The sequence below is a fragment of the Capra hircus genome, chromosome 18 (genome assembly GCF_001704415.2).
Source record: "Capra hircus breed San Clemente chromosome 18, ASM170441v1, whole genome shotgun sequence".
Taxonomy (NCBI): Eukaryota; Metazoa; Chordata; class Mammalia; order Artiodactyla; family Bovidae; genus Capra; species Capra hircus.
In genome coordinates this window covers 26,990,515-27,129,481 of record NC_030825.1, presented here as the reverse complement: position 1 = coordinate 27,129,481, position 138,967 = coordinate 26,990,515, and the positions used below count along the sequence as shown (strand labels likewise).

Here is a 138,967-nt window from a genome sequence, read left to right as displayed (position 1 = left end):
TGCTGTTTTTTAGAATATATTCCAGCTTCTTCTTTCAGAGCCAGTGGAATGCAATAAGCAAACATTCATTTTTTTCCTCCCTCTTGATAAATGATTTGATTTGATTTAGTAATTTTAAAATTTTGTTTTTGAAAGGTTTATTTTTTCCCTGATGCCAAAATTTCCCGATGATAAAATCTCCTCTCACCAACTCAAATATCTCAAGGGCTGAAGTGCCTTGTGGGGCACAGGCAGTCTTTCTCCCATGACCGTGCCTGAAAAAAAAGAGGGAATGAATCTCCGGTCTTACTCAGAGGGTGGAGAGGCCCTGCAGGAATCCAGTCTGAGCAGAGAGGAAAGCCAAAGAAGGAAGTTTCTGGTGGTTGTTCTTTTTTTAACCCTCCTGAACTTCACTATCAGAGGCAGGTATCTACCACCATTTCCTAGATCTACTTCCTTGGGGAAGGACTGGGCTGCAGGGAGAGAGAAAGCCTGAGCATCGCTAAATAACTGCTGCTTCTGCTGAAGGGAGTGAGGTAGAGACACCAAAAGATGCCATTGCAGGTATTTTTCTTTTACAGAAATTTCAAAATTTGAACACTTAAAAGAAAAAAATTCAAGGTGAATATTTTACTGAATAATAAATGAACTGTAGAATGTGTATAACCTTTGCGATTTTTTTTTTAATTGCTTAAAAAACGTAAAGGAACACAGGTTACTCGGGAACGAACTGATGTTCCCTAGGCCTGGGAGAGTTGAAATGAGGAGAGCTCCACTAAGAAACAGCACTAAGATTATTTTAGCAGATGGTAACCTTTAGTGATTTTTAATCAAACAATGTATTTGATCATGTGTGCCTAAACCACCATACATGTATTACTTTAAAAGTAAAATGGTAAATGCTTTCCTAAATACTGAATATCATTAAACTAAGTATATGCAGTGGGTATGGCACTGCTTTAACACTTGCTATTGATTCGCTCTGGTGCTATTTCCAGGCTCCCCTGGGGAGCAGGGGGGTGGCCTCAAATCCCTTTTCAATGATGTTAAGGCCTCTTCTCCTCCCAAGTGTCATCATAGAGGCAAACTCAACCAAAGGTGGGGGGAAGGCCCCTGCCCATTGCTGTTCTGGTTTCTGATGCTGACACCAGGGGTGTCCTGGTCTTTGGGTCCTAAAGGGGGATCCCTGGGGGCTATTTCCGTATGGAACATGCTTGGAGCCAGGAGCCCAGGACGTGGCTGGAAGCACCTCTTTGAGGTCAATCCTGTATGGGTGCCTCAGTGGTTGCACAGTCCAGCTCCCCAGTGCCAGGCTTGTCCCCACTGGTGAGCAAGGCCCAGAGTGCTCGGACCCTCATCCCCAGAGTATCATGGCTAAGTGTCTGTGTTCAAGAGTTAGGAGAGGGGGTCCTGGTGGAGCTGATGGGGAGGCTGACAACCCCCAAGCTTCACTATTCCTGCTACCAATCTCACGTAAGATGGGAAGAGGGAGCCACAGTCCCCTCCCCGATCATGGGTCCTTGGGCTGATATTTTTATCAAAGAAAAAAGACAGTCCAAGATGATTCTGCAAAAATCTTTTCCATAAACATAAGCAGGGGAGTTCTAAGCAGGGAGGAGTTAGGAGAAGGGGTAATGGCAGAGGATTCGGCTTTATTGGAGCCTTCTGTTTTTAAAAGGAAAGCATCATATGGCTGCAATTAGCTGTCCTTTAAAATCCCAGTGACAAGAGAGCACAAGGTCTTGCTACCTGCCTGAAAAGGGAGTGGGTATGCTGGGAGAAAACAAAATTAACTTTTCATAAATTATGCTGCCACAGATGCTTACATTTAATTCATTTTGTACCCCATCCCCCCCATAAAGAAATTGTGAGGGATCTCACTTATGGTAATGCTACTGGCTCTTTGAATCCCAAATTCTGGAGTGCAAACTGCTCAGGGCCCTGGTCTACCTGGTGGAGCGCAGCCTCAAGTGTTGATGGGACCAGAGGAATGACTAGGTCCTCACCCTAGCAATCGCATCAGCATCACCTAGGAGCTTGTCAGAGATGCAGGATCTGAAGCCCCATGGAATCTTAATGTATGCATGCATGCGTGCTCAGTCATGTTTCTTTGCGATCCCATGGACTGTATGCCTGCCAGGCTCCTCTGTCCATGGGATTCTCCAGGCAAGAATACTGGAGTGGGTTGCCATGCCTTCCCCCATGGGATCTTCCCAACCCAGAGATCGAACCTGCATCTCCTGAGCCTCCTGGCAGATTTATTACCACTGAGCCACCACTGAATCTTAAGCTGCATCTAACATCCCAGGTGATTTGTGCGTGCAGTGCACTTGAGAAGTGCTGCTTTGTGGGAGGGGGCTGCCTCCTGCCAAGGGTTTCTGGAACCTTGAGAAGCTCGGTGTTGGATTAGCAGGGTTCAGCCTCCCTGTCGTGAACAGCTGTGGTTCTAACTATAGCCCTGAGCCTTCGTGTAAGACAGGCTCACCTGCTAGGCAACAGCGCTGCTCACCTTGAGGGAACCCTGGGTCTGCTCATTATTCATGCCTCTGTTCTAATTTCACGGTTTCTGCCTGCGGTTGTGTAATCCTGGGCTTGCGAGGCTCAAATGTGGCGAAAGTCACCAGGCTGATGAATTCCCTGCTCCGGTGACGCCTTCATCGGAGATGACACTCCCCTTTCATGGGTGAGGTTATTGGAGGGACAAGGAGGCCAACCTCATGTTGTGTCCCCAGTTATGGTGGTTTCAGTGGCTTCTCCAAATTGATCACAGCTCGGGCAAGTACACAGCACCGCACTTACCCCAGACTCTAGGGATGTTGGGATCAATTTTTTTTTCTTTCCCAAACAAATGAGTATTCTTCTGTCTTTTGCTAGTTGAAATGTCTATTTTATAGAAAGCATTTTATTTCCACCAATTCTCACACCAACCCTATTGGAGGTGTATGTGTAGAGGAAGGGGTGTTGTTATTATTCCACTCTTCAGAAGGGAAAACAAAATCAGAGAAGTAAAGTAACTTTCTTAAGATCACACAGTAAATTAAAGGACAGACTGTGGACCCAAATCCAGGCATGTGTGACTCCACAGGGCTCTCTGTCCACCCGGGCTGTAGTGAGTTTATCAAACACAGAATTCCTACAGTCCAGGATATCTAGCTATTCTTTTCTTCAGGTGAGGAGGAAAGAGGGAGTGTTTTTCTGAATGATCTTTTTCATTCTCCTGCTTCTCCCAGGTGGGCACCTCCACGGGCTCACATTTTTCCTTAGTTTCTCCCCATGAACCAGCTGGCCTCTGAACTATGATTTCTCTGCTCCAGTGGCTTCTTGGAGGCCAGGAATACAGCCCGGGTGGCCTGCCCACCAGCGATAGTGGCAGGAAGCGTGAGCACAGAGGCCGAGTGCCCATTTTGTTCTCAGGGACAGGTGCCTACTGCAGTTCCCAGGAAGACCCTGGTGCTGTTCCTTTTCTTTTTTTGGCTACACCAGGATCTTAATTCCCTGACTGGGGATCGAACCCCAGGCCCTGGCAGTGAAAGGGTCAAGTCCTAACCACTGGACTACCAGGGAATTCCTGGGTGGTGCTGTTCCTTTGACACCAGGGGAGAGGCCGCGAAGTTCTTTGACAGCTCTGACCTTCAGAGGGGATGGATCTAGGTTCAAGTTTTAGCATGATAAGTTTCAGAAACGCTCTCAGCACTTTTGCCTTTGGGGAGCCCTTTCTATTTTTCTTTGAAAAGAAAACTCTAAAAATATATTTACCACAATGTTGGCATTAAAGATAAATATTTTGTTATGTGTAAAACCATTTTCTTCATCCTGAGTTTTTTTTCCTTCTGCTTTTAAGTGGTATTAAAATATTTTCATGGATTCCCCCCACCGCCCACCAAATACTATAGTCCTTGGGCATTGTGTTTACGGTACCTACTGACTTTCCTAAACCTCAGTTTCCTCATCTGTAAAATGGGTGTAGTGACAGCATCTGCTTTGGTCCATAGCAATCAGCTTGTGTAGAGGTGGCCTCCAGCCCCTGGCATCTAGTTAGTGCTCAGCTGGGAAGGCTGCTGTCACTGCCCTCTGCTGGGGGGTGATGGGCTTGCTGTTAGGGGGACTGAGTAGTTCCCCTGGGGGCGGGCTGCTTCTGAGGCATATAGTCAAAGGCCCGTATGGGCGAGGGTTTAGAAAGAAGTCTGCCTCACAAAGCATCAGCCAGAAGAGTGAGCAGAGTCCGCTGTCTGCCCAGGCCTGTGGAGAGGTTGGATCTGTCAGGGCAGAGCTGGGATGAGAAACCCAGGCTCGGACCCCAGCCCAGAGCCGTCAGGCCCCACCCCGGGCTGTCTCCTCAGGGAGACAATCACAAGCGCATCTAGGCAAAGACGCAGACCAGACTTTGCTGAAAACATTGCTCCTGCCGCCCACGTTGCAAAGGCTTCAACCCTTACCACCCTCCCCACCCCCCGCTGCCGCTCCATTTCCTCAAGGCCACGTCCCCGTGTGAGCCACCACAGGCAGCGCCCAGCGAGGGCCACGTCCCCATGTGGGCCACCACAGGCAGCGCCCAGCGAGGGCCACGTCCCCATGTGGGCCACCACAGGCAGCGCCCAGTGAGGGCCACATCCCCATGTGGGCCATCACAGGCAGCGCCCAGCGAGGGCCTGACCTTTGATGGCCCAGCCTGGGGCCAAAGCCCCGCTCTGCCGCTGAGTGGGCAGGTTGCTTCACATTGGCTGGCTCACTTGAGAAAGGGATGTAAACACACATGTTACCTCACGGGGCAATTGCAAAGGTGATACAGGTGGCTGCGTGCGTGCGCGTGCACACACACATACACACACACACACGGCTCCATCCTGAGACACACACACACACACACGGCTCCATCCTGAGACACACACACACACACACACACACACACGGCTCCATCCTGAGACACACACACACACACAAACACGGCTCCATCCTCACACACACACACACACACACACACACACACACACACACACGGCTCCATCCTGAGGAGCAGGAGGTCCTGGAGCTGCTCTCTCCTCCTATTTCCTTCAGGAAGCCACTCAGGAGAAAGCCCATGCCTGGGGGCGGGGTGCGGCCCAGGGTAGAGCCACCTGAGCTACAGATCCAAGTGGAATAATCCTGGAATCCTATCAAGGAGCCGCTGGAGGAATAAAAGTGAACACATTTAAAAACACTTACAATGCTACCTGGTCTGCAGTGACTGCTCATTTGGTGTTGGGTAATGTTTTTTCTCAATACACAAGCCACAGATGGCAAAGGGGCTTCCCAGGTGGCACAGTTGGTAAAGAATCCGCCTGCAATACAGGAGACATAAGAGACATGGGTTCGATCCCTAGGTTGGGAAGATTGCTTGGAGAAGGAAATGGCAACTCATTCCAACTGGAAACTTCCATGGACAGATGAATGTGGCAGGCTACAGTCCATGGGAGTCAAAAAAATCAGACACTACTAAGCATGCTCACACACCCACACGCAAGCCACAGACGGCAAAGTGGCTATAGCCCAGGACAGAACCTTCTAGAACTTACATGGGCTTCCGGAAATGAGAGTCCTCAGTTCCTTCCTCTCCAAATTGCCCACTGGAAGGTTTGTCGTTCAGGGAGTGTTGGGGAGTTTCCCCTAAATCCATGGCCTCTTCGTTGCTGAGACTCAAGCTGCTGACTTCTTTACTTCAGGAAACGACCATGTACCGGAGGCAGAGGAGGGTGGGGCCTGTCACCCTGATAATAACCACAGTGGATTGTGTGGGCAGCAGGAGGGCCTGGAGAGACTTTGAGCTCCAGGAACTTTGAAGGAAAGGGAGAAGAAGGGGAGGGATTACAGGTCTTGAGTGCCTCTTCAGAGCCAGGCTCCAGGTGGCTCTTTGGCTCTGCTTCGGGTTTGTGGAAACAATCTTGCATGAAGCTCTGTCAGGGGAGCGGCCTGGGAGACGATCAGTCAAGGCCCTTGGCTCTCTGGCTTCAGCTCTTTCTCTGTCCTCACTGTGGGCAGGGCCCTCGGTCTCAGGGCCAGCTGGACACCAGGATGGGCCCAAGGGGGAGCTCCTGGCTTCTGAGGGCCCCAGACTCAGACCCCAAACTCATTGGTGCCAGACTCTGACAGCCACAGGCTGCTCCCAGCTCTGTTTCCTTTTAGATTTTCTCTAGTGGATTCCCTTTCTTTTCTTTTTCTTTGCTATTGTTGTTGGCTGCATATCCCAGCATGTGGGATCCTAGTTCCCCGACCAGGGATCAAACCTGCACCCTCTGCAGTGGAAGGACAGAGCCTTAGCCACTGGACCACCAGGGCAGTCCCTCTTTAGTCCAACGTGAGTCCTGACTGAGAGATGACAAAGTCTGTACTCTCTCTGAATGGTGTTTTCCTGAAGAGACTGTTGTTAACCCGAGTGCTCATTGGCTGCTTGCATAAAATATTAATACCTAAGTGAGTGTGTGAGCTCTGGAGCCTTCCAGGGGTAGGGTCTGGTTTCACATCCCGAGGCGAGACGACAGCTGCAGGCAGCGTCTGGGGGGCCCGGAGGCCCTGCGCCTGCTTGGAGGCACATCCCTGGCCCAGCACAGCTGCTCCACAGCCAGGTTCCGGGGAGCCGAGGTCAAGAAGCACGGCAGCCGTGAGAGGTATGTGCCCTGGTGAGCAGAGCGTGATAAGGAATCTGACTTCTGGAATCTGAACTGAACTTCGCTGGCTGTTTCTGTGACTGTCAGTGCAACAAATTGGTTTCTTCCTATATCGTGATGAAATCTATGTACATAGACACACAGAGAAGTGATAGTCAGATGCAGTTTTCTTACATATATTCTGTTCCCCTATGCAATGGCTTCTTAATATGGTATCTGTGAGTCTCCTTTCAGAACTGAATTTCTGTAAATCATTGCATAGAGGTTTTTTTTTTTTTTTCTGGAGAGGAGGATTTTTTATTTTGCAGTATATTCTCAAAGGAGTTGGTGGTGCCTACCCCAAAATTAAAAATGATAATGCTAACCATTCCACTTTTTGGGAATATCTACGACTACTTGTAAGTGACAGCAAAGATCCAGGGACTGAAACATTTCTGGAAGCATTGTTTGTGGTTGCAAAAGACTAAAAATAACACAATTATCAGCCAACAGAGGTGGTTAATCATTTGGGTGTGTTCACCCTTTACACAGTGGTAGGGGGCAAGTCTCTCTGTGATCTGGAGGGCTCTCTGGGAGGGTGAAGTAAGAAAAGCAAGGTGCCAGACAGAGTGTGTGCTGTGCTGACACTCGTGGGTAAGCGGACTATCTCTCAGAAGGATCCACCAGCCACTGGCCACAGTGATCGTCTCGGAGGAAGTGAATTCTGGGACAGAGTTCAGGAGTGAGAGGAAGGCTTGCTTTCATCAGAGTCTGTACTGTTTGAACTTGTCCAGTGTCCAAACAGTCCAACCAGAGAACAAAGAGGACCTGAGAGGAGAGGCCTGTGAATGTCAGAACTGGGGGCTGAGCAAGAAGCGGCTAATTTGAGTGGGCAGCTGCTACTCTTCTAAATTAAGAAGGTGGCCAAGGTCAAAGGCTGACTCACAGCTGGCCTCACAGCGGCCAAGGGAGCTCAGTGGAGGGGCACCCTCCTTGCAGGGGGTCTGACAGCCTGCCACATGCAAGCTGGTATCCTTGTGGTAATGATGATACCTAGGGCTTTCGTGAGTGGGGCTCAAAGCACATGTGCAAACCCCATTTACTCTCCTCAGAGCCCTTTGAGGCTGGGGGGCTATAACACAGACCCTTAACGTCTGTTGGGGAGGGATGGGAGGGAGGGAACCGGGCTGTGATTCAGGACGTCCGGCAGGGGTGACTTTGCTCCACCTCACCCAGGAAGGGAGTCCCCCCAGGAGGTCACAAGCAGCCTGGACTGCCCATGGGCCTGCCCCAGGCAGCTGCCAACCTGCTAGGCCGGCCAGGCTGTGTGAGATGTAGGTCACATTCCTCAGCCATGAAGCACCTGGTTGACAAGGCCAGAGGCCTGGTGTCCATCCATCCTTCACACAGATTTCTGATCACAGTGAGAGCTGAGTAGGCCTCAGATGCCGGTTAACTATTTCCCTGAGGCAGAGTGAGCAACTGATCAAGAGGTGTCAGTGGGGTGGGACTGGCCTCACCAAGCTGCCTCATTCCACTCTTGGGGCCTCACGGCACAGAGCTTTGAAATCTTGTGCTCTGAGAACACCTCACTTGCCTGAAAATCTCTGGCCTGGCTCTTGTTGGGTAGGATGAGGTGTCCAGCCTGCATTCTGCCCACTCATGGCAAACCTGTCCCCACACTGTAGAGACAACCCAGGGGGGCCTCCACCAGGCAGGGTAGGGAAGCTCACTGGACCCACAGGGGCCCACAGTATTCATCCATACAGTTCACCTGGAAATGGGTGGCTCACTATGCCAGTTCACATAGGACTGAGGGATTTCCCAGGATGGGTAACTTTCAGCACTAAAACCAGGACAGTCCTGGGCAAACCCGGAAGGCTGATCACCTTCCCTGGAAGTCTGCCAGCAGAGGGACATGCCAGGGCTCTCTGCATCCTTTCAAGGGCAGGGATTATGCATTCCTTTCTTTTTTTGCCCTTTTATAATTACAGACTTTGGACTTCCCTGGTGGCTCCATGATAAAGAAACCATCTGCTAGTGTAGGAGACGTGGGTTTGATCCCTGGGTCAGGAAGATCCCCTGGAGAAGGAAATGGCAACACACTCCAGTATTCTTGCTTGGGAAATCCCACGGACAAAGAAGTCTGGCGGCTACAGTCCAAGGGGTTGCAAAGAGTCGGATAGGAGTTAGCCGCTAAACAACAACAACTTGCAACAACGCCCGGGTCTTTTCTTTTCTTTGTATTTCATGATGTTGATGTTTTCGAAGAGGACAGGCCAGGTGTTTTGTAAATTGCAGGGCCCTCCAGCAGTGCCTGGTGTGTAACTGGCTGCGTATAACTGCTACCATGTTGCCCACCATGTACCAAGATCGTCCCATGCATGATCTCATTCATCTCTTCAACCACCCTTGGAAGGACAAGTGATATAATTATGCTCATCACGCACTCAAGGAAAACAGACTCAGAGAGGTTAAAGCACTTGCCTGACGTGGTTAAGCCAGAGAGAGGTAGGCCTGGATTTTAACTCGGGAGTCATACCTCCTAACTGCTGGGCCGTTGTGTCCTGGAGAGTTTTCTTGTTTTATTTGCAAGTGTTGTTTCTTTTTAACTTCTGAAACTCTAACATCAGCAAATTGTCGTCAAGGTCACCAGCCATCCTCTACCCAGAACTGATCCCCATATACTGATTGAGATAAGGGAGCTGACCTGTGGACTTTCCCTTGTAAGAAAAGAGGGGGCAATTAACTGTGAGAGTCTTGAGATTGTGAGCAGATGGGTGCAAAGGGTTACAGGGTAAAAGTTCACCTCTGAGTCTACAAACTCCTGCCTTCTGATCTGAGTCCCTGTTCTTGGTTCTGATCTGAGTCCATGATATGAGTTCCTGTTCTGAGTTATCTGAGTCCCTGTCCTGTGTTCTGATCTGAGTCCCTGTTACGGGTTGGAACAGGATATGAACCAAGGAACCCTCTCTGGTCTGGTCTCTCTGTTTGTGGCTGGAGCTGAAGTAGCAAAGAGTCACCTGGCTCCAGTTACTGCCTTTGCCCCTGCCCAGTGCTGCAGCCTGAGGTAGAGTATCTTCTCACAGGGCCTGGTCACTCTTCTCCAGGAAGTCTTCCAGGCTGAAGGCCCAGCAACCCAAGGTAGTCCCTACATCCTTTACTCTGACCCCATCCCTGACTCTGCCCCCTCCAGAACAGCCTTCCTCACTCACTGCACATGATAAATATTCAGTACCTATGAATGAATGGGTGTAGGATGCCTTGGGACCTACCTTTTGTTGTCACTCTGACAAATCACCCTTAAGTTCTCACTAGTCTTTCCATTGTTGCATGTGCCTGTTGGTTGGCATGAGTTCTGTCTGCATTGCTCTTAAGAAAACTACCTCTTTTCTGTGCATTTCTGCCCTTGTTTGTGGCCAGGCTGGCCCCTGTGGCTTATACTTTTCTCTTTTCCCTGGATTTCCCCAGCAGCCTCCTCTTGGGCCTTGCTCTTGGGCTACTCTTCTCATCCCATCACAACTGCCGGCCCAGTCTGTTCCAGGTCTTTCTCTGGGTGATCCATCTATGACTCCATATTTCTAGTGAATTTATTCATTCAACAAATATCCACTGGGCAGCTACTATGGGTGAAGCACTGTACTAGATGCTGAGGTCAGCAGGGAACAAGATCAAGTCCTTGGCTTCATGGGAGGAAGATTAAAGGATAAACAACCAACAAACAGCAATTCCAGGATGTAGTATGTGCTAAGAAGGAAAGAAAACAGGAGGGTTACTTAGAGAATAACGGGGGGGGGGGGGCTACTGACTCTGGACTGGCAGCCACGGAAAGCCACTCTGAAGAGGGGACAGCTGAGCTAAGAATCTAAGGACGAGGAGCCAGCATGCAGAGTTCAGGGAACAGCATTCTAGGCAGAGGGAACAGCAAGTGCTAAGGCTCAGTGTCATGCTTGGAAAACAAGAAGGAAGCCTGTGCAGCTAGAGCAGGACTGAGCTGTGGGATGCCACGGGGTGAGGGTCATCAGCCACAATAAGGAGTTTGGATTCTGTTGTAAGCTTCACAGGAAGCCACTGGTGCTTTCGTTTTAAGTTTATTTATTTATTTATTTTTTAATGTGTACCATTTTTAAAGTCTTTATTGACTTTGTTTGGAGAAGGCAATGGCACCCCACTCCAGTACTCTTGCCTGGCAAATCCCATGGGCGGAGGACCCTGGTAGGCTGCAGTCCATGGGGTCGCACAGAGTCGGACACGACTGAAGCGACTCAGCAGCAGCAGCAGCAGCACTGACTTTGTTATAACATTGCTTCTGTTTTATGTTTTGGCTGTGAGGCACAGGGGATCTTAGTTCCCTGATCAGGGATTGAACCTGCACCCCCTGCATTGGAAGGTGAAATCTTAACCACTAGACCACCAAAGAAGTCCCACCACTGGTGCTTTTAAAGTCAGAAGCTGATGTGGTCTCCTTTTCATGTTAAACCTCTCTGGCTATTGCAGTGGATCAGAGGGTGGTCCCCCAGGGCCCTACCCTCCTGCTTGTGCCTGTGCGCATCCCCTCACATTCTGCATGGCTCCATAGCACACTGGCTTGCTAGGCATTCTGGTCCTCAGGCCTGGCCTCCCTCCCTGAAAACCCCCTCTGGCCCACGCTGGCCCTTGCGTGTTCTAAGGTGCTGCTGTCACAGTGGTCACTCTTATAGGCTCCAGGCCTTCATGGATGTTGCTCCTTAGAGACCAAGACTGGGGCTCTGCACTCAAGCAGACCTGTGGCCCAATCCTGGCGTAGCCACTCACCAGCAGAGCATGTGCTTCTCCTGAGCCTGTTTCCTCCTCTGGAAAAGTGGGGGTACCAATAGCACCTACTTTGTGGATACTTGGCTTTCCAGGTGGTGCTAGTGATAGAGAACATGCCTGCCAATGCAGGAGACATAGAGAAGCAGCTTCAATCCCTGGGTCGGGAAGATTCCCTGGAGGAGGGCATGGCAACCCACCCCAGTAATCTTGCCTGGAGAATTCCATGGATATGGGAGTCTGGCGGGCTACAGTCCATAGGGTTGCACAGAGTTGGACACAGCTGGAGTGACTTAGCATGCACATACACATGGGTATTTGTGTGGTTTAGTGGAAAAAAGCTGGATGGTGCTCGGAGCCGTGCCTGGCACTGGGCTAACGGGCCTGTGTCTGAGTCTTGCCCTTCTGGGCCAGGAGTGACTGGACAAACGGTGGCCATTGGATCTTTTGCTGTGGCCCAAGCTCTGAGGCTCAAATGTGAGCTGGGAGAGCCTCGTGGATTCTTGACCTGGTTTTTCTCTGCTTTGTAACCACTGAAACAGCTGGCCTTACTGCTGGCAGAGAACAGTCCTGGGCAACGGGCTGAAACCTGAGGAGGTGAATTTAAGCCGCAGATTTACAATACCTTCTATGAGCTTGGCAGGTGTAGCTGAAGTTGGTATTATCAGTAAACACAGCACAACCATTGATCACACTGGGGAGATAGCCTTTACTTGACAAAGCCTTGAAATTTTCCCGTTAACTCCCCATTTGGAGTCTACATTGTGGAGAGTGCTGGACCTGGGTTTCAGAGACTGCCACTTTTTAGCTATGTGACCTTTGTGTTGCTGTTTAGTCGTTAAGTTGTGTCTAACCGTTTGCAACCCTAAGGACTGTAGCCCGCCAGGCTCCTCTGTCCATGGGATTTCCCAGGCAAGAATACTGGAGTGGGTTGCCCTTTCCTTCGCTCTCTCCAGATCAGGAACGGAACCTGCGTCTCCTACATGGGCAGGCGGATTCTTTACTGCTGAGCAACCAGGGAAACCTTGGCCAGGTGAATTAATGGAGTCTCTGTTTCCTTTGTAAACTGAAAACAGGGTCCTTTGAGGTTGTGATGGCAGAAAGATGTAACAACAGCCAGGAAAAGCCTTGTGAACATTGAACCCCTGGGCCCCAGAGGAGGCGGTGATGAGCGTGATGCTTGGGACAACATAGTGTGGGTTCTAGAATCAGTAAAACAGGGTTCTGGTCTCCCAGCTGTGTGACCTCAGGCAAGTTGCTTAACCTCTCTGAACCTCAGTCATGTTATCTGTAAGATGGGGATAAGAGCAGTGCCAGGGTTGCTGGGAGGATTATATGTGATACAGGAGATAGAACAGTGTCTCCTACAGACTCATGTCCATGTGGCACCTGAGAGCATGACCTTGTTTGGAAATTCGGTCTTTGCAGAGATGGTCAAATTAAGATGAGGTCATCCTGGATTAGAATGGGCCCTAATCCAATACAACTGATGTCCTTATAAGAGGAGGAAAGTTTGAATAGACACACAGAGAGGAAAGCATGATGTGGAGACAGAGACTGGAAGAATTTGTCTACAAACCAAGGAACACCAAGGACTGCCAGCAACCAGCAAAAGCTGGAAGAGGCAAAGGTTTCTTTCCTGGAGCCTGCAGAGGGAGTGTGGCTCTGCTGCCCCTTGAATTCTGACCGCTAACCTCCAGAACTGGGTAACAATAAGCTTCCATTGTTTAAGCCAGGGGTCCTCAACCCCCAGGTCACAGACTGGTACCCATTGCTCACGTGACTGCCTGAGTTCCCCACCCCCACCTATCCCCTGTCCACAGAAAAGTTGTCTTCCACGAAACGAGTCCCTGATGCCCCAAAAGGTTGGGGACCGCTGGTTTAAGCTATCCAGTCTGTGGTCATTTGTTACAGCAGCCGCAGGAAACTAATACATTTGAAGATCCAGAAAAAGTGCCCAGCGTGATCTCTGGCATGGTGTAAGTGCTTTAGAAAAGTTAGCCACTGTTATCATGCCTGTGTGTGCTCAGTTACTTCAATCGTGCCTGACTCTTTATGACCCTATGCACTATAGGCTGCCAGGCTCCTCTGTCCATGAAAATTTCCAGGCGAGAGTACTGGAGTGGGTTACCATTTCCTTCTCCAGGGGATCTTTTTGACCCAGGGATTGAACCCACATCTGTGTCTCCTGCACTGCAGGCAGATTCTTTACCACTGGAGAAACCCATTATTCCTGGAATTATCTTTATTAATGATTCAAGGTAGGTTGTCATGGCTACAGACTTGGTTGGAGGAAAGCCCTGTAGCCTTCCCACCTCAGACCTTGCTAGGAGTCAGGTGGGGTGGGGTGGCTGCCCCAGCTCTGGTCTCCGAGAGCCTTGCCTGGACAAGGTGGCTGCCCCTGGGGGCGATGACTGGCTCCCATGCATCTAGGGGGGTTCTGTTGAGGTTTGCGGTGAGTCTCCAGGGGCCCCTGTTGTGAGAAGGGTGGCAGCTGCCCCTGTGGCCTTGGCCTCCCAGGAGCTGCCTGCTGTGGCAACAGCCCAGGCCTGGTTTCTGGAGCCCATCTTAGCAGACGCCTCGTCAACCTGTCTGGCAACAACATTCCTCTGACACTTGGGCAGCCGGCTGTCATTCCACAGCTCGTTGTGGTTTTTTAACTTGTAGACGAGGAGCATCAGCTGCAATTCACTGGACAGTTCCGAGCCCAGCGTTTCCCCTCGCCTTCCGCCTGGCTTCTGTTCAGCCCCTGGAGGCAGATCTTCCAAGGCCCTCCCTCGGCAGACAGGCAGGGACGCGCGGGCCTCTGGAGTCCTTCCGACACCCCAGGACAGACTGACTTCATCTCTTGCCTCCTTCAGGGCCCGTCGCGGCTTCTGGGTTTGGGGTAAGCAGTGTCGGTGTGTGGGTTCCAGGTAAGAGTGAGCAATGGAGAGAATTAGCCCCAGAATACCTGGTTCTGGCGCTCTCCTTGGATGGGCCACTTGATCTTTTAGAGCTTTGGTTTTTACTCCTGTAAATAGAGATATTGCGAGGGCTTGAGAAATAATTAGAAGTGGAAGTTCCTTCCCTCAAATGGGCCCCACAGTGAGTGACTGTGAGTAGCAGGTCACATGGTGAGAGGGTTTGAATACGGTGTTTCCTGCTTCTTGTTCAGTCACCCGGTTGTGTCCGACTCTTTGTGACCCCATGGACTGCAGCATGCCAGGTTTCCCTGTCCCTCACCATCTCCTGAAGTTTGTCCAAGTTCATGTCCATTGCATTGATGATGCCATCCAACCATCTCATCCTCTGACGCCCTCTTCTCCTTCTGCTTATATCCACAAACTTACATTAGGGCTGAGGAGGCCTCAGGGGGAAAGGGGACAGGACTCCTGACTGCTGCAGCTGAAGGTCAAGGCTGTAAAAGCCTGTCTGTTGGGCAGAGGGCAGCCCAGCTGAGTCCACTGTATGAATGGATGCTGGGTCCCCTGGAGCAGAGCTTACCATAGGGCACAGACTTAATCGAGGCACCAAGGACTGCACGTGTGTCCAGGTGGAGCAGTGACCAGGAGAGGAGTCTAGTGTCTTGGAGGTGCTGGTGGTGAGTCAGAAGGACTAGGTGATGCCACGAACCCAGGCATCTTTGCCCTGGGATGAGCATTAGTTAGTGTTAGTTGCTCAGTCATGTCAGTCGCTCAGTCGTGTCAGACTCTTTGCAACCCCATGGACTGTGGCCCACTAGGCTCCTCTGTCCATGGGATTCTCAAGGCAAGAATACTGGACTGGGTTGCCATTCCCTTTTCCAAGAGATCTTCTCGAACCAGAAATTGAACCTGGGTCTCCCACACTGTGGACAGATTCTTTACCATCTGAGCTGCATGTCTGAGCCTAATCAAGACAGTAGATACTTCTCCCTGAGTGGAGTGTTTCTGAGCAGTTTTGCCCCTCACTTTCTCTGAGTCTATGTTTCCAGCATTGGGTGTAGCCTCCTGGGTGCTGTGGGGTCAGGGATCCACGTTGGTCATGGAGAGCATCCTGGTTGCACAGTTAGGCCAGATGCTGATATGGTCCTTGATCAGTCAGTGGGAGTGATGGGCGGAGACCTTGCAAGCAGCCCCTGAGGCTTTCAGGAAGTGTTTGGAGTGGTGGAGAGGGCCTCTAGGAAACACTGCGGCATCTGGAGCTTGGCGCATGGACCCACAGGGCGCTATGCACCTTTGGCTTTGAGCTTGGCAAAGTCAACTCTGAAACTATTCTAGTTATGAATATGCACAAATTCTGCCCTAAGTCAACCACCTGGGACCCCCAGAGCCTCAGTCACCATTTATCTAGGAGGCTTGTTTGCTGTGGGGGGATGGGCAGGGGCTTCCCAGGTGGCTCAGTGGTAAAGAATCCGCCTGCAATGCAAGACATGGCAGGTTTGATCCCTGGGTGGGGAAGATCCCCTGGAGAAGGAAATGACAACCCACTCCAGCATCCTTGCCTGGGAAATCCCATGGAGAGAGAAGCCTGGCAGGCTACAATCCATGGGGTCGCAAAGAGTCAGACACGACTTAGCAACTAAACAACAACAACAAAACCCTGTTAACTGTGGGGCTCTGAGCACTGCAGGGCTGGTGTGGGCAGTCTGTTTCTATAGGTAAGGCTAGGGCTGATGGGAGAATCCAAAGTGGGCCACCCAGGTCCCCGGTCTCCTCTGTCTGCCAGCACCCAGCTCCAGAGATGGCATCATTTCAGCCAGGACAAGGCTAGACCTCAACATTCTGGAGTGTGCGCATGGCCATGTTTCTGGAACTCTTTTCCTATCTGAGTCCCCTCCTATTTTTAACCACACTTGACTTCAACAAACAGGATTTGAGTATTTGCTACATGTTAAGCTTTGCGGCAGAAGAAAGAATAGCAACCATGATAAAGACAGTTGTCCTAACAAAAGTGATCGTTTCTTTATCTGTAACCAGGGATAATAATAACATCCACCTCCTAGGGTGCTGTGAGGATTAAATGAGATCTTGCCCATAAGGTACTTAGCACATAGTGCCTGGCACATAGTAAATGCACAGTAAATATTACCCATAAGAATAATAGCTATTATAATTAGGACAGCCATTTATGAGGGCATGGAGGCTCAGAGAGGTTGAGTGCCTTGCTTAAGTTCACACAGCGTGGGGGCTTGAATGAAGGAGCTCCAGGGTAATGGGAGAGGGTGATTAATTCTTCAGAAGCTCCAATTCAGTGTCCTGAGTGAGGTAAGGGAAGGGCAGATGGTCCTGGGGGCACTCTGACTAGGCAGTAGCAGGAAGGTCCCACGAGGAGGTGATATTTCTCCAGGGCCTCACTTGGTGAATGGGCTGTCATCACAGAAAGAACAGCATGTGCGAATGGAGGCAGGCGCGGACACATAGTAAACTCAGAACAGGAGAGTGTCTTGGGTGGAGCGCTGGGAGAGAGGGCTGGGCAGGGAGGCTGCAGGCAGATGGCAAAGAGCCTTGAACGTATGCAGAGGACTGACACGGGATGAAAAGGACCCCACCCACTGTACCCTGGAGAGGCTGTATGGTACAATGGTTTAAGACCAGGCCTCTGGCGCTTTCGCTGTGATCCAGTGGCGAGGACTCTGTGCTCCCAATGCAGGAGGCCAGGGTTCAGTCTCTGATCAGGGAACTAAATCCCACACACCACAACTATAGAGCCCGCATGCCACAGTGAAGATCGGAGCTCCCACGTGCCACCACAAGACCTAGTGCAGCCGAATAAATGAATAAGGGATTCCCCTGGTGGTCCGGTGGCTAAGAATCCACCTGCCGATGCAGGGGGCACGGGTTTGATCCCTGATCTGGGAAGATCCCACGTGCCTGTGTGCCACAACTCCTGAGCCAGGCACGTGGGGTTGACCCCAGCGCTGAGACTCTCAGAGGCAGTTACAATCTCCAAGATAGAGCTTCCTTTGTTCACTTATGGCTGGACTGTCCACGGCCAGCTGCCCAAAGAGGTGGGTGCAAGAGGATGTGCCTACGTGGACGGGGGAGGTTTGTCTGGGGGAAGGTGCTTTCTGGGTCATCTGCCCTTGGAAATCTAGACAGGAAAGCTGTGCCTCTAAGACCCTCCGGAAATCTCCTCTTGCAGCAGTTAAGTTGCCCGAACAGCAGAAGTGGAATGAATTCCTGACTCCTATTGGCCAATTTTGCCTTCATTTTGGGTCCCCCCGCACCTGCGCACCTGGCTCGGGGTCAAGTCTGGGTTGCTGTTGCCTCTGGAATGGCTGTATCTGTCTGGGACCCCACTCGTGCCAGACTGTACCAGTTTGGGGGGCCCTTAGCTGAAGGTACTTTCTATGCTCACTTTCTGGGATGCTGCGATGTTTTCAGGCCACCGAGAGAAACTCTGGCCAGCCCAGGCTCCCTGTCTCCTGGGCCTTCCTGTCAGAGCCACACTGCCGATGCTCAGGGTCTCCTCCTAGCTACTCACCCTGACTTGGCCTCCATCTGCCTTCTTCCCCATCCCTCCAGGCCCGCTTCTGCTCTTTGATTCCTGGCTCCTTCTGCTTCCAAGGAGGTCAGAGGCTCCCATCACTACTGGTTGGAATCTGGAACCATCACCTGCCACTCGGGTGTCCTGGTACATACATTTCCCAGGCTCAGGGTGCTTGCAGGAGGGGGTGACTGGGAGGGGCTGGGTGTGAGACCTCCAGGAGGCAAATCTCAGAGGGAGCTCTGGCCCAACCTCTGTGTGGTCTCCCTCCCTCCCTCTCCCTCCCTTCCTACCTTCTTTTCTTCTTTCCTTTCTCTCTTAAACAGCTTTATTGAAATGTAATTAAATAGCATAAAATTTACTTATTTAAAGTGTACAATTCAGTGGTTTTTAGTATATTTGCAGAACCATGCAACCATTCCCCATAATCTAATTTGAGAACTTTTCATCACCCCCTCAAAGAAGCCCCATTAGCAGCACTCCCCATCTCCCCCTCCCTTCCCAGCCCCTGGCAGCCACTCTCCTTTCTTCTCCTGGTGTTCATTTGTCAAGCAACTGTCAACAGTGAGGCCAGAGCCCCAAGTTCACAGCTGGAATTACCCCTCCCTCGGACCAGGACTTCAGGCAGCAGAACCTCAGAATCACACAGTCGTCCTTTCCAACTTGCCTACTCACTCCCTTGTGGTTTTAGCTCACCCGCTCATCTTCCTCATTTATCCAGGGAGGTGGTAGGAGACCCAGAGAAGGGAAGAAACCTGCCCAAAGTCATGCAGTGGTTGGGAACACAACTCCTGGCCTGGAGTACCCTGCTTTCTCAGCTCTCCAAGCTGCCTTCCCCCAGCTGCTCCCTACACATTCCTGGGCCCAGCCACTCTTATAACATTGTACCCCAGTTTTTCCATCTTGTAAAATGAGAATTATAACACCTACCTCACATGTCACTGTGAGGATTAAGTGAAACCTAAAGCAATTTGAACTGTGGTGTTGGAGAAGACTCTTGAGAGTTCCTTGGACTGCAAGGAGATCCAACCAGTCCATTCTGAAGGACCTCAGCCCTGGGATTTCTTCGGAAGGAATGATGCTAAAGCTGAAACTCCAGTACTTTGGCCACCTCATGCGAAGAGTTGACTCATTGGAAAAGACTCTGATGCTGGGAGGGGTTAGGGGCAGGAGGAGAAGGGGATGACAGAGGATGAGATGGCTGGATGGCATCACTGACTCGATGGACATGAGTCTGAGTGAACTCCGGGAGTTGGTGATGGACAGGGAGGCCTGGCATGCTGCGATTCATGGGGTTGTAAAGAGTCAGACACGACTGAGCGACTGAATTGAACTGAAAGCAATCCTGTATGTAGAGTTTAGCCCAGTGCTTGGCACAAAGCGATCCCTCGGTAGAAGCAAGCTAAATCGCATCGAAGTCCCTCCCTGGCATCCCAGGCCCTGCACACTCTAGTTGTTTGGGATGGGTGGCGGTCCTTCCCCACCCCGTGAAGATGACGATGGGAGCCACTGAAACTGCCCAGGTCCTAGTCACTGCTTCCCCGTCACCTGGGAGCTGGTGATGTCGGCAGGGCTGGCGGAAGGTTGAGACTTGTCGTGATGACTAACAACCCAGAGCTGTGGGAGTCTGGTTAATCAGCAGCGTCAAAACTTCCCGTGGCTGTTTGCAAACAAGGGCCACCCCCAGAGGAGGAGGACCAGAGGCAGGGGAGAGGCCGTGGGGCAGCTGAAGAAGCTGGGTGAGCCATGCTGGCAGCACCAAGAGGCTGGCAGGTAGTCAGGAGCCGGACTTTGGTCGTCCGGAAAACATAGCTTCTCTCACCCGGCTGCTGCCTCTGCGTACCTGCTCCTGCCCCCCGAGAAATGAAAAGCTGATTGCAGATACCAGGGTCTCTTGAGGGATTTACTTTCCAGGAGTGACTGATAGGTGCTTCCCAAGTGGCGCAGCGGTAAAGAATCTGTCTGCCAAAGCAAGAGATGCAGGAGACGTGGGTTGGATCCCTGGGTTGGGAAGATCCCCTGAAGTAGGAAATGACAACCCATTCCAGTATTCTTGCCTGGGAAATCCCATGGACAGGGGAGCCTGGAGGGCTATAGTCCATGGGGTCGCACATGAGTTGGACACGACTGAGCACGCCAGTGGCTCTTGCAAGAACACAGGCTGCGGTTGCAGGCTGGTGTCAGAGCAGACAAGCTTAGTGATGCTGATGGCCACCTGAGCAGTCTGCCAAGGTTGTGGGATGTTCAAGAACCCACTTGGGAAGGTGTCTGGGGGCTTGAAGAGCACACAGGGAGGGGGTGCGCTGACTCAGCTCTCTCAGCCGGGCCTGGGCCAGCCCAGCAGACAGAAACCCAGCAAAGGAACCAGACACTCCCCTCCCTGACAGCCATTGCTCAGGCATTTTATGTGCCTGATGCCTCACGGGGGGACCAGCCCAGGCGAGAATTCCAGATCCAAGAGAAAAACTGTAAATTAGTACAAAAAGTAGCTCTCGTCTAAAATGCTGCCAGCGACAGCGTAAAGTGTAAATTTGGTACAGCCCATCTGATGGCAATCTGGCAACGTGTTTAGAAAGTGTAAAAAAAAAAATGATCAGACTCTTTATTCAGATTTTATGAGGTTAACAACCCCACTCCCCCTGCCCTGTCCCCAGGGCATGAACAGGCTGTGTGTAGGGGGATGTCACAGCAATGCTGTTTATAAATGTGTAAAAATGGGAGCTACTCACATATCTGATCCCACGGAATGGCCAGTTCAGTGGTGGCAGAGCCGTTCAGAGGTCTATTATGCAGCCATTTAAAATGTTTACTCTTTTCAGTCATTTTTACAGGGTGCTAGGTGTACCCCACACCGTGCAAGCCCAAGGTTGAATGGGCCCTGGGCCTCATCCTCAATCTTGGTCCTGCAGTTCAGAAAAGGGGAGACCTTAGTAGGAAAAAGTCACTTGGAAAATCCCTTGTTCTATGATGTAACGTGAGCAAAAGGCAGAGTAGAAAATTGTCTCCACGGTCTGCCTCCCACTATAACCACAGCTGGTGCACCAGATGCCGGGCTCTGGGCGTAACGTGTTTGCTCTTATTTACTTCTCATACCAGCCCAGTGAGTTAGTTACCTTGTCACAGGAGGAAACTGAGGCACAGAGGAAGTGACGGAACCAGAGTTCAGACCCCCAACCACCTGACCCTCAAACCTAGTTTTAACCATTGCTCCCTACTGTCTCCCCTTACTACAGAAATAATGTCTTTTGAAAGTTAACAGTGTTCTGAGCTTCCCTGGTGGCTCAGACAGAAAAGAATCTGCCTGCAATGTAGGAGACCCGGGTTCGACTCCTGGATCTGGAAGATCCCCTGGAGAAGGGAATGGCTACCCACTCCAGTATTCTTGCCTGGATACAAGAGCCTGGAGGGCTATGGTCCACAGGGTCATATAGAGTCAGACACGACCAAGCGTCTAACACCGTCACACTTTCACCAGAAAGAAAATCCGGGCCAATGACAATAAGTGAAGAGTGGTGGGATTTGGGGGCATGGGTGATTTGTCCTCTCTTGATTTCTACTACATTTGTGCAGGAAAAAATAAAAATTGAAGTTAAAAAACAAACCCCCACCCCAGCAATCTAGAATTTGCAGCAGATGGGGAAAAATGAATGGGGAAGTTGAAAGAAAGTGGGGATGATGTGAATAATGCATGTCTTGGCTTAGAACAAGGAGAGAGAATGATTTAGGAGCAAGAAGAGAGCCAGGGAGGGAGCTTTTTGGGAGAGGAAGGGCTTCTGGATGATCCCAGGGAAGGGCTGACTGAGAGGGAGGCCGTTGGGGCAGGGCTCATCTGCCTCCGTCACCCTTCCTCCATCTCTATTACCTGGTATACTTCAGTACATATCTCCTTAGTGTCTGCATTCTTCTCATTTTTTAGACTACAGGAAATGATAAGGGGAAAAAACTCTCTGTTTTCCTTTCTGCCCTGGAGTGCTAGGAGGGGGGTGTCTGCCAAATTCTTCCTCAGATCATCAAGAGGCTTCAGGTTCCCCTCACCTGGGAGCTGGGAAGCACTGCTGAGCCCAACTTCCCGGGCAAATGCAGCAGGTAAGTCACTGTCTAAATATTTTAGAGCAAAAGTAGTCTGGGGGGAAGGTTGCCTTGATTCCCAACACAGACCTTTGGAAGTGGGAGCAAGGTTTTCCTAGTTAATACAGCTTTTAGAAGGAGGGAGGGCCCAGAGGGAGCACAAAGGGGAGAGGGGAGAGGCGGGAACCATTTGTTCAAATACCCGATGGGCACTGAGTGCTCATAGGAGCTGAGCCTGTAACAGAGGAGAGTCAGGATTAACAGTCCAGCCCCGGGGTCATCTAAGACCCCACTCCTTCACGTCCACTGAGAAGCGTGACTTGTGAATCAAAGGCCAGCACCCCCTACCCCTGCAAAGGGCCAGCCCCCAAGTGTGCTCAGAGATCAAAGGCTTGAGTCCTGCTGCTGGTAAGGAGTCAAACTCGTGGTTGCAGGGCTGGGTGCAGAGCCTGCCTGCGCCCTCCTGGGATCCTCCAAGCTCTTTCTGCACTGTTCATGATGGGCTGTATCAAAGCTATTGCAATGGCTTCAAAACAGCAGCTAATTGAGTCAGAATTACTTACTGTGTGACTCAGCTCCAAGAGGTACCCTCTGACTTCAAGAAGCTGTTTGGTACAGGAACATGTGCCGATCACACTTTTCAAAGGGGCAGGGGGCTCCTAATTGACCGCATTGGAATGATTCCCTAAGGATCCTTTCACTCACTTCCCTTTTTCTTTAAACTTTTTCCTCTGTATTGGGGTATAGCCAATTAACAAGTAGTGTTGTGACAGTTTCAGGTGAACAGCGAAGGGACCCAGCCATACATATACATGTATCCATCCTCCCCCAAACCCCTCTCCCATCCGGGCTGCCACATAACATTGAGCAGAGTTCCCTGTGCTGTACAGCAGGGCCTTGGTTGTCGTTGTTCAATCACCAAGTCATGTTCGACTCTTCAAGACCCCACGGACTGCAGCATGCCAGGCTTCCCTGTCCCTCACCACCTCCTGGAGTCTGCTTAAACTGACGTCCACTGAATCGGTGATGTCATCCAACCATCTCATCCTCTATCATCCTTTTCTCCTTCTGCCTTCAATCTTTCGATCACTTTTGTCGGTTATCCATTTTTAATATAGCAGTGTACGTCTCATTAAGTCTTTTATGTTATTTACATGGGAAGAAAGTCTGTTCATACATGTTTAGCGCACCCTGTTCTTTCCCTCTGTGATCCTTGTGTGATCTTCTTTATTTACCTGATGTGATGCCAGGCACCTACTGCCTGTTGGAGCAGAGTCTGTAGCAAAGGCATGCCCTGCAATCAAGTTAGGAAAGAGTTCTGAGCTCAAGGAGATGATGGTGTAGATAGGAGAGACCTTTACAATCCAGCATGGGGGGTGCTGCAGGGGAGTGAGCAGTCAGGAGACTGTAGTGCCTGGTAGGGTCAAGGAAGGTGACCTCTAAGCTTGAAGGAGAAACAGGAGCTGCCCAGGTGAAGGTGGGTGGAGGCTGGTAGGAATAAGGTGAGAAGAGAGGCCTCTAGAGAACAGCATTACAAAGACCTAAAGGTGACTGAGTCCCAGCTTCAGTCATTAGAACTGGAAAATCGTGTAAATCTTAGGTGTGCTTTACTCTGATCGCTACAAGAATCAGATCGAACAGAACTGGCTTATTATCACCCCCTCATTGCTGCCCTCTATGCAGAAGAACCCCTTGAGCCCTTGACTACCTCTCAGATGGGTGCCTGAGAGTTAAGGGCTTTCAGACTCTGAACAACAATGGTGCTGCCCCCTCTTTCCTGGAGGATGGGTCAACGTGGATATGAGCCTGCAGCATTGCCTTGTTCAGGCACTCAGTCGTGTCCAACTCTTTGTGACCCCATGGACTCAGTATGCCAGGCTTCCTGTCCTTCACCGTCTCCCGGAGTTTGCTCAAACTCACGTCCCATTGAGTTGGTGATGCCATCCAACCATCTCATCCTCTGCTGCCTCCTTCTCCTTTTGCCTTCAATCATTCCCCGCATCAGGGTCTTTTCTAAAGAGTTGGCTCTTCGCATCAGGTGGCCAAAGTATTGGAGCTTCAGCTTCTGGCCACTGCATTCTTGTGGCCCTCCCAGGGACATCTATGCCTCTGCCAGGAGGCAGGTAGGCTGAACCCAAGAGTCCTCGCTCATGGGCTCAGGACCTCAGCATCGGGGTGGCCAAGTTTCACTCTCCATATGGCTGGGGAGAATTGGCAGCCTCCATATCAAACCATCAGTGAAGTTTCTGGGATAGAAATACACCCCGAAGTCACTGATATGTAGTTTCTGACATTGTGCCACCTTAAACTAAATTCCAGCAATCATAAAGCAATTTGGTTTTGCATTTCAAGTCAGAGTTTTACTGGAATTTGGAAAATGCTTCCTCAACCATCTCAATTTTCTTTTTCCTTCACTGGTGCTTTGAACTTAGTAAACTCCAGCACCTATATATATATAGTTATACTATATGTTTGTGTATTGTATATAAACCACCAGGCTTTCCTGGTGTTTCAGTGGTAAAGAATCCACCTGCCAATGCAGGAGACATGGGTACAATCCCTGGGTCAGGAAGATCTCCTGGAGAAGGAAATGGCAGCCCACTCCAGTATTCTTGCCTGGAGAATCCCATGGACAGAGGACCCTGGAAGGCTGCAGTCCGTGGGGTTGCAAAGAGTGAAACACAGCTTGGCAACTGAACAGCAACAACAACATGTACACACACACACACACACACACACGCACACCTATTGGGTTCCTGTCTCAGCAGTAGCATACACCAGCTTTATCAATGAACTTTAGGAGGCTCAGTTTCCCTTCCTGAAAATGGGGACTATGATGGTACCTACCTCATAGGTGTTTGGGGTTAAATGAGATCTTGTTTTTAAAGAGCTCAGTGCAGTGCCTGGCACAGTGATAACTGTGATAAATGGTAGCTATTATGTGCATAGAGGAAAAAAAACTGTACTAAAATGTTGGCAGCACTTATCTCTAGTGGGTGGGATTATGGTTACAATGAACATCTATTACTTTTGTAATCAGAGGAAACGAACAATAAATGTTATTATTAATTTAAAAATCTGGCTTTGGCTTTGTCAAAAGGAACCTGCAGTTAATGTCAACGTGCCGGCTCTAAGTAAGAAAAGGCCTCCAGTTCTGTATCAGGACTTGGAAAGACAGATACTCCCACCTCATCCCTCTCCTCAGTCAAACATTAGGGTCTATAATGAAAGGAGATACTTGGTCAAGGATCTAGAGAAAATTTGTCCTCATCTGACCTTGCAGTCCCCCTGACCACTGCTGTCTGTGGGGCAGTCAGAGAGAAAGTGCCTCTCAAATTATGACCAGCTCTCCCATTGGGAGGGTTATCTGGGGTTCTTAGTTAGAAATCCAACTCTATAGGAAACCATTCCAGAAGAGCGACTCGGGACTTCCCTTGTGGTCCAGTGGTTAAGACTCCTCACTGCCACTGCAGGGGATGCAGGTTTGATCCTGGGTCTGGAAACTAGAATCCCCCATGCCTTGTGGCTTGGACAAAAATATAAAAACAAAAACCAGAAGAGTGACAGGCACCCTTTATTGGACCTGCACTGGGACATCTCAGTGAGAAGATAAAACACATGAATTCATTTTCAGTAGGGGGTTGGGAGTGTCCTGGTCTAGCATCCAGGACCATCTGAGGCCCAGGACCTTGGCTCTGCCTCTCTGGAGCTGCACTTCCCCCTCCAGTCGGTTCATCCTGCCCTCCTGTTAAACAGGAAGAGGCAGAGCACCCACCCTCCTGGGATTATCTGCGGGAACCATCGGCCTGCACTGGGCTGGCTCCTGAATTTCTTTGCTCTCTCCTCCTTCCGCACCCTGGAGGGGGAATATTGCTGCTGACTCTGGAATAAAATGCCGCCTCTGTTTGGGAGACAAAGAACAGAGTGGCTCCTCTGGGTCAGCTGGCTCTCCTTGGCTGGCAGGCTCCCTGCCTCCCCCAGGCTGCTTCTGGGACATCCTCTGAGGAAGGCCGTCTGGGCCTACACCAGGAGCTGCTGTCTGCTCCGAGCTGGCATTCTGAATGTGTTTTCACTGGAGATTAAAGGAATATTTTACCTTTAAAAATCCCAAACAGCTTCCCTGCTCTGCAAGACATCTATCTCTTGGGGGGGTACGAGAGGGGAACAGGGCCAGGCAGGAGCAGGGGGCAGCAGGTGGTGCCCTGGCTAGGAAGGCAACCTGGCCTGTGTGCTCCTACTAGAGCTAGTGAGAATGCACGTGTGAAAACGCGTGTGCTGATGTGTGACAGTGCATGCATGTGCACGTGTGCTCACTAAAGCGTGTGTTGTTTAGTTGCTAAGTCAAGTCTGACTCTTTTGCAATCCCATGGAGTGTAAGCCGCCAGGCTCATCTGTCCGCGGGGTTTCCCAGGCAAGAATACTGAAGTGGGTTGCCATCTCCTCCTCCAGGGGCTCTTCCTGGACCTGGGATCGAACCCAAGTCTCTTGCATTGGCAGGTGGATTCTTCACCAGCTGAGCCACCTGGGAAGCCCATGAAAGTCTGTACTGGGGTTAGCAACATAGGAATGTTGCTCTGTGGAATGTGAGGAAGAGTTCAAGAGTACTTGAAGAAGCATGTACAGCATTTGTGGGAAAGCAAGGGGGAAAGTCTGAACTCCGTACAGGAATGTGAGTGCACATTGGAAGTGTGTGAGAATGTGCAAGTGTGCACACATACTAGCTAGTGTGTGTGTGCTAGAAAGTTTTAGAAAAAAGTATACTACAGTTTGTGAGAAACTGTGAAGCGTGGCAAGGGAGCACTTGTGAGAATTGTGTGTTAGTAGTAGTAACTAGTGTGTGCAAAAGTTTTGTACTAGGGTTTGAGGAGGTGTGGATGAGAATGTCAGTTTAAGTGCAAAGCATGCACGTAGGAACGAACGTCGGGATGTGTGTGGGAACTGTGAATGTGTTCATGTGGACTCACTAGAGCATGTGTGCAAACCTGTGAGAGCCGCGTGTATTGTATGTGAGCACGTAGGACGGCTCGTGTGCGTCTGGGGTGAGCGCGCACGTGTGCACGGGCGTGTGCGGAGCGCCGGGAGACCCAGAAGAAAGGTCTGAGCAGAGCCGGCGGCCCCGCGTGAGAGTGTGAGTCTCTGCGTGTGTGCACGCGGGAGCGCGCGCGCGTGCCGCCGCCCCCCGCCAGGGTCTAAGCCGGTTGCCATGGGAACGCGCCGCGGCCCGAGTTAATCATTTCCTGTGGAAAGTGTGCGGGAGGGGCCGGAGCGGGGCGGGAGCGGGGCGGGCCAAGGAGGCGGTGGCGTGGAGCTGCCTCCCGCCGGCGGGCCGGGCCGGGCCGAGCCCCTGGCGCTGCGGCGACGCCGGGATCCTGCCTCCGCCAGGCCGGTGAGTCCGGGGCTTGGGCGGGAAGAGGGAGGGCTGGGCGCTCGGGTTCCGCCCAGCCCGTCGTTCGGGGTGTCGCGTCCGGGATCCCCCTGCCCAATCCCGAGGTGGGGCGCGGGGAGGGCCGGGCCCGGGAGACCCAGCCCTGCGCTATCCCGCCCCCACCCCCGCCCCCCGCGCTGTCCAGCCAGAGCCGATCAGAGCATGGGGGCGACATGTCCCCTGGAATGCGAGCAGCCTCGGGACCCCCTTTCCGATTTCAGTGGCCCGGGAAAGCCGGAGATTGCCAGGGAACCGCGTGCCGGTCAGCGCCGCCCCCTCCCCGGGCCGAAGTCCCCGGGTCCGCAAGGCTCCCTCGAACGCTGCAGTTTCGAGCCCTCCCACCGCGTAGGTCCTCTGGGCAGTTGACTTTCCCCTTCGCAGGGCCGGGATGGGGTGGGTTAGCGGCAGGTTAGGAACGAGGGCCTGGGCCGGCGTCCCCCTGGGCAGTGGGGAAATTGAGCCTTTGACAGCTGCAGCCTGGTGGGGAGGGGTTCCCAGTTGGGAGGGCCAGCCCGAAGCCACCTCTGTCAGCCCCCTGTTGTGAGTTAGAGCGGAACTCTGGCGCAGTGAAGGGCCTGGTCCTGGCAGATTTTAAAGAGGAAGCTGTATTTAAATTCTCAAGTACCATTTGTCATCAGCAACGCCCCCCCCCCCCACCACACACACACACATTTGTCTCAAGGTTGGGGGTCCTGGCCACACCTGCCCTTTCGCCTTCTCTGGCTTTCTGTCCTGAGGCTGAGCCAGCAACTCTGCTGGCCCAGGCTGTTCCCTGTGCCCTTGATAAAAGTAGCCGTCTCCTTGGCCAGAGAGTCATTTGTGAGGAATGCAGTCTGAGAATGGGGCCCTGTATTTGCAGTGACTGGACTTAAGGGATATGGGGGTAATGCGTTCTGCTTTCCTTCTGGGCACCAAGGAACAGAGGCTTTGAAATCTGGGTTGACCTGCAAAACCCAGGATGTGTGACTGCTCAGGGGAGGTCCAGCCCCTGTCCACCCTCCCAGACCTTCTGCCCCCTCCCTCAGGGAGACGAAGACTATGTTTCCCCAGGCAGTGGTCTCTGGGCAGTTGTCAAGTCTATTCCCCAATCATTGCAGCAACTCTGGTCTGGGGGAAGGGGGCTGCACCTCTGCCACCTTGGCCTAAACCTGGAGAGGCTGATGGGGCTCTCCTGCAGCCTGCCCCTGAGTTCACCCACCGCTGGATATAGGTCACTGAAACAAATTTGCGGGGTTGGGGGGGCAGGGTTCTTTGTATATGTCAGTATTGTTCTTAATGTTGTGTATATGTGTTATCCAAACTTTACATCAACCCTATTAAGGTAGAGTTCTCCCATTTCAAAGATGGAGATACTGAGGCTTAGAGACAAAGTCTTTCTCCCAGGGTTGCACATCTACTAAGTGGTGCAGCCAGGCTCTGAACTAGCTTTTGGTCATAACCACGCTGTGCCCCCATCACCCCGTCCTAAGACCTAGGTTTTTGTGTCTCCAGTCTTGGGCTATTTGAAAGTCCTTGATGCTTTTGACTCTCACATCTGACAGACTGCTAATTCAGCTACTTTTTCCTCTTCAGGATCTTGCACACACCCTTCCTCTTTCTTCCTGATATCTTCCTGCCTCCCAACTTCCCTTCCTGAAAGCCAGGAAATAATGTGTCCTTCTGTCCCTGCCCCTCAGGCTTAGCTGATCTCCTTAAAAGTCTTCTCAGGGCTTCCCTGATGGCTCAGCGCATATAGTATCTGCCTGCAATGCAGGAGACACAGGTTCGATCCCTGGGTTGGGATGATCCCCTGGAGAAGGAAATGGTAACCCACTCCAGTATTCTTGCCTGGAGAATTCCCATGGACAGAGGAGCCTGGCGGGCTACAGTCCAAAGGGTCTCAGAGTCCAACACAACTAAGCACAGAGCACATGAAGGTCTCCCTCAACCATGGAATCGACCTTCAGTGCCCTTTGCCATCTCACCTTCCAGCAGCTCGGCATGCAGGTGGAGCCCGTCTCACTCCCTCCTTCTTTACCCACTGGGCAGCTGATCCTCAGGGCAGATTGTGTGCCCAGCTCTGTGCTGAGTAGCCTGGAGAAGGGGACGCCTGGCTACGTCTCCCAGTTCCCTCCACTCCACACTGGTCCATCTCCATTTCCTCAGCGGAGCTGCCCATAGGCAGCATTAACGTCCACTCTGCCCTTTGGCCAGCAGTCCTGACCCCTGCCAGGGAGAGGGCACCCAGGAGATTCCTCCTCCAAGGTGTCTGCCTTAATCAAGGAAGGTAGAGGCCAGGACTCCCTAGCCAAGAGCCGGGCATTCTTCCAGGGCTCAGCTCTGCCAGCCTCAGGCCACCCATCCTTGGGGTCTTCCTTCTCTTGCCTCTCAATGCTTCAGTTGTTCCTGTTCCTCTATTGACCCAGCATGTGCAGATCTCTCCTGTTCTAAATTCCACATCCTCTCCTTCCCATCCTAGCCAACTTCTCCAAAGAGAAGGAAGTGGCAGCTTCCTCTAGCTACCCCTACCCCACCTTAGACTTTCCCAGGTCTGCCCTCTGTTCTGCTCCATTGACCTTTCTTCCAATTGGATCTCTCCGTGGCATGGCTCCCTGGTAATTGACCATCCTCTCCTTCTCACTCCCGGTCACCTCTGAGGACTCTTCACCTGTCTGTTGCTTCAGCCACCTCTGACCTTCCTTCTCCAGCTTTTCTTCCTGCTCAGAGTCACCTCTGTCCTCCCTGGTTGCCTTTCATCTTGCACTACCTTTGACGACAGGATCCTCACCTGTGGCACGGTGACCCCCATCAGCCTCCCAACTCAGTGATTCCATCTCTAATCCTGCTGTCTTCCAAGCTTCAGTTCAGGCTTTCGTGTGCATTCCTATCAAGGCATTCACCCAACAAGCCTTTGCCAGCTGTTTGATGTGGATGTAGCTGCTGCTCCAGGCTGGGTGCCTTGGGACTCACCCTGGGGAACTGTAGCGGGTCAGGGGGGATGGACATTGTTTAAATAGCTTTACTGCCTGGTAGAAAGCCATCAGTGCAGTGCGGGATGGGGAGAGTAGTCTCTAGCCCAGGTGGCATCATTAGGAAATCCTTAAGTGCCTCCAACTCCATTTTAAACCCAAAGCAAACTCCACATAACCTCTCCGAGCTGACTTGGCTTCTTTCAAACATGGCATCACTTATTGTCTGAGTTTGGGACTGTAGCTTGGTTTATCACCTTAAATGCCTTCAGAGTCGCTTTGCATGCAATAGGTGTTCCATAAAGACTTGTAAAGTAAATGAAGTCTGTCCTGTTCATTTGCTCAGTGCATGAGGGCCCTATGGGGCTTTCTACCCAGACTAGTGTTCCCCACCCCCAGCCCCATTCTCCATACCACCTGGAGCCTCCTTACCTCCTGTTCTGATTGTGAAGGTTTGTTGAAGTGTTTACCTCCCTCCTGACAGGGAGCTTTGAGGCCATGTCTCTGCTGATCAAAGAGGACCCCAGGCAGGTGCCTGGCACGCAGCAGGTACCGGGTAAATAATTATTAAATGAAGAATGAATGAATCTTTGTATTTTCAAGTCCTAGCAGGGTGTCTGCCAGTTGTAATACAGCGTGAGGGCTAGTTGAATACATGAATGAGCTGATTTAAAGAGAATTTTGATGTATATAAGCCTGACTTGTCAGAGCCACAGTCAGGGTCCCTTCATAATAGATTCATGGAGATGCTGTTGGAGGCCCTGGTGGTGCCTCCATGTGGGGTTGTGCCCTGTCTGTGTGCTGCCAGGCTCCGAGGGAAGGGCTGAGATGTGGGGTCTCCACACTGTGCTACAGATGCACCTGGTGGGCTCCTTGCCCACCTCTGAGCCTCCCTTCTCCTTAATGAGCACCCTGAAATGGTGCAAGGCCCTGTTTCATTGCCTGAGCCCAGGGGGTCCTTGGGGGACACTGGAATTGGGGCTTTGGGTTAACAGGTGACCCAGTCCCTTGGACCCTTGCAGATGGCAGGCTCTGATCTGCTTGGGGTTCAGGCGGGGGAAGGTGCCGGCCAGTGGGCTTCAACCTCCCTTTTCTTGCTTTCTCCGCAGGCAGCCCGGCGCCCGGAGGAGGCTACTAAGCCCCGCCGGGCCATGGTCCCGTCTCGCAGGACGTGGAACCTGGGAGCCACGCCCTCGCTGCGCGGCCTGTGGCGAGTGGGCCGGGCCGGGGAGCCCGAGCCGGGGATGGCTCGCCCCGCCCCAGCCAGCCCGGCCGCCCGCCCTTTCCCACACACCGGCCCGGGGAGGTTGAGAACTGGTGAGTCCGCATTTTTAAAATGCCTCTTTATTTCCCTTCCTTCCTCCAGATACCAACGATGAGACTGGGGTTTCTCGCAAGTTCCTAGACTCAGTCAGAGCTGTCAGGTAATTACAGGGTACCGGCAGCCCGCGAGCCGGGCGTGGAGTCAGGGCGTCAATTTCTCTGGGCGCTCCTGCCGCGCGCCCGCCGGTCTGTAAAGACCGGCCCGGGACGCCGAGTTAAACGTTAACGCAGACTGTGGCGCAGAGCGGGGAACGCGGCGGACAGCCACGCGCTCCCTGGCCGGCCGGGTCGCTGTGGCTCTGTGATCCGCCCGTCCTCGGCCGAGCACTCGTGGTCTCGCCCCGGTTTCTGCCCGCAGCTGGTAAACAAGGTAGGTGCAGAGCTGCCCGGCGCCCTGCGCGGTGCCGACGCTTGATCCCGCCGGGACTCGCCGGCCGACGGCGCGGAGCGGAGGAAAGGCTGCTCCCGAGCGTGGCCTGGCAGGGGGTGGGTGCCATGCGCTCCTTTTAGGTGCCATCCAAGGTGGCCCCGACAGCAGGTGGGTAGTGAGGGAGTCCCCGAGTCTGGGGCCCTCCCTCCCCCTGGGGGAGCTGTCAACACGGGCTCTCCTTTCTGGGTCATGTCCCCTGGCGCTGCCAACATCAAGAAGTGGGCGGCTTCTGTGATTCCCGGTGCGGGCTCGATCATCAGGCCTGGGGAGCTGCCCCTGGGTGTCTGCCAGCCTTGGCTTGGGCAGGTCGTCCTGAAAGTGTGGGGGCAGAGGGTGTGTCTTCAGGCAGGGGGCCTTCAGGAGTTTGCTGTCTGACTGCTCCTGATCTACTGGGAGAGGGCTATAGAGGGCCAGCCTGTCTGAATTAGCAGAGTTCTTCTGGGACATAAGGCCAAGCCCCTCCATGTACAGAAGGGAAAACCGAGGCCCAGAGAGGGCACATAGCAAGCTCCAGTTCCCTGTCTCCCACCTCACTTGTACCATCGGTGGCAGCCAAAGCGCTGCCCTCCATGGTCTCTTCTTTGGGGACAGTGAGGCTGGGGTTGACCCTGGAGTCCTCCTGGGAAAGCTTGGGCTCTTGAATCAGGTGGCCCCGGTTGTCTGGAAGGAGCTGAAGATGGTCTGTACTCTGCAAGATTGTCCAAAGGATTAAGACTGTAATATGAATGAATAGTATTGCTTTTCTGGCTTAAAAAAGAAAACAAGAATTGAAAAACAAAAACATGTTATCTTGGAAAACCAAAAAAAAAAAAAACAAAACAAACCCAGAAAGGTATAAAAAAGAAGACTCACCTAGAAGCTTGTCACTAAACATTTTATATAGTTCCTTTCAGTCCTGCACGTGCATATTGCTCTCTTAAGTTAGTATTATGAGGCTTATATGACCATACAGACTTTTATCCACTTTTAAAATTTAAGACAAAGGTCTAATGAGATCCTGTGTGTGAAATGCCAAGCATGGTGCCTGCCACCGGGTAGAGTTTCAGCCAGTATGGGTGTCCCTAGGCCCTTCTACCACCTCCTACCCCCAACTTACTGCCACTTTGAGAAGGGAAAGCAAGCAGAAGGTGGGTTAGCACATGGGATTGGAACACTGGCTTCAGGTGACCCTGGGCATATTATTAACCCTTCCGGGCCTCCGGTTCACACCTCTCAGGGCTGTTGTAAGGAGCTGTCGGTCTGCATTGATGACTACCTTCTGTGAGCACTTTACATGCATCACCCCGTTTAATCCTCATTGCATGACTGAAGTTGGTTCTTAATGCCCATGGTATTGACAAGGAAACTGAGGATCAGGAAGGGAAATAAGGCCTGAAAAGCACTTGGTTCAATGCTGGCAGTCAGGATGTGATAGCACCCCAGGGTGGGGACTCTACAGTGTGCCCCTTGAGGCGAGTCCCCTCTCCCATCCCGTCCAGCCCCACAAGCTGCGGTGGAGGGCTGGGGATTAGGGGTGAATGGGGTATTGAAGCCACAGTCAGCTCTTTCCCGCCATCCAGTGAGGGAGGCGACGTGTCAGAGACTCGAAAGGATGTGCTTTAACTGGTCCTGGATGCGCTTTTGAAGGCCATGAGGACCAGGCCACCCAGTGTGGGGTTGGTCTTTATGAAGGCAGGGGAGAAATTGCCACCTAGAGGCGGCCTTGGTAATGAGGTCACGGCCCCGGGGTGCACCTCCTGTGAGGATTAGCACAGCCAGGGTGGCGTCGGCTTCCTTCTGCTGCTCTCTGTAGAGGGTTGCTGGTGGGCACGTGCCAGCCCTAAGGCCACCATGGAGGGAGAGGAAGCCCCCACCTCCGGGGGGAGATCTTGGGCGACCTTCTGCAGAGGATCCCTGGGCAGTTTGTGGTGAAGAAAGAGCGCAGCGCCTGCTCAGCTCCAGGCCTTCCCTCCATGCCGGGCAGGCATGTGAGGGCGTGTGAGTCCCTCCTGGCGGTGCCTGGGCCGCCCTGAGTGTGTGAAAGGGGAGCTAAGCCTCAGCCCTGGCCACTGATCCCTGGCCAGCAGCCTCCAACCAGCGTCCGGCGTCTCACCTGTCTCCTCTTGTCCTGGGACAGGGCGTGGAAAAGATAGCCCGGCCGGTGGTGACGAGGACTCGGGCGCCCGAAGTGCAGCTCGCCCGGCCCTGGCACAGTGCCGAGCCCTCAGCGTGGACTGGGCTGGCCCCGGGAGCCCCCACAGGCTCTACCTGACCCTGCAGGTAAGTCCGGGGGCTGTCAGAAAAGCCAGGTGTCTAGCTGGGCAGGTGTGCCGTGGCCCTTTGAATACCAGCCGCTGGGCTCTTCTGGGGAAGGAGGCCACGAAGGAGACGGGTCTCACGCCTCCTGCCAAGCTCCTCATAGCACACCCACTGGGAGCCTGCCTGCATGGGACGATTTGCTTTATTAGGTTATCTGGCGGGAAATCTCACAGGAGATGACAGGAGCTTCTTAGCTACTCCCTGACTGAAGTGTTAAAGTGGGAAATGTGGGGCCTTCAGTGAGAAGCTGTTAGGAAGAAGGGCAGGTTTTTAGGGGAGCTGTTTATTCCCACTGGGGCATACAAGTCCATGGGGGTAGCGATACTTAAATTTCCTCATTTAAAGTGAGGACTTTACCAAAACTTGATTTCTTTTCTCTTGTAGTCATCACTGCAAGTCAGTTATCATGGGACTTTCAAAACACTGACTTTACGTTTATATGTATAGTATTTGGTTGTAGAATGAAGACATCCTGATAGCAATAATAATATTTACTGAACTCTGACTTTATACCAGGCATTGTGGCATATATTATATGTCTCACATCAGTCCAAGACACAGTTACTGTTTTATGGATGAAGTAAAGGAGGCTCAGAGAGGTTAAGTGACTTGCTACTGGTCACACAGCAGGCTGGGGTCTGAACATGATGAGCTTTAAAAGTGGTGTAAAGAACTCACATATGTGGCGTGTAGTATCTAGAAACTGAATGTCTCCTGTGGTCCTGTGTCTTTGAGAAATCCACTCTTAATTTATTTCTCTTTTCTATGCAACTACTTGATTGCATTTATACAGTTTTTATTCTTTATTTTTGCCTTCTATTCTGTGACTAGCTCTTTCCCTCAACAGTAAGTCTTGGTGATTTCTTCATGCCTATCAATATATAGAGAACTACCTCATTGTTTTAAACTTATTATGCATAATATTCTACTTCAGGGTTTATCTCACTGATCTTCTGTATTGTTTCTGATTGCAAAGAGCTCCTTAAACAAATACTGATGCATTCGTGCATCTAAAACTTTGAGCAATTTCAGGACAGCACAGGCTCTGCAGTTTTATTTTTGCTGCACCACACAACATGTTGGATCTTAGTTCCCTGACCGGGGATTGAACTTGAGGCCTTTGCATTGGAAGTGCAGAGTCTTAACTGCTGGACTGCCAGGGAAGTCCTTGTAATTTTTTAAATGGATGCATCTGTTAACAGATATTTTTGCAAGTGCCTTCTCTGTGTTAGAAGACTGTGCTGGCACACAGTCAAGAAGAGCAATAGACCTGGCAGTCTAGCAGAGAGGGCAGGATGGGCAAACATTGACATAATGGCTGAGGATGAAGGATCAGAGTTATCTGGAGGTGTTGCCAAGGCCCCTCCCCCCAAGAAAGATTGTGCGTGACAAGGGGCCACCTTGAAGGGACCCATGCAGATGGAGGGCAGGGTGGGTGCGGGAGATAGGTGCCCTTTGAACATGTGGCTTCAAGTTCTGATCTGAACATGAACCCCTTGCTTGTTGCTTCAGAGACAGTCTTGGGCTTCCTGGTTTTTCTCATCCCCTCTGGTGTGGTTCATCTGAAGATGGAACCAAATGGTCTGTGTTTTTTTTTTTTTTTTTAACTGTAAGTTCTGCTAGAAATGCAGGTCTGGTGCAGGAATAGTTAAAAAAACTGGAGAACCTTTTTTTTTTTTTTTTTAATCAAACTCAAGCCGTTGGTAGTTAAATCAGGAGGTGGTCAGAAACAGGCAGCCTTGAGTTGGGTGGAGGCTCTGTTCTTGAATTTTGATTATGGGCTGTTGGGTTGTGGTTGCCGCTGAGTCCTGGGGTCAGCAGATCTACTGAGGATGTGAGACGCTGCCGCCAGCCGCCAGTTTCCACATGCGTGTTCTTCTGGGCTGGTGAAGCTTCATTATGTTTATAGGGGCTTTGAGATGGGGGTTGTGAGGCTCAAACAGGGACCCAGACCCAGTGAAGTGACCTGATGGGCTTGGTGACCTCCCCCACCAGCTTCTCAGGCAGTTAAAACCTGAGTCGCTTCCTTTGGAGGCTGCAGAAATTCCCAACCCCCAGGGGCCTGTCTGCCCTTCCTGTGGCTTGGCCAACGGGCCAGAAATAGTGTAACCTTTGCTCTGGACGGCAAATGGAAACTTCCAGCTGCCGCTGTTGCCGCCGCCAATGACAAGGCTGCTCGTGCTGGTGTGGCAGTTGGTCAGAGGGTGGGGATAAAATTAAGTCAGTGGGAATTTTCCTAAATACGAGACATGCTCATGACCGTTCCTTCTGGAGTAGAAAGTGGAGTTTCTGTTCTACGAATGGGACGATGAAGCTTCAGGGAGGGTTAAGTAACTTGCCCATGGTCACACAGCTCACCTGAGTCAGACTTCACACCCAGGCCTGTCTGACTCTAGACTTGGAATATTTTTTAAACATAGCAGTTGCCTTTTTATATTGAATAAGGTTGGCACAAAGACACACCAAAAAGGGCCTGTAATCTCCCATCCTGGATAGCTTCTGTTATCAAAGATAACAAAGCGGAACACCGCAGATGCTTACAACGTTAAAAATGCAAATGCCAGACAGGTTCAGAATGAAACATAAAGCCTTTCCTTTCTCCCCACTTTCTCTTGCAACCAGTTTCTTTGGATTTCCCCAGAGTTTGCACGTGTGCTCAGTGGCTCAGTCGAGTCCAACTCTGCTGCCAGGCTCCTCTCTCCATGGGATTCTTCAGGCAAGAATACTGGAGTGGCTTGCCATTTCCTCCTCCAGGGGATCTTCCCGACTCAGGGACTGAGCCCACATCTCCTGCATTGGCAGGTGGATTCTTTACCCCTGAGCCACCAAGGAAGCCCATCCCCCAAATTTAGATGATGCCCCTGTACCATCACCCAGCCTCCAGAGGAAACCAGCTTTGGAGAGGGAGGGGCAAGCCTCTTTTATTTCCATTATCCTTAAATGGGATTACGCCTTACCTGTGGTTCTGTTCACACCTTTCCTGTCGTCCTGTGTGAGTTGCACGTGGTTTTCTCTGCTTGAAAGGCTCTTTCTGCCTCTCGCCTCATCTCCCCGCCAGTTCACTGGTCTCTTCTCTTCCAGCCTTCTTTGCCTTGATTCCTCCTTCCTGGAGACAAGGTCTCATGGTCCCGGATAGCCATGCCTGCACGTGGACCACGGCCTTGCCCTGCTTGTGTGGACCCATGTGCCCCCTCCTTGGCAGCCCCAGGGTGGGTGCTGTCTGCAGGGGGATGGAGGCAGCTGACGTCACAGGTGGGGGTCGTTGCCCTGAGACTGCCATGTGCCTGGTGGGGCTGGACAGGCCTGTGAATGGTAGGATGAGGGTGCAGCTGAAGCAAGGAGGCCACTGCGCTGGTGACTCAGGGCCCACAGGTCGGCCAACTGAACTTCCCCTGAGGGTTTTTATGTGCCCAAGAACCTTGTTTGCTGGTCCTGAGGGCTGGCTGCCAATGAGGGCCAGGGGAACGCACTGCTCCCTCTCGCTGTGAGATCTGGGTGCGTTTTCTTCCGGACTCCGGGCCTCCTTGTTCCCATCCACCCACACAGTGAGGGGTGGACCGGCTGGGTCTGGGGGCCTCACCAGCTCCAGGAGCATGCGCCATCCTCAGGCTCCACGGGGGTCCCCTCCCCACTGCGATACCCCCTCTTCATGTGAGGATTCTGATTGTGTCTTGGCAGCAGGCCCTGCAGGACAAGGGGTGCGAGAGCAAGAGTCAGGGGACGAAAGAAGAGAAGCCCCTGAAGAGGCAGGCGCCGGCCCCCAGGAGGGACCGGGAGGCCCAGGAAGCTGGTGGCGCCATGAATGTAGAGAAAACAGGTAAAGGAAGTCTGCCCACCCGCCTGGCACAGCCCTGGCTAACACTGGTGCCGGAGGGGAGGCTCTTGTCCCCGGACATTGTCCTTCTCGCCTGGAGTGGCCACCTTGACATGGAACGCGGAGACCCCAGTCTGCCCATCCCGACTCCAGGGACGCCCTCTTCCTGGTGCCGCTGGGTGCCAGCTGGTGATAAGCAGCTTTGGCCAGCACATGCTGGGGTTGAGTTTCCCTGCTTTTTTGTCTTTTCCCCAGTGCCTGTCAAATGCAGGGCGAGGGTGGCAGCCGCGAAGACGCCACTGCCTGCAGAGAGAGGCCTGACCCCCTCCACTTATGTATCTGTGGGTCCATCAGGGACCCAGACGCCCTAGGACGGGGATTCACTCTGCTGTGTCGAGGCTGGGAAAGAGGAGCTGGTGGCTCCAGTCTTTTCCGGTGAGGCTGACAGTTCTGGAGATTCTGTGGGCCCCCTTTGTGGAGTTCCCCGCCAGGAACCCAGAGCCCAGCAGCTGCTGAGGAAGGGCATTCTCAAGAAGCCCAAGGGGAAGGGCATTCTCAAGAAGCCCGAGGGGAAGGCCAAGAGTGAGTGGGGAAAGGAGCTGGCCTTTCTCTTGTTTGGCGCCTCTTGTCACCAGAGATTGATTTGTGTCTGAACTTGCAAGGCGAAAGGAGCCACCCCCTTCTCTGAGGTTGATCCAAGGCCTCCTTCACCTGTCTGGGCCCGGCACTCATTTGGGGCCAGGCTGTGGAAGAGGGGCCATTGTCCAGCCAGTCCAGAGGTCTGACTCTTGTTTGTGGGTCCGGGGCTGAGCTTCCCCGATCCTGGGTGCCCTTGAGGGGCAGTGTCCAGGCAGGGTCTCAGAGAAAGAAACTGTCTTCTGAGAATGCAGATGGACAGCTGACCTACTAGGATGGTGCAGTGGTCCCTCAGCCCCCTTTTAAGTTACCTTTTAATCACATCTCTCCCTCGTCTGCTGTTCTCTGTTAGCTTTCTCAAGATCTTTTCCTCCCCAGTAAATGCTCTCCAGGCCCCTTGCGGCTCCCTTGGCACGTGGGCACCATGCCAAGGTTAGGATGAAGCCCCCCGGCTGTGGGCTGAGGGTGAGATGAGCCGTGTTCCAGCAAGAAGGGCTATTCCAGACCTATTGGGCAACACACCCGCGCACCCCTCATGGGTTCCAGGTGCCTGCCCAAGTTTCCCTCTTTGGACAAGGACCATGGTCCCTGTTTCATAAGGGAAGCCTCAGTGGGATCCTCCCACCTGGCTCTGAAGTGGCAGTGCCAGCTCTTGGACCTAGAGTCGACAGCGTTCCCTGCCACCCCACGGCAGTCTGCAGAGAGCACAGGGCCGTGCTGGTCACATGCTGCCTATGGCAGCTCCGGGTGCTGGCCTGGAAGCATCCATCTGACCTCGCGCTCTCTAGAACAGACAGCAGAAGCCTGGCCAGCTGTGTGTGACATGCATGCTGTGTCACATGCAGGCCGCACGGCCAGAGCGCCCTGGCCAACCAGCGTTGGCCCCCGTTCCGGCTCTCCAGAAGGCCTTGAGTCAGAGCCAACCCTTGGGGTTGGGAGGAAGGGAAAGGGAGTCTGTGTGTGTAGGGCCTGCTCCTTCGAGAGTGGATGTCCACCCCTCCTGAGCCCAGTGCTGAGTTGTCCCGTCCAGCCTGGAACTAGTGCCATCTGCCCCACGTTCCTGCTTAGTCCAAGAGCCAGGCTGCCGTTTCAGCTTCTCTGCTGTCTCATTGAACACACCTGTCACCTTCCCCTGGGCTGTGTGACTTCAGGTGCAGATGGCTTTATTTCTGGAGTCTGGGGTCCCCCCTCTCCCCGCCGTCGTGCCCACACAGGGCTGCAGCTTCTGGGACCTCGTGTTGGGGAGCCCGGATGCCCTGGTGCTCCGCGAGCATGGAGGCTTGCAGCAGCTCTTCACGCCTCACTCTTGGACACTTGGCCAGGACCCGGATTAGGCTGCCCAAGGCGGAAGGCAGATCCATGCCCTTCCAGCCTCTCCTCTGTCCACTGCCCCACCCCCTTGCCAGCTCCCCACCTGCAGAGACGGTGGTCCTTCTAGGTGCCATCAAAGCAGGCTGTGACGGGCATGCCAGGCCCCAGTAGCAGGTTCCAGGCCTTGATTCCGTGGCTCTGTCCTTCTGTCCATCTGTCTGTGTCTCTTCTGCTGGTGACAGGATGGTGGAAGCCGGAGACCCCCTGCCCACCCCAGTGTTTACCCCTCGCTCTTGCCTGTGTGGTCCCTGTACACAGGAGTGTGCCCGGGAGTGTGCCCGGGAGTGTGCCCGGGAGTGTGCTTGGTGATGTTGCTGCTTGTGTGCTGCCGCGATTGTTCCTGTGTCCTGGTGTGTCTGTCCCTGTGCACGCACACCTCTGCCTGCTCTCTCTCTCTGAGCGGTGATCACTCCCTGCGGAGGGCAGGGGCCAGGCTGACGAGCCCTCACCTCTCTTCTCTACTCTGGAGAAGGTTTGGGGTGTAAAGAAATCACTTTCCACCAAGGGTAGTGTTTTCCGGGGAGACAACAGCGGTTGCCAGAGGCGCGTCTTTCTCAACTGCAGGTCCCTGCAGGCTGGCCATGGAGAGGATATTGCCCATCAAACCCAGAACACAGGCTTTGGGGGAGTAATGAGTGGAAGTTGCTTTCCTGACTCCTGGTCCAGGCAGTTCTACCCACCAGAAGCTTCCCGCTAAAGCGGCTTCCTCCAAGGCAGGCCCTGGAGGCCCCCCCACTAACCTACCGGCACCCGCTAACTCCTGCTGCTGCCCCAGCCCTTGCCCAGCTTCTTTGTCTCCTCTGCTTGCATCCGCTCCCCATCCCTGTGGTCCATCCTGCCATGACAGGCTCCCTCTCCTCAACCAGGCTGGGGCCTCTGCTGCCCCGCTGATCGGCCGCTACTTTGCTCATAGGTGGGCGGCCCTTTGGCAGCGGGAGGTGCTCAAGCCTGTCGGGGTCACCCGGTGCTGCCCCCGTGGTACATAGGATGGTGGAGGCCATGTCCCAGCTGCGGGAGGAGAAAGCCCAGCTGCAGGAGGAGCTGGTGGCCCTGCGGGAGAGGCTGGCTGTCCGCGACAGTGAGCAGCAAGCCACGTCCACGCAGCTGCAGAACCAGGTATCTGGGGAGGGTGGGACGGGCTGAGGCCACTGCCCACTGTGGAACAAGTTGGAAGATGTCGCCCAGGGTACCTGGGACCCTCCAGGCCACCCGCATAATGGACAGATGGGGTCTCCTCCCCTGGCTTGGGAACACACGGAGGCCTGGGCCTCCCGTCCTGATCCTCCATGTGCCATTCCTCGTGGTTACCAGGGGGCCAGATCCGCCTCTCCATGAGTGACAGGCAGCATGTGTAGACGTGGGCGGAGCAGGAAGGCATAGGGATGTTCCTGCTCTGAGGCTGGTGCTGAGTCCACTCCATCTTCCGAGGTGCCCTGGCTTGGGCAGCCCACATGGACCAAACTCATTGCAGAGGTCGCCCCATGGAAAACTGGCAGGAGAAGAGAGGCTGGGGTGTGTACCAGGGAGAGAAGGGAGCTCCCAAACCTCTGGGAGCCAGAGAAAGCAAAGGTTCATGCTGGCCAGTGTTGTCTCCTGCATTAGCTGGCCAGAAGGATGCTGGGGACGCCACTGGCTCTTTGGGCTGACCCCTGGCCTTCCCCCGAGTGCCTGGCTAATTCACTCCTTCCCACCATCAAGTGGGCCCCGAGGCCCCTTTCCTGGGGCTCAACTCCCAATTCTAATAGTCAGTGTCTCTCAGGCCTGAGTCTGACATTTCTCACTTCCCCAAGGTCCTCAGCCCTGTCTGCACACCATCTCTGTGTTGGAGCCTGTGCCTGCGCTCCTGGGCCTGGCTCTCTGTAGAACGCCCTGCCTTCAGGTGGAGCAGCTTCTTTCTCTGTGATTGCCCAGCCTGTGGATCTTCTGTTCCTCATTACCGGATGCCGTGACTTGTTCTCAGTTCCGGGGGCAGCAGATTATTTCCATGCACTTTTATTTATTTTTGTGTTTTTGGCTGTGCTGTCTTCGTTGCTGCATGTGGGCTTTCTCTAGTTGCGGCCAATGGGGGCTGTTCTTCGCTGCGGTGCGCAGGCTTCTCATCGTGGTGGCTTTTCTCATGGCGGAGCACAGGCTCTAGGTGCACTGAGGTTCCGTAGTTGTGGCCCACAGGCTTAGTTACCCTGCGGCAGACTCTGCGGCATGTGGGATCTTTCCCAGGCCAGGGATCGAACCCACGTCCCCTGCATTGGCAGGTGGATTCTTACCCACCGCGCCACCAGGGAAGTCCTCACGCACTTCTCAGATGCAGCGTTTTTCCAGCTTACATGTGTGTCCTCAGGCTCTCTCTGTCCTGACCACCCGTCCTTTCCTGAGCTGGGTGGGCCTCCCTGGGGCCTCCCTGGTGCCCAGTCTGTCTCCTTGTACATTGTCCCCAGTGTTTGCTGCCCCTAGGCTGGTCTGCCCCACTCGTGGGAGCTTTCACGGCAGGTGTAACACACCAACTTTGTAACGCTGTCGCCTCCTGCCTTCCTGCCTCAGATGGCTGCTGGGTGCCTGGTCTCTACAGGCACCCAGCTGAGCAGTGGGGGTGCCCAGGTGGACAAGGCATGCTCTGGCCTGTGGCGGCTGCAGTCTAAGGGAGGACAGACGTTTGTCACTTGCATTCATGTAAAGTTGGGAGAGTAACAAAGTCTCTGCTGGCGGGCGCACACAGAGGGCATGAGGGCTGTTACCAGATGCCTTTGTCAGGGAGATCAGGACCTGTGGCAGGGAGAGCTCCTCCTTCCCCGACTTCCTTTGGTTTAGTTTGTCTGGGCACTTCACTTTTGAAACAAGTTTTATTTTTTGAAGAAGTTTACTGAGATAGAATTCACATTCCATAGAACTCCTCCGTTTAAGGTATACAATGTATGGTCTTAAGTATATTAAGGTGATGATGCAGCCAACACCACTGTCTAGTTTCAGAACATTTTTGTTACCCTTCAAAGACTTATTAAATCATTCCTCATGTCCCCTTTCCCCCAACCCCTAGCAACCACTGCCCAGATTTCTGGGTTTTAAAAAAATCTTTTGGCCTCACCGCATGGCATGTGGGATCTTAGTTCTCTGACCAGGGATCAAACTTGTGTCCCCCACATTGGCAACATGGAGTCTTAACCACTGGACTGCCAGAGAAGTCCTGTGCCCTGCTTTCTGTTTATATGGATTGATCTTTTCTGAACATTTCATATCAGTGAAATAATATGTGGCCTATGGTGACTTTAAACAAACGTTTGCATGCGTGCATGCTAAGTCTTTTATGTCGTGTCTGATTATTTGTGACCCCCATGGACTATAACCCATCAGACTCCTCTGTCCTTGGGATTCTCCAGGCAAGAATAGTGGAATGGGTTGCCGTGCTCTTCTCCAGGAGATCTTCCTAACCCAGGGATCGAACCCACATCTCCTGTGGCTCCTGCATTGCAAGCAGATTCTTTACCACTAAGCCACCAGGGAAGCCCCTAAATGAATGTTTAAGAAACATTTTTTTCCCTTTAATTAGCAAAATGGACTTACTTTTTAGACAGGAAGTTGAGGGTCAAGCATCTTGGCCTTTTTGGTGTCTTTGAGCCGCAGCTCTCCAGGCAGTCCTGACCCCTTCCCTTATCCCAACCCCCACTCCTCTGGAAGATCTGGAGAATTCAGAATCGTTCCCGGTCTTGGCTCATGTTTTGTTCCCGCAAGCTCTTATCTGAAAAAGTATCTCAGGAGATGCACCTGAAGGTTCAGGTCTCTGAACCACTCTTGGAAGGATCTGACCCTGTGGAGCTGAGGACCTGGAGTCCCATCCATGTCCTGACTTTGGCACTACTCATCAGCTGTGTGACCTTGGGCTAGTTAATTACTGCTCTGCACCTCAATTTCCTCATCTGTAAAATGGACATAACAACAGTATCTGGTGAGATGACCAGTGTTATTGGTGTCACCACCGTCACCACCCTCATCGTTACTGGGAGGCGTGTTGGATTTGGAATCATGTGTGCAGGGCTTGTGTACTGGCTGTGTAGCTGTAGTAAGCCACTTCCTGTCTGAGCCTTCATTTACCCATCTCTAAACTGGGTCTAATAGATGTTGCTTCATGGTTACTGAGCAGGTCAGTTATGAGACTGGACAGAGACGTGGATCACAAACTGTAAACTGCTGTGCCTTCTCAGGCGTCATGTCTGAGCTCTGGTTTCCTGTCAGCCTCACTGGTTTGTCACAGACTGACTTTCTTGGTGTTTCTATATGTTGCTTCTCTAAGAAAAGCCCACCATGGGGTACCCTCCACCTCCTTCTCGGGATGCCTCCTGGTTCCCATTCTTGTTCAGACTTGTCTTTGAACTCAACTGGCTTTGCCGTGTTGCTCTTCCTGAAAAGCCACATGGTTAAGACTGAGGGCTCTGCAGGGCTCCAATTCTAGTGCCAGCACTTAATAGTCAAGTGACCTTGAGCAAGATTAACCAAGGCTTAATCTCTTGGGACCTCAGTTTCTCCTCCTGTAAAATGGAGATAATGATAGTACGTACCTCAGAGGATTGAGGGGCTCAAAGTAAAGATCTAATCAAGAAATCATTGCCAAATCTAACGTCATGAAGCTTTCTCCTTGTTTTCTTTTAAGAATTTTATATATAGTTTTAGCTTTTGTGTTTAGATCTTTGATCTATTTTGAGTTAATTTTTGTATATGGTGTTAGTAAGTGTCCAACTTCATTCTTTTGCATGTGGATATCATTTTCCCAGCACTACTTGTTGAAAAGACTATCCTTTCCTCATTAGAAATCTTAACACCCTTGTCAAGAATCAGTTGACCAGATACATGAGGGTTTATTTCTAGGCTCTCTATCCTACTCCATTGGTCTATATATCTGTCTTTATGCCAATTCCACACTTTTTGGTTTGCTGGAGCTTTGTTGTAAGTTTTGAAATCAAAGAATGTGGGACCTCCAACTTTATTCTTCAAAATTGTTTTAGCTATTTGGAATCTTCTGAGATTTCATATGAATTTTGGGATGGACTTTTCTATTTCTGCAAAAAAAATGTCATTGGGATCTAAATAGAGATTGCATTGAATCTATAGATTGCTCTGGGTAGTGTTGACGTGTTAGCAATATTGTTTCCAAACTATGAATGCAGGATGTGTTTCCATCACCATTATCATCTTTAATTTCTTCCAGCAACATTTTATAGTTTTTAGTGAACAAGGTTTTGCCTCCATCGTTGCTTTATTTCTACATACTTTATTCTTTCTGATGCTGTTATAGATGAAATTGTTTTCTTTTCTTTTTGTATTGTCCAGTATTAGTGCATAGAAACACAACTGATTTTTAATGTGTTGTATCCCGCAACTTGGCTGAATTTATTAGTGCCAGTTGGCCTGATTTGTTAAATGCTCAAGTTAGTTGCCACCATTTAAATCTTAGTTAAGTTCGTATAAAAACCTCAGCTTCCTTTTTTTGGTAATAAAATATTGGAAGATATGGCACCTCTGGGCTGACATTCCCACATGGCACCCACTGCCTGGAGCCCAGTAGCCACTCCTGCCTTTGGTGGAAGGGAGCATCCTTCAGTGAGCCCCACCTTTGCTGTGCCATGCCCTGCCTTATGGCTCACTCACTCAGGCATTCAACACTCTTTCTATATGTGTTTACTGAGCACCTACTGTATACCAGGTGCCATTCTAGGCACTGGGAGTACAGCGCTGACACAAGAGACAAATATCTCTGCCTATCTGAACTTTCATTCTGTTAATAGAACTCATTACGGTGCTGGGCCCTGTCCTAAGCACTTTGCATATGTTATCTCTTGTAATCTTACCTAATCCTCCAGACCTCCTCGGTAAGGTAGCCTCACTCTACGGCCAAGGATATGGAGAGATGCATGGTGGACTTGAGACATGTCCAAGGTTGTCCAGCACGTTAGGGCAATTTCTGTATTAGAAAGCTGGGCAAGTCCAGCCTGAGAGTCCATGATCCCAGTGACCCTTGGTGCAGAGAACTCACATGTGAAAACCCAGCAGTAGAGGCAGGGTGGGTGGACGTACCCAGACAGGCCTGGTCATTGGTCACATATGTGGGCAGCCAGGAGTCAGGTCTCCTGGAATGGGGAGTGTGTTGGGGGCAAGACAGTGTGCTTCCTGGGGCTGCCCCTCGGGCCTCTGGACTGTGTTTCCTTGGGGCTGTCTGGATCCCAGGCCCTCTCATTTTCCCAGCTCAGGAATCCCTTGGTCTCGCCACTGGGACAGCCCTCCATTCCTCCAAAGACAGCTGATGATGGAGGGCCAGGCTTGGTGGGAGGTCGAGGGTAGGTAATCAGTAGGTTGTCTGCATTGAGAGGAGCAGACACTGGGAAAACGCAGACCAGCTCGAGCAGCCCCACCCTCTGCTGAGCCTGCTTCTGCTGGGAGATGTAACTATGGGTTGGTGTCAGGTCAGCAGACGGCCCCATGTCCCAGGTCTCCCCCGAGGCTGCCCTGCACCAGGCCTGTGACTCAGTTTCTCTGGATGACGAGGAGACTGAGCTCAGGGAGTGTGTGTATGTTAAGTAGCTTCAGTCGTGTTCAACTCTTTGCGACCCATGGACTGTATTTCCTCTGGGACTCTCCAGGCAAGAACACTGGAGTGGGTTGCCATGCCCTCCTCCAGGGGATCTTCCCAACCCAGGGATCCAACCTGTGCTTTTATGTCTCCTGCACTGGCAGGCAGGTTCTTTGCCACTGGTGCCACCTGGGAAGCCCCAGGGAGAGTGTTGCACAAACTCAGCCTGGTCCCTTCTCAGCCCTGGGGTTGACCGCGTGCTGTCCTGGGGCTCGCCACGGCAGCCTCTTAGGAGCCTGCTTGCCCCTCTGGCTGACTCTTTGAACCCTCTTTGTGTACAGATGCAGATATGGTCGCTGATTCAGAGCTGTGCTGGGTGGGCGAAGCAGGTGCCTGTGGGGCCCCCTTCCACAGGAAGCTCTGCCCTCTGGTCAGGTTCACCCTCAGCTCCCCGTCTCTGCTCTGTGCCTGCCTCCTGTCTCTGTCTCCGTTGCCCACTGTTTTCCCTGACCCTGAGGGACTCACCCGTTCCCCCTCCCAGGCTGGGAGAAAGCTGCCATCTTCCCCTCAGCGCCCCCCGAAGCTGAGCCCTCTGTGTGGAGGGCAGGAGTCCCGCGCCTGGGCAGCACGTGTTCTTCATTCCCAGGCCCCTAATGGAGCTGGCCAGCTGGGGTGCAGTCACCGCACGCCATGGGGTGGTTTGTGCCTGACCAGCCATCCTGCGGTGTCGGTGTGTCCCCCACTGCCCGACACAAGCCGGGAGAGGATGAGGGTCTGACATCTCTGACAAGAGGGATCTTTTACAGCCTCTTCCTCATGCCCCACCTCACCCCTAGCCTGGGCCCCCAGGGCAGCCTCTGCCTTTTGGGGGTACCCCTGTGAAATTCCAGACAGAGGGTTGGCGCTCCTAGAGTTCCAATTGTGATGTAAGAAGAGAATAGGAACTGGGCTGCAGGCAGGTGGCAGGTAAGCATCCTGACAACTGCCCCCTCAGGTAAACACTGGAAACCCCCACTTTCACTGCATTGGATCTGAGTGCCAGTGGCCTTGGGGACACACGGGGTCTGAGCACCCCCAGCCTGGTGCCAAGGAAGCAGTCTGTTGGGGCACCGACTCTGTGCAAGTGGATCTTACTGGGTGATTTCTGAGGAAGGGGAGGGAGGTGGGGGACCCCAACCTTTCAAAACGAGGTGGACTCCACCTGTTTCAGGGCGGTAGGAGTGCAAGAGAAATATATATTCTTTGAGACTTAAAAATTACTCCAAAGCGTTAAATGTTTATCAAGCATAATCCTGCTATCCAGCACCCTCTACTTTTTTGTATTGCAAATGCAAGTTTGTTTTTGGATTTTTCTTTGACTTAATACATTGAGGAGCCATTCCCTACATTATTTAAAATTCATGATAAGCATATAAGCAACAGTGACACAGTAGTGTATGAGTGCATTTACCGTGACCCACCTAAGCAATCCCCTAATGCTGGGCATTCAGGTTATTGCCAATTTCATGACTAAGGAATGATTGGCTGCTTTATTCAAACTCCCCTCTAGGGCAAAGGGACTGAATGCTCTGTGTGTCAGGCTAACAGCAGGGGGCGCTGGAGGGGGCAGAGAAGTGGCATAGGCTTTGCTGCCTGCCTTGGTCCATGTCCAGTGCACTGCTGGGAAGGAGTGTGCTGGTGGAGCAGGTGACAGAGGTGACCTTCTCGGGTGCCCTCCCTTAAGCCACCTGCTTGCCCGGTAGCAGGCTTTGGGCAGCCAGGTTGGTCCTCCCAACCCCTCTCTGGGTCTTGTGTCTTGTACCCCACCTCCTCAACTATGAGTGAGCAGCTCGTTGCTTTCACTGGTCTTTTCCTCGGAGGTGGGGTCACGCCTGTTACCCAGTTCCTCCCGCAACCCGCTCAGAGAGGCAGAGACCAACTTGTGGTTCAGCTGCTTTCTCCAGCCCCAGGAGATGGTTGGTTCTGAGCTTGTGCTCAACCGATTGTTGATGACATCTCAGCCGTATGTAGTGGGGAGATTTAATATGCACAACCTGAAAATCCCAGTGTCTGGCCTCGCTTGAAAGGTCAGAAGTTTGGCAACACCGGGCCTGTGTCCCCACCCCCCACCGCACTCCCACCTTCTTCAGCTGGATCTTGGGCGTCTAGTCCTGCACTGCTTTTCACCTGCTTTCCTGGCTGGTGGACCCTGTAGGCAGTAGGCTTTGTCTCCTGGTGTTTAGTAATAGCCAGCCCAAGGCTTTGTGGCCTGCCTGTATAAACTACACCTCCTTATCTCCATGGAGGAAGCCTGACTCTCACGGTACCTTCCCCAAGGTTCCCTGTGGTCATCACAGAATGTTCTACAGGGAAATCCCTGAATATGCTCTGATGAATGCTGGTGCCAAAGTCCTCATCTGCATTTTGGGTCATTTCCGAGGGGAGAGTTCCTGGGGGCGGGCTGATGTGGAACCAGGGTCTAGGCCTGCGGGGAGAGCAGGGAGCCCCCCTGGAATCCTGCTCTCTGGGGGCTGGTTTCTCCTCCTTCGGCTCTGGCTGAACCAGGTTACCCTTGCCTCCTGATGGAGTGCACACCCCACGGCTCTCCGGCAAGGCAGACTGGAAGCTGGGACGCAGATCCTAAAGGTGTGCTGGTCAGTGGCAGGCTGGTGTCTCCACAGACAGACTCCCCAGGAACCACTCAAAGTGGAAAATTCTAGGGGCCGGACAAGGACCAATCCACATTTTGTAGTACCTGGAGTTTATACAATTTGGAGGCATTTTAAGAAAAAAAAGATATAAAGTTACAAATACAAAAGTAGGTACAGGCCTGGCCAGGGGTCTGGACAAGGCAGATGTCTTGAGGGTCAGCCCCTTGAGTCCCCTGTCGAGCTGCCCCTGGAGTGGGCCCAGGGGTCACCTCTCTGTGTTCGCTCCCTGGACTCCTGAGAGCCCGGGCTGGCCGGTCCTGTGATGGGAGAGTGTGCTGAGAGCTGTCAGGACCAGGCCAGGCGCACTGCACCTGGAGTTCAGGTGTGGTCTGATGTATGAACACAGGGAGGGCTGGGGCCATGGGGTCGGGTGAGAGGCCTGGGAGTGAGGAACCAGGCTTACCACCCCCGGCTTTGTGCTGGCAGGTGGAACACCTGAAGGAGAAGCTCATAAGCCAGGCCCAGGAAGTGAGCCGCCTTCGATCTGAGCTGGTGAGCCCAACAATGCCATCCTAATGGGGCTGAGGGGAGGGGAGAAGCTTCCAGGGTACTTATCACCATGAGGTTGCGTGACCCACAACGGGAAGAAGGTTAATTCTTCTTTGCTGATGTAAAGCAGGCGTGTGATCTCTGTGTATATAAATATGACTTTCCTTGTCACTTTCACACTCAGGAAAATAGAATGAGAGGGCTGGGGTGCAGCCAGGAGCTGTTCCTATCTCACTACCCTCCTCCATCTCTTCTCTCCTCTGCCCTCATCTTTGTCTTTATCTTCTCTGGAGCCCCTTCTCTCTTCCTCTGTCCATCACCGGCCTTTCTTTCTCTTTTCTCCTTCTCTCTTCCTCCCCATCGTGGCCCTCTGCCCACCCCACCCCGTACTGTCTCTGCCTCCCTGCTGCCCTGTCCTTCCCCCCACCTGCCCTGGCCACATGCCCCCCCCCCCTCGACTCTGGCTCTCTGCAGGGAGGCACCGACTTGGAGAAGCACCGGGACCTGCTGATGGTGGAGAATGAGCGACTGAGGCAAGAGATGCGGCGCTGCGAGGCGGAGCTGCAGGAGCTGAGGGCCAAGCCGGCGGCCCCTTGCACGGGCTGCGAGCACAGCCAGGTAGGCCCAGGACCAGTGTGGTCGGGGGACAGGGGCCTTGATTCCCAGCAGTCACTCCAGCTCCTCACGCTGACTCTTGCCCGCTGGTCTCACACTTGACCCGTCCCCACCTCCCATGCCTCTGTGGCTGTCCGTCTGCAGGAGAGCACCCAGCTCCGCGACAGGCTGTCCCAGCTACAGCTGGAGGTGGCAGAGAACAAAGGCCTGCTGTCAGAGCTGAACCTGGAGGTGCAGCAGAAGACCGACCGGCTGGCCGAGGTGGAACTGCGGCTCAAAGACTGCCTGGCTGAGAAGGCGCAGGAGGAGGAGAGGCTCAGCCGGCGCCTGCGAGACAGCCACGAGACCATCGCCAGCCTGCGCGCCCAGTCACCGCCCATCAAGGTGAGCCGGGGCTGGGTGGCTGCCTGCTGTATGCACCTGGGCTGTGCCTCGGTACTGGTCTCTGGAGCCCAGGACAGGCCAGACGTAGAACAGGCTTGTCTTGGTGAATAAGTAGGTGCAAGGGGTTGAAGGAATCCTTCCAGGTCTGCACTCAGCCTGGCCCCTTCCCCTTCCTGTTGTCCAGGGCCAGGCCATGTAGGCATCCAGCAACCGAGGCTTGGGGCGCCTGCTGTGAGCCAGGCATGGATGCGATGCTTCACTACGTTCTGTTCTCGTCTTTGCCCTCCTTGTCTGTTCTGTGCCTAGTCTTGGGCCACAGCCAGGCTCCTCTTGGGCTCGTGAAAATGAGAAGATTCCAGGAGGCCCCTGCACCATTCTGGAAAGCCAAGACCTCAGGGCTCCTCTAGTTTTTTTCTGCGGGCTGTTAGTGGGATGCTCTTGAGGGTCCCCTCAGGGTCCCGGGGTGAGGGCAAGGCACTCACACACCTCTGTGTGCCTGCCCATCTGCCCCCGCTCACAGTATGTCATCAAGACAGTGGAGGTAGAGTCGTCCAAGACCAAGCAAGCCCTCAGTGAGTCACAGGCCCGGAACCAGCACCTGCAGGAGCAGGTGGCCATGCAGAGGCAGGTGCTGAAGGAGATGGAGCAGCAGCTGCAGAGCTCGCACCAGCTGACCGCACAGCTCCGGGCGCAGGTGCGTGGGTCATCGCGTGGCTGTTGGGGTGGCATGACACTGGGGTCGCCCTGTGACACAGTGCAGAGGCTGAGCACTTGGGGTTCCACAGACACGTGTTCCAGTCCCCCTCTCCCTGCTGGCCGTTGTGACCAAGGGCAAGTTTCTGCTCATATGTAAAATGGTCTGATCGCAGAACCCAGTTCCCGGTGGGGCTTGACCTCATTGCAAGATTGACTCAGGGCCTGGCACACACGCTCTTGGAAGGGTACCCTGGTCCGTATGATAACTGACAAGAAATCCTCTCCCTTGCTTCCCAGGGCCTGTGGGACCCTGGATGGTGCTGGGTTGATGCTGGGAAGTAGCTGCACGGAGCTGGCAGCCCTTTCGGGGAGAGAGATGGCCATCCTATCTCTTGCTTGTGCATGTGTGTGTGTGAGGGGTGGGGCATCTTGCCTTCCCATGGGGCGTTCCACTGAGCTCCTGACCCTGGCTTCAGATTGCCATGTACGAGTCGGAGCTGGAGAGGGCCCACGGGCAGATGCTGGAAGAGATGCAGTCCCTGGAGGAGGACAAGAACCGGGCCATCGAGGAGGCCTTTGCCAGAGCCCAGGTGGAGATGAAGGCAGTACACGAGAACCTGGCAGGTAAGCCGGCCGGCTGAGCCCTAGCCTGCTCCCCACACCACGGCCCTTCACCCCGTCCACCTCTCACCCCTTTGTGTCCCCGCAGGCGTCCGGACCAACCTGCTGACGCTGCAGCCAGCGCTGCGGACCCTGACCAATGACTACAATGGGCTCAAGCGTCAGGTGCGCGGCTTCCCGCTGCTGCTGCAGGAGGCCCTCAAGAGCGTCAAGGCCGAGGTGAGTGCAGGCCCTGGGTGGCGGGTCTGGGAGAGGCTCTGGAGCCCCTGGGTGGACACAGCATCCCCCACCACGCCTTTCCCAAACTCAAACAAACCCCCAGACGGCAGCTCCCTTCCCTACCACACACATGGCTGTCCTCAGACCATTGGAAAACCAGTTTGATTCAGGGGTAGGTATTTGGATATTTGTCTTGTTATGAGTCTGTAAAGCAAACATGTCACATATATCTTTATATCCCATATGGGCTACGCATATCTTTATATTTCAAACATGCTACACATATCTTTACATCTGTTAGGTTTAATTTAATTTTTTCAAGCTGTACTTGTGCAGTATGAGAATAACCAACGTCTCTAAAGTGCCTCCTACATGCCGAGCCTTTTATAGCCATCAGCTCCTTGAGTCTGTGTGACAGCTCTGCAGGACAGACATATATTTGGGGAATCGAAAATAGTTCTTCTCCTTTAATAAAAAAAATCATGTCAATAATACATGGACATGTTGCAAGTACACACTTCACAGATGGGCGTCGGATGAAAAGGAAAGGCCTCTCTCTGCCACCCAGCCTGCTCCCCAAAAGAAACCTCTCCCAGCATGTCCTCTAAAGGGTATCCTGAGCACACTGAAAACTGTTGACACGCATGTGCATGTACACGCACTTCCCTTTCTCCCAGTAAAGGGGAATAGGTGTGAGTGTGGCCTGCATCTTGTTTCTTTTCCCTATGAATGGAACTTGAAAGCTTTATCACCAGCTCCTATGAATTCCCATTTTACAGATGAGGAAATTGAGGCTTGAAGACATTGAGCCAATTGCTTCTGGTCTCCCAGCTCCTCAGAGTAGAGCTGAGATTTGGGTCCAACTGAATCCTGTGGAGTCAGGGCTGAGTCCCAGCTCTTTGCTCATCAGCAGGGCAACCTTGAGATTGGCTTAGCTTCTTTGGGGCTCAGTTTCTTGCTCTGTAAAATGGGTCTGGTCGCAGTACCTACCCAGAGGGTTACTGGGAAAATCTGACGTGTGACAGCTCAGCTCAGGTGCCCAGTCCAGGGCAGGCAGCGATGAGCAGCTGTCAGTGGGGGGTGGGGGGCAGCAGCTGGGCATGTGAGGTGGGTGGACCTGCCCCCCTGATGGCGCTGCCCTTCCCCCACCAGATTGGCCAGGCCATCGAGGAGGTCAACAGCAACAACCAGGAGCTGCTGCGCAAGTACCGCCGGGAGCTGCAGCTGCGTAAAAAGTGCCACAATGAGCTTGTGCGGCTGAAAGGTGACTGCCGGCTGGGTTGGGGGGTGCCCAGCAGAGGGGGCCCTGACCTGCTTCGGGGGTGCTCCTGCCCTTCCCTTTGGCCTCCAGTGCCAGTCCTTGGAGCTGTGCCCTGTCATTCTGAGGCACTGTTGTGACCCCCTCTTTGTAAATAGGGGTACAGAGGCACAGAAATGTCACAGGGAATTTGCTCAGAACTGCATGGCGAGTAAACAAACGGTCCACCTTGGATCCGTCCAACTCTGAAGCCTTTCCTAGTGCCCATGGTAGCCTACCAGGTGTTGGAGGAGCAGGGCATTGAAGTACTGGGTGGTGGGTGGCTAGAATGTCATTCTGATGTAGGGCTTGGTTCAAGCTTGAGAGAGCACCTGTTCACTGCCCAGCGGTCCAGAGAGCACCTGCCCTGTGCCACATGCTCTTCCAGACACTGGGGATATGTCTGTGGACCCCACAGAACCCGTCCTTGCCCTTATGGTGCTCCCTTCAGTGGCGATGGGGGGGAGCAGATGGTGATCATTAATCACCCTGAGAACCGCATCAGTGCCCCTTTACCTGGACTGGGGAGGGGTTCTCTGAGCTCCTAAATATCTGACAGTTGAGGGTGCTGAGGGGGCTTCTTGAAGGAGGTGGAACCAGGGCTGAGACCTGGACTGTGAGCTGGAGTGGCCAGGTGAAGGGAGGTGGGGCCGTGCTAGATGTGATGGGGAGCTTTCTCTTCATTCAAGCCTCTGGGATCCCCTCTAAGGACTTGAAGCAAGGCGGGTGGCGTGATCGAATCTGTGCCCCAGTCAACCCCTGGGCTGCCTTGTTGCCTGTGCCCATCTTCTGCCTGGTCCCGTCAGCCCATCTCATTCCCAGACTCTGTCCTGGCATTCACAGTGTCCTTCTAGAATAGAGAACAAGCTCCTTGGCTTAGTGGGACCCAAGCCCCTCACTGTGTGTGTGAGGAAACTGAAGTCTAGCTGTGTGATGAGGTGTCCATTCTGGCATCCCACTCAAACTGGGTGCAAGGTGCTAAGTCTCCACTCTGAAAACTGACCTTTCCTCTATGTCCCCAAGGTGAGGCTGCTACCCTCAGTTGGTTTGCTTAGCAAAAAATGTATTGACACATGAATTCATAGTATAGTGTGAATGACTAAGAACAGCTTTGTGGGCCACCTTGCCCTTGGGGGCCTTACTAAGAAGGTAGGGATCTCTTGAGCCACTGGCCTGCTCCAGACACCAGTGGACACCAGTGTGGAGGTAGTCTGGTCTTGACTGGGCCGGTACCCATCTCTCCTGCCCCCATCAAATCTAGGGAACATCCGGGTGATTGCCCGTGTCCGGCCAGTCACCAAAGAGGACGGGGAAGGACCTGAGGCGACCAATGCTGTGACCTTTGATCCCGACGACGACTCCATCATTCACTTGCTGCACAAAGGAAAGCCTGTCTCCTTCGAGCTGGACAAGGTCTTCTCCTCACAGGCCTCACAGCAGGACGTGAGTGTGGCCCCTGCTGGGAGAGGGACAGAGAGACACACCTCACATGAAGGGGGAGAGATGGGTGAGGGCTGGACGAAAATAAACGTAAAGGAGGGGAGACAGGATGGAGAAGCCTAGGGCTACAAGGTCCCTCTCTTTACCGCTGGAGGAGAAAAGAAGGTGGGAAGGCAAAAAGGGCTTTGGAAGGGCAGATGCATGCATAAGCTAGGGCAACCCCCGTGGCTCCGCCCATCACAGCCACACCCACTCTTGGGCCCATCCTACTCAGGTGATCCCTCCTATCCTTATAGCCACACCCACCCTCATAGCCCCTCCCACCCACATGGGCCCCGCCCACAATCAACCACACCCACTCTCAGCCCCTCCTACTCACACGGCCCCGCCCACCCACTGGACCTTGGCTTGTGTGGAGGCAGGCCTCTCCAGCCAGGAGCACCACCTTTATCAGCCCCACGGGCCTTTCTAGGGACTCCCATGCTGCTCGCGCAGACCTCAGGGGAGGAGCCTGCAGCCTGTGTGAGCCAGGTGTTTTCAGCATCTGGTCTTCCCTCATCTCTGCCAGGGCCAACCTGAGAGGCTTGTTTTGCTTGTGCCCAGGCTAGGCTTTATCTTTGCCCCCATCCTTTGTCGCTGGCTGGCAGGCAAGCCAGTGGAGGTGCCAGGCACATGCTGCCTCTCTCTTGAGAGGGGGAAAAGCTGGGGGAGGGCTCCTGATCTCCTGGCCCAGGCTGCCCCTTCCTCATGTGCCAGTGGGCAGTAATTACTACCCTGACTTCCTTTCAGTCTTTTGGCAATGAGGTTGCCCACTGACGCCTAGTGTAAATGACTCATTAGTCACAAATTCCTCCGCAGTGAGCTGGTTGCCCATGATAACATGTGCCATATTGTTGCTGAAGGAGGGGAGTGGTCAGGAGGTGGCTGGGGTTGGGGGTGGCCAGCAGCCTTGGCAGCTCCACATCCTCCATCCTACGTCTTCTCTGCAGGTGTTCCAGGAAGTGCAGGCCCTCATCACCTCCTGCATTGATGGCTTCAATGTCTGCATCTTTGCCTATGGCCAGACGGGTGCTGGCAAGACATACACAATGGAGGTGGGTACCCACTGGATGGAGCAGGGGTTCAGAGTGAAGACTGCCCCCTTGCTGCCATTGATGGAGGTGCCCCTCATTGGTCTCGAGGTTCTATGTGGGGCATGTTTTGCCTCACTTGGGCTTCACAGCCTTAGAGCTGAGCCCATAATTATTTGTGTTAACCCTAAGGCACCAGGCCTAAAGAGGGGGTGCCCTGCCCAAGCACAGCTGCATGGTCCAGTAGGTACGGAGGAGGGGAAGGTGTGCTGACAACAACCTCTGGCCCCAGAGGGGTCTCGGCCTGGGCTAAGAGTCCAGGGCAGATTGCTGTGACGAATCTCAGGATTGCCCTCATTTCAACCACACACATGTATTGGGCTCCTGTTGTATGGCTGCTCACGCTGGGCCCTGGGGGTGTCGAGATGAATGAAGGGGGACCTCGACCCTCAAGGAGATCCTTGGGTGCCCAGCTCTTACCTGCAGCTTGCAGGGCCTCATCTCCCCACCTGGAGCACCCTCCCCCCACCCCACACCCACCTCCATGGGCTGTGGCCTGGAATAGGGGCATTGAGAGGAGGAAGAATTTTGACTGTAGACAAACATGGAAAGCTGGTCCCAGAGTGTGTCTTTGGTTTGTGTCTTTTGTTATTTCTCTGGCTCTTGAGGGTTGCTACGGGATTCTCCAGGTAGAGGAGGAGGAGAGGTGACCTGGTGTCCCAACAAGGGCCCTGAGACGGCCCTGCTGGCCCAGGCTGTTAGACACCCTTTGGGAAGGTTCCTGTGGTGGGCCTTTCTTCCCCAATCTGGACCTTCTTTTCCCTCAAGAAGGGATTGATTAGACTGTTTAGTGCGAGGCAGGCCAAAGGAAGATGGGAAGGGGGAGGGGGTGGTTGGAGGGAGTGAGTGCAACACGCTTAGGCTCCCAGCTCTTTCTGGGTGCCCAGGGTGCCCAGAGTTGAGGTGACACCAGGGGCTCATCCATGCTGAGGCTCCACGTGGATCAAGTACCCAGCCTGGGGCTCAGCTGTGACCAGAGTGCCTGCCCTGTGAAGCTGGCGCACCCACGGGGAGATGGCAGTGCCCACGGCAAGTCACCATGTGTCCTTCGGTCAGGTGCTAGAGAGGAAAATTCAGCCAGGAACGAGGACCCAACAGTGAGAGAGGGATCCGGCATTTGAAGGGAAAGGAAGCTTCCCTGAGGAGGGGACATTGGCATAGACACCGAAGCCAGTCACAGAGAGGACTGTGGGGCAGAGGGGACAGCGGGGCAGAGGCCACGGGGCTGGAGGATGTGGGGAGGATACTGAGGCCCCAGTGGCAGAAGCGGAAGTGGGGGTGGAAGGTGCCATCCAAAGGGAGGCCCAGGTGAGGACTCGAGACTTGTTTCTAGAAAGGCCAGCCAGCCCACCCGGCCCCAGTTCACTCGCCAGCTCTCCCACAGAACCTGGCTCACAGCCCACCTGACATTGAGCCCCCACTCTAGGCAGCAGCAGGGGAGTCACACATTCCCAGTGGCTCCTCCCAGGGGGCCCAGCAGGGCCAGGTGTCCATCAGCAGCCCCTGTGTGCAGGCCCCGGGCCAAGTCCCACCTGATGCTCTGCTTTAAGTCTCAGGCCCAATCTTGGCAGGGTGGGTGAGAAAACAGGCCCAAGGAGGTGAAGCGGCTTGTAGCTGGTGGAGGGTGTTTAGAGGGCAGGCCGGCATGTGACAGCTTAATTCGGGGAGGCCGGCCTGGGAAGGGTAGCCAGAGCAGGTGGGGAGCATCTGCACAGGTCAGCCTTTGTGGGGAGAGGGGAGAGGCCTGGCTCACTGGGACCTTAATTTTACCCCCAGGGGACCCCTGAGAACCCAGGCATCAACCAGCGGGCCCTGCGGCTGCTCTTCTCTGAGGTGCAGGAGAAAGCATCCGACTGGGAATACACCATCACCGTCAGTGCCGCGGAGATCTACAATGAGGCCCTCAGGTGAGGGGCCCTCAGGTGAAGGGCTGTCAGGTGGGCGTCTCAGGTGGGAGTGGAATGTTGTGACGAGGCCCAGAGAATCCACTGGTTCCAGGCCCCTCCCCTGCACTAGCAGGCGGGGCGGAGGGCCCACTGAGCCCACCTGGGACAGGCAGACCAAGGCCCTCCTTTCCCTCTGGAAGTGCCCTCACCTCACCTGCAGGCTGCACTGGGTGGTGAGAAGTTAGAGGGGGTCTTGGGGAACCCTGCCTCCAGGGGTTCAGTGCAGCATGGGAGCTGGAGTTACCACCACCCCAGGACTTGTGGGGAACATTCCTGCCTCTGCCCTTCAGCAAACTGAGTGCCTGAGAGGAGCTGGGGCTGGGGAGGGAAAGGGGCTGAGCCCCTTGGTGTCCAGGAAGGCATCGTGAAGTGTGATGGTTGGGAGAACATTCCAGGCTGGGGGCGGGTGCAAGTGTAAGCAGAAGGCAGACTGGGAGGAGGGCGTGACCGTCCTTCCTGCCCTCAGGGACCTGCTGGGACAGGAGCCCCAGGAGAAACTGGAAATCCGGCTGTGTCCAGACGGCAGCGGGCAGCTATATGTGCCGGGGCTGACCGAGTTCCAGGTGCAGAGCGTGGAGGACATCAACAAGGTGAGGAGCTGGGCGGGCCAAGGCTGGGAGACTTCCACCCACAGCAGAGCGGCTCCGCCCCAAGGGATAGAGCTCCGATTCGGGCCCTGCTGGGTCCGCAGGCCTCTGGGAGCCTGTTTCCTCCCTCGGAGGAGGTAGCGGGTGACGCCCCCTCATAGGGGTGCTCCAGGACTGGGGGATTCCGAAGACCTCACTCCAAAGCCGGTGCGTCGGCTTTCCCTTCTCCAGGTGTTCGAGTTCGGCCACACCAACCGCACCACGGAGTTCACCAACCTGAACGAACACAGCTCGCGCTCGCACGCCCTGCTCATCGTGACGGTGCGCGGCGTGGACTGCAGCACCGGCCTCCGCACCACGGGTGAGCCAGGACCCCCAGCGCCCGGCCCGAGCACCCCCACCCCAGCCTCTGCTGGGGCGGCCCTGACCTGCCCGCGGCCTCCCCGCAGGGAAGCTGAACCTGGTGGACCTGGCCGGCTCGGAGCGCGTGGGCAAGTCGGGGGCGGAGGGCAGCCGCCTGCGGGAGGCGCAGCACATCAACAAGTCGCTGTCGGCCCTGGGCGATGTCATCGCCGCCCTGCGCTCCCGGCAGGGCCACGTGCCCTTCCGCAACTCCAAGCTCACCTACCTGCTGCAGGACTCGCTCAGCGGGGACAGCAAGACCCTCATGGTGGTGCAGGTGAGGGCCTCAGGTGGGCCGGACAGGGAGGCCATCAGCGTGTACGCACTTGGCCAGTTCCAAGAACAGGGGTTCCCACCCCCTTCCTTCCCCTGCAGCCCGGGTACCCGCAGGCTGTGCAGAGAAAAGCCTCTTGTCTTCAGCAGCTTCAGAGTCAGTGACATGTGCCCCCCCAACCCACCCCATAGCCTTCCCAATAGACCTGGCCATAGTCACTCTTTGCTTGCAGCTTCCTCTACTTAAGGGCTTCCCTGGCAGCTGAGAGGTTAACACGTCTGTCCGCAATGCGGGAGACCTGGGTTCGATCCCTGGGTTGGGAAGATCCCCTGGAGAAGGAAATGGCAACCCACTCCAGTATTCTTGCCTGGAGAATCCCATGGACGGAGGAGCCTGGTGGGCTACAGTCCACGAGGTCGCAAAGAGTCGGACACGACTGAGTGACTTCACTTTCACTTTCCTCCACTTCAGCCACCTTGGTGAAGTTGCCCCCACAGCTCCCCTCCCTCTCATCTTCTCCAGGGAGCCTTCTAGAATCCCCTGGTTGTGAGCTCCCTCTGATGCCCCTTCCAGTTCTGTGAGGACAGCTGGCCAGCCAGGTGGAGAGTGAGCTCTCATGTGTCCCCTAGGTGTCCCCGGTGGAGAAGAACACCAGTGAGACGCTCTACTCCCTCAAGTTTGCTGAGAGGGTGCGCTCTGTGGAGCTGGGCCCCGGATCCCGCAGGACAGAGCTTGGGTCATGGTCCAGCCAGGAGCACCTAGAGGTACAGGGACCCCCGCTGGCGCTGGGTCAAAGACTTCCGGTCATGGGCAGGAGGGAGGATGTGGCGGGGAGGACAGCCTGGAGTGGGGAAGAGGGGGACATATCAGAGGGGGTGGAGTCAGAACTTGAACCCAAACCCAGTAGTCTCTTCAGTCCAGGCGTTTTTGTTGACCTCAGAGGTACCTAGGGGTCATCAGCTGGTTGGAGGTGGGGCAGGGAGGTGCAGGCTGGCACACAGATACTCAGTAGTAACTAGTTAACTTCTTTATTAATTCCCACCTTCTTCCCATGGTTATTGTATCATCGTCATGTCCATTTTGCAGATGAGAAAACATTTTTGGGTGGCTGGGGAGGGGAAACACATGGGTGGTGGGGGACCCGCCCACCTGTCCTTCTCTGCCCACAGTGGGAGTCAGCTTGCCAGACGCCACAGCCCTCAGCACGAGCCCATTCGGCCCCTGGCTCTGGGACCACTAGCCGCCCAGGCTCTATCAGGAGGAAGCTACAGCCCTCAGGTGAGTCTTCAGGGAGTGAGCCAGGGTGGGGAGCCTCCCCCATAGGCTGATCACAGCCACTGGGCTGCCCTTATCGGAGTGGGCTTTAAATTTATAAAACTTCTCCAGACCAGTTTCACAACCTTCCTTGGCCCTGGGAGGTAGTCAGGGCAGACAGTGCTGGGTCCATTTTATTGATGGGAAACTGAAGGCTCCATGGAGACGGAGTGTCAGGAGGGGAAGCCAGCCCTCTGGACTCCTAGCTAGACTGCTGATGTGAGGCCCAGGATGCAATTCTCGGAGGCTGGGTTCATGAAAGACATGGCCTCCCAAGTAGGCCGTGGATGGGTGATTAGAATCCGGGGTACCAGCCCCCAGCTTGGCCCACTCACAGAAGGGCCTGCCAAGTGTTTGAGTCTAAAGGGGGTGTGGGCAGCAGAGTCCTGGGGGGTGGGTCCCAGCCCAAGGCAGGCCTACCAGTGAGACACCTGTTGCTTTGATTTCAGCCTGACGGCTGGGGCTGCAGTCTCCAGGTGAGTGTGGGGGCCAGCAGCCCAGGGCTGCCCGCCCACCCGCCTGCCTGGCTGCCTCGGGTTGCAGGGCTGTGCTGGGAAGTTGGCTGGGTCTGGGGCTCGCTGCCTGCTGTCTGTGTGCTTCTGCCCTGCTCTAGGACAGAGGCTGACAGTCCGGGTGCTGACAAAACCTACCTCCTCCCATAGGGAAGTCCAGGACATTGCCTGTATGATGGACGTGCCCACCCTGCCGGACCAGGGACCAGCGACTGGGTCTCCATGCATGGCTGCCCCGCCCCTGCTGCAGTGTCTGGAGCCTGCAAAGCAGAGGCCAGAGTGGAGGCGCCTCTTTGACCCCGTCTCCCCTTAAGAGATGAGAAACATGTTCAGAAGGAAACCATGTCTCTTGGCTGTGGCTCTGGGTGCAAATGGCACAAGCTGGAAGGGCAGGCCCAGGTCATCAGTGTGCGCCCTTGTGGGGAGGGCAAGTGTGTTGTGTGGGAGGGTGGGCCCTCGCCTGGGCTGGCCCAACCCTTCCCAGCCCGCAGGGCCCCTCCAGAAGGCACAGGAACTGTGGGAGCTGGGCGGTTGGTGGGCAGCCCTGTCCTGCTCTTCTCTGGGGGTAGAGCATCTCGCCAGGCGTGTATATAGTGTTCCTACGTGTACACAGGAGACCCGCTCCTGCCGCGGGTCGGGCTTTATTTATGGCCGGCAGGAGGCCAGTGGGTGGGGATCTTGCTGCTCCCCTCTTCTGCCTGGCACCAGGCTGTCTCCCTGCTCACTAGCCTCTTGACATTTTCCTCCCTCTGAAATCCTATTTAAGAACTTTTGGAAGCTTAGCCATTTTTACTTATTAAAATAACCTTTTTACACAAGCACTGTCTGGAAGAGTTGGTCTTGTGAGTCCCTGATCAGACGCAGGGAGCAGGGTGTTGGCATGTTGTGGGTGGTTCCCCAGTGCTGGCTTGTCACCCAAGTCAGGATCCAGTGTCCTCCCCTCCATCCTTATCATGACTGACCCAGACAAGTACTGGCACCTTCACCTAATAAACGGGAAACTCAAGCTCTCCAAAGGCTTGCCAAAAACCTAGCCACAGTGGTCCCTATTCCACTGCCTGCCCTCTGCCCTGGCCTTGCCCCCTTAGGTGAATGGCCATAGGTAAGTGCCACCCCCCTCCTCCCTCTGCCTACAGCTCCCAACCATTGGTGCCATGCCCACCAGGCTCCCCACCATGGAAGTGGTGCTGGTCTGCACCTGGTCCCAGCCTTGGGGAAACATGTGCAGGGCTCTGTGGGGTCCTCGCACCAAATGAGCAGAAGCTGCCTCAGGAGGAGAAGCAGGGTGACTTCTGGGTCAGGGGCGCTGTTCTGGCCAGCCAGCACTGGGGGCTCCTGCAGGGAGGGGCAACTGTTCAGAGCATGGGGTAGCTGCGTTTCCAGTCCCATCCCTGGAGGCCTCTGGGGGTTGGGGGAGGGCGGTGAGCTCTGGATCAGCCACCACATTAAGTGGCCCCACTGCAAGGCTGGGGTCCCAGCCCCCTGCAGGGTACAGCTGCTGACTGGCCTCAGAGGCATCCACTGGACAGGTGGGAGTGTGGCTGAAACAGACGGGCTGGGCTGGAGAGCCTGAGCTCACCCCTCACCGGTTTCGTGGGGAGTTGCTGTGCCCGCCTTCCCCCAGAATAAGTCTGAACTTACCCCTTCCCGCAGGCCCATCACTCTGCTGCCCCCTGCTGGCCACCCAGCGTGGCGCACCACCTCTGGGTCTTGGGAGAAGGAGCGGTCGGTCTCCTCTCTGAAGAAGCCATCAGGGGCCCAGGAGAGCCTTGTGGCTGCCAGAGGATGCACCTCCCAGCAAGGAAAGCAGGGAATAGTTACAAATTTAATAAAATTCACCTTATAAATTACAGCAGCAGCCCCTTACAGCAGCAGCCCCAGGGCTCAGTTCACTGCCCCAGGAAGCAGGAGTTGGGCAAAGCTGGGCAGCTGTTGCTGCAGAGAAGTTGTCAGAGTTCAGGGCTGAGGAGTGGCCAGTGGGCCAGCGCCGCCGCCTCCAGGATGGCCACAGGGCAGCAGTGGGGGCCGGGCAGAGGCTCATGGGCCAGTGGGTGCACAGGGAACAGGAGTGGGGCCGAGGCCAGGCCTGAGGGTACCCCCACTCTCTGGGCCCCTCAGTCCAAGCTGGCCATGAGCAGGTGCAGCTCACGGAAGGCACTGCCGTGGCGGCCACTCAAGCCCGACTTGCTCTTGACGAGGCTGCTGATGCTCTTGAGCTGCTTGTAGCAGAGCCGGCACTTGTGCAGCCTGTGGGCATAAGGTCAGCGCTGGAGGTGGCCAGCCCGCACGGTCCCATGCCCCCCGCCCAACCCCAGGGCCTTTCCTGTACTAACCACACCGGCCCTCCTCCCAGGGGAAGGCTGAGACCCAAAGAGCAGGGCCCAGGCTCTAATAACCCCACCCCATGCCCTGAGCCACTGTCCCAGGCACAGTGACCGCCTCTGTTGGCTGTTTCACCAGGGCCATCGACAAGGCGGCTTGTGTGCTCTTGCCTGACGTGGCATGTGCACACATACACAGACACATAAAAACACAGACACACACACCACACACCCCTCCCCACTGCCGGGGTTCCTCACCTCTCCTCCCGGCTGATGTCCACGCCCACGGAGGGTGGGGCCGCCAGGATGTCTGTGATGAGGGGCAGAAACCGCTGCAGGATCAGCTTTAGGGAGGTGCAGCCCGTCTGGACATAGCTGCAAGGGCAGACGGATGGATAGAACCAAACAGAGCACATGGCTCACGGAGACAAAGTGGGGCAGAGATGGGGCCAGAGGCAGCATGGACTTGTGGTCACTCTGGCCTTCCAACTTTGAAGGGGACAGCAGTGTGGTGCAGCCACCCCACAAGTGCACCAGCCCTGGGGGGTCTTTCCTGTGGTCCACCTCCACCCCGCCCCGCTGTGAGGCAGGTGTGGCTTCCCCACGCGTACCTCTCATACTTGCTCTGCAGAAGCTTCTCGATCTGCGGCAGAACCGTGGTGCACAGATCCAGCTTCCACAGGGAGCTGGGGAGAGGGCCAGGGACACATGCCCTCAGCACCTGGCCCTGCCCACGCCCCCCACCTCCCATCCCCCGTCATGGCCACTCACGCCTTCTGGTTGACAATGTTAAGGAGGTCTACGACCACAGACAGGTCATTGATGGCCACGGCCGAGTCCACCGATGTCTGTGCAAACAGAGCGCCCGTTAGTGGGGACCAGGGACACAGTGGCCCTGCCTGGGTGTGATGTGATCACGGGCTTTATTGAGGGGTGTACATAAAACTGCAAGGTGTGGTGACAGGAGCCGCCTACCACCTCTTCAACCCCACCCCAGAAGCTCTATTCTCAGCTCAGCTGCAAACCCAAGCAGAGATGGCACTTGCCTTGATATCGCCTGTGGTCCACACGCCCCGCACAGTGTCCAGGTTCTTGTGGCGGCTGGTGAGCACGACGCACATGGTGTCATGGCCTTTGCGGATCTGGGACATGGCATCCTCGTCGACCAGCTCTGCCTGCTGGGGGATCTTCACGGCCTGCATGGGACGGGTTGCCCGGATGCTGGCAGCCAAGTTCTGCCCTCGCCCCATGGGCCTCCACCCACTCTCAGCCTGGGCCCCCGACTCACGGGCAGGAAGTCGGAGGCCTTCAGTCCGATGGGTTCGTTGCGGGTGGCAGGAAAGATGGCAGGCTCGGCCTTGGGTGCAGGGGTAGAAGTGATGACCGGGGGCCGGGACAGGACCTCAAGCTGGAAGGGTCTGGAGTTAGCAGACAGCCAGCCCAAGGCCTCCCCCTCTGCCCCTCTCCGGCAAGGGTCACCCCAGCCCTGATTCAGGACACCAGGCCCTCTCTGAGCCTCATACCGTGCCCGCTCCACCTGGACATATGTTTGGCACCGGGAACTGTGCGTCCGTGGCTGGGCTGGGCTTTGCTGCCTCCTTGGCTGTGGCCATGTCTGGAGATAGAAGGGAAAGATCCCTGGGTCAGGTCAGGTCGGGAGAAGGGCCAGGTGGGAAGGCAGGGCTTAGGCTGGGACTCTGGGTGGCGCCTCACCTCTAACAGGGAAGGCCTGGCGGAGAGGGCAGGCCTGTCCCCTCCCTCTCCACCTACTCAACCACAGGTTTGGCAGAAAGCAGGAACCGAGCACCACATGTGGATGGGACCCAGGGAGTGGTGGCCCCGATCCCTCACTAGGAATGGAGTGTGTTTTGCAGGGGGGGTTGGTGCTGAGTGGACGGTGAATAGGAGTGTGGGAGAGAGAGGTGCTTCAGGAACCCAGCTTTAGGGGCTCGGGAAGATGGCCCCTTGAGGAGAAAGCTGGTAGCGGGGGGTGAGAGGGAGGCTGGGCTGGAAGATGAGGGTGCCACGTCCCACCTTCTTCAGTCATAAAACAGATCAGGTTTTTCTCCCTTCTTAAATCCTCCAGCAGCAAAAACCAGCAGCAAAAATCCTCCAGCAGCAAAAACCAACTCCCAGGGCCTGGGGACCTGGCCCCCCAAACCCCCACCCTCCTCTTAGCTCCCTCCCACCTGAGGCTGTTCCCTCCCATCTCCTCACCTGACCCCCAGGCCTGCATGATACACCACCTCTGCAGAGCCTCACAGCCCCCACTGACATGGGCCCTAGTGCCTCTCACCACGCCTGGCTCCTCCTCCCACACGGCTGTCTACCACCCGCCTTCCTCACTGGGTGTGGGCACCTGCCTGCTTTTTCACGCTATTACCAGGGTCTAGTGCAACACCTGGCACACACTAGGTGATTTCTGGGTGAATGGAGGGAAAATACCCAAGGGGAGAGAGGCTGGGAACTGTCCTGTGGGAGGGGCAGCCTGGAAGAAGACTGGGGAGCCCAGGAGGCCAGGCTCTGCCCCATGACTCACCATCTTCTGGGGGTGCAGGGAAGGGCTCACTTCTTCGGGGTGGCGTCCGACCTGCAGAGGTGAAGGGGGCTGGGGACTCACATGGACCAGCCCAGGGCTGCTGTCTGAGCCCTCAGGGCCCAGTTGGCGGGGGCCCAGGGCCCCACAGGATGTGGGAGATGGGTAAGTGGTTCCAGGGCACACACAGCTGTAGCTCGTGATCTGTTCCTAGGGCCTGAACCCTCAGGCTTGCCCCTCCTCAGACCCTGGCCCCTGGCAGGCTGAGCACCGAGGGGCTGCTGGGCTTCTGCTGGGGCCTAGAGGACCTGGGGACAGAGCCGGGCCCAGATGTGGGTGAGAAATTAGGCTAAGGGGAGCGCAGAAACGTGGACATCATCCTGGAAAGGACGATCTGCCTCTGCGTCCCAGAGGGGGATGGTAGAGCTAGGCGGGGATGGCAAGGGAGGAGAGGCCTCACTGATGCTGTTCTTGGGCTGGAAGATCTCATTGTAGTCCTCTGCGTTCTGGATCTCCGCCCGAGACTCCCGCTCATCCCGGTCGTCCTCGCTGCTGGGGCTGCGGCGCTCGCTCTCTGAGTTCTGCTTCACCCTGAGGGGCCGGCCGAGCAAAGGGAGGTGGGGAGGGGGGGCGGTGAGCCCACCTCTTGCACCCCCAAGTGCCCTCCAAGGCCCCGAGCACCCCACCTCTGAGGCTTGCTGCAGGTGGTGCTGGGCCGCTCGTAGATTCGGCGAAGCGGGGCGCTGGGGTGGGGTGGCTGCTGCGCCAAAGGCCGGCTGTCCTGCACGGGGTCCTGGGCCACCGTGCCTGTCCTGGTGACCCGCGTCAGGTCCACGACGTAAGAGGAGACGTTGCTCTGGGAGAAGGCCACGCCTATCTGCAGGAAATGGAGGAGCTGGGGCGGGACCCTTCATGGGGCCCTGAGGGTAGAGTCCCCACAGGGCCAGGAGGGAGTTGGGGACTTGAGCGGGAGGAGGCCGGCGGCCCGGCACAAAGATGCAAGGTGGGCGGTGGCTCTCTCACCAGCTGGTCGTTGCAAATGGCCAGGTCGGCCACCTTGCCCCAATGGACGAGGACCACATCAAAGCAGCGCTCGGGCTCCCAGCCGTAGACGCGCAGCGAGTCCTGGCAGCCACTGTACAGGCAGCAGCCATCGGGGTTGAAGAGGATGCTCCTGGGCCAGCCGAGAGGGGGCCGTGGGTCAAAGGCCTCCGGAGAGGCTCCGGGAAGCCCAGGACCAGAGCGGAAGTGGAGACAGGAAAGGGCCACCGCAGCCACGCCCCACGGCCCAGAGGAGGCCCCGCCCACCGCCCGCCTACCTGACAGGCCCTGGCTCCCCTTCGATACAGCTCACCACCTGGAATTTCTCCAGGTCCCAGAAACGGATGGTCCTGCAGAGAAAGCCAGGCCCCATGCTGGTTTCCACGCAGGCCGGTGGCTGGGAAAACCCGCTTTTCTGCAGACACTTGCCCACCCACCCCCAGGTCAGGGCCACTCTTGAGCATGTGGGAAGTGGACACCGGCCTTGGATCCAGACACCCCAGCAAGGCCCAGGACGCTGGGGCCAGGAAACTGGAGTCAGGAGAGAGATGTGGCCTGGGTCCCAGGCTGGCTTGGTTGGCAGTCAGTTCAGTCTAGGTAGGATGTGACACCCCAGGACCAAAAGTCAGATCGGTACAGAAGCACACGGAGAGGAGAGAGGTGTGGCGGTCACAGGCCACAGGCCCTGCTCCTCCTCCTCACCTGTCAGAGCTGCCAGAAGCCAGGAGGTACTCATTGGGGTGGAACTCCACCACGTTGACAGGCCCCGTGTGGCCGGGGAACTCGGACATCATCTTGCCAGCAGTCAGATCCCAGAGCTGGGGCAGGGTGGGCTGGAGGTCAGGACCACCCTCTCAACCAGCCCGCACCCTTATCCAAGAACCGCCTCCCACTCTGGACAGTCTTGGGGCGGGCAAGCCCAATGGGGAGGGAGGTGAAGACCCAACCTGGGTGTGATCAGCAGACCCCAGTCCCCAGCCCTGGGCCCACGTCTGGCTGGGAGCTACCTTCACCGTGTGGTCATCTGCGGCCGATGCCAACCACTTCCCGTCGGGGCTGAACCGGAGACACCGCACAGCCTGGCTGTGCCCCTGAGGACAGGACAGAGCATGAGCGCTGGAGGGGCTGGGCCCTGTGGGCTTCCCTCCTCACCCTCCTCCCTGCCCTCCACAAGCAAGTGCTTCTTGGGAGCAGGCAGAGAAGTGACAGACGGCCACCTGCGGGAGATGCCACAGAGGAACACCTCTCCACAGGTGGTCATGGACCCCCTCAGTCCTGCAGAACACTCCAGGAGATCAAGACCTCGTGGTCTTACAGGTTGAGGAGCAATGTGTCCTGTGCCTCTTTTTGGAGAGTTAAATGCCTCCTCTTATGTCAAAGGGTCCAACAACTTTGAAAAATAATTATTAAACTCAGTGCTTTGAAACTCATATGAACAGGAACCCCCTTCACTTACTAACACCTGTTGCTGCTGCTGCTGCTAAGTCGCTTCAGTTGTGTCTGACTCTGTGTGACCCCATAGACGGCTGCCCATCGGGCTTCCCCGTCCTTGGGATTCTCCAGGCAAGAATACTGGAGTGGGTTGCCATTTCCTTCTCCAATGTATGAGAGTGAAAAGTGAAAGTGAAGTCGCTCAGTCATGTCCGACTGCTGGTGACCCTATGGGCTGCAGCCTTCCAGGCTCCTCCGCCGTGGGATTTTCCAGGCAAGAGTACTGGAGTGGGTGTCGTTGCCTTCTCCGAATAACACCTGTTACCAGCCTACAAACTGTGGAGCACAGCTTGGTGAACACGGTTCTGTGGGGAGGCAGGGAAAGCTGGGGGTCCAGGTTGGCCACCCAGCACGCCCCTGCTCTGCTCCAGAAGCGCGTCTCTCATCTGGACTTTCTGTTTCTCACGCTCTCACCAGGCGGGATGAGCAGCTCCTCCAGCCCTGCCAGGGTCTGGGCACCGCCCCAGGCTCCATGCCCTCAAGGTGCTTGTGGAATGATGGACAAAGCGGTCTCACTTACCCTGTATCGGAAGACACAGCCTTTCCTCCTGATGTCCCAGAGCTGTGAAGTGGGGAGCAGAGAGGGGCTGGGGTAAGGACAGGTCACAACCAAGGTGGGCTGCGCTGGGGAGGCCTAGCCAAGCTCAGTCCTGGAGCTTGGGTCAGAGGGCAGTAGATGGCCATGAGCAGAGAGGGGCTCTGAGCACCTCCAGGTTATTACACCCCAAAATGACAGGGGTCTCGAAACTACTCAGTAAAGCTGGGCATTCCGAGTACAAATGTCTGGCCAGTGCTCCCACATCTCCCTGCCTGGGTGGGGGTGGTGGACCTGGATGCTGCGGCACACGGGGGAGATGCCCCCGCAGAGCCGAAGCCCACCCCCTGGGGTGGGACTCAAATTCCTGGTTCCACTGCTGGCCCAGTCCTGGGAGAGCCAGGGTGCTGAGTGGTGTCTCACCTTGATGTTTGTGTCCTGGGAACCCGAGGCTACAAACTCGCCATAAGGGTGGAAATCCAGGCTGCAGATGTTGGCTTTGTGTCCCATAAGTGTGCGAAGGACTAACAAGGGAGAGAGCAGAGATAGTGGTATGAGAGGCGAACAGGACAGCGAAGAGAAAGAGCTTCAGTGTTTGTTTGTGTGTGTGCTTTCGTAGTGACAACACAGAAAAATAAACAGTAATACAGACTTTCAAGATGGGGAGGAAGATCAACCAGAGTCCTACCGCTCTAACAGCTAGCTTTTCTTATTTTCCTCCTGAGATGCCAGCCATGTCTGCCATTACATGAGCCCACAGAAAACTCCCTGCAAGCACCATGTGGCTTGTACCACTGGGCTTGTGCCAACGTGTTCTGACAAGAGTGAAGCCCCGAAGTCAGCAGAGTCGAGCAGCTGCTGCACTCGGTTTAGGCCCTGTGGACATGGAGCTTATGACCTGCCAGGCATCCCATCACACCTGAGACAGCATGAGGAGAGGGATGCAGGAGCGGTCCAAGGTGGGGGAGAAGCTGCCAGGTTGAAAAGAGAAATCCAGAGGGGCTTTTTGGAGGAGGTGGTATCTGGGCAGGATGTCATTGGTGGTGGATGAGGGAGGCTTGTGTTTCTGTATCAGTTTTCTCTGGTACCACTCAAATTTGCCTCTTCTCTCTGGCCTCATATGCCTTGCTTTTTAGAAGATTTATAATTCTGCTGTTTGAATGAAACTGATCGTGCCAAGGGTGCTGGCACAAAGTATGGCAGTCCAGTGATCCTCAGGTTTGAGCCAAGGTGAAACAGGCTGCCTTGTGAGGTAGTGAGCTCTCTGTTGGAGCAGGTGTTCAAGCAGACTCCAGACATAATGCTTTAAGGACAAAATTCGAAGACACTAAAATCCGAGCAGCTGCCCTCCCCACACTGTAGCTGTCACATGCCATCGGGGGCTCAGCGCTGCCTTTCTGGCCGAGGGGGCTTCGGGCACATGCAGCCCAGTCCAGGCCCTGGAAGGTGCACACTCCTCTCGCACATGCTCCAGTCCATGCCGCCCCTGCCAGCCCACCTGCTCTGCATCCCAGAGCCAGGCTTCCAAAACCCAGCCCCACCCCAGAGGATGCAGATCCCACCCCTGCGTAGGCCGGCTTCATGAAGCCCAGACCGCCTTCCTGTGGGATCCTGGCCTGACCCGCCCTCGCCCTCTGGCTCTCCATGGAAAGCAGGCAGGACCACATTCTTCTGGTGTGATTTCTGCCCTGCTCTTCGGTCCTGGGAGGGCTCTCGGGGCCTCCTGATGCCCCACTTGGTCACGGGATCCAGGAGCTGCAGAGAGGAGCGGCCTCCAGGGCCTGTCTACCTGACATGGGAACTTCCAAACCCTCCAGCCGAGCAGCTGGACCCTCCAGTGATGGGCAACTGCAGCCACAGTCAGGCAACCCTTTACCAACCCCTTTCTGCATGTGAGGTGCCAGTTGCCTCTGTATCATTCCCACCCACACTGTGGTGGGTGGGGGTGGAGGTGGGCCTGAGGTCTTAGGTCTTCCTGCCGAGAATGCTGAGGGCAAGTTTCTCTTCTGTCACTGAAACCCACCCACCCCTGCCAAATGGCAGGGCAGAGAGCACTGGGATGGGAGTCCTGACACCAGGATTTGCGGTCAGACACCCCAGCCATGGAGTCTTTACCAAGTTCAGGGCCCTCCTTGGGGCTGTTTGCCCATCTGTCAAAAAAGGAGACAGTGCCAACCTGGTGTTGCATCAGAACCAGCTAGAAGCTTATGAAAGCCAGATCCTGGGCCCATCCCTCTCCTGAGTCAGTTTCTCTGGGAGTGGGGTCTGGGATGTGTCACAAGTTGCTTGTAGAACCGCAAGCCCTACGAGCCTAGGGCTCAGGAATCCCAGACGTCTTCAGTCTCCATTCTTTGCCTACCTCAAGAAGTTCCTCACATTCCCTTGTGCATGAAAGTCACGGCTGTGAAATCACAACTCTTGGCTTCTCTTTATGTCTTGCTCCTCTGTGAACGGCGAATGGCTGGTACCCTCCATTGGGATCTGGGTCCAGGCAGAGGCTTCCCAGAGGTGAACCACCTGCTGCCTGAGCCTTTCTGTTTTCTTGGCTGGAGCCCAGCCAGCCTGGGCATGCTCCTCCCTGACCCCTTGTCCAGCAATGCCCCCGCCTTGTGGGTCCTGTATGGGGCCAGGCAGTGGGACTGAGTGCTGAAATGCTAAGCTCGCAGCCCTGTTTATTATCTAAGAGGTCCTGGGGCTCTGTCTTTCTGAAACAGTCCGCCACTGGGTAGGCAAGTATCACCCAAGAGCCTCAAGTGAGGTCCTAACTTGAGGAACACCTCTACGAGAGCAGAATGAACCTAGCCACTGGGCATGCATAGCCACTGGGCATATGTGGCCACTGGCCACCATCCTGCAGCAAAGCATCCTGCAGGCACCAGAGGAGAGGCCAGAATGACCTTTAAGTCTCAGCCAGGGCATCGTTTCTGGGAGAGGCAGACTCGACAAAAAACCATGCAACCCCTTCCTCTCCCATCCTTCAGGGAGCAGATGGCCTCCCACCTGGCATGCTGCAAGGTCCAGACTAGAGGCTGGCAAAAGCAGTGAGCAAGCAGGTTTTACTTGGACCTCTGAGTGTCAGCCTGCACAGTGTTCTGAAAAGTATGTTGAGTTAGCTGTCAAGCTTTAGAAATGGATGGATTCCACATAAATACCCAGATTCCCAGCTTCTCTTAAAAAATCTGTAGAGCTGGCAACACTGTGCCCACATTCTTGTGCGGCAACAGCCAGTGAGGCTGAGAGGCAGTTCCCATTCTAGGGTAAGTGGGACTCCCTACTTGGCCCGGAACTGAGGGCACGAGTCTACAGACCAAGACCTCAGCGAGGACCTGGTACAGGGATGAGAAGATGCCCACCAAGGCCCTTCACTGTGAAACCTGAGGACACTGGGAGGAAGAGAGAGCCTGCAGAGAGAGAGAGAGAGAGAGAGAGAGAGAGAGAGAGAGAGAGAGAGAGAGAGAGAGAGAGAGAGAGAGAGAGAGGGAGAGAGGCAGGGGAGGAGAGAAGCATGTCCCACGTGAGGGATCTGGGATGACCTCCCAAAGCAACCCTGGAACCTAAAACACACCATCTGGTCACTGAACCAGGAGAGAAGCACCCAACCTAGTCAGGAGAGGCTTCCTGGAGAAGGTGGCTGGACGGGAAAGCTGGGGACAAGCACCACCGCAGGCATGCGTGGGGGGAGGCAGGCGTGGACACCTACTTTTGGCAGCTTCCAGGTCCCAGACACGGATGGAGCCCGACTGGGAGCCGGCCACGATGAGCTCCTCGGGGGTGTTGAGACGGACGCTCTCCACAGGGGACGTATGACCCGTTAGGCTCTGAGGAGAGAAGGTAGCAGCTTTGGTGCGCTGTGTCAACAGACCCCCAGCTGCTCCCCCTCAATCCTGGATCCCCGGGAAGCCATCAAGCAGGGATCCTGTGGTGCCCCCAGGTCTCTCGTCTCCCAGGACTGAGAGTGGGCCAGACCCCAGCCAGGCTCCATCATCACCCGCTGTGTTCCCGACAGGAACATCACCTGCAGGAGTGGCCCTGCAGTGGGGCAGCTGACCCTTGAGTCCCAAGTCCAAAGCACTGTCCTCCTGGACTGTGCTCCCATCTCTACTCTGCCTGGCCCAGCCCTCCAGAGGGGAAACCATGGCAGAACTGAGGTCTGACCCATCAGCAGCCTCTGGAGCACCCAGCTCCCCAGGGGCTGACCCCCATCAGAGGACCCAGCCACGCCCTCAGGCAGGGGCTCTGGAAACCAGAGGACCCGGGAGTGATTCTGCTGGAAACACGGACACTCTCCCCAATTCAGACCAGCCTCTGTTGATTCTTTTTCAATTGGGGTATGTTACTCTGGACTTTCAGGGAGCGGGAAACACACCTGAACCCCCCAAAACAATTTCAATTCTCTTCTTAACCCAATCTCAGTTCTGACCTTAACGTTGGCCGCGGTTTGGGTCAGATCTCAGCTGTCCGCTGGATCTCATAAGAAAACTGAGTTGATTACGTTTCTACTAATAAACCTCGCCTCCTTTTTATCTTTACTTGGTCAAGAGTCAAAAGAATACCACCCTGTACAGCAAGATTGTAGGGGGAGAGGGCAAGCTTCAGTGCCATCGATGAGTATGTAAATTGACTTCTGGAGGGCAGTTTGGCACTATGTTTTGAAAGCTTTATAAAAAGTACACACGCACAGATTCAATCTTATGATTGCAGATCTGTTTGAAGATTTAGGGAGACGAGGATGTGCCCCACTGTGGCTGGGCTGAGCCAAAAACCCGGCTGTGACTTCCATGCTGGGAGCCAGGCTCAACTCTACAATGGGATACCACAAAGCTATTAAAAATTGTGTTGTAAAAGGGTATTTGCTGACACAGGAAAACACTCGCACTGTTGCTATGTTTAAAAAAAAAACCAGGCTACAGAAGAGTAAGACAGTGTACTGGAAACATATTGTTACATATTTGTGTGTATGCACGTGGGCATGTTTGCACGTGTACACATAGGCACATGTCTGCAAGTATGTGCATGCCCATGTGTGCAGACATCAGCCCCTAGCAGCCCCTAGCAGCACACAGACCAAAGGACCAGGTGTAATGTCCTTGCATAATCAAACTGCATATAACTCATTTCTGTATTTTTTTCCCTTCTGTGTGATTTCCTGTTTTGGAAAATGGTTTTTGGCACTGAACATAGTTGTGCAACCAAGGGGACAATGCTAATGAAATGCAGCAGAACCCTATAGGGCCTTCCTAGGACAGACGCCACCCACCTCCATGTCCTTTGCCTGCCTTTTATCTGTTGAGAAACTTCTGTCAGAGAACAAATTTAATCAAGAGAAATAAGGAAAATGCAGAAGCAGCAAAGGAAAGCAGTCAAATGAGACCAAATAATAAGAGCTTAGTCATTAAACAAAGTTAAGGAACTTCGGTTCCCTCTCAAGGGCTGTGAATACTGATCTGAACCCTGTCTTGTGAGCTGTCTTGTAGATATCAAAACTCCCACCAGATGGAAGAAGCTGACTACATGACGACCAGACGGTCACCATGGCGTAAGATGCCACAGTTCTGAGAACTGGCCTCAAAGAAACAGGAACAGACAGACCGCGAGGCTGAAGATGCTGCTCGGTGGGCCACCGCACAGCCGACTTCAAGATGACGTCAGAGCTGGCTGTGCTGCTCTGCACGTAGCTCCCTCACGTCAACTACACGCCTCTGAAACTCCCCTTTAAAAGTTCTTGCCCCCTGATCAATAGCAGGGAACTGGCTACTGGACACAAGATCGCCTCCCCACCAGCTGCCAGCCTCCTGAATAAAGCAACCTTTCCTTTCAACCAACACTTGCCTCTCATGTATTGGCTCCCAAGCCAAGCAGAGTTGAGTTCATTAACACTAGTAAAGAACCAGTCCTCTAACCAGCTCCAACCAGGGGCATTCAAATCCCTTTTATGGAATGAGGTGGGTAATGAATCAAAATAACCCTGCATGTAACTGACAGGCAAGCGGAGAGGCCAATGGGCAGGGGAGGCTCAGATTCGGGCCTGTAGGCTTATTTTAGCCTTTTCATACAGGCTCCCCAGAGTTCCTTCCCACACCAGGTGACCGCCCCCGCTCCTCATTCCTGAGGACTGGCCACTGTCCCAGCCATCTGGGTTGTCCTGGACTTCCCTGAGCAGACAAGTGGGGGGGAGCACTGATGTGCTGGGTTTCTGCAGAGCTGCCCACTCCCAGCGCCCATCCCTGGCCTGCCCATCTGCCCCGCCCCGCCCACCGGCCGAACCTCACCATGATGCAGTTGGGCTTGTTGATGGACCACAGGTTGACGCGGCAGTCATCCCCGCCCGTGGCCAGCAGCCGGCCAGAGGCTTTGCCCAGCACGAGCGAGGACACATTGCTGGCGTGGGCCACGATCTCCTCTATACAGGGAAGAGCAGAGGGAGAAGACAGTCAGGGGCCTGACAGACCACGTGGAGGCAGGCTGGGCCTTATCCTGCTCAGCCCCCATCCCTGGCACTGGAAGCCCAGAGGGAGGGCCCTGCTCCCTGCGGCTCCCTTTGGTGCCCAGACACACGCCATGAGCGGTGAGACAGCACAGGGATTGGGCCTGAGACAAAAACAACGATTTCTCAACTTCAGTCACTCCCATCCTACCCTTAAGCCTCATGAATTTTTTCCTTTTTCTGCATATCAATGGGTACTATTATTAAGTTACTATGGTCAGTTTTAAAAACCGACTTGCTATTTTTGTTTAGCTCTGTCGTTTAAGCAATAACACGCATCAAAATTACAAGCTTGATATGTTCACTACATTTTTTCTATGATACAAAAAGAAAAATTAAAACAACGATTGAAATGAAAAATATTGACCCATGTACCACCTAAGGGCCTCTCAACTGCCGCTTGGTGTTCTTGCTTGGGGAAATCCACTTTCAGAACCATACAGGTCAACTGCAGACAAGCTGTCCCCAGGTGAGCTCAGCCAGGGCTTCAGCCCTCAGCTTCAGAATCACGGACTGGGCTCTGGTCTGAGCTCTGCTATTGCAGGCTGTGTGGCCTTGGACAAGTTGCTCACCCTCTCTGAGTGCTGCACTTGTCCTTGGGTAAATGGGAGTAATAATAGTGCGTGGCTCACTGGACTGCTGAGGATTCACTGAGGACATTCCTGTGAGCTTCTGTGAGGGGCTGAATACTCATGGCTGCTAGGCAGGCTACAGATCAGACATCATGGAGAGTGGGCACTGCGGCCCAGGAGAAATCCAGGTAGGCTGCGTGAGGAGGGAGCAGGAGGCAGTTGAACTGAGGGGTCAGGTGTGAGGGCCAAGTGGACAGAGAGGGAGGTAAGGTCACTGTGGGTGGCCCCGAGGGCCCATGGCTTGGACTTGGGGTGGGGGGACAAGGGTGCAGCAGATGTAAGTCTCAGAGGGCATCGCCAGGGAAGGAACAGGCAAGGAACCAAGAGGCAGCTTAGGTCTCCGAGCCAGGGCCTGAGCAGTTTCTCCTAAGAAGGGGCAGGAAAGAAACAGTGTCCCCACACAGACGAGAGAAACATGCTGAGGCAGCTGGGCGGCCGGCCTGGGCGATGCTGAGGGGGAGGGTGGTGCAGCTGCTCCGCAGAGGCCCGTCTGGGGTGCCTGCTCCAGCCTCTGCTCTGCCTGGGGGTCTCTGTAGCGCTGGCCTCAGACCGCAGGGAGGCTGGGCTGGGGAAGGATGCTGGCCACGTGGCATGCCTCACAGGGGCTGCCAGAACTGCCTGGGGGCCTAGGCCCCAGGCTCAAGCTCACAGATGACGTCCCACCTCAAGGGGTGGCGGGGCCAGCCCCAGCCGGGTGAGAGCTCCTGGGAGGCCCAAACATGAGCCGGGGCCTTGGGGACCCTGCCCCTGGAGTTGAGGAAGCTGGGCCTCTCTCTGGTCCACACCTCGGCCAAGGAGCCTTTTGTCCCCTGGACACTGCAGCACAGATGCTTGGGTGCCCTGGGGTTCTGGTCACAGAGAGATATCTGTTCAAGAGCTTCTGTTGGGCCAGACTGACTGCCCAACCCAGCTAGAGGCCAAACCGCCTGAGCACTGTGACCCCCCAGCCTGCGGCCCCTCCCCTTCTCTGAAGACACTCCCTACATGTGACGCCCTCCACGCGTGACCCACCAGGAGGCCTTGCTGCCCACCCTGCCTCTCAGCCTTCCCAGGGGAAGTTCGGGCTGGGCCCCACCGCACTGGGTCTCCTAGGCCCACTGTCACCCCTCTCTGCATCTCAGGACCACTGCCTGAAGAGACGGCCAGTAATACATAGCATGGATGTTTCCTGCGTGTCCGCTAGAGGCCCTGCGCTGAGAGACGGTGTGGAGTGACAGTGATAAGCTTCTCGTCTCTGTGCTCCAGCCTGGGCAGATGGCTCCGGGGACAGGGCATCCAGCCTGAGGAACCACAGATTTTAGGGCAAGCAGATTTTGAAGACTGGGCCCCTCTAGAAGGGCTCAGACTACTCCCCTACAAGCAGCCTGACCAGGGGATTGGCTGGAACCCCTGGAGGGACCAGTGGGTGGAGTGGGGAAAGGGGGGCACTCCTCAGACATCAGGCAGAGAAGGCCTCGGACAGGGCACTGGCCCAAGAGCTCCCAGTCTGGCCTGAAGGATGGTACCCTGCAGTGGCCCGGGCCTGGGTACCGAATTTAAATACAAACAAATAAAAGTCCTCACAGCAGGCCAGGCCGATGGCTGCTGCTCTACTGTGGGGCCCAGGCTCACGCTGGTTTCCCAAGCTCAGGGGGCACACTCTGGACCCCACATCCCAGCCAGAGTTAGGGGGACACTGTGTTCTGGTCAGAAGTGCTAAGCACTGGCCTGCCAACAGAAGGTGCAAAGAACTAGGCTTCAACAAGCACTTTCTGATCCTCCTCAGACTCTAGAACCATAAGGAGCCAGAGGTCATTTGGCCTTTGAGCTCTTTAGACAATTTATACCCATGGAAACTGCTGTGCACATGAAATTGTCAGCAGATGCCCAATATGCCTGATCACGTCACTGCCCACCTGAATGCTCTGATGGCTTGGCCTTGCCTTTCAGATAAAGCCAAAGCCTCAGAAGGGCTGGGTAAGGTCCCAGAAGACCTTACCAGCCTATGTGGCACCACATTCTTCCCACAGCATGCTGCAGCCCATGGCCTCCTCCAAGACCTTGAAACCCACCAAGCTTCCTGCCTCAGGGCCTTTACACATGCTGTTTAGGCAGCCCACCACACTCCTCTACTCCCACCCCCTCTACCATGTAGTGAACTGATTTAAAGCACTAATTCCAGCTTGAAATCAGAGAAGGAGAGACAGGTGAGTGTGATTACCTGATTCCCACGTGCTGTGCTCCCCAGACTCTAAGCCCCACTGTACCAGGACCTTGCCTATTTTGCCCTCCACTGGCTCCCCAGTGCCTGATTCTTTCCTGGTTTCTCAGGAAAAACCAGCTGTTGAAGGTATATATATACATAACCCCAATAAATACAGAGCCATTCTGTCCAAAGTGCACCTCCTTGGGAGCCCATAACATGATTCTCCCTAAACCCTGGGACTGAGGAGCAATTTGAACATGGCCCAATCTTCTCATCTACAAATGAGGACACTGAGACCCAGCAGAGAGTTTTGCTCAGGTTCTCACAGTTAAAAAGCGGAGGAGCCCGGCCCTGCTTCTGAAAACAGCCCAGGCCAGGGACAGCTCATAGCAAAGGACGACCAGTTTGGACACACCAGATCTATGCCAACCAGTTATTACTAGAGGAATATGGCCCACAGAGGCACCAGCTGCAAAGCAACAGGTCTCAAAATATGATCCAGGGAACCCTGGGACCCTCAAGATCCTTTCAGGGGATCCAAGAGAACAAAACTACTTTTTATCATATACTAAGGTGGAGTTTGACTTTGACATGTGATGACATCATCACTAACAGTGTGTTTGTGTGTTGTGTTCAAATGTCTCACTATTCACTTCTGAAGTGGTAAATGTGGGTAGATATGAGTCCCATAAACAAAAACTCTTTGGGATCCTCAATAAGTTTTAAGAATATAAAAGCATCCTAAGATCAAAAGAGTTTAGAGTTGTCAGTTTACAGTATTGGTGGGGGTGGGTGATACCTGGATTCAGATACACTGCAGAGGCTATTAGCAGCCCTCGGCCTACCCTCTCACCTCCGCCCCAGTCCCAAAATGTTCTCATCTGATGAGGGAGCTTGACTGGTGAGACGTCTGAAAACACCAAGGACATCTTCGAGGGGCACCATCCTATCTGCCGGCCTAACTGGAAATCCTGCTAAGTGCTTCATTATGTCCATTTTCTCACTGGAATCTCACAGCAGTTCTGGCATGGAAGTGTGATTATCTCATCGTACAGACAGGAAACTAAACCTCTGAGAGGTTAAGTCACTGAGCCAATGTCACTCAGTGCCAAAGTCATGATTTGCATGTTGGTCTATTTTATGCCAAAGCCTGGGAATCTCCCCTTGTGCCAAGAATGGGAGACAAAGTTGAAGGTCCAGGCCACCCACCAACAAACGGCTACCGGGATAAATGGGGTAAAAAAGCAAGCCACTCACGCAACTTCCAGGCCGTCTTGGTGACCACAGGGGTGGCCATCCTTCAGCTGGCTGGCACCTGAAGCTCCACCCACAACAGACTGTGCTTTCCTTGTGGGGTGGGGGTGGATCCCCCCCAGATCCACCAATCAAGTTGGCAGGGAGTTTCCACACATGCAGGCTGAGGGAATGCCTCCTCTCAGGACCACCTCGTGGTTTTAAATCATCCACAGCAGCAGCCCGTGCGTGCCTTTTGGGATCCTGGGTCATGGAATGTCAGGCTTGAGCCATCTCAGCTCAACACTGGGCTGGAATACAAACAGAGGTGATGGCTTGTTAGCAAACACTCAGGGGGAGCTCAGGAGGCTCCCTGGGTTTACAGAACTGCAGCTGCAGCTCCCAGGATGACCAAAGCCACTTGATAAAAACAGACATCCACCAAAGCCACCAGAGACAAGAGCTCCACTGCAAGCTGGGTTTCAGAATCTGGAGAGGGGGTATCTCAGGCAGGGTGACTGAAGCACAGAGAAAAAGAAGGTTCTCTCAGAGGCCAGGATGATGGGAGGAGGTTCTGTTTCAGGAGGCTGGCTGCCTGAAATGCAGCTGAAATGCTGCAGTGGGGCGGGGAAGAAAGACCACATGTCTGCAGTTCTGATAGATCTCAGAGAGTCAGTTTTGTCTGACGTATGGGAAAGGGGCGGAGTCAGAGACTAAGTTTAGGGGGCCCCGAGAGGCACCCAAGAGATAGAGACTGAAGTTTTCTCTAGGGAGAGTCTTGAAGAGGGCCCTAGGAGTCCAGCATATATCAAGGGAACTACTCCAGGTCCCTGCCATTCCCAAGGACAGCGCTGGGAACTAGGCCTCCAGACTGGACATGAGTCGGTACGACTCTTCAGCATTAAAAGGCGACCTCATGGAGCCTCCTATCCGCTCCTCCAAGCCTCTTTCTCCTGGATTCCCCAGGTCTGCCTCTCTAGTTCTCCATTCTCTCCTCCTTTTCCCTGCCGCCTGTGTGTGCACATCCGGTCTCCAGGGCTCCCTAACTTGGGCCCTGCCTCGCCAGACCCTCTTAAGTCCCCCCTTTTCTCTCTGCTATCAGTATCCCCATTCATTCACTCTCCTGCTTCAAGAGTCCCCATTCATCCCCCTCCTCCTGCAGACCCCCGGCTCTCCTTCCGGCCTCCCAGGATTTTCCCCTCGGGCCTCCACGCCTGTCCCGCCCCTCCCGAAGCTGAAGCTGGTCCCTCGGCCTTGCCTAACCCTCCCACTCCTCTCAGTACTGGCTCCAGCCTCCCTCCGCCCAGAGCCTTCTCCGTCGCATCCCGGCCTGGCCCCGCCTGGCTCGGCCCAGCCCAGGGCTCAACCTCCCCTCGCCGCCTCGCCCCTTCACCCCCTCGCCCACTCCACCTGCAGCTGCGGTTCGGGAGGCCGAGGCTCGGCTCCAGGCGCGACCCCCACTTGCCTCCATCCCCTGGCCTGATTGGCCGCTGCTTGACAACCGACCCTCACAACAAAACCTCCGGCTCAGAGCCCCTCCTTCCTCACTCCCAGCACCAATCAGCCGCCGCGAGCGCGCCACCTCCCTTCTGGTATGACCAATAGAAGCAGGCGCTTCTGCCGCCTCTCCTAAGTGCCCGCCCTCTTTTCCTGAATTGGACTAATCACGAGGAAGGAGAATTCAAGAGCCGCCCCTAGGCCTCTAGTGAACCAATGCGAGCTTCCGTTTTCTTGGTTCCGCCTCCGCCTCAAGCTTTCCCGTTCTTCCCCTTTCCATCTCTTTCACGAAAACTAGTTTGCACTTAAAATTTTTTTTCGAAACGCCCTCTTAGGGCGGCTACACCAATCGCTTTAGCAACCGTCCCAAATTGACCAATCACCAACCGTATTATTGGAAAACCAATTTCAGGATAGCCAATAGGAAGGGGACGTCAAGGAGCAGCGTGAAGCCGCGGACCTTCCATCTTGGATTGGGGTAAAACGGGGGACTAGGCCATAGTCAGCACTTTGCCGAAACTGCTGTTTCTTCTTTTTCCTCGGGTTCGGTGCTGGCGTGCTCTGAGAACTTTGTTCCTCTTCTCTGGCTCGGACCCCGGCTTGAATCCCACCCAGGAGGCTTAGAGGGAAACCCAGTCTGATTCCGGGTCCGAATCAGTCTTGGAGCCCGTGCGTGCTTACCCCACGGCCTCGATGAATGGATGAGTGCGCTGCAGCTTGAGGGGGACCACCAATTTGGATTTGGAACCCGATAAAGGCCGACTTCATTTGGGACTCGGGTAGGGTGGGCTTTGGGAAGAGCCGCTACCCACAGAAGTCAGAGGAGCAGAGGCAGGGGTCACACACATGTCTTGGGAGAAAGCCGCTGGGATCTTGTTTAAAGGGATATAATGCTTATGAAGTCAGACCCGGGGTTAAGGCTGAGACAGCCATGTAGCTCTGGATCCGGTACATTTCAGAGCTTCCAGTTTCTTGTCTGCAAACTGAGGGCCTTGCATCCCCACCATGGCTGGGGTGGCCCAGCTCACAAAGTGGGAATGGCAAGCCTACGGTGTGTGCCCCAGAACTTGGCTTCTTGACGCTAGGCTGCAAGAGACTGAATTCCAGCGCCTCTTCTTATCAGCCACTAATTAGCCATGTGTGAAATGGGGATGCAGTTGCTGTATTAAATAAGATAAGGCTGTAAAGGTGGTCCCAGGCCACAGATAAAGAAGGGAAGGAAAAAAGGGCTGCTGCTGGAGTCTGTGAAACATGAGGTACATGTGGCAAATGGCAAGTGTTTATTTATAGGTAAATTAGGAAAAGCAGGAAAGTAGTGTGCCTGAGTGGATGGTCATTAGCTGGGCGTACGGAACACAAAGGGCCAGGCTTTGGGGGAGGTTTCTTTCTCTGGCAGCTTTGCTGGGGCCTCAGGAGGGACTCAGAGGACCACAGGTGTAGGGGGTGAAGAGCATCAAACAAAGACTTTAAGTAACTCCACCAGGCGTGGGTCCTTGTAGAGCTTTTCCTCCAGAGCCAAGTACTTCAGTGGGGCCAGCTCCTTGTGTCTGAAATCAGAGGGAAGGGTTACAAAGCTGGTACTTTGAGACTTCCCTAGTGGTCCAGTGGTTAAGAATCCTTCTTCCATTGCAGGTGACATGGGTTGGATCTCTGGTTGGGGAACTGAGAGCCCACATGCCGCAGGGCAGTTAAGCCTGCGTGCCACAACCGCTTCTGCCTATGCACCGCAATGAGGACCCAGCACAACCAAAAAAACAAAAGCTGATGCTCCAACATCCTTGTGGGTCCTCTTGGCTCCCGCCACCCCTGCCTCCTCACCGACTGAGCCGCTGCTCCAGGATACGGATGCGGAACATGGCCTGAGAGCAGTAACTCAGGTATAAGTCTTCATCCTCAGGTGTCAGGGTCACCTGATTCTCCTGATACCACTGCTGCTTCTTCTGCAGCTCTTGAGTCTCCTGTGGGCACGGGGAAGGAGAGCAGGAGGGCTGACCCAGACTGCAGGCTGACCCCGCCCCTGCACAGGGCATCAGACAGCCCCACAAGGTCAGCCCCGTCACCCCTTCTCATAGAAGCCAGAGAAGCAGAGGCAGAAAACCTGGGGCCTTGTTTAGAGGGCTGTATGTCCACAAGGACTTCCCAGGTGGCTCAGTGGTAAAGAATCAGCCTGCCAATAGAGGAGACATGGTTCGACCCCTGACTGGGGAAGATTGCCTGGAGAAGGAAATGGGAACCCACTCTAGTATTCTTGCCTGGGAAATCCCATGGACAGAGGACCCTGGTGGGCTGCACAGTCCATGGGGTTAGAAAGAGTCAGACACAACTTAGCGACTAAACAACAACATGTCCACGAGGTTAGAGCAGGAGTCAGGACTGAGAGCCATGTGACTCTGGTCAAAGTACATTTTCAGAGCTTCCAATCTGTCATCTGCAAAATGAGGGTCATTGCACTCACCCCCACCCGCACCACCATAGAGCCGTTTGTGAAGATTAAATAAGATAATGCAGGGGAACTACACAGTGTGTACCTGACCAACAGAAATGGGTCAAAAACTATAGGAGGAGTTATAATGCTCCAGCCAGCCCGCCATCCACCCCTCCATCCCTCTGTTCACTCATCCACCTCTCCATCCACCCTTCAACCCAATAAACAAGGATGAGGAAGGACAGCTTGGTCCTTTGGACACACCAGGCACTGACCTCCTCCCCCTCCACCCGTTAGTCCCTCACAAGTCTATGAGATGGTGAGCCAACAGCCCTGGGCTAGTTTTCCGGTGAAGGATGCCGAGGTCCCCACCCCTGCCAGGGCCCCGGCTGCACCTTTTCAAACCGGGCCTGGATGAGGTTGGCTTTGTCAATGAGCCGCTGCTTGAAGTCATTGAGGCACTCCTCCTTGAGGCGCACTGCCTGCCAGCGCGTGAGCTTCTCCCCAGGCGGGAGCTGGGCCAGGAACGGGGCCAGGTAGTCCAGCTGGGCCTCCACCTGTCGCAGGTGCTCCTCATGTAGCACGCGCTCCTGTAAGGGGACCGAGGGTCGGCTGGACCAGCAGGGGCCGCAGACACCCCCCAGACAGCTCTATGGAGATATGACCACACAGAACCGGGCCCCAAACCCTCTGTGCTTGAGGCCTCAGAGGGCTCTGTGCTGTCTCCTGAGTTCATGGTTATTGGTGACAGCCAACTCTGGTGTCTGTGAGTTCACACGTCTCCACTCGAGCCTCAGTACATACCTATCACTCAGCAGATGCTCACTCGATAAATGGTAATAAAGCGTCGTTGTTAATGATGTTACAAACTGCTGGTGAGTTCCTTCTTTCCCTTCTACCCTCAGGCCTTCTTTATGTCCTGTGTTGACCGCCAGAGCCCAGTGAAGCTGGAGATGTGGGGGCGGACATCCCCACCTCTGGCGGTCTGAGAACCAGACCTCAGGTGCCCAGTCCTGTCTTGGCCAACCTCATCTATTTTTTTTTTTAAAGAAATCTCCACTTGGTTGGTGAAGGGGATTTTGAAGCTGGCCTCAAAAAAACCAAGCTAGGTCTTGCAACCAGAGTGGGTAATGTGAAGGCCCTGTGTGCAGGCACCAGAGAGCTCAGGCCCGTGGCCAGAGCCCACTCGCTGGTGCTACCAGCCCAGGCCACAACCTCCAGGGAAGCCCCCAGCTGGAGGTCTAGGCTTGGCCATAGTTCCTGGAGGTGGTATCCGGGGACCTGGCCTGTATCCTGAGCACGTGTTGGGGCATGATCCAGGGAAATGGTCAGCTCACAGCAGAGGACCACTGCGGTGTCAATAACTTCATCACCTCTAAAGGGCTTCCGCCCAGAATCTCTATCAACCTCAGCACCCTGGGTGGGGGAGGGGTCCGGGGGAAGCCAGGGAGCAGGGCTCACCATGGCCTCCCGGTACTCCTTGCTCTTCTCGTTGCGCTTGGTGTCATAGATGGAGATGGTCAGTGTGTGTGCCTCCTCCTCCTCCTCCCGAAGCTTCAGGATCTCTAGCACCTGAGTTGGGAAGTGGGGGCAGGCATGGTTGAAACACCCCCCACCCCTGCTACCTGCCATCTGGCCCCTCTCCCGCAGAACACCCGACCTCCAGCTCTGACTCCCAGGCTTGATGTCTGGACAGCTTCTCCTCGTTCTTCAGCTTCATCATGGCCTCGTACTGGTAGAGAAGCTTCTTGGTGTGCTCCATTGGCTCCACCTGGAACAACCACCACAGTGACTCGGAGAAGCAGCAGCAACGGCTGGCGTTGTGGGCAGATTCTGGAGCCAGACCTCTTGGGTTCAAATCTTCCCCTGCCATTTTCTAGCTGTGTGACCTCCAGCCAGTTGCTTCGCCTCTCTCGATCTGTTGCATCTCTAAAAGCACAACTAGCAACAGAAGAGAAACCGGAGACTCAGAGGGGCCAAGGAATGTGCCAGCAAAGTCAGGACTGGAACTAGGAAATCCAGCCCCGTGGAGGTGTTGAGATCTGTCACAGCCTTGGTGCAGGATGGAAAAGGAGACGATTTTCAGAGGAGCTCAAAGAGTATTATTCCCAGATGGGAGGTCTTGATTTTCCCAGGGGCGAAGATGAATTTCCAGGCTGGGTACCAGGGCCTTCCACCCCAGTTCTCCTAGGTCCCCAAAACAGCGTGTAGGGCCCCAGGGCTCTCTCCTCACTCCACCCCATCCTGCCCATGCCCGCGAGACTCCCGAGCCCACCTCGAAGCTGATACACATGTCAGGGGTCATGATGATCTTGTTGCCCTTGCTGTCCACCTCCATGCGCCGCAGAAACTCACGCTTGTTGGCCGTGATGTGGTCCGAGCGGCAGTGATAGCGCAGCTGAATGCGCTCCTCCGCGATCAGAAACACTCGCTCGGCCACGTCCTCGTCCGCAGGCTTCGCAGGGTTGCGGAAGAATCGCTCTGTGATTTTCTGGGACACCAGAAGATACGGAGGAGGCGGGGTGGAAAAGGGGAACTTCTGTGCCTGCCCTGAGGACAGGCGCAAAGGACCCTCAGGGACGCTGGGGTCTGGGGTTATTTGGGGGGCGGGGTTCATGTAGAACAGCCCCTCCCAGCTAGACAGTGGCTCTCAAGGCCCCAGGGGTTCTCAGTGCCCAGCGCTCCAGCCCTGTGTGGTGCGCCATTTCTTCTCTAGCTCCTTCTGCCAGACTCTGGTTGCCCACCTCCAGAGACGGGGAGCTCACCACCTCTCCAGGCAGCCTGCTCTATCACTTGACAATGCTTACTGCTAAAAAGAGCTTCTTTGGTGTGCAGACGTTAAATAAAGGTGTAAAATAACTTGTGATGATATGGAGGAAAAAGCCGCACAATTTAAGTGAAGAGGGTGATATAGGAATTCTGCACGCGTGCACACACACACACATACACATCTTTGAAAAGACTCTCAAAATCCAGTCTATTAATATGTGATAATAGCTGAGAGATGGCATTCTGAGATATTTTTTACTTTTTATAATTTTACATATTTTCTAAGTGTTTAGTCAAGAGTGCGTATACACACACACAAGGACATAATATCTCGGTGGCCCAGTGGCTGATGTCTGGCATCAGACAGACCCGAGATGGTGTGTTTAGTAAAACAGGAAAGGTCACTCAGTAAAGAAGCCTCCCTGGAGTCGGGGCTCCTCCCCTTCAGGGTAACCTTGGCCCACCAGTGTAGGCAGGCATCCCATCCCCATGCCCAGCAGGTACTTACCACCATGGGCCGGGGGTTTGACTCCGCGCTGTTCAAAGCCAGCTTCTTCATCCGGGGCCCGAAATTGACATGGCGGTAGGAGAGGAAGTCCGGCCGTCCGTGGTAGTACTCTGTCATCGTCTTGGGCGTCTCCTCCCGCTTGATCAGGCCGTCCACGCGGGCCGTTTCGTAAAACTCCATGACACGGTCCATCTCAGGTTGCATGGACTTGTACGAGTGCACTGCGGGGAGGGGGTGGCCGGGGGAGAGGGGGGAGGCCCGGGCGGGGCGACGCCTAGGTGAGCACCTGGAGCCCCTGGCTTCATAACCCGACCCCAGGCCCTGGGGAGAAGCCTCATGTATGACGTCACCAATGCCCTAGAGCTAGGTGTTTAGGCTGCTTCCAGCTTTTTTGTTATTATAATCAACACCATGATGAACATCTGTTTGATGTATGTTTCCTTCTTGCCTGCTATTTGTGCAACAGAACTGCTGGTCAAAAAACACATAATTGAAAGGTATCATTGATTATTTTGCCCAACTGCTCCCCAGAAAAGTTGTGCCAACTTGCTGTCCTACCGGGAATGAAGGGGAGTTTCTTGCTTACAGGTGGTAGGGCCATTTTTTCATTTTTGCCAACTGAAGGGTTGTAGGTTGGTCCCTTATTGATTTTCTTTCTTTCTTTCCCCTTCCCTTCCCGTCCCTCCCCTCCCCTTCCTGTCTCAACCAAGTGAGATTGGACATGTTTTTAGATGTATATTGACCCTATGTTTTTCTTTTGTGAATTCTTGGATTGGGTTGTTAATTCCCTCCCAGGATATGTCCTTCCCTGCTTCCCAGCCTCCTGGGCTCGCCACCACATCTGCACTGCCACACTTCTGCCCCCTGCATTGCCCTTCTGGGAGTGCTTGTTGGTTTTCTTGTAGGCATCCTAACCCCTGTAAACGTGGCCACAATGGGTACCTGATCCCAACCACAGCATGGGCAGCAGCCCTGCTTTACCTTTCCTGGAGGAACACTTGTCACATTTCCTTAGATTTTCTGTGCTTCCTCTGACCTCCCACACATCTGCTTTGCTTGGGGAGGCAGGGGCTATTTCGGTTGCTTGCCACGCAAGAACCCTGGCAATAAGGATGCTGGTTCCTCCCACCATGCATCAGCTGCTGTGGAGGCTGCTCTAAGGAGCACATGAGGCCCCCACCCTGGGCTCTTAGCTGGCCTAGTGATGGGGTCCACTCACTGCGCAGTGCCTGGGGGTGGCCTGGCTTGAAATAGTCGACATTCAAGCCCGTGATCTTGTTTATGTGCTTCAGCTCCAACATGTCCTCCCTGTTCTGGTACCACTCCTTCACCTCCAAAGTCTTGGTACCTGTGGGGCCCGATCAGTGTCTGAAGCAGCCAGGCCAGATCCCCCAGCTGGTGTCCCACCACTCCCAGCACACAGAGCACAACAGCATGGCCCACACTCACACGGATAGGGGTGGTGACATGACCGAGGTCACATAACATGTCGGGGAACCCAGCTCTTCAGCCCCCTCCCCCCCGCCCCCCCCCCGCCCCCCGCAGCTAGAGCTGCCTACTTACACTCCAGGTCCTCGTAGGTGGTGAGGCGGCACACGAGGCCGTTGTTGTTGAGGTACGGGGCCCACTTCTCCAGCTTCGCCCTCTTGTACTGTATCACCTTCTTCCCGTTTGGGCAGCGGGTCTCGAATGCTGAGGACACAGAGTGGGCTGGGGTCTTTCCTCCCCAGACTGGGGGAAGGGAAAGCCAGCCTCACCAGCCACACTTCAGCCTCTGTCCACTGTGCTGTTTGCTCAACTCCTCCAGCCCCCAAGCTCACTCCAAGGAGGCAGAGGGGACAAGTCACGAGGGCAGCTCCTGCCCTGGAGGACATCTCAGCTTGAGCCTGACCACACCGCACTCTTCCAGACCTCGGCTGGAAACACCATCCCCTCCTGCCCTTACTGTGCTGACTTCTTCCGATTCCTTAAAACTTAGCTTAGATGAGCCTTCCTCCCAGAAGCCCTTTCTGCCCACCCACTCCCAGCCTCCAACCCCCAGTTCCCATGACACCCTCTCCAGCCCTTCCCGCCCTGCTGAGACAGCCTAGGTCCTCCCCGTGGGTCCAGGCACTCCCAGATGGAAATCTCAGCAATCAGCAGAGGCTGGCACGGGGCACAAGCATGCTCTGCCCCCCCGCTTTCCCTGCCCCCGCCGGGTACTGTGCATAGTCTCCTCCTGGCAGAGTGGGCTGAGGGAGGGGAACAGCACCTGCCACACTCCATCACCCTGGGTCTGGTAACTGAGCCCTGTCCTGTGTGCCAGACTAGGGTCAGGCTCCCGGCCGCAGAGCTGAGCGTGTATGTGGGAAGGAAGAGATGAAGAGGGTGCAGCAGGAAACATGGGGCCGGGGTTTGGAAATGAGGGGCGGAGGCAGCCTCTGCAGGCATTCCGCCTCCACAGATGCCCCCAAAGGCCCAGAGATGCTGTACCTTCCGGGGAGATCTCAATCTGCTCCACCCACGAGGGCGGCATGTCGAAGCTCTTATCCTCATCCTCCTTGCCCTGTTGGGAGAGGTGGGGGTGGGGTGGGTAGTTCTGATTAGGACTGGGCCTTCTGATCAGGGCTGACTTATGGGCAGGTCAGAGCTGCTCCCTCATCCCCCAGGGCCAAGCCCCCCAAGGTGGCTTGTCAGCTCCCTCAGGGGTGCTAGAGATCTGACCTGGTATGACCTGAGATGGGGGGAGGAGGAGGAGCAGCTCCACCCCTCTACCCACCTGGCACCTGGCGAGGACAGCCACACCCTGTCCTGTGTAACCCCCCCCCGCCCCACCCCACCCCCAACTTCCCGCAGAGGCAGGAGACAAAGCCACAGGCCTTTCATTAGAAGAGGGGCTTCTGGAGTCGGGTGGGCCCAAGCCCCACCCTCCATCCAACACCAGCTCAGGCAAAGTCCCTTAGTGGCTCTGAGTCTCAGTTTTCTAACTGCTTGGGAGGATTGGCTGATAAATGCACATAAGGGTTTGGGACACTGCTGGCCGAGGGGTCTAAGGTACTGCGTTCAGGTCGTAGTCTCCCCTGGAGGCGTGGGTTCGAATCCCACTTCTGACAGTATTCTAGCTTTCCTCCCCTGGTGGCTCAGACAGTAAAGCGTCTGTCTACAATGTGGAAGACCCGGGTTCGTGTCCTGGGTCGGGAAGATCCCCTGGAGAAGGAAATGGCAATCCCCTCCAGTACTATTGCCTGGAAAATCTCACGGACAGAGGAGCCTGGTAGGCTACAGTCTATGGGGTCGCAAAGAGTCGGACACGACTGAACGACTTCACTTTCACTTTCTGGTTGACCTTACTGTTTTTCTTTCTCTTTGAGCCTAGTTTCCCCATCTGGCAAATAAGGCCTAGTCTAGGCAAATGAACTCTGATGATACCGAAGGCCACAGCTAGCAGGAAGAGATTTCCCACGTTCACTGCACTCATGAGGCCTTTTTCTGCTGTGAACTCTCTGATGACGAAGAAGGCTCGAACTGCTAATAAAACATTTTCTACAGTCACTGCACTTATAAGGTCTTTCTTCAGTGTGAACTCTCTGATGATTGAGAAGGCTCATCCTAGCAATAAAAGATTTCCCACGTTCACTGCACTCATAAAGCCTTTCTCCACTGTGAATTCTCTGATGATACCGAAGGCCAGAGTTAGCAGTAAAAGATTTCCCACATTCACTGCACTCATAAGACTTTTCTCCAGTGTGGATTTTCCTACCGGAACTGAGGAGGTGCATTTGATTAAAGGAGGTCCCATAGTTACTGCCCTTATATGGCACTTCCCCTCTGTGAACTTTCTGATGATAACGGATGCCAGCCAGAGTTATAAAAGATTTTCCATATACATTACAGGCATAAGGGCTTTCTCCCGTGTGAATTCTCTGATGTCTATGGAAATTGGAGTTGTTGATGAAAGATTTCCCACATTCATTGCAGGTAGAAGGCCTTTCTCCAGGGTGAATTCTTTCATGTACATAGAAAGAGGATTTATGGGTGAAACATTTTTCACATTGAATGCATTCACTTATAAGGCCTTTCTCCAGTATGACTTCTCTGATGTTCAATTTAAAAACAGAAACAAACTCAGGTTTAAGGGCTTCACTGGGGGCTCACTGATAAAGAACCTGCCTGCAATGCAGGAGATGTGGGCTCGCTCCTGGGTCAGGAAGATCCCCTGGAGGAGGAAATGGCAACCCAGTCCAGTATTCTTGCCTGGAGAATCCCATGGACAGAGGAGCCTGGCAGGCTACAGTCCATGGGGTCGCAAAGAGTCGGACACGACTTAGCAACTGCATTGGACAAGTGATCTTCAGGTTAGGTAATCACAGAAACTTGGCATAAGATTTTCTCAGTTTGAAACTTCTCCATGAATGGATACATGTAAAGGCATGGCTGAGTCCCTTTGCTGTTCACCTGAAACTATCACAACATTGTTAATCGGCTATACTCCAATATAAAATAAAAAATTAAAAAAAACAAAAACAAAACTCTTCTTGCCAAATTGCTCAGGCTTCTGACACCCACTTGGCCTGTCTGTTCTCATTTTGACGCCTGCAGGGGGTGCCAGTGGTCCAGGATTTACTGCTCAGGAGAGGAGGCTCTCTGGTCTCCAGGGAGAAGACGCTGAGAACACTCAACACCACTTCCAGCTGGGTCTACACGTCTGTCCAAGCACTTCACACCGGTGGTCTCACTTGTCCTCAAACAGCCCCAGGAGGCCGAAAAGAACTGCCTTTGAGAACCCAGACTTGGGAGCCGGACTGTCAAATCCCAAGTCAAATCCCAGCTCTGTCACTTATTGGCTGTGTAACTTTGGGTCAGTTATTTCACCCTCTGTGCGTAAGCCTTCCTGTCAGTAAAATGGGGCAATAATAATCACTAGTACCCATCACACCAGGTAGCTGTGAAGATATTGGCAAGTTAAACACCTACTGGCACTTAGAAGGGCTTCCCTGGTGGCTTAGATGGTAAAGAATCTGCCTGCAATGCAAGAGACCCGGGTTCAATCTCTGGGTCGGGAAGATCCCAACCCGCTCCAGTATTCTTGCCTGGAAAATCCCATGGACAGAGAAGTCTGGCGGGCTACAGCCCACGGGGTGGCAGAGTCAGACACAACTGAGACTAACACTGTCGCTCTCACAGCACTTAGAAAGGGCCATATGAGTGTTACCTATGGGCTGACTTGTATCCCCCCAAAACTCATATGTCCTAGTACCCAGAACCCCAGAATGTGACTATATTTGGAGACAAGATCTTTAAAGAGGTATCAAAGTTAAACTGAGGTCCTTTGGTTGAGCCCTAACCCAATACTACTGGTGACCTTATAGGAAGAGATTAGGACACAGACGCACACAGAGGAAAGAGTGTGAGCACCTGGGGGTGGGCACCCCTACAAGCTGAGGGGAATCCAACCCTGCTGACAGCTCGACTTCCAGTCTCTAGGGCTGTGGGAAAAGAAATTTCTACTGTTTAAGCCGCCCAGTCTGTGTTATGGCAGCTTTGGCAAACGAATACCCCTGTTACTACTACCACGATGTAACTGACCCCATGCCCCCATTTTTCATGCAGAAGGTGAAACTGAAGCTTCCACCAGTTCGGAAGTTTGCCCAAGATGTCAGAGCCAGGAGTGAAGGCTTCTGGGCCTCTGGCTTCCACTCACAGGGCCTCATGCAGACCTGCCTGGATTGCCCCTGAGTAGGAGCTCAGAGATGACCAGGTCAGTGACCTTCAGAAGGGCTGATAGGTGGGACAAGAAAGGTCTGGAAGTGCGTGTGGAGGATCATGGTGACCACGCAGGAGAGGCCTGGATGTGAGGGATGGGTTCTGGGGCTCCCCAGGTTTGTGGAGAGGGTCTTATCGCCCTACTCCAAAGGGCAGGGCAACCGCTGAACAGGGTGTGGGCTGTGAGTGTGGGGGCTGGGCAGGAGGCCTGAATGCAAGTCCCAGCCTTTCCCTGCACCATTTGGGGGTCCCGGGCAGGTCGCTGGACCTGTCTGGGCCTCAGTCTGCCCATCTGTAAAATGAGGGCATGGTCCAGGCCCTTCTGCTTCAAGGAATCTATAAGTGATCTATCTGAACTGCTCCCCCCGCCCTAGACACATACCTGTGGGGGGAAGTGCGCCAGGCTGGCCTGAAGCAAGACAGGGTGTCAAGTCCCCCCACTCCACAGAGGCTCACCAGGTTTTCCACGTCATCATCATCATTCATCCCCTCGTCCTCCTCCTCGGTCAGGGACAGGAAAGGCTTGTCAGTCCCCAAGAGCAGGTACTCCCACCTCACGGGGTCTCCCAGGTCGAAGACCAACTCCTGATGGAGAAAGGGGTCGCTGAGCACACCCCACAGCCAGTGCACCCCCCTCCTGCTCCACAGGGGCAGGGAGCGGGCGGGGAACAGCCAAGCCCAGGGTGAGAAGACACCCCGCTGGGTCTCAGAGGGGCCAGAATGTGGCTCCAGGCTGCCTCTGAGAGTCCTCGCCTGCCCTCCTCATCCCCACAGGGGGATGGAGGCCCTGGGGGCGCTGACTGCCTTCCCGTGTTGGTCTCAGGGTGAGAGACTCGAAAACTCTCTGGCCTGGGATAGGCCTGGATGTGGAGCTCATTCGGCATTGTCCTTACAGGAAGAGATGAGGTGTCGCTGTATAGCAAAGACCGGTTCAAGAAATAGAACATTATCCACACTCCCAGAAAGTCCCGTGGTATCCAGTTACCACCTCCCTCCAAACATGTGCACATATTTTTTAACTTCTGTAAATGGCACTGAGGTTTTGGGTTTTGTTTTGGCTGCACTGGGTCTTCATTGCCCCAGGGCAATGAAGGGATCTTCATTGCAGTGAAGTGATCCCAGGGCATATGGGATCTTAGTTCCCCATCAGAGATCAACCCCGCATCCCCTGCATTTGAAAGGGATTCTCAACCACAGGACCACCAGGGAAATCCTGGCACTGAGTTTTTATACATAAATATGTATGGAAGTTCACTGAGCAGGACGTGTAGGATAAGAGCATTTTTCTGCATGTATATTGCACTTCAATACAATGTTTTTTAAAAATCAATTGAACTAACAACCCACATTTTATAAGGATACAGAAACTAAGAGAGTGACAATAATTATACTGGAATGATTATGTATGGGCAAAGCAGTAGCCCTGGGTACTCCAGGAAAAGTCCAAAGCCCCCTTGGCTGGTGGCCAGCTCTCCCCACTGACCACACCCACCCTCCCCCACTGTGCCTGCCACACCCGCCCAGGCCCGCCGAGCACCTTGCAGCAGTTCCAACAATCCTGCATGTTGACCCAGTAGTTCTTGTGGTTCCAAAGGCTCTCAATTCCCAGGAAGTGATCGTCCTGGGTGCTGTAGCTACGTGCAGTGAATGGGTCAATGAAAAAGCTCTCAGGCACCTCGCGTTTCCCCGACAACACCAGGACCCAGGAATGCACACGAAGGCCGTGCAGGGGGTCGGTCTTTGCATTTTCCTGTTCCTGCACGGGAAAGGTGGGTGACCTCGCGGCAAATGGATGGGAAGGGGATCATCAGGGGTCCAAACATCTCCCTGAGGCTGAGGAACTGGCAAAATAACCAAATTTTGATCCACACTGCATCTCTGGTTGACTTTGTGACCTTGAGGACATCACCCCACCTCTGAACCTGTTTTCTTATAGATAAAATGGGAGGATCTAGCTCGATCTGTGGTTTATAACTTGACCTTTTGGAGCTCTGGGATATCTGGGATTTTTGGCTTTCTGTGTTGTGATTCTGGGTGAGAAAGATAGAGGGACACCATATGGCTTCCCTATCTGCATCCCTCTGGGAAAAGGGTCACTGTGCCAAGTTCATTATTGCATCCCCAGGGTCTACTGCACCCCACAGTAGACCCTGAATAAATACTGTATGGAAGGAAAGACAAGAAGGGAGGGAAGTAAAGTAGATGAGAGGATGATGAAAGTGTGGGTGGATAGGAGGAGAGATGGAAGGATGGGAGAGAGGAAGGTGGGAGGATGGATGGGAGAGTGGATGGGAGGGTAGGTGGGAGGGTGGGAGGGAGGGTAGGTGGGAGGGTGGGAGGAAGGATGGATGGGAGGATGGTGGGAAGATGGTGGGAGGTTGGTGGGAGGGTGGATGGGATGGTGGATGGGAGGATGGATGGGAGGGTGGTGGGAGGGTGGATGGGAGGGTGGTGAGAGGGTGGATGGGAGGGTGGATGGGAGGGTGGTGGGAGGATGGATGGGAGGGTGAATTGGAAAATGGATGAGAGGATGGTGGGAGGATGGATGGGAGGGTGGTGGGAGGGTGGGTGGGAGGATGGTTGGGAGGATGGATGGGAGGATGGTGGGAAGATGGTGGGAGGATGGTGGGAGGATGGATGGGAGGATGGTGGGAAGATGGTGGGAGGTTGGTGGGAGGGTGGATGGGATGGTGGATGGGAGGATGGATGGGAGGGTGGTGGGAGGGTGGATGGGAGGATGGTGGGAGGATGGATGGGAGGATGGTGGGAAGATGGTGGGAGGTTGGTGGGAGGGTGGATGGGACTGTGGATGGGAGGATGGATGGGAGGGTGGTGGGAGGGTGGATGGGAGGGTGGATGGGAGGGTGGTGGGAGAGTCGATGGGAGGGTGGATGGGAGGGTGGATGGGAAGGTGGTGGGAGGGTGGATGGGAGGGTGGATGGGAGGGTGGTGGGAGGATGGTTGGGAGGATGGATGGGAGGATGGATGGGAGGATGATGGGAGGATGGATGGGAGGGTGAATTGGAGAATGGATGGGAGGCTGGTGGGCGGATGGATGGGAGGATGGATGGGAGAGTGGATGGGAGGATGGATGGGAGAGTGGATGGGAGAGTGGATGGGAGGGTGTGTGGGAGGGTGGATGGGAGGGTGGTGGGAGGGTGGATGGGAGGGTGGATGGGAGGGTGGTGGGAGGATGGTTGGGAGGATGGATGGGAGGATGGTGGGAAGATGGTGGGAGGATGGATGGGAGGGTGAACTGGAGAATGGATGGGAGGACGGATGGGAGGGTGGTGGGAGGATTGTGGGAGGATGGTGGGAGGAAGGTGGGAAGGTGAATGGGAGGATGGATGTAGAGTGTATGCAGGTATATGTTCAGTGAGCTTCTGGTCTGGAACAAGGAGGACACCAGAACTGCACACCACACAATGAATTGGCCCAGGCAGCACAGCTCTGTAGTATTAGCATCTGGCTGACCACCACTGGGATTCCCACATGGCTGGGCGGAAGTGGGGTTGTTTGGAAGAGGGAGGAGGGGATTTGAACCTGGGGGCCCATAAACACATCCCTTCATGACCTTGGTCTGTTTCCCCGTTCCTAGCAGCCCCTTCTCTCGAGCGGAGTTCATGGCTTGAGGGCTGAGGATGGTGGACCCACCAAGAGGCGTGCCTCCTCCTGCTTCCGCCGATTCTCCTCCTCAGCCTTTATTGCCTCCTGCCTCTTCATCTCCTGTTCCTGCTCAAACCTGCTGGTCAGGTCCCTGGGCGGTTTGATGGCGTACTTCTTAGGGGGTGCCTTTTCCTCCTCCTTGACTGTCTGTCACGAGACAAGAGGGAAAGGATCGGCAGCCATGCACACTGTTGCTCCTGGGGTCTGCAGGCTCTCTGACCCCAAACACAGAAAGAGCCTCAGCTCCAGACCTGCGACTGTGGGCATGTCCTCCCATTTCCCTAGCCGCAGCCTCTTCTGCAAAATTCAGTGAGAACCTTTTCCCCAGGCTTGATCTGCCAAATGGAGACGGGACAATGCCTGTATGAGTTGCCCATCCAGGCCAGAGCTCAGGAGGTGTGACTTCTGTTCTTCATCCTCCACGGCCTAGACTAGCTACGATCTGGATCTGATTTAGAAAAAGGGGCAAATTGTCGAGAATCAGATTTTCCAGGTTTTACCACTGCAGGGCTTCATATGTTGACTCAAAGTGAGAGTTTCCTGGGCTCGGAAAAAGAACAAAGCCTCTGTGTGTGTGTGCGCGCGCACGTGTGTGCATGAGCGTGTGTACAGAAATGTGTGCTAGGAGGACAGAAAATGTCCAGGAAAAGACAGCACGGAAGCTGCAGAATGGGGACCTGATATAAGGGAGAAATGGCGAATCTCCACCATTCATGATCAGACAGACTGGGCCTCAGCCCCCAGGGACCCATTTACCGGGTGTGTGACTTTGGTCACAAAAACTATTTCATCTCAACACACTCACATGTAAAACACAAGAGCAATCATTCCTACCATACAGTGCTCTTGAGAGGAGCAACCAAGTCAAGAAACGTGTAAGTGGTTTATAGACTGGAATGTTCTCAGCACCATTAGCTATTGATATCAATTTCATAATTAAATTTTTGGCTGAGCTAAGAGGCCTGTTTGTGAGTTCATGGGCCTTTGGAGCCAAAAGCAGTGATGGAGCTTTTTTTGTTCCATCTTTCCTGGGGAGCCGGGGCTGGGAGAGCAGGCTGGGCTCTCACCAGGTGCCTCCCTCTCCTTCTCCACCAGGAACAGCCCCGGGGGCCCCAGTGGCTCACAAAGGTATAACACAGGTGCGTCATGCTGGTTGCCTCAGGTCCCTGGATCCCCTGCCCCAAGCTGCAGATACCCACGGGGCCTTGACCCTGGGTAAGGCCAGGGTCATGAATCAATCCAGTTCACGAAAAGCATTATCTGCCTGTGCATGCAGGCTAAATCGCTTCAGTCATGTCTGACTCTTTGCGACCCTATGGACCGTAGCCTGCCAGGCTCCTCTGTCCATGGGATTCTCCAGGCAAGAATACGGAGTGGGTTGCCATGCCCTCCTCCAGGGGATAGTTCCAACCCAAGGACTGAGCCCACATCTCTTACGTCTCCTGCATTGGCAGGTGGGTTCTTACTAGAGCTGCCTGAGAAGTCCTTTCTGCCTGTAGTGCGGCTATTTTCGAAATGCACAGAGATGCTTTAATGATTCCTACAATTAAATTCACTTGAAAGTGTTCTGAGTGTTCACAGCTGCCTCGAGCCATTATGGTGTGTGCTCAGTCCGCATGTATAAAAGTACCACCACTGCCTGCTGTGGTTTGCTGGAGGTTTGGTGAAATTTTGTGCTGTTAAAAAAGGGATCTTTTTACATGAAGGGGTGGGGGGGAAGACAGAACTACATGTCTGTTCATTTGTCTGCTTTTTCCTTATATGAAAATGACTGGGTGGATTTTTATCATGTGCACAGGCTAAATTTGGAAGAATTTGGCTGAAGATAGCCGCCATGTGGCATTCACTAATGTGGGGAACACAGTAGCTGAAGCTGAGTGACAACAAGTGGAGAGGAGCAGCCAGTTTGGAGGAGTGGGCTGTGTGCATGAAGATGCCAAGGGGACAGAAATCATCAGTGGTTTGATTTCAGTGAGCGCAGGTGTCCCAGTTGTAAAGCTCAGCGGCAGGGACGGGCTGCTATAAGGATAGCGTGTCTCATGTGATGCTGAGGGGAGCAGGGGCCCGGCTGTACCTCCTTGGGCTTCATGGTGAGTGGGCACACCTCCCGAGTTAGGTCCATGTAGCACAGGTCCTGCGAGCCGTAGCCGTTGACACAGTAGGCATCGTAGCCGGCGCCGATGAGCATGGAGCAGAGCAGCGTGCTGAAGTCGAAGCAGTTCCCCTTCTGGTACTTGAGCACAGTGGTCGAGGAGTACAGGTACAAGGGCTGGGCACAGCAGGCTGGTCAGTACAGCTGCCCCCTGCCCCTCGCCAGTCTCCCCAGGGCTGGGCACCAGGGCCAGTGTGCAGGCTCAACACCAGTGGGGCTCCTCCCCTTTGCTGGGTTAGGGAGCCTGCTAAGAATGGGGTGAAAACCACAGCCCCCGTGTCCAGAAAGTGCAATCCACATTTGCCTGTAATTCCAAAGGGCCATGGACTCCTTCCTGATGGGAAAGACCGTCTGGATGTTGAGGCTTCTGGCCTGAGGATCTTTGATTGGATGGTCTATGGTTTTATTCCAAAGTTACCCTTACCTCCTACCTCTGTCTCCCTCTTCTCTTTCTCCACTGTGTACATATCCCCTTCTCTCTCCCTCCTTCCCACCCTCCATTCTTAAAGAGATTAAGCTGGTCAGAACCCAAAAAATGTGGCCTTGAAACGTGGGTAGCTGGTCCCCCTCTCTCCTTTTCCACCTCCTAAAGTCCTAAAAAGAAGACTCTGAAAGCCGAAGGAGGCAAAGGAGTCAAAGAGGTGGGATTTCAGAGATCAAGCATGCTGTGTGACCTCAGGCAAGTGGCTGTCTCTTTCTGGGCCTGTTCCTAGCCTCACTCCCAGCCAGGGGGTCGGTGAGGGGTTCGGCCCCGACAGACTCATAGACTGTGGCCCGAGGCTGGCCAAGCCTCCTTCTCCTGACCTTCCTGGTTTCCCATCTCTGGCTTCGTGGCCTAAGGATGCAGCCTCAGGTGGTACTTACAGGTTTGAGGGGGTCGGGCAAAGGCACCATGGACAGGAAGTCGGAGATGAACTGGGCGCAGGTGTCCCAGTTGTAGAGCTCAGGGTAGGGCATCAGTGTGGGCCGGATGGTTGTGCTCACGAACTTCTGCAAAGGGAGAGACCACAGGCCCTGGGGCAATGTGCCACTTGGGAGGAAACCACGGTGCTCCGAGGAAGCTGGAGACCTCAGGATGGGGTTGGGGGTGGCTCTCTAGGCCTCTCTGGGCCTCAGGTTCCTACTCAGGACCTTGGGAGGTGGAGGAAGGGATTCCCTCAAGGCCCTTCTTGCCCAGATCTAGCATAATCCTGTGCTAGTGATGTGATCACTACTGCGTCATTACCACAACCCCACTCAGCGCCGCTCAGTCCTGCATCACCTCCCTGACCCCAGCAACTCTGTGAGGCAGGTCCCGCTGACGGGTGAGGAAGCCGAGGCTCTGAGAGGTGAGCTGACTTGTTCAGGTTCACAGTCAGTAGCACAGTCGGGTCTGTCTGGCTCTAGATCGCTGCCCAGCGTGGGGGAGCTAGTGCTTCCACAGCCTTTGAGGGGCAGCTCTGCTGCCCTGGGGCCAGGAGCCAGGCCTCTGGGGTCTCCTTCTCTGTGAATTCGAGGAAGGTTTCACCAGCACCAGATCACACATGGCCCCACCTAAGGGGCAGCCCCCGCTGATAGCTATAGCAGAAATGCAGGTCCGGGGTTACCAGATCCAGGAAAGAGGAGACTAGAGATCTGGTTGGGAACAGTTGAGTTCCAAGTGCTGGCAGCTAACACAAGGGTTACATCACCAGGTGGGCCAGATCAAACGGTCTGCAAGCCCGTCAGCCTATGTAGGGGCTGCCACATTGTAACTTCTCATTCATCTTCTACCGTTCCCTCTACAGGTGGGGAAACTGAGGCCCAGTGAGGATCAGGGACGTGCCCTGGGTCCCAGGGTGAGAAGGAGGGAGGCCAGCACTCGGGTCCTGGCCCGTTTTGTCTTATATCTCTGCCTTTCTCTGCACAGGGCTGGCCTCGTGGGCATGGGGGCTCCAAGCCACCGCAGGGATGACGCACACTGGGCCTGCTGGGACCTGTGGGCATTTGAGTTTATATGCTGCCCGCCCCCACCCTCCAGGAGAGGGCTGTGCTTGGCCCGTCTCCCTCCCTCTGTGCTCCGGCCCCGGCCCTGCCCTCTACCACCCAGTCTTACAGGCACTTCGCATTCGTTCAGCGGATGCAGGAAGAGGGGCACCCGGTCCGGGCACAGGTGGCTGTACTGGCGGGAGAAGTTGTCAGCCACCTGCAGCAGGTGCTCCTCCTTGAGCGTGTTGCTTTGGTAGGAAAGGGGCAGCTTGGAGGTGTCGATAGTGTCCTTGGTGAAGGTCCTGTGTCCACAAGAGGGTGGTATCAGCCTGCGTAGGGTTGGGCCTGGCACACAGGGAGCCCTCCGTCTACCTTAGCTGCCACCGGCTCTACTCTGTCCTCATTTAATCCTCGTAACTACTTAGGAGGGAAATGTCTTTTTATCAGCTGCTCTTTTATTTTTTTAATCTATTCTTAATTGGAGGATAATCGCTTTACTATGTTGTGTTGATTTCTGCTGTACAACAACCATAAGGATACATAGGTCCCCTCCCTCTTGAACCTCCCTCCCCTCTCCATCATCCCACCCCTCTAGGCTGTCACCGAGCACTGGGTTGATCAGCTGCCCGTTTAAACAGATGAGGGAAATGATGCAGAGAGGCTGAGCGGCTTGCCCAAGGTCGCACAGTTAGGGAGGGGCAGAGTGGAGACTTGGCCCAGACAGCCTGAAAGCCTGGTCCTCACTCTGACCGCCTCCTGTAGGTCCCCGTGCTGCCTCCCAGCCCCGGCATTACCATTCGGACCTGCTCTCTCTCTCTGCCCAGCCCTGGTCTGACCCCCGCCAGGGTGGCTGGGCCAAAGCCCCCTCCCTCCCCATCCCTGACACTCACAAGAGCTTCTCCGGGACAGAGACCTCGATCTCTGACAGCTTCCTCTCCAGGTCTCTGAGCATCTCCTGCGTCATGGTGGTTTCCCCTCTCCGCACCTCCATCGGCCTCTTTGTTTTCTCTCCCCTCTCGGCCCGCTCGGCTGCTTCTTCTCGCTCCGCCGCCTCTTCCTCCTCCACTTTCTCCTTCAGGACCTCCATTCTGGCGTGTCTCTGACTGTCTAGAGGGGAGGTCGCTGCAGGAGGATTAAATGCACTCAGAATGGCCAGTTTCAGGCCAGAATGGAGTCAATGACACCACCTGCGTCCTTGGGTGGTGCTTTGATGTGCTTTAGAATTTAGGGGTCCTCAGCCTCCAGGATCTAATGTCTGATGATCTGAGGTGGAGCTGACGTCATAATAATAGAAACAAATTACACAATAAATGTAATGTCCTTGAATCATCCTGAAACCACTTCCCTCCACCCCTGGTTCATGAAAAAAATTGTCTTCCATGAAACTGGTCCCTGGTGTCAGAAGGGTTGGGGACTGCTGGTTTAGGTCACAAAGGGAGGAGGCAAGACCCTCTTAAACGTCCTTTCCATCAGAAAGTCTCCACATGGTGTGAGCACACCTGTAACACCTTTCTGACATTTGCAAATTTCCCCTTGAAGCAGAGATGTCGCAGGTCACACGTTGAGACTATTGTCAGGGCAGGAGCAGGTAGCTGAGACTTATTAACCTTGCTTTGCTTTTTGTATATTTATTCCGCCAGCTACTTTCTCCTTCTGGCAGGTGATGTTAATGCTGTATGGATAGTATTATGAAGTTTCCTATTAAATATATTTATGAAGTCCAGTAAGTCTAAATTCAAAGAAACTTATTCATAATTATCTTTTAGACCTCTTAGATATGACACCTACATGCTCAGTCACTAAGTTGCTAACAGGGCTGGTTCCCAGTGCCTCGCGAGACTGGGTGGCACCATGGTTGGCAACACTGGAGACAAACAGTTGTTTCCCAGCCCAGGGGTTGAGCCTATGTCTCCTATGTCTCCTGCATTAGCAGGCGGATTCTTTACCTCTGGCGCCACCTGGGAAGCCCATTCATAACAGCAAGGAAGGAAAAAAAGAGGTAACATCACCAAACTTGGAACACAGAGAGGGCAAGAATGGGGCTGCCTCTAAGGCACCTGAATAAGGGGCAGGCGTCAGTGACACAGCCAGCAGTCTTCTGGCCAAGCCCTTGCGTCATCTCTCAGGATGGAAAACGTTTGGGGGGGGCGGGGTGGATGGACACTGAAATGCTGTATATGCTCATATGCCCTAGGGAAGGCCTTGTCTGCAGCCAGAGAGCCCAGCCTCACTACAGTGGATCAAAGATCCAGTCCCCTTATAATTTCCAAAGTGATAAGAACACCAGGCACATATTTTTTTTTTAATGTTTCAGCAAGGCTGGGTGACCCCCTGGATGACTCCCTGATGGAGAGTCTTTCTGGTCACCGGAAAGACCAAGCTGTGGCTGGAAGCTTGGAATTTCCAGCCCCTCCTCCATTCTCCAGAGATGAGAGAAGAGTAGAAATGGGCTCAATAATTGATCAAGCCTCTGTGAGGAAGCTTCCATAAGACTCTCAACAGTAGGATGTGCAGAGAGCCTCCAGGTTGGAAAGGCAATGTCCTCTTCGGGAATAGAAGCGCCTACACTCAGGACCTTCACAGACCTCCCCAGACCTCGCATTATGTATCTCTTCACCTGCCTGGCCATCTGTGTCCTCTACTGTGTCCTTTAATAAACTGGTAAATGTAATGAGGTGTTTCCCTGAGTTCTCTGTGCCTCTCTAGCAAATAAATAGAACCCGAGGGAGGGGTCATGGGAACCCCCAATCGGTAGCCACATTGAACAGAAGTTGTGGGTAACCCGGGACTGACTACTTGCTTGCTATTGGCATCTGGAGTGAGTGGGAAGAGTCTTGTGGGACTGAGCCTTTAACCTGTGGGATCTGATGCCACTCCAAGGAGGTAGTGTCAGAATTGAGCTGAATTGTAGGACACCCAAGTGGTGTCATGGAGCATCTCTTGGGACTTCCCTGGTGGTCGAGTGGTTAAGAATCCTCCTTGCAATGCAGGGGACGTCGGTTTGATCCCTGGTCAGGGAACTAAGATCCCACATGCAGTGGAGCAACTAAGCCCATTCCTCAAAACTACTGAGCCCACGTGTCACGACTAGGGAGTCCTTGAGCTGCAAAGAAATATCCCACAGGACGCAATGTAGATCTGTGTGCGATGCAACTAAGAACTGAGGCAGTCAAATACATAAATGAATATTTTAAAGAGGAATTACTCAGTGAGGGGAAAACCCGCATATTTGGTAACCAGAAGAGTCAGAAGCAAAGGGTTTTGTCTGAGAAGTAAAGGAGACACACAGAAGGTGGAAGACTGAGTTTTTCCATTACGGAGACCCTATGAGGCAGATACTGTTATGATACCCACTTTTCAGAGGAGAATACTGAGGCCTAGAGAGATTAAGTGCTTGGCCTAAAGTCACAGAACTAGTAAGGAGCAGAAATATACATGAACCTGTATATTTCTGGCTCTGAAATCCATGCATTTAAGGGCCTAATAAAATGTAAAAATACTAGAAGGAATGGATGGTTTAGTGGAGGGGGAGTGAGTAAGGAAAGACATAGGAGGGGAGGAGGCCAAGGTGTCAGTGGGCAGCCACTGAAATTGGCTCTGAGCCAAGGTCACAGAACACGTCATCAGAGGTGCTGAGCCAGGACTCGCAACGCTTGTTCCCTGCATCAGCCTGCCCCGTCAGCTAAAGCACAGTTTGGGGAAGGCAGTCCCGCCTTAAAGTTCCTCCAACTCTGTGCCCAGCAGCGCTCCCCACCACAAGCCCTTCCCTGAGTCTTTCTCCCCAGCAACAACCTCCTCTTCACCATCACATACACACACACACACACACACACACTGAAAACTTCCCCAGAAAGTTTGGGGTTGACAGGCCCCAGGCAGAAGAATCCCCCTTACCACCAGAGCCCGCGCCCTTGCCCTCCTCCCTGCCAGGTGGGGTTCAGCCACCCCACACCCCAGCTCCCATCTCTCACCCTTGAGGACAGCCTGTACCATCTGTTAGCCTGTCTCCATAGTAACAGCTCTCCAGGCCGAGGGCAGGTCCTGGGAGAGGAGGCTTCTGGGAAATGTAGTCTTTTGTCACTAACCAGGTCTGGGTCCAGGAGACCCACTGCAGTACGTCCCTCAGCCAGCGGTGGGCTGGAAGCAGCTCATGTGCCGGTTTGCAAGAACTGATGGTTAAAGCTTTAGGAATGTTTGTGAACCCACTGATGAACACAGTCATTAGTGAAATTTAGATTATAAAAACATACAAGTAAATAGACTATACTAAAAGCAGAGGTAAGAAGTACTCAAAACTCATCACTCCCTAATTATTTTACTGCATTTTATTGTTATCTGAGCTCCAGAGGTTATTTATCCCTATTGTTATCTATACGACGAAAATATTATGTAAGGGTAAGCTGCTCCGCATCTTTTTCCAGCTCTGTTCAGTGATGTCACATAGGTAGCTTAAAATGGTCCATGAGCTTATTTATACCACAGAGACTGGCAAATGCTGCAGAAAAGGACTTTTTCTCTCCTCACGCGTGCTAAGTCGCTTCAGTCGTGTCTGACTCTTGGCGACCCTGTGGACTGTAGCCTGCTAGGCTCCTCTGCCCATGGGATTCTTCAGGCAAGAATACTAGAGATTTCTCTCATCAAGTGTTGTTAAACATTTACCAGGACAGCACTGCTTCTGCTTGCATGTTCAGTATGGCCTTCATCAAACAGATAGAAAGCAGTGTGGGTCCTGGCATGGCCGCCTGTCATTGTGGACACAGTCAGGCTGCCCAAGTCCTGGTTCTAGTCAAGACTGAACCACTGATTTAGTATAAATCTCATGGCACAGGGAAAACTTGCTTGTTAGGTTAGTGGCCCATGAAATTGCTTACTTTAATTTCTTTTAAATTCCAAGGAAAAAATGAATAGACCAATAATGCACATTATGAGTCCACCTGGGATTATGTTTGTCTTCGTACCAATGTAGTCACAAAAGATAACTTCTTTTTTTTTTTTTTGAAGGAAAGGGCCCATAAAACTTGTGATGCTGCCTTGTGGGGATCAGTGGGGTCCAGAGAAATCCTGCAGATGTCTGGACCAGATTGTATAGTTGCTGCTATTGGTGAAAATGTAGGCATCACCTCAATTCTTGATAATAAAGAACAATTTTTTTTCTTCTGGCTGGAACATTATGCAGTCATATAAAATAAAGTGAGAAGGATAAATTAGATGGAGGGAAAATTCCTAAGATGGCATGTGGACTTCAGTCCTGGAGTTCACCATGGAATTACCTCTCTGGGGAATTCACCTGGGAGGCGGCCAGGAAGGGAAGAGGAAAAGGAAAATGTGATATGCGCCACTGGCGGAATGGAACATAGGTCTCCTTTTTCCTTTTGTCTCGTGCAACACCTAATTTCCTCCGCATAGTTGTTTATTCCTCTTTACCCATCCCCAGCCCACATAGGCATCACTGGGACGCTCCCCAACTCCCCACCAAATGAGCATTCTTTTTCATGCTGTCAGCATTTTTCATTGGTGTTAATGACATTGTATTAATATTTTTCTGTTTCTTAGACATTTGCTAAGAACTGTGTTTTTAACATCTACCCACTGGACTTCCTTGGTGGTCCAGTGGCTAAGAGTCTGGGCTCCCAAAACAGGGGGCCTGGGTTTGATCCCTGGTCAGGGAACTAGATCCTGAATGCTCCAACTAAGACCTGGCATAGCCAAATGAATAAAGAAAATAAATAAATATTAAACAAACAAACAAAAGCTGCACCAGAATTTATTAAAAAGAAAAAAGATCCACCCACATTAATTTCCTCTTTACCCTCCCAGCCATGGACACCCCGCTTTGCCATCAACTCCCATTATTCACAGATAATGCCACGCATGTCATTGGTGGAGTCCCTTCTAGACCTGCAAGTGTATCTCTGGGCTAAAGAACCAGGAGCAGGACTGCCGGCTCAGCAGCAACACTGCACTTCTTTTTCAGGTGGTGAAACCTACACTCTCTCCACCTCCCACAGTGCCTGAGGGAGCCTGGTACTTGCCCCCACCAGCAGCTGATATTCACTCCCTTCCTGACGTTTGCCAGTTTCGTAGGGGTACAACAAGATCTTATTGTCATTTGAGCATGTGCCTCTCTGATTACTAAAGATTTAAAATCTGTCTTCATGTGCTAATGTGTTAGCTTCAAGGGTTTCTTCTTCTGAAACTGTCTTTTAAAAACTCAACTCATTCTTCTTTATTGCAGAATTATCTTGTTTGGATTTGCAGGACCTCCAGGTGTTAATCCCTGGTTCCAGATGCTGCAAATGCCTCCCTCCATTCTGTCACAGGTCCACTAACCTTGCCGGTAGTGACCTTCATTGAACAGAAAACTTTAATTTTGATGTATCTGAGTCTATCAAGTTTTGGTCTGACATTTTGCACTTCTGAATTTTTGTTTAAAAAATCCTTTCTTGCACTTAAGTCACAAAAATATTTTCCCCTCTGCGATGACCTAGTTGGGTGGGATGGGCCATGGGAGGGAAACTCAAGAGAGAGGGGATATATGTATACAGATGATTCACCTTGTTGTACAGCAGAAACTAACACAACATTGTAGAGCAATTATACTCCAATAAAAAACATTTTCCTATGTTAACTTTGTAATTTTGCCATGCCATTTAGACCTTTACTCTGCTGGAAGTCCATCTCTGTATGAGCAGTTAAGTAGGGATTTTGTTTTATTTTTCCCCTTACAATGAGTTAATTTTCCAACACCATCATCAGATCATTTGTCCCTTCCTCGTCATGTCACTCTTGTCATACAGTAAGTCCCCGGGTCTACATGTGTCTGCCATGGAGCCCTCTGTTCTATTCCACTGGTCTTCATGTCTATCCCCGCATAGACTCCATGTTAAATTTACCACTATGGCCTTGTACACTCTTTATATCTGCAGGTCAGTTCTTCCTTCTATGCCCTCTTTCATTAAGGATGACTTAGTTATTTGAGGCCTATATGCCTTAATATAAAATTTATTTTATTTAGTTTTTAAAAATTTTACTTATTTGCTTACTTCTGGTTGTGCTGGGTCTTCATTGCTGTGCATGGACTTTTTCTAGTTGCAGTCCGTGGGCTTCTCATTGCAGTGGCTTCTCTTGTTTCAGAGCACGCACTCTAGGGTGCATGGGCTCAGGAGTTGTGGCCCACAGGCTTTGTTGCCCCGCAGCATGTAGACCAAGGGGCAAGGGATCTTCCTGGACCAGGAATCGAACCCACACCTCCTGCATTGCCAGGCAGATTCTTAATCACCAAACCACCAGGGAAACCCTTTCATATAAATTTTAGAATAAGTTTCAGAAAGCCTAAAAAATCACTTAGAATCTTTATTGGAATTACATTGTATTTATAGGTCAATTTGCAAAGAATTTTTATCTTTTGATATTAAATTACTTCTTTGAAAGCATGAAGCAAGTAGGTCTTCTTACTTTCTACCTATTTGTTACATTGTAATGAAAATGTATTAGGAAAGAAGAAGTTGGGACAGAACAGAGAGAACCTGGCAGGGAACCACAATGAGGGGACACCCTTCCTGCCCCACATAGATGACTACTGCTGCCTATGGCCTGATAAGGTGTCAGCCAAAGCCGAGTTCCGGCTTAGTCACGATCACACTGTGTTGGGTCGGCAGCCCTCTTAGCCAGTATCTCATGTAATCATCACCTTTGTCAGGCAGCTGCCGTTATCCCTGCATTACAGATTCAGTAGGTGAGGAACTGGTCCAAGGCAAAGAACTTGGACCAAGCAAGCTGAACTCTGAGTTCATGCTTTTGACCATTAGGCTATCCACCTCCTAGGTTGTCCTTTGGATACATCAGTGACAGGAGAACTTCATCTGTCTAGGTGGACCTTGGGGTGTTTTTTTTGCCATAGCCCTCCTTGGCCTTAGCTTGTGCTCGACTTGGTGCTTGGAGCCACTTTTGCACTGACTTCAAGCAGTGAGGGACCCCAGCCCCTCTGCTGCTGCCTGGCCCTGGGGTGGAGAGCCAGGCAGCAAACGGGACATCTCTGCTGTTACTTATGCACCCCTTCGGCTTTCCCCAACCGCACCTGGAAACCCCACCCATCCAGGGCTTGTGGTTCTATTGGTCCCTCATCCCACTGAGCATGTCTTAAGTGAGAAAGCAAGGAAAAAGCAAGAAAAAAACCACTGCCCAGGATTTCCCTTGAGACTTGGAGGTCAGGGACAAGGTAATATAACTCTAAACCCAGGGAGAACCCAGCTCTAGTGTCGGCCCAGGTTTCAAGGTGGTCTTGGGCGGGGTTGCTGGGCCTCTCTGGGCTCAATTTCCTCCTCCCTACCCAGGGCTGGTCCACTTGGCAGAGCTGTGCAAGGAATCTGGAAGAGAGATTTTTTTTTAAAAAATGTATTTATTTTCAATTGAAGGATAATTGCTTTACAGTATTGGATTGGTTTCTGCCAAACATCAACATGAATCAGCCATAGGTGTACATATGTCCCCTCCCTCTTGATAGAAGGGAGCTTTGAACTTCATACCCTCCTAGTTAACAAACAGGTCGCAGAAGCTCACAATCTGCTTTATACCCAGGTTTTCTTTAGGCTAAGTGGTTTCTCATGGAGCAAACGAAGTCCTGCTGACTTAATGTCGGGGATTCGCTTTGACCACCTCACTTAAGAAGACTCAATGGGCTTCCCAGGTGGCTCAGTGGTAACTAATTCACCTGCCGAAGTAGGAGACCCAGGTACGATCCCTGGGTTGGGAAGATCCCCTGGAGTAGGAAATGGCAACCCACTTCCCTGTTCTTGCCTGGAAAGTCCTATGGACCAAGAAGCCTGGCAGGCTGTGGTCCATGGGGTCACCACGAGGTGGACATGACTGAGCAACTGAGCATGCCCACATAAGACTCAACAAGCCCCATCTTACGCAGGGTGACTCTGAGGTTCAGAGAGGTGTGGTGACAGGCTCAGGGTCCCCCAGCCCCTAAACAGCAGAGCTAGGATTTGAAGCCAGGCCTGTCAGACACTGAAGCAGCCATTCTTCCTGAGGACAGGTTACTAGCTCTGAGACTTTGGGGTAAGGTTGTTGAGAACTTCAGTGTGAGAAATGGATGTCTGTGAAGATAAGCCCCAAAACCCACCAAGTTTGTCCCCCGAAACTGATAACGTGGCTCAACTGTTGCAGTGTCCACACTCTTAAGGTTTCCCTTCCAGGATCACAGTGATCTGCATAAAGCCAGGGTCCCGGGCTTCCTTTCTTTCATCTGTTTGCTGAGTGGGAGGAGGGAGAAGGGGAATCCAAGTCCAGGGCAGTTGTGGGGAGGAGGCAGACTGGCAGCCAGGGGTTGTGTTGAGGCTCTAATAATAACTTCTCACCTGTGGAAGGTGCTAGACTTTCTGCAAAGCACACTGGGGAGGGTGGGGGTTGAAGAGTGAGGCTGAACAGTAAGTTGGGTGAGGTGCAGTGTAGGGCGGAAGAGAGGGGTGGACACCAGCGCCCTGCCCTCCTGGTCGGACCGGCCCAGGGGGCCAGCATGTCCCTGCGTTTGTCTGTCTCTCCTTTTGTTTTCTTTCTTTGGGTCAGTCTATCTGTTCATCTTTCTATCGGTTTATCTTTCTGTCTCTCTCTGTCTCTCTGTCTATCTCTACTGTCTCTGACTCTTTTTTGTTTCCTACTGAGGAAACCAGTGGTTTAAAACCAAGCCCAGCCACCGGAAGAGACAAACCCAGCTGGGTCTGGCCTGAGGCACTCCCCTGGCACTATGGGAGCTTGGATGCCAGAAGAAATGTCCACCCTTTCTCTGTTCACAACCTCTCTCCCCCCACACTGGCTCTCCAGCTCTCAGGTGTGCTGAGCCCTGAACCTTATGCCCTCCACCCCCACCAAGACAGCAGGTCAGAGGTCAGTCCACCTGAGACCAGCTGGGACCTGGGACCCTTTGCTGCAATGCTTGCAACCTAGGCAGACCTCTCCTCCAGCAACAAAATGCAGAGAAGCTGCTGCTAAGTCGCTTCAGTTGTGTCCAAATCTGTGCGACCCCATAAACGGCAGCCCACCAGGCTCCATCCCTGGGATTCTCCAGGCAAGAACACTGGAGTGGGTTGCTATTTCCTCCTCCAATGCATGAAAGTGAAAAGTGAAAGTGAAGTCACTGAGTCATGTCCAACTCTCAGCGACCCCATGGACTGCAGCCTACCAGGCTCCTCCATCCATGGGAGTTTCCAGGCAAGAGTACTGGAGTCGGGTGCCATTGCCTTCTCTGGCAGAGAAGCTATATGGGACTAAACATAACTGCGTGCATGTGCAGTTGGGGCCAATTCCGGACAAAAGAAACAGAACCAAACAAAAAACTAAAAAAGTCCCTAATGCCACTTCTGAAGAGCCAGGAATAAAAACAGGGTGTTGGGGAAAAAAAGCTAGTACTGTGCATGGCCCCTGTGCTCAGCACCACCAGAAGGAAGGGCAAACACCTAAGTCAGGCTTCCAGCCCAGCCCCTGAACATACCCCTACCCTCACCCCATGAAAGGAATTGGCTTCGCCACCCCTGCCCTCAGGGAGCGAGCAAGCAAGGCAACCTGTTGTTAGTTCTCACTTTTCCCTGCTGCAGCAGGGGCCCCAATAAAGCCTTGCCCATCTGGCCTCCCATCAACGTCTGTTGATTGAGAAAGGCCAAGGACCCTGGTCAGTATCAGGGCCACCCGCGAGGCAGTCCAGAGGAGGGACTGGGGACTGCTTGAGGTAGCCCACCTACTGAGTAAGTGGCATTCCTTGATATTCAGGGTCCCCAGCACCTGAGGGGCTCCCAGCGCCCCTGAGCGGCAGGGAGACCTCTGTGAGGATGGGCCTTGGAGAGAGTGGCTGAGCCAGGTGAGACCAGAGGAGGAGCAACCCCCTCACCCCCTCAAAACAAACCTCCAGTCCACAGCAGCCCCCCACGCCTGAGTGGGCTGTGGCCCCTGAGTGTCCCCTCAGGTACAGGCGGCCCAAGGGCGGAGCTGTGGGAGGGCAGTGATGAGGGGAAGGAAGGAAGGGGAGCGGCTGGAGACTCCTTCAGGAGGCAGCCAAGGGCTGACTTCCTTACTGGAACTCAGGCTTTCTGAGACTAGGAGGCCATTTCGCTGAGGGCGGGGGGTTGGTGTGGGGGCAGGGTGAGGGTGTCGCTCTGTGCTGGCAGGGGTCTCAGGATCACAGGGACTTGAGACTCCTGCCGTCCTGGATCTGTGAACTCTCAGACCCATAGGGGTATCTGGATAAGACATTTGAGACAACATGGCCCAACATATTTCCCATCCCCTGGCTCCCAAGTCATATTGTACAGAGAAGGGCGCTGAGGCCCAGGAGGCAGGGACCCCCTTCTCCCCGCCCCCAGGTCACATGGCAAATTAGAGCTGAGTCCAGAGCGCAGGGCAGGCTCGGCCTGGCCACATGGCCTTTCTCTATTCTTGAGACACGGTGTGGGCATGGTCAACCCGGGCAGTGCCAGAAGATGAGGTCACGGTGCTCTGACTTGGGCAGTAGAGGATAATGAACCAGCAGAAGATGAAGACACCTGTCAGGGAGGAGAAAGCCTCAGTGAGCCTGGGGCAGGGCTGGGGCTGGCGGCTGCCCAGAGGCAAAACCGTTCCACTGTGAGAGTTCAAGAATGCACAGAAACGTCAGCCCCCAAGGTGAAATCTACTCCTGAAAAAGGACCTGATCAGTATCTTGGGAATGAAAACCAGTCCTTGAAGTAAAATCTATATACATATCTATCACATAAAACAAAGGCTGAAATGAAGAGATTTTCAACCATACGAAACAACGACCGCAGCCCTTCTTATAAAGAGTTATTCCAGGATGTGCTTCAGCAAGAAGAGGGAAGGTGTGAGGTATGAAAACTGTAGTAAGTACAGACATTGAGGGAGCAGTAAAAATCTTTTTGTGTCTTTAAAAGAAATTTCGAACTAAAACCCTATACAACAGTAGAAGTCTTGAGGGGACTTCCCTGGTGGTCCAGCGGTAAAGAATCTGCTTTCCAATGCAGGGACACAGGTTTCTTGGTCAGGGAACTACGATCCCACCTGCCACCAGGCAACAAAGCCTGTGTGCCACAACTAAAAAACTTCACACACCACAACAAAGAGATTGTGTGCGGCAATGAAGACCCAGCACAGGCAAAAATCTTAAAAAGTACACTTGTTAAAAAAAATATTGAAAAGACTTCAAGGGCAGTTAAAGTGCCGAGGGCTCTGTTTGTGAGAAAGAGAGAAATACTGAGTTACTCAGTGAAAGTGAAAGTGGCTCAGTCCTGTCCGACTCTTTGAGACCCCTCGGACTGTCCGTGGGATTCTCTAGGGCAGAATACTGGAGTGGATAGCCTTTCCCTTCTCCAGGGGATCTTCCCAACCCAGGAACTGAACAGGGGTCTCCTGCGTTGCAGGCGGATTCTTTACCAACTGAGCTATCAGGGAAGCCCTTGAGTTACTCACAGTCAGTCGAAAAACCTCAGGGCATGAAGTGTTCAGGTTTAGCTATAATGGGTAACCTCAGAAAGAATGACAATCCACAGTTTCAAGACATGCCCCCAACCCTTAACCCCTGAGACTTCTCAGATGTGGACTCATGAATCTTCATCTAGGGCCAGTCTCTGATGGCCTAATAATATATGACTTCTGTTGTTAACATTGTTCCCACATATTGAAGACTTACTGCGTCCCACACACACATTATCTCAGTTATTCATCATGAGATCTGGTGAGAAAAGTACTGGGATTATCCCCAGCTGTACAGATGACAAGGATCTGAGGAGCTGAATGAGTTGTTGAGGTGGTGAGTGGAGGCAGGATTTGAACCTAGGTCTGCCTCTCCCCGGGTTTCCCCAGTAGCTCAGTGGTAAAGAATCTGCCTGCCAATGCAGGAGATGCAGGTTTGATCCCTGGGTCAGGAAGATCCCCTGGAGAAGGTAATGGCAACCCACTCCAGTATTCTTGCCTGAGAAATCCCACGGACAGAGGAGCCTGGTGAGTTACTGTCCACAGGGTCAGGAAAGAGTTGGACATGGCTTAGCAGCTAAACAACAAGAACTGCTTGTACCCATCCTGCCAACCATGTTGCCATGCAGTCTTGTGAGGCACTGGGAGCCAGCCCTTCTCCTGTGGACTTGAACCCACTGGATCTAGACCCCCTGCGTCCCTAGTGACTGCTCTGGACAGGATGAGACTGTGAGTCAAAGCCACACTTGCCATTCCTCTCCAGGCTGTTTTCCCTCACAGTCGGGCTGTGATATACTTCTTTAAGTTGTGTGTATGAAACAGGGGTATGAGGAGGAAAGGGGACAGGTGCAGGCAGGGAAACCCTGCCCCACATGCACCCTGAGTACTTGCCCCTTTGCTGGATATGGGAGGAAAAATTCTGTTGGAGCCGGGAGCAGGCTTATCTACCATTTCCTCCACTAATCATTTCCTTCCCACCTCCACAGAACCTCCAAGACTCTGTTCATGTCACATAGCCAGCACATCACAGGATCTTGCTCTCTCGGCCACAGAAGACTGAACCACAGATGGATGTCTGATGGCCCAGTCAGATCCTTGACTCTCCTAAGAACATAGAAAAGACTGAACCAGACCACAGTCAGCGGACTGGGAAGATGACATAAGGATGAGGTGGTCATCGTGGGCAGCCAGTTGGAGGCCATGGGTAAGAACGGGCCCGTGGAGGGGAAAAGTTACCGCAGAGAAAATGTGAGAGACTTGTTGTGACTCCAGAGAAAAAGATGGAACAAGTATCTGCTTTGGTTTTGGTGGTTTTTCCTGACCCTGCTACCAGCTCCCATGAAGTCAGCCAGTCTTCCTACCCTGGGGTGCTTGGGGGAGCCTTGGGTATTTAAAATCAGTACCCTTGAGTACCACCGGACTTCCCTGGTGACTCAGTGGTAAAGAATCCACCTGCCAATGCAGGAAGTGTGGGTTTGATCCCTGGGTCAGGAAGATCCCCTGGAGAAGGAACTGGCAAACCACTCCAGTATTCTTGCCTGGGAAATACCATGGACAGAGGAATCTGGTGGGCAACAATCCATGGGGTCACAAAAGAATCAGACTCAACTTAGCGACTAAACAACAACCCTTGATTTGAGCTAGCCTGAGTAGAATCCTGTTTCTTGCTATCCACACCTTCCCCCAAAGCCCCCCAACACCCTCTGGTGCAGGAAGGCAGCCCGTCTCCTCCCTAGCCCAGGAGCCTCACCTTGCAGAGAGGTGAACAGCGCAAAGACATAGGCCGTGAACGGGCCCAGGGACGTGAGGAGGGCCAGCCCCCATGGCAGGCCCACCAGGCATGAGAGGCCCAGCAGGGTGAGGACCCCCTTCCAGTGCTGCCCCTTCTCCTTGCCCGCTGTGGCACTCGAGAGAGTGAAGATCTTCCAAGATACCAGGCTCAGGATTGCCGCGCTGAAGAGGAAAACGATGAGGCAATAGCCGTGCACGGTGACGTAGAGGGCAATTTTCTCACGGAACCAGCACCTGGAGGAGATGAATGGCCATTGGGACCAGAGGAAGTCCCCTGAGAGCAAGCCCCGGGCAGTCTCCCCAGGCTGTTCTTCTCTGACTAAGAAGATGCACCGCCCACATATCCATCCATCCTTCCCCTGCTCTCCCAGGGGAGAGGATGTCATGAGGCTCCAGGTTGCTATCCCTTTAGACTAGTGGGTACAAAAGGCCAATTTTGTCCCAAAGGGATGTTTTGTTCACCCTACCTTATTTTGGGGAAAAAAAGCTGAATTAAGGAACACCCTTTTAAAAGTTAAAGGTTTGGCATATACATCCAGATTTCACTTGGTTTATGGGATCTTGGGCTTTGCTAGAGCCTCAGACGGTAAAGAATCGGCCTGCAATGCAGGAGACCGGGATTCGATCCTAGATCCCCCTCCAGGGATTGAACCCAGGCACTGGCAGTGAAAGCAGCAAGTCCTAACCACTAGACCACCAGGGAATTCCCTAAATATACCAATTTCTGCTTCTTTTACAAAACCATACAGCTGGCAGCTCTGTGAACACCTTCCTGAGGGACAGTAATCAGCTCCCATTTAGGCTGATGTGTGATTGCCAGTCTGCAGCCACGCCCACTCAGGCCACTGCAAGCATTTATGCTACCGGTCTGGCCCCTGGGACTCTGCATTTGAGGCCCTGGGCACAGCACCAAGGCCCCGCCAACTCTTTAGCATGGAGTCACGGGTCTCAGGCATGAGCCCTGGGAGAGGCTCAAATCGGCTCCACTGTCCCCTGTACTGCAGGGGTGCGAGGCCCCAGAGCAGGTGTGGATCAACCCCCATCATACAGACGTGGCTCTGAGAGGGCACAAGCTTGCCCACGGTCACACAGCAACTCAGAGGCAGAGTCTGCATGGAACCAGAGCTGCTGCAAGCACTGGAGAGTCATGCCCTGCACAAGGGCACCTGGCTGGGGGGCAGGGGGAGGCTGAAATCCAGCTCACCCTGCACTCCCCAGGCTGGGCACCTGGCATGGCAGGTCAGAGGGATAAAGGGGGTACCTTTTAAAATTTTCCCAAAGGTGCTATAGAGGCTGGCGGTACCGCAGGCTGGAGCAGGGCGTCCTGCCTCCTGGTCCAGTCCTCTCTCCTTCTCAGCCCCCTCTCTCCTTGTCCTTCCTCTCTCTGGGCCTCAGTTTATCCCTCCAGGCCATGAGCTAGCTGGATCTGAGGATCCTTGGCCTTGATTTACTCTCTTCTTGGGATTCCCCCCTCTTCCCACCTTCTTCTGGCCCTAGTTTGTGCCCCCAGGACCCTGAGATCACCCCAACTCCCACAGCCACCACTCACAGCTCCAGCGTGGTGACGTTCTTCTCATCACGGATGGAGTAGGGGCCGTAGCTGTTGGCGATCCCAGTACCGATGACTATTAGGGCAGGCAGGACTGGGGGCGAGGAGGGAAGGACGTATGGCGTCGCTGAGGCTCCCTTGGCACGTCCTCTTCCACATCCCCATCCCACCGTCCATCCTTCGAGCTCTGAGCCAATCAGAGTGGGAGCTGCCCCTGCCCATGGCCCTCCCCAAGGCTGGTCCCCTTCTGGCCTCATCCAGACAGAGCCAGCCAAAACCTCTGCCTGGCCAGGAGACACCTACCCCAGCCCACAAGGCTCAGCTTCAGGAAGTAGTGGCTGAAGTAGGTGTTAAAGACCTTGATGACGAGCAGGTAGAGGTGGAAGGCTTCCAGGCTCATCCAGGTGAAGGCGCAGAGCAGGAAGTAGTGGAAGATGGCCCCCCGGGCCCAGCAGGCAGCATCGGACCCCTTCAGGCGTTGCCCCACATTGATGAAGAAGGCCAGATTCAGGAGAAACAAGCTGATGCTCAGGGACACATGGATCTTGGGGGCATCTTCAGACTTGAACCTCTGCCGCGAGAACCTGGGGCAAGAAGGGCCAGTGCAGAAGGGCACCCAGCCCTCTCCATCTGACCACCTCTGTTCCACCACTCTGCCAGTGTGAGCACCCTCTGGTTCAAGTCCAGAGGCTCTCTCATGACCTGCAGGACCCTGTGGGTTTTGGATCTTTCTGGCTTCATTCCTTGACTCCATGCTTGAGCCAGACCGTATAAGTTGCAACTCTCTGAATGCCTTTTGCTTCTCCACAGCTCTCAGACTTTGCCCATGCTCTTCCCTCTGCTCTCAGGTGCCTTTTCCTGCTCCACCTTCAAAGCCCTCCTTGGATGTCTCCTCCTGTGAAGGCTGTCTCTGAAGGCCACTATCCCATGCTTAGGTGGACCTTTCCCAGAAGTGAGTGCAGTGTAACTCTCCTGCCCCTTATTTCCATCTCTCTCCATGCTGTGACCCTGGGCCTAGCACAATAAGCAGGAGGAGGCCCTGCACTGGTTGAGTGGCTGGATGGATGGTGCATGGATGCCTGAGGCCTAGAAACTGTGAGGAGGTGAGGCTCAGAGATGGACAGGGACTCAGAGTCACAGAGCGGACAGGGGCTCCAGGCTCTGAGCCCAGGGCTCCACGCCTGCTCTGTGGAGCTCACTGCACTTTCCTAGCCAGTCAGTTCCTGCAGGACTCTCATTGGAGGGATGGGCCCTTAGGGCTACATGGAGGGGGCATGAGGGATAACGTCCACCTCACCTGAGATGCCAGGCCCCACCCTTGGGAGATACTGACACTTCCTCCTGGCACTCCAAGCACTTCTTTCAGGGTCCAGCAGGGCAACCGGCTGGCAACTCATGCTTAGCTTGTTGGGAATGAAGGTAGTGTTCTGGGCCAGGGCTTGGGGATGGGGACAGGGACCACTTACACTCATCGTTTGGTCTGAGATTGGGGGGTGGAGCTGGTGGGGGCCGCAGCCCCCTGGAGAAACAGCACCAGCATGTGGAGGAGGGCAATGGGAGGGCCCAGATTGGGAGTCAGGAGACCAACGGCTGCTCCAAGTCAGCCATGTGTCAGAAGGCTGGGCATGGGGCTGCTCCCACGGGTTTCTTCAGCAGAAGTTCCTCTGGGTCCCTCAGCCATGGCCGGGGCCCGGAAGAGCCTGGGACCAGCTGCAGCAGCTTCTGCTGTCCCTGCTCCTCCTTCTTCCAGCAACAGCGCTGGGTTTTCCCAAGGAGTACCCTTCCCCACTCTCAGCCATAAACCTCAAACCCAAGAGCAGGCACGTGATCTGGCCTGACCAATCAGTGTCATCCATCCTTTCGCCACAGTGGGCCTGTTTAGTCCTGGGCACATGGTCTAAGTTACACGAGTGAGACTCAGCTCTGCAGTACAGGGACAAAACTGAACACACACACACACACACACACACACACACACGGGGCATGCACGGGCTCAGCTTCTTTGGGGTATGATCTCTGCAGGGCCCTGCACTCAGAGGGACTCTATGCTTGTTTTAATGCTCTGTTGTCACCATCTTGAAATTCTTAATGATTTTTCAACAAGGGACTACATGTTTTCGTTTTGGACTGGGCCCTGCAAATGATTTAGCCAGTCCAGTGTGCATGTGTAAACATGCTCACACACATGCACATACACAATTGAATGCATGTGGAAAATGGTGAAAACTGAATGAGCTCTGTATTCTTGTTAGCAGTGCTGTGTGTGTGTGTGTGTGCGTGTGTGTGTGTGTTAGTTGCTCATTCACAAAGAGTTCTTCTCCAAAGAGCAGTGCTGTACCAATATCAATTTTCTGGTTTTATACTGTACTACAGTTATAGATGGAGAAGGAAATGGCAACCCACTCCAGTAGTCTTGCCTGGAAAACCCCATGGATGGAGAAGCCTGGTCGGCTACAGTCCATGGAGTCACAAAGAGTCAGACACCACTGAGCAACTTCACTTTCACAGTTATAGAAAATGTTGTCACTGAGGAAAGCTGGATGGAGGAACCCTGGAACACTAGGTACTATTTTTGCAACTTCCTGTTAGTCTATAATTATTTCAAAATAAAGTTTTTTTAGAGACTTCAATTCTGAGGCTTAGTTCAGAAGATTAGCTGTTTAGGCAGCTAAGAAGCTATGATGCAAGCCTGGGGCTCTGCAAGGCCCCTGAGTAAGAAGAAGTTGCCTGATGTGACTGACAAAGGAGAAAGCGAAGTGGTGAGAATCAGAGGGACACGGAGTCCCAGGGACATCTTGTGAGCACCTGGATCCAGCATCACCTGAACTGAGATCACCTTGGGTGTTTCAGTCCCGTGAACCATGCATTATCTATTTTAAGTGAATTTGAGTTGAGTTTCTGCCACCTGTAACTGAAATAGCCAGACACTTTTCAGCCTCCAATCCTGTTTTATAGATGAGGAAGCTGAGGTTTGGAGAAAATATGAGTATAACAGAGGATTAACACTACTCTGTTGGTTTCTACCCTGCCCTGCTGCTGTCCTTGAGGGCAGGAAGGAGATGGGTCTCCTTCCTGGAAGGAGTGGGGCTGGGGTGGGGTGACCCACCTCAGGACAGTTTGGAGGACGATGGTGAAGGCCAGGAAGATCATGGAGGTTCCACAGCCAGCCTGGGAAATGTGTATGAGGGCCTTCACGGTGGCCTCATCCAAGGTCGGCCTCTGTGGATGATTCCCCCAAACGAGAATCCTATCAATAGGAGGCTAGGCCCGCACATCCCAAAGGCCTGGCCCCTGCCCGCAGCCACCCTGATCCCTGGCCCAGGAGCCTCAGCATTTCTGTGATTGCTGGGATGGTCGGGGAGGGGGCACTATTACCAGCAGCAGGGCGAAGAAGGTCAGGTGGTCACAGCGGCAGACAGTCCTGCGGACTCCGACCTCAGTGGAGCAGCCCTTGGAAGACCAGTCTCCTGATGGCCCGGGGAGAAGGAGAGGGAGCATAGAAAAGGGGAGGGCAGGAAAAGGGAAGAGAGAGGTCCGGAGAGGAAAGGAAGAGGGGACGGCTCTGCTGTTGAAGTCCTGTCCCCTAAGAATAGGACTTACCCTTACCCTCCCTTCATCTTACCCAGGGAAGGTCCTCCAGGCCCTACCTTTAGTCGCATCCCAGAATTCACAGCTGAGGTTCATGTTCTAAAACCAGAGAGTGGAAGTCAGGGGCGGGCGAGGCAGGGGTGACTGGGAGTGGGGAGAGGAGGGTAGGGGGAGCGGGAGGTGCTCCATGTCTCAGCATGTGCCTGCATTAGGTGGAAGCAAGGCTCAGCCTGTGGTCACACAGGAACCACATTTGAAGCATTTGATGTATCCCAGGTCAGTGTGTGGGGTGCGGATTGGTGTGGGTGGGAGGGGTGTATGTCTGGGGGATCCTTTAGGGGAGCGCACATGTGAGCAGATGTGCAAAGCCATGTGCGTGCGTGTGGGTTTGCCAGGTCTGCCAGGCCCCTCTAGGAGCACGTGAGTGGAGCATGTTGGGAGGACTTGCGTGCATAGGCTGGACATGTGTCCATGGGCACAACTGTGTGTCTGGTCCTAATGGCTTCTCCCAAGTGGATATGGGAGGGTAAGGGGTGCAGAGTCCCCTGCATGTCTGTCTATATGCCTGGGGATGCCCACCTGCCCATGTGCCCCTCGGGAACTGCCAGGCCAGAGTAGGGGACTCACGGGGGGCTGGTACTGGTGGGAGAAGGTGATCTCCAAAGGCTCAGCCAGTTTGGTGACTTTTATGTGACCCAGAGTCAAGCCCACCGTGCGATTGTTCAACACGCTGCTGCCATCCTCCCGGCTGAGCAGGGAGCCCTGTGGAGGGATGTGGGGGAAGCCAGGCTACACAAGGGGCTCCCCCGACCCAACCCTGGTGGGGGCTCCTAGGACCTTCTAGGGCTTGTGCACCTTGCCTGGAAGGAAAAGTTTGGAGCCAGAGGTCCAGGGGATAAGGGGTCATGGGTGACTTTCTTCCTGCTGCTACCTGGAGTCTGCACCTGCTGTGCCAGGACGAGCCCTACACTCTAGGCTGAATGGCCACAACGATGTGTATCTGATAGCTGTCCATTTCTGGTCCCCAGGCCTCCTCTGCCCTCTTAATTGGAACACAGGTTTAGAAGGAAGATCAGATGAGAGATGGAGGACAGTGGATGCCTATAGGTGGGGAGCCCCTGCCCAGCAGCCCTCAGGGAGGCACACCCCCCATGTGAGTGCAGACACACTTCTGGGGACATACCTGGTACACTTTTGCAAGGGAATGCGCATGCTTGCTTGTGTGAACATGGTCACACCAGCACATACATGATTATGTGTGTAATCAGGAATAAGAAAAGAGATGCATGTTTGTTCATGGACAAGGATGCACACAGGAAATGAACTCACTTGGGATACAGATACAAGTCCAAGGACACTGATGGGGGGCAGTGTCTAAATACCAACTGGGAATAACGAGCATGAGCCTGCGGTCCAGACTCTAAGGACATGGGTCTAGATGACCTTGGCTGGAGACGCTCATCACTTCCTTCATCCCCACTGGGTCCCTCAGCAAAGACTCCAGAGGGGGCAAGCATGTCCCGGTGAACCCAGCATTGAATCTCAGCCACCCTGTGCCTCTCCTTACCTTGAAGACATTCCCTGGACCGATGTCCAGGACGACTATGCCCAACCGGACCATCGGCCTGTCGCTCTTCAGGGATCTGAAAAGGCTCTTGGGCAGCCGGACTCTGTCAGGGTGCTGGTGCTCATCCTTGGTCACCTGCTTCGGAATCTGCAACCACAGACCCAGCCACTTCTGTCTTTCCCTGAGGAGCCCAGCCACCAGCACAATTCCTGCCCCTCCCCCAGCTGGAAGGAGAAACTGAGGCATGCTGGGTGGTGGGACAGCACCAGGGTCCGAGGACAGCTCTGAGAGGTGGGACACCTGGGGGCACAGTCCAAGCTCTGCTCTGTTCAGGCTGTGAGCCCCTGGCCAAGTCATAGCCCTTGTGGAGCCTCAGTTTTCCCAATATGGAGAATGGAGTCAGCAAGGTGTCCTCATGGCCACCAGTCAGGCAGGCTGAAAGTGGGTTATGAAGGGGAAACACCTGAACAAGTCAGTTTGCAGGTGTGAGGAAGGGTCAGTAGTAGTGCTTTTGGCCAGGGTCCTGACCCCTGCTGTGCTGACAAGGGCTAGGATGACAGTGTCCGGTTTCTGATTCAGGTATAAAGGAAAAGCATAAGGCCATCGGGAAGGGAGACAGTGAGGACAAAGAGGAAGAACACAAGAGTTCACATTGAATGTAATATCCATCCCACCCAACAACACATTTTGTAACAGCTAAAAATGCAAAATATTAAAATAAATTTTCATGGGTCGTTGCCAAGTGTGTTTCGTCCATTCTGTGACCTCACTGTTTGGGGCTGCAGCCTGGTCCCACCTGATCCTGCCTCAAAAGCACCCATGGGCATGGAAAGAGGGGGAGCTACATGTTATAGCCAAGAGCCTCAACGTTCTGCTTCCTGGCCCAGAACCTTGTCAAAAGGACATGTGGGTGATTTCAGAGGCCGGTGCCTACCCCACTGCTAGGATGAAGTGATAAAGGGCTGAGAGAGGCCCCTCCAACTTCCATCTCTCCTTCTCTGCTGCTGCTACTGCTAAGTCACTTCAGTCATGTCCCTGGGATTCGCCAGGCAAGAACATTGGAGTGGGTTGCCATTTCCTTCTCCAATGCATGAAAGTGAAAAGTGAAAGTGAAGTCGCTCAGTTGTGTCCAACCCTCAGTGACCCCATGGACTGCAGCCTTCCAGGCTCCTCCATCCATGGGATTTTCCAGGCAAGAATACTGGAGTGGGGTGCCATTGCCTTCTCAGCTCTCTTTCTCTAGGCTGACCTAAAAGTCCTTCAGTGACAGACCACTTCCCTGCTGCTCAGACTTCTGCTTTATGCCTGGAGGGAGGCTGTGCCCTCACTGCACCAAATATTCCCTGTATGTTATCACATTTTCTCTGTCTGATAACCTTTACAGTGGGCAATACCATCCCCATTTTACAGATGGAGAAACTGAGGCTCTGAAATGTTCAGTACTTTGCCCAAGATCACAGTAACTAGTTAGGGGCAGAATCCAGAGTCTGCCTGTTAACCCTTTGCAGTGCCTCCATCAGTGCCTCTATCTGGTTTCTAACATGTTCCCTGATAGAAGTTCTCTTGAGAATGTCAGACTTTGGAGGAGCCTTCAAGCTCATTTTATAGATGAAGACTCAGGGGCCCAGAGAGGGGAGGGGATTCCCTTGAGGACACTTTGTCAGGTAGGGGAGAGTCCAGGACTAGAACCCTGACTCTCGATTTGGCGATCTTCTGAAGGCCTCATGCTAGCACCCTGGACAATCTGTTACCAGGATCCACTCATCCAGCTAACTCACCAGCATGCACTAGCTAGGTGGCAGAGAACTACCCAGTGTGACTTGGGAAGGACAATTGTTGATGGACACCAAGCACAGACCATGATTCTCTCAGAAAAATATGCCTGAGGAAAGTAGGGCCAGAACCCACCAAAGGGGACAGGGGAGTCTTCACCTGAGAGGGGTTCAGAGAGAAGTACAGGTCTTCTGAGACGTTGGTGTTGATGCTTTTGACAAGCGCCGTCAAAAAAGACGTATTCAATGTGTCCGTCTGACTCCTCTCCGCCAGATAGGTCTCGAAGTTCAGCCAATATCTATAAGGGAAGATAGGGTCTTGCAGGGTGAGTCACTCACTCACTCACCTGGATGACAGGAGGAGGAATATCATGGACAGCGATCATCAGGCTCTTGGTATAGGAGGGGTGACCCAGGATATCAAAGGGAAGACCATGATGCTGCAGGAGAAGAGGGGTGCACGGGAGTGATTCATGCTAGTTCTGACGGATTCTAGTCAGAGGTCCCCCTGAGTACATGTTTCTCTTTTTTGGTAACAAAATACATTACAATGTAAAGTTTGTCATCTTAACCATTTTAAAGTGTGCAATTCAGTGGCATTAAAGACATGCACAACATTTGAAATCATCTTTGCTATCTAGCTCCAGAAATGTCCATCACCCTAAAAGGAAACCCTGAACCCATAAAGCAGGTACTCTTCCCCCAGGCTCTGGCAACCACTAGTCTATGAGTTTGCCTATTCTGGATATTTCATATAAATGGAATTATGTGCTATCAGGTCTGTTGGCTTCTTCCACTTAGTATGTTTTCAAGGTTTACCTATGTTATAGCATGTGTAAGTATTTCATTCCTTTTAATGGATGAATAATATACCTTCATATGTATATACCACCTTTTGTTTATACATGTTTCCATTGATAGGCATTTGGATTGTCTCAACTTTTTGGCTGTTGTGAGTAGAGCTGCTTGTATTCACGTAAACGCTTTTGTTTGAAGAGGTGTTTTTTTTTTTTAAGTCTTTATTGAATTTGATACAATGTTGTTTCTGTCTTGTGTTATTGTTTCTTGGCCAGGAGACATGTGTGATTAGCTCCCCAACCAGGGATTGAACTCACACCTGCTGCATCGGAAGGTGAAGTCTTAACCACTGGATCACCAGGGAAGTCCCTGAAGACTTGCTTTTAATTCTTTTGGGTGGATACCTGGGAGCAGAATTGCTGGTAATTCTATGTTTAACTTCTTGAGGAACTATTCAACTGTTTTCCATATTAGCTGCATCATTTTATAGTCCCATCACCGATGGATGAGGGTTTTGACTTCTCCAGATTCTTGCCAACACTTAGTATTTTCCACTTTGTTTCATTTTCAAATATAGCCATCCTAGGGGGTGTGAAGCGGTATCTCACTGTGGTTTTAATTTGCATTTCTCTAGTGACTAATGATATTGAGCACATTTTCATGTGTTCATTGGTTTGTGTAAATCTTCTCTGGAGAAATTCTTCTGGGTAGTTGAAACTGTGGGATGATCAGTGTGTGGTGTGAGGGCTGTGCTCGGCTGTGCTGTGCTTAGTCGCTCAGTCATGTCCAACTCTTTGTGACCCCATGGACTGCAGCCTGCCAGGCTCCTCAGTCCATGGGATTCTCCAGACAAGAATACTGGAGTGGGTGCCTTGCCCTCCTCCAGGGGGTCTTCCCAACCCAGGGTTAGAACCCAGGTTCCTCACATTGCAGGTGGATTCTTTACCATCTGAGCCACCAAGGAAGCCCAAGAATGCTGGAGCAGGTAGCCTATCCCTTCTCCAGGGGATCTTCCTGACCCAGGAATCAGACTGGGGTCCCCTGCATTGCAGGCAGTTTCTTTACCAGCTGAACTACCAGGGAAGCCCTGGTGTGAGAGCTCACTCACATTTATTACTAAGTGCTAAGTGAACACAGGGAATTCAGCCTTTGAAGACTTAGCTCTATGGATATTGACTTATCGGAACTGAACTGGCATTGGAAATACATACAATACAAATTTAATTGTCATTTATTTTACTGTAGCCCTCTTGCCATGGGCTACAACAGGGGTCCCCGATCCCTGGAGCCACAGACGGGTATCAGTCTATGGACCGTTAGAAACTGGGTCGCACAGCAGGAGGTGAGGAGTTGTCTTCCACAAAACCAGTCCCTAGTGCCAAAAATGTTGGGGACCACTGGGCTAGAAAGTTGGGGTGAGGCAAGTCCCCCCTCCCAACCCAGTCCCTGTCCTGGTGCTCTCCATGGTGCTGAAACTTCTCTGGCCAGAGTTCCTCTTCCTGAGCAAGGGGTCCTAAGATGTGTTGCCATGTTTTAAAAATAATTTTAAACAGGTGAAGGCTGAAGTAGCAATGAGAGAGAAGTGGAACAAGAATAAATAGAGCCAGATCAAGGCTACTGGAAAGGAGTAGCTATGGAGGGCTTGCAAGGGAGACAAAAGGGAGAATTTTATTTCAACATCATTTTTTGAATAGTCACAGTTACCCAGGTAGTGCTGGTAGTAAAGAACACATCTGCCAATGCAGGAGGCATAAGAGATTCTGGTTTGATCCCTGGGTTGGGAAGATCCCCTGGAGAAGGAAATGACAACCCACTCTAGTATTCTTGCCTAGAGAATCCCATGGGCAGAGGAGTCTGGTGGGCTATGGTCCATAGGGTCACAAAGAGTCAGACATGACTGAAGTGACTTTGCAAAGCACCAAGGAGTAAAACTCCAAGGAAACCACAGGACAAAAATATTGTAAAATATAATCCATGAAAACATGTGCAAATGAGATTGGATGGATCAGGCAACTAGAACATCCAGCCAGGAACAGTGGGGTGAGACTGTCCAAATCCATTGACTGAGATATACCAATTGATGCTACTTTTTATCTTTCAAAAATTTAAACAAAGAAGTTTTGTGATTTTTGTTGTTACCAAATAAAATAGAGAATTTTATTTCACAATACATATAGCTCACCTCATGCACTCCAAACGTTCCTTTCCCTTACAAAACAGACCATGAATTTACTTTCTTGAGGGAAGATTTTCTGATCTGGCTTTCAGAGCACTTTTTAAAAATTGTTTTAGTTGTGAAAGTAACATATATTCAGAAATTCTAAAGCATAAATGAAAATGAAAAGAAAGTGTTAGTCACTCAGTTCTGTCCAACTCTATGTGGTCCCATGGATTGTCTCCTCTGTCCATGGAATTCTCCAGGCATGAATACAGGAGCGGGTTGCCATTCCCTTCTCCATAGATGTATAACTGAATTTTTAATTGTAAAGCTGACACTCATTTAAGGGTCCTCTTCTTTGTCTGATACTAATTTAACTATTGAGATATCTTTTTGTTTGTGTTTGTTTGCATGATACATTTTTTTTTCGTTGTTAGTGGTGTGAAGTTCAAGAACTTGTCTTTTACCTTGGAGGGGACATCTTGATATTCTCTAGTCCTCTGAATGTCCAGGAGATGCACTGAGGTGATGGGACCCTGAATTCTTAGGGAGTTTGTCTCCTATCTTCTGGTTCACACGTGTCTTCCTACAGCATCTTCACTACTTGCTGCTTTCTGCTCATCAGATCTAATCAGCAATGTTGTCAATGTGGTGAACTTTATAGAATGTCAGGATGAGTGAGGTCTCTGTGAATTATCTTATGACAGTGAAAAGACTTCATGTGGCCCTGAGGAAACACTGTAGCTATATAGTGTTAGCTCTGCCAAGTAAAAGCAAACTACTTCAGGGACTTCTCTGGTGGTCCCGTGGTTAAAATCCACCTTCCAATGCAGGGGACTCAGGTTCAACTGCCTTCCCTCATAGCTCAGTTGGTAAAGACTCTTCCTGCAAAGCAGGAGACCCTGGGTTGATTTCTAGGTCAGGAAGATCTGCTGGAGAAGGGATAGGCTACCCACTCCAGTATTCTTGGGCTTTCCTTGTGGCTCAGCTGGTAAAGAATCTGCCTCCAATACGGAGGTCTGGGTTCGATCCCTGGCTTGGGAAGACCCCTTGGAGCAGGGAAAGGCTGCCCACTCCTGTACTCTGGCCTGGAGAATCCCATGGACTGTGTAGCCCACGGGGTCACAAAGAGTCGGACACGACTGAGCAGCTTTCACTTTCACTACTTTCAGGTTCATTTCCTAGTTGAGGAACTAAAATCCCACATGCCTTGGGGCCTCTAAATCCCCCTCACTGCCACTACAGAGTCCACGTGCTGCAACTGCTAAGCCCGAGCACCCTAGACCCCATGCTCCACAACAGAAGAAGTCCACATATCACAATGGGAAGCCCTTGTACCGCAACTAGAGAAAAGTCCGTATGCTGCAATGAAGGCCTAGCACAGCCAAATTTTTTTTCAAAAAATTTTTCAAAAAGCAAACTACTTTTAGAAGTCCTTGAAAAATGGTTTGGAGGAAAAAAAAACATTAGCCATGTAATAGTCGCATAGCAATAGCGAGGGGCTGTGTTGATTTCTTTGTGTAAACATACTCATCAGGGACAGCAGCTGCAATTAGATTCACTACCTGATTAAGTTTATGACAGTCCATGTCATTCTCCAAGACCCACCTGACGGTGTGTTAAATGGAGTTATGGCAGGTGTTATCACTTCTGCTTCTTTCAAGGCTGCATTAACCTTTGTATTTGCCCCATCGATGTTTTGTTTCTGGTTTACTCTCTCAGTGGAAAGAAGACATTCCAGGAGCTAGTATTTAGCCAGTCAATGAAATGCCCTCCCAAATGCAATTCAATAAAGAAAGCATAATCTCTTTAATAAACAGTGCCAAAATTGGAATTCCCTGGTGCTCCAGAGGCTAAGAATCCACCTGCCAGCGCAGGAGACATGGGTTCAGTCGATCCCTGGTCTGGGAAGATTACACATGCCTCGGGGCAACTAGGCCAGTGAGCTGCAACTCCTGAAGCCCGAACACCCAGAGCCCATGCTCCACACAAGAGAAGCCACTATAATGAGAAGCCTGAGCAGTGCAGTGAAGAATAGCCTCCACTCACCTTGCAGCAGCAAAGATCCAGGGCAGCTATAAATTCATTCATTAATTAAAAATTTTTAAAAAGATAGTGCCAAAACCGTTAGCTATCTAAATGCAAAATTACAGCAATAACATAAAGCTAGACATTTACCTCACACTGTGCACAAAAAATGAACCTCAAATGCTAATTGAGCTTAATTATAAAACTTCAAACAATACACTTAGAGCAGAAAACTTAGAAGAAAAATTTTATAGCTTTGCTAGATGAACATTTCTTTGATATGTTTTAAATTTAAGTTAGAATTTATCAAAATTAAATGCTTTTGATCTTCAAAAGGCATTGTTAGGAAAATGAAAAAACAAAACATATACTGGGAGAGAATACATATTTGCAAATCATACATCTGATAAAGGACTTGTATCTAGAATTCTTAAAACTCGGTAGTAAGAAGACAACCCAGTTTTTTAAAAGAGAGGAAGATTTGAATTTCACCAAAAACAATATACAAGTACATGAAAAGTTACTCAACATCATTAGTCATTTGTTAAATGCAAATAAAACCATAGTGAAATACCATCCACACTCAGTGAAATGGCTATAACCCCAAATACCAACAGTATTGCAAAAATGTATTGAAACTACAACCCTTTTATACTGCTTACGGGAGAGCAAATGATATAGCCACTTTGAGAAGCAGTTTGGCAGTTTTTTATAAAGCTAAACATTTGCTTACTATATATTCCAGCAATTCCATTCCCAAAGAAATGAAAACATACGTCTACAAAGAACTTGAATTCAAATGTTTATGGGAGAGGCCCAGATTCCTGCTCCAGCTCAGAGAGCCCTTTACCTCTGCAAGTTTCCCAGATGGCAGAGTTCCTCCTGAGAATGTGTACATTTTGAGAAGCAACCAGCAGTTCTGTTAAGGTCGAAGTCTTCATACGAGTTCATATTGGCGAAGCCCTGGCAGACATTTCTTGGCTTTTCATCTCTGCGTGTGAAATCTCCCTCATCTAATGGAAGGATGCAAAATGTGAATGTTCTGCATAGGGAGGCGCCACAAGAGCAGAGGGTAGAGGAGTTCAGGGTCCAGAGTCTAGTGGTGTGGACTAGAACCCCAACTCCATACATCCACACCAACTGTGTGAGCTTGAGATGGATTCATATCTTCCCTGGACCTCGGTTTCAAGGTGAAGGAGATAATATCCTGCCCCTGCCGCACCACCCCGGCCCCCCACATCTCACAGGGCCAGTGGGCTACTTCAGGGAAAGTGCGTACAAAAGGCTTGGCACATGACTCTATAGATAAAGGTTCATGTTAGTGCAGGTACCCTTTCCTGCCTCCTCCAGGGAGTCTGCCTGGCTTTTTTGCATTTGTTCCACATCAGACTTTTCAAAGCCTTCACAAGTGGGACGCATGGTGTAACTCTTAGACATGATCTGTTTTGGTTTGCCTCATTCTCCCACATTCCCAGCACAACCCTCATGGCTACCTCCTGGTATAGGTGGAAAATAGAGCAGAGTGAGGCTCCCTGAAGCAGAATGACTGAGCAAGGTCAACAGCCAGTTGGAGGCTCCAGGACCAGAGGTCAGCTTTCACCCGGTAGGGGATGAGTGCAAGCTTTAGGTCACTAGCTGTGTGACCTCAGATAAATTACTTAAACTCTCTGATACTCAGTCCCATTGGCCAAATGAAGCTGATGATACTTTCCTTCCTAGTTGTGGGGAGGATTAGAGATCATACGTGTCAAGGACATAGCTCACAGCTCACCGGAGGGGTACAAAGAGTCAGTATTATTTATTCCAGGAGGTGAGAAAGGCATTGTAAAACTATTTGCATATTTATGTATTTACATTGGATGGAAGGATGTGTCTATATATTTACCTATCTCTCAACAAAAATAATATATGAACAGAGTTTTTAAAAACAAACTGTACACAAGGACATAAAATGAAAAGTAAATGTCCCTGAAACTCCCAGGTCACACTCCAGAGTTTACTACCTATAAAAGTTTATTGTACAACTTTCCAGGGAATGACTATGCATATGCAAGTATTTTATGCGAATTTACAAATTTACATGAACGGGATTATTTAGCAATATATCTAAAAGAGCTTTCTGTGTCAGCACATACCGATCCATCTCATTCATCATATATTTGCATACTATTTCAGTATACGGGTATTGCAATGCTTCTTCAGTTGGTCCTCTCTTGGTGAACATTTAGGGGGTTTTGTTTTATTTTTATTTACTATTTTGAATACTTACATCTTTGTCAGTATATGTTATGAATTCATAGAAAACATTCCTATCCTCGGCATTTCTATATCAAAATGTATGCACTTTGGAAAACTGCTAGATATTATTGAATTTCCTTCTTTTTTTAAAAAAGATGTATGCAATTTTATGTACTTATTTGGCTGCACTGGGTCTTTGCTGCTGAGGCAGGCTTTTTCTACTTACAGTGCGCCGGCTCTAGGCACTCAGGCTTCAGTGGTTGTGGCATACAGACCAATTTGCTCTGTGGGCTTAGTTGTCTGGTGGCATGTGGAATCTTCCTGGACCAGGGATTGAACCTATGACCCTTGCACTGGCAAGTGGATTCTTAACCACTGGGCCACCAGGGAAGTCCTCAAAGTCCTCAAATTTCCTTCTCAAAAGGGCTACAGCTCTTTAGACTTGCACCCAAATGGGCAAGAGCGACTGCTTACTCACACGCTCACAGTCCTAGACTTCACCAAACTTTCAAATCTTTGCTAGGCTGGGGGGTTAATTGGATTTCATTTTTATTTTAGAAGGAGTCTAAGCATCTATTTGTATGTCTTTTTCCACGAACTGCTTTATTGTTTCCTTTACAGGGGTGAGCCTGGATCTTGACGATCTGTGCCTTTAAGTTCTAACTGGCCCACCAGGAGCTGAGGGTGAGGTAGGCAGGGAGACATTTACTTTTCATTTTTTCACACCCTTCTCCAGTGTTTGATTTTTTTTTAAAGTATGTACAGTATTACTTTCACATTAAATGAAACCAGTTAAATTTTAAGACAAAAATGAAATACATAGTAAAGACAACAGCACAGCAAAGTCAGGGTAAATGAGGGTAAACAGTAACATTTTTGAGTGGATATAATAATTAGGGCTATGTGTGACAATGTTTTAAGTAGCTTATTAAGGAACTTTAGTTTTCTGTTAGATTGTAAAGATATCCATAATATGTTGTTTAATGGGAAAAAGCACAGGATGGGCGAGAATATACAGAACGAGATCCATGTTTTCTTTCTAAGCAAAGGAGGAAGAGAGGGGCTTCCCCAGTGGCTCAGAGATAAAGAATCCACCTGCCGTTGCAGGAGACATGGGTTCGATCCCTGATCTGGAAAGACCCCCAAGAAGCAGAGCAGCTAAGCCTGGGAGCCACTACGACTGAGCCTGTGCTCTAGGGCCTGGGAGCCACAGGTACTGGAGCCCACGCTCCGAGACAAAAGCAGCCACCGTAATGAGCAGCCTCTGCACCACAGCGAGGGGAAAGCCCAGGCAGCGATGAGACCCGGCAAAGCCAGAAATAAAAGGGAAATAATTTTTTAAAGAGGAGGAAGAGAGAGAAAACAGGGCAGGAGGGAGAAAAAGAAAAGGAAGAAGAGCAGAGGGGAAGAGGAGGGGAGCCCAGGAAAGTGTCATGTCAGCTCCAGGGGAGGGAACATTGTCTTTTAATGGCAGCCCTCTGTGTGCCTGAGGGCTACTCATGGGTGCTGGGTACAGGGGGTACCTCCACAGGTGTGAACAGAGCCTCCCTCCTGGCCCACCATGAGATTTCAGGGCCTTCAGACTTACGAAGCCCTTGGCAAGTACCTGGGGCAGAGAAGATTACAAAACATCTTTTTTTGCAATTAGTTTTGGAAGACATTATCAGAAGCATTTAGCCCAGACGGGGAGAGCCTGACCCAGGCCTTTGTGCCAGAGGTCCCTCCAAACCCACCCTACTCTTCTCCATCCTGCTCTGACCCAGAGGTTGGTCTCCAAGGACCACCTCAATCCGGGTTCATATGGGGAGTGGGGGATGGGCAAAGAGGTCAGAGGGCAGGACAGTACCTGCTCCTCCCTAGCCTCCCCATCACTGGCCTGCTTCTCTCTGCCGACAGCCACAGACTCTTGCTCCTGACCTGTCCTTAGTAAAGTATCCCCCCTCTGCCTTTTTAAAATTTTTTTTTTAATGTGACCATTTTTGAAGTCTTTATTGAATTTGTTGCAGTATTGCTTCTGTTAGGTAGTTAGAAAGGAAAAAGGAGTCCAGAATGGCGGGGGCTAAAAGACAAAGACAAAGAAGGGAAAAGTCCCTGAAAGTAGAACAAAGGAAGATTCGAGGACGGAGTGAGAACCTCAGGTAAAACAAACAGCCCTCCTGGCTAGCCCAATTTACAAAGGGCAGGCTCAAGGGGAGGAGAAAAAACATATAAAAAGAGAAGCCAAAATTGGGCCAGGGGCTTCTCTTCTTTTCATGTCTTTTGGTTTGGCCCACCCTCACACCTTGAGGATGTATTTTCCTTTGCTTTCTAAGTGAAAAATATAAACTAGTACAGCCACTATGGAGAACAGTGTGGAGATTCCTTGAAAAACTGGAAATAGAACTGCTATAAGACCCAGCAATTCCACTCCTGGGCATACACACCAAGGAAACCAGAATTGAAAGAGACACGTGTTACCCCAGTGTTCATCGCAGCACTGTTTACGATAGCCAGGACATGGAGCAACCTAGATGTCCATCCGCAGACGAATGGATAAGAAAGCTGTGGTACATATACACAATGGAGTTATTACTCAGCCATTAAACAGAATACATTTGAATCAGTTCTAATGAGGTGGATGAAACTGGAGCCTATTAAACAAAGTGAAGTAAGTCAGAAAGAAAAACACCAATACAGTATACTAACACATATATATGGAATTTAGAAAGATGGTAATGATGACCCTGTATGTGAGACAGCAAAAGAGACGCAAGATGTAGAGAACAGACTTTTGGACTCTGTGCGAGAAGGCGAGGGTGGGATGATTTTGAGAGAATAGCGTTGAAACATGTATATTATCATATGTGAAATAGATCTCCAGTCCAGGTTCGATGCATGAGACAGGGTGCTCAGGGCTGGTGCACTGGGAAGACCCAGAGGGATGGGATGGGGAGGGAGGTGGGAGAAGGGTTCAGGATGGGGAACACATGTACATCCATAGTGGATTCATGTGAATGTATGGCAAAAACCACGACAACATTGTAAAGTAATTAGCCTCCAATTAAAATAAAGAGGGAAAAAACCCAAAACGAGCTGTAACACAGCTGTAACGCTGGCCCATCCGAGAGCTGTAACACTGGTCTGTCCATCACTTCAAATTTTTGTTGCGACCAGACAGAACCGAGGAAATTGCAAAGTCCCCAACTATTTCTCTTTTATGTTTTTGATTTTTGGACACAAGGCATGTAGGACCTTAGCTCCCTGACCAGGGATTAAACCTGTATCCCCTGCATTGGAAGGTGAAGTCTTAACCACTAGGCCACCAGGGAAGTCCCAGGAAACTAACCCTTTATTAAAGAGACCATCTGCTTCCCTCTAGATACCTCCCAGCGACACAGTGGTAAAGAATCCAATCAACGCAGGAGATGCAAGAGGGTTCGATCCCTGGGTTGGGAAGAAACCCTGGAGTTGGAAATGGCAACCTGCTCCAGTATTTTTGCCTGGAAAATCCCATGGACAGAGGAGTCTGGCAGGCTACAGTCCATGAGGTCTCAAAAGTGTTGGACACGACTGAGCGACTGAACACGCACACGCTTCTGCCTCTGGGTCCCTACTCCTTTGACGCACCCATGTCACTCTGCTAGAATGTCAGTCCCTTGAGAGTAGGGACCACATGGTATATGAGCACAGGGCCTGACATTGTGTCGAGGGCTCCATTCATTCGGGAATGAATGAATGAAAAGAGCAAATGAAGGCATGGCAACTGCCCAAAAACACACACAAAGAAAGGACCTTACCTCAAGACATAAACCTCTCAGGGCTCCTCACACTGCTTAAACAGCTGAGCCAGAGCACCCATCTCACCACAGAGGGAACTGTCACTCCAAGGGGACTCTGAGGCTTGACCAGAAAATTACAGCTTCTGTGAGGGGTCCAGGGTCCTTATGAGGTCAAGCAAGAGCCACTATTGGTTATGAAGTTAATTAATCCTTCAAGTGTTGCTGCCACACCTCTGGCACAATGTTGCCATTTTTCACATTTTTGAGCCATGTCCATGTGTGTTAGTTGCTCAGTCATGTCCGACTCTTTGTGACCCCACAGGCTCCTCAGTCCACAAAATTCTCTAGGCAAGAATACTGGAGTGGGTTGCCATTCCCTTCTCCAGGGAATCTTCCTGACCCAGGGATTGAACCCAGGTCTCCTGCATTGCGGGCAGATTCTTTACCATCTGAGCCACCAGGGAAGCCCTATTTTGTGCCTTAGACTGAATTTTGCATTTCCCTGAATTTCCCAACTTTTGAAGAGAAGAGGATCATTTGAAGCCCTGAGAGATCAATCCAAAGCCATGTGACCCCACGCTGGACACACACCGGGGTGGGGATGAGGCACGGGCACTCAGGCCACTCACTGAATCAAGAGCGAAACAGGAGGAGCAGCCAAGCCTCAGAAAAACAGACAGCCCATGGGGAGGGCGCGTCGTCCTCTGCCCCAGGGGGTCGCTGCAGATGGCAGAGAGCAGCCAGGGAAAGCTGGCCAGGGGGGCCAGGGGTGGGGGCCTGCTTTCCCAGGAAGGAGGACAGCAAGGGCACAGCCTGGCACCCTCAGGCTGCCTCTGAACAACCACCGTGTGGATGTGTGCCAGACCAGGAGTGCGGGCTTCCCTGGTGGACCAGTGGTTAGGACTTCGCCTTCCAGTGTAGGGGGTGTGGGTTCGATCCTTGGTTGGGGAGCTAAGATCCTGCATGTCTTGGGGTCAAAAAAACAGAAGCAATATGGTAACAAACTCAACAAAGACTTTTAAAATGCCCCACATTAAATATATATATATATTTGGGGAAAGAAAGGCCAAGAGTGAAGGAATGGAAAGCCTAATTCTCAGCTTGGGTGACTGGGTACCGTGGAGCCATTGTGGGGTCAGGGAAGGGGAGCCAGTGTGGCCGGGGAAAGGGGTTGGCGGTGGTGGGAGGGCAGTGCAGGCCGTGTCTGGCCTCAGCCTCCAGGGGGTCCCAGACTCCTTTCCAAGGGGCTCAGAGGCAGTGGAGAAGGGCTTGTCCCATCCCTTCACCCCGTGTCCCAGAGCCAAGACTGTCAGGCAGCCGCGGCCTGAGGTGTGGGGGTCGGGGAGCACACTCCATGGCCCCCCGCCGTCTCCAGGGTGCTGCAGGGAAGGCGCGGGGACCCAAGATGAGTGCTGACCCAAGTTTATCAGGACAGTAAAACTGACCCAGAGGTCAGAGGAGGTGAGGCGGCCGTCAGGGTGGGCTCCTCAGAGGACACGCTCCGGACATGCCCCCTCCCCACCCCTCCCCGTCCCCGCCCCCGGCTCTCCCAGGCTTGGCAGGAGGGGGTGAGGAGCCCACTGCTCACCTGGGGCCAGATGCAGGAGTAGCAGGACCCCCAGGGCCCTGGGCGCCACCATCCTGGGCCAGCCTCGTCCACGCCGGCCAGAGCCCTGCAGCTGCGTGTCCTTCTGGCCCCAGGCTCTGCTGAGCCGGCCCTCCCTGGTCCCCACCCCGCGGTGTCACCACTTCCTGTGGCCTCTTTCTCCCTTCCTGTGCCATGGCACCGTCGGTTAAGTTGTGAAAGGTGAGTGTGGGGAACTGAGCAGTGTTCCTAGCCTCACCCTGCCCCGTGACCACCTGCAGAGGGGCCCAGACTCCCTGGGAGCTGCTGAACCCACCCCAGGGACACTGCTCCTGGGGTCTTATCTGGGTGGGTGTGGGGATCCAGCAGCCCCAGAAGCTCTGAGCAGGTTCCTGGGGAGTGATGATGGACCCAGGCTTTGGAACCAACAATTCTTTTTTCAGATCCTCCTTTCACAAGCGAGGGGCCTCTCTGAGCCTCAATTTCCCCCTTTGTAAAACAGACAGCAGGTGGCCCAGTCAATAAAGAATTCGCCTGCATTGTAGGAGACGGCCTGTAGCTCAGGAGACCAGGGTTCGACCCCTGGGTTGGAAAGATCCCCTGGAGGAGGAAATGGCAAACCACTCCAGTATTCTTGCCTGGAAAATCCCACAGACAGAGGCGCCTGGTGGGCTAGAGTCCATGGGGTTGCAAGAGTTGGGCATGACTGAGTGATTAAACCACCAAAACAGACATAGCAATGCAGCAATGCCTCCTAGGGCTATGTCGGGTGTGTGAGGAGACCCGTCACGCGGCAGGCATGCAGCTCAGCTGTAGGGATGAGAATGAAGATGGGGAGAGAGTTGACACTCCCTTCTTCAGGCCTAGGATTTGAACAAGACCAAGGCTCAAGCCCAGGCCTGCTAGGGTCCTGGGAGGAGAGGAGGAGCCAGGCCTGGAGCCCCCCGGGAACACTTCCCTCCCCCACCCAGCAGATGGAAAAATAGGAGAGGTATGAGCGAGGGCCCTGGGGCTTGGTCAGAGCCGGGCTGACGTCTGTCCTGGCCACTTCCCGGCTGCCTGAGCTGGCGTGAGCTAACCTCTGCTCCGAGTTTTTTATGAGGCATGGGGAGGATTCAAAAGACGGGTAGGCCCGCCCAGCCCTGGCTGGCTTCTCTTTCCTCTTCCTCCCACATAGTGTCCAGACAGGACTCAGCCTCTTGCTAGGCCCTCTGGGCCCTGGGAGGGTCGGCGCCACATGGTGGGCAGGTGGGAATCCGACAGGACCCCAGGCACTTTCTCTGCAGGGAAGGCTGGAAGGGTGAATGGGAGCCACTGGCCTGCCCCTCCGCCCACCTCCACCTGACTGGCTGCCTCCTCTCTCCCAGCTGCAGGTCAGGGCAAGGGCTCGGTGAACCATGACTGCTAGGTTCCACCCCTGGAGAACCACCTGGCGCCTGGGGCTCACAGAGGGACTCCTGGATGCCTTCTTGTAAAGAGGAGCCTGAGCCCTGTAGACCGGAACCCAGAGTGTGCAGCCCGCCTGGGGAGACAGGACCGGGGACTGGCAAAGTGGTGGGGAAGGCCCGGCAGGGCCAGAGCAGGGGCCACCTCTCCTAGGCCCAACGGGGGCTGGAGCTGAGCATGGAGCCGCTCAGAGCCCTGGGGATTCCCAGGAACACCTCCCCGCTTCAACCGTCTCCCATCCTCAGCTTGTCCAAACGGCTCCGGGTTTGGAGTCCCCTGGTGCGGGGCCTCCGGTACTCTGGACAGGCCCAGCCAACTCACCTCCTGGCTATTCCAGCCCATTTCCCACACAAAGGGGGAAACAAGCCTGGTGGGACCAGTGGTCTGATTGTCCAAGGTCCCACAGCCCAGAGATGAGTGTGATAAGAACCATCTGGGTTGAGGAGTACTGCAGAGCCATCAGATGGCCCGTTCAGGGCTGTCACGAGAGGATGAGATCCGACCAGAAACCTGGTCCCCGCTACCTGAGCTGGCCCCGGAAACAGACACTAGGTGCTCAAGAGAGTCCTTTGGAGTGGGAGGATTTGTTTGAGGGGAGTGCTACCGGCCTGGGGGAAGGGGCTGGGTCACCCTTCCTGCCCTCCCTGAGGATGGCTGGAGGTGTTTCCTAAGGTCTAGCCAAGTAATGTTGGTCTGAGAGACCCCCAGAGAGGTCCACGAAGGGGAGATGGCCCCGATCTCTGTGCATCCCACCCAGATGTGCAGTCGGGACAACAGAGTGGGGGAGGAGGTCTGTCCTCTGCCTTCAGGGGCTGGGGCACAAGAGGAGCCCACCACTTGGAGAAGGGCAAAGGCAGGGTCTGATGGAAGTGGGTCTGGGCAGGTCCCCAAATATCCCACATTCAAGCCTGCGACATCACTGCCGGCCCATCCCTGGCTGCCAGGGCCCTTCACCCTACTTCCTGTCCACCTCTGGAGACCGTGCCTGTTTCCCAAGCCCATGTTCCTCCTGGAGCAGCCAGGACAGGAGGGAGGAGACTGCGGGGATGGAAAGCTCAGATGCGGGCCAGGACTGGAGCTACACTGGACCTTTAGACACAAAGAGCCGTGATCAAACAAGATTGCTTCCGGAAACTGAAGGGGGGATGAGAAGCTATTTGACCTGCCTCACCTGTGCCGCAGGACAGAGAGGGGAGACTTGACGGGACAAGGTAGAAGGCAGTGATGGGAGAGAATCAGTTTATTCAATTTATTGGATAATTCAGTTTATCCAATCAGTTTATTCCTGCAGCCCACCCACTGCACACCGGTCACTAAACTGGTTACATACATCCCGTGACCAGCTAAGGGTTGAATTCAGCCCTCAAATGTGATTTCTTTGACCGGTGAATATTTTGGATTAGCTAAGGTTTTCTTTTTTCATATTTATTATTTTTATTTAATTATGTGGCTGCACCAAGTCTTAGTTGCTGCACGCGGGTTCTGATCTTTGATCGACGATCTTTGATCGTTGTGGCAAGTGACATCTTTAGTAGCAGCATGGGGGATTTTTTTTAGTTGAGGCACATGGGGTCTAGTTCCCTGACCAGGGATCAAACCTGGGTCCCCTGCACTGGGAGTGCGGAGCCTTAGCCACTGGACCACCAGGGAAGTCCCTAGTCAAGTTTTTTAAATCAGGGGATTTTACACCAGCACAATCTGGATTTCTCCTCATAAAAGGCAGTGTGGCCTGGCTACATGGGCC

The 138,967-nt window shown here is 53.2% G+C and overlaps 4 protein-coding genes and 1 long non-coding RNA gene across 13 annotated transcripts in view; 1 reads left to right on the top strand and 4 right to left on the bottom strand.

The window, feature by feature from the left end:
- Positions 1-6,082, bottom strand: part of LOC102173030 — an 8,736-nt gene extending 2,654 nt beyond the window's left edge. Inside the window, exons 1-2 of the long non-coding RNA XR_310686.3 lie at positions 5,532-6,082; positions 5,182-5,297 (exon numbers count right to left, since the gene is read on the bottom strand). This is a non-coding gene — a long non-coding RNA (uncharacterized LOC102173030). The remainder of the gene's footprint in view (positions 1-5,181; positions 5,298-5,531) is intronic.
- KIFC3 (kinesin family member C3) lies at positions 27,128-62,144 on the top strand. 8 transcript variants are annotated; one of them, XM_018062048.1, is made up of 22 exons: positions 27,222-27,294; positions 31,391-31,598; positions 34,151-34,293; positions 38,011-38,149; positions 41,067-41,269; positions 49,823-49,888; positions 50,360-50,503; positions 50,645-50,884; positions 51,405-51,578; positions 52,057-52,204; positions 52,290-52,420; positions 53,573-53,684; positions 54,979-55,160; positions 56,147-56,251; positions 58,064-58,194; positions 58,700-58,823; positions 59,052-59,181; positions 59,270-59,499; positions 60,126-60,260; positions 60,666-60,774; positions 61,260-61,286; positions 61,473-62,144. In XM_018062048.1, exons 2-21 carry the CDS (start codon positions 31,433-31,435, stop codon positions 61,262-61,264), a joined length of 2,817 nt encoding a protein of 938 aa, XP_017917537.1. In that variant the 5' UTR covers positions 27,222-27,294; positions 31,391-31,432; the 3' UTR covers positions 61,265-61,286; positions 61,473-62,144. The 8 variants fall into 8 exon arrangements, with proteins under 8 accessions (XP_017917539.1, XP_017917538.1, XP_017917537.1 ...); XM_018062047.1 differs by lacking the exon at positions 61,260-61,286 and having other exon boundaries at positions 38,014-38,149; XM_018062046.1 differs by lacking the exon at positions 61,260-61,286.
- KATNB1 (katanin regulatory subunit B1) lies at positions 63,130-81,337 on the bottom strand. Its single transcript, XM_018062055.1, has 20 exons — positions 81,191-81,337; positions 79,805-80,091; positions 75,516-75,646; positions 72,947-73,064; positions 69,670-69,770; positions 69,232-69,273; positions 68,228-68,311; positions 67,923-68,038; positions 67,499-67,570; positions 67,203-67,353; positions 66,866-67,056; positions 66,640-66,770; positions 66,183-66,233; positions 65,167-65,258; positions 64,932-65,051; positions 64,690-64,839; positions 64,415-64,491; positions 64,255-64,329; positions 63,902-64,018; positions 63,130-63,569 (listed from the first exon to the last, which is right to left on the bottom strand). Exons 2-20 carry the CDS (start codon positions 79,842-79,844, stop codon positions 63,437-63,439), a joined length of 1,992 nt encoding a protein of 663 aa, XP_017917544.1. The 5' UTR covers positions 79,845-80,091; positions 81,191-81,337; the 3' UTR covers positions 63,130-63,436.
- On the bottom strand, positions 82,052-104,475 carry DRC7 (dynein regulatory complex subunit 7). Of its 2 annotated transcripts, XM_005692029.2 has the most exons (18): positions 104,458-104,475; positions 101,377-101,608; positions 100,614-100,788; positions 99,404-99,529; positions 98,462-98,656; positions 96,376-96,534; positions 94,259-94,477; positions 93,178-93,306; positions 89,452-89,524; positions 88,543-88,671; positions 88,199-88,327; positions 86,980-87,200; positions 85,978-86,193; positions 85,363-85,473; positions 85,164-85,274; positions 84,098-84,292; positions 83,096-83,235; positions 82,545-82,824 (listed from the first exon to the last, which is right to left on the bottom strand). In XM_005692029.2, exons 2-18 carry the CDS (start codon positions 101,571-101,573, stop codon positions 82,731-82,733), a joined length of 2,619 nt encoding a protein of 872 aa, XP_005692086.1. In that variant the 5' UTR covers positions 101,574-101,608; positions 104,458-104,475; the 3' UTR covers positions 82,545-82,730. The 2 variants fall into 2 exon arrangements, with proteins under 2 accessions (XP_013826518.1, XP_005692086.1); XM_013971064.2 differs by lacking the exons at positions 98,462-98,656; positions 104,458-104,475 and having other exon boundaries at positions 82,052-82,824; positions 101,377-101,573.
- Positions 110,691-135,832, bottom strand: ADGRG3 (adhesion G protein-coupled receptor G3). The gene is made up of 12 exons (XM_018063154.1): positions 135,781-135,832; positions 129,047-129,209; positions 123,373-123,511; positions 121,441-121,587; positions 120,501-120,635; positions 119,933-119,972; positions 119,661-119,752; positions 119,392-119,504; positions 116,589-116,869; positions 116,286-116,379; positions 114,696-114,970; positions 110,691-112,023 (listed from the first exon to the last, which is right to left on the bottom strand). The coding sequence occupies exons 1-12, from the start codon at positions 135,830-135,832 to the stop codon at positions 111,911-111,913; spliced, it is 1,644 nt and encodes a 547-aa protein (XP_017918643.1). The 3' UTR covers positions 110,691-111,910.

What these genes read in the sequence shown, in the direction of transcription:
- ADGRG3 (XM_018063154.1), bottom strand. Translation starts at nt 135,832, where the DNA reads ATGGTGGCGCCCAGGGCCCTGGGGGTCCTGCTACTCCTGCATCTGGCC. An exon ending in ATTCTGGGATGCGACTAAAG is followed by an intron (nt 119,753 to 119,932) that starts GTAGGGCCTGGA and finishes CCGGGCCATCAG; the next exon opens with GAGACTGGTCTTCCAAGGGC. An exon ending in CCTTCTTCGCCCTGCTGCTG is followed by an intron (nt 119,505 to 119,660) that starts GTAATAGTGCCC and finishes AATCATCCACAG; the next exon opens with AGGCCGACCTTGGATGAGGC.
- KIFC3 (XM_018062046.1), top strand. Translation starts at nt 31,433, where the DNA reads ATGGTCCCGTCTCGCAGGACGTGGAACCTGGGAGCCACGCCCTCGCTG. An exon ending in GCGTGGAGGACATCAACAAG is followed by an intron (nt 58,824 to 59,051) that starts GTGAGGAGCTGG and finishes TCCCTTCTCCAG; the next exon opens with GTGTTCGAGTTCGGCCACAC. An exon ending in AGACCCTCATGGTGGTGCAG is followed by an intron (nt 59,500 to 60,125) that starts GTGAGGGCCTCA and finishes TGTGTCCCCTAG; the next exon opens with GTGTCCCCGGTGGAGAAGAA.
- KATNB1 (XM_018062055.1), bottom strand. Translation starts at nt 79,844, where the DNA reads ATGGCCACCCCTGTGGTCACCAAGACGGCCTGGAAGTTGC. An exon ending in ACCTGCAGCAAGCCTCAGAG is followed by an intron (nt 66,771 to 66,865) that starts GTGGGGTGCTCG and finishes CCGGCCCCTCAG; the next exon opens with GGTGAAGCAGAACTCAGAGA. An exon ending in CCAGCCCAAGAACAGCATCA is followed by an intron (nt 66,234 to 66,639) that starts GTGAGGCCTCTC and finishes TCACCTCTGCAG; the next exon opens with GTCGGACGCCACCCCGAAGA.
- DRC7 (XM_005692029.2), bottom strand. Translation starts at nt 101,573, where the DNA reads ATGGAGGTCCTGAAGGAGAAAGTGGAGGAGGAAGAGGCGGCGGAGCGA. An exon ending in TCTGTCCCGGAGAAGCTCTT is followed by an intron (nt 100,789 to 101,376) that starts GTGAGTGTCAGG and finishes TTGTGGACACAG; the next exon opens with GACCTTCACCAAGGACACTA. An exon ending in CACCTACGAGGACCTGGAGT is followed by an intron (nt 88,328 to 88,542) that starts GTAAGTAGGCAG and finishes CGGGCCCCACAG; the next exon opens with GTACCAAGACTTTGGAGGTG.